The 141371-nt window shown below is 46.5% G+C and overlaps 5 protein-coding genes across 7 annotated transcripts in view; 3 read left to right on the top strand and 2 right to left on the bottom strand.

Annotated features, from left to right (window-relative positions):
* TXNDC15 (thioredoxin domain containing 15) overlaps positions 1-8097 on the top strand; it is a 17507-nt gene extending 9410 nt beyond the window's left edge. Inside the window, exons 2-5 of one of the 2 annotated variants that reach the window (XM_045999416.1) lie at positions 289-770; positions 2289-2452; positions 5570-5700; positions 7390-8097. In XM_045999416.1, the coding sequence (XP_045855372.1) occupies positions 289-770; positions 2289-2452; positions 5570-5700; positions 7390-7586 (974 nt within the window). In that variant the 3' untranslated portion in view covers positions 7587-8097. Of the gene's footprint in view, positions 1-282; positions 771-2288; positions 2453-5569; positions 5701-7389 lie in introns of both variants that reach the window. The other variant, XM_045999415.1, reaches the window with a different exon arrangement.
* Positions 8098-11444: 3347 nt separating this feature from the next.
* Positions 11445-63785, top strand: PCBD2 (pterin-4 alpha-carbinolamine dehydratase 2). Of its 2 annotated transcripts, XM_045999419.1 has the most exons (4): positions 11504-11782; positions 15103-15234; positions 62225-62305; positions 63534-63785. In XM_045999419.1, exons 1-4 carry the CDS (start codon positions 11699-11701, stop codon positions 63627-63629), a joined length of 393 nt encoding a protein of 130 aa, XP_045855375.1. In that variant the 5' UTR covers positions 11504-11698; the 3' UTR covers positions 63630-63785. The 2 variants fall into 2 exon arrangements, with proteins under 2 accessions (XP_045855373.1, XP_045855375.1); XM_045999417.1 differs by lacking the exons at positions 62225-62305; positions 63534-63785 and adding an exon at positions 21182-23183 and having other exon boundaries at positions 11445-11782.
* Positions 63786-67931: 4146 nt separating this feature from the next.
* On the top strand, positions 67932-103143 carry CATSPER3 (cation channel sperm associated 3). The gene is made up of 8 exons (XM_046000934.1): positions 67932-70613; positions 72562-72715; positions 94668-94907; positions 99174-99356; positions 100045-100185; positions 100523-100642; positions 101507-101664; positions 102619-103143. The coding sequence occupies exons 1-8, from the start codon at positions 70513-70515 to the stop codon at positions 102719-102721; spliced, it is 1200 nt and encodes a 399-aa protein (XP_045856890.1). The 5' UTR covers positions 67932-70512; the 3' UTR covers positions 102722-103143.
* LOC123939063 (60S ribosomal protein L23a-like) lies at positions 83686-84162 on the bottom strand. The gene has a single exon (XM_046000936.1). It carries the CDS (start codon positions 84160-84162, stop codon positions 83686-83688), a length of 477 nt encoding a protein of 158 aa, XP_045856892.1.
* A 14643-nt stretch (positions 103144-117786) lies between the features above and the next one.
* On the bottom strand, positions 117787-129698 carry PITX1 (paired like homeodomain 1). The gene is made up of 4 exons (XM_045999925.1): positions 129523-129698; positions 123829-124062; positions 121302-121534; positions 117787-119315 (listed from the first exon to the last, which is right to left on the bottom strand). The coding sequence occupies exons 2-4, from the start codon at positions 123992-123994 to the stop codon at positions 118773-118775; spliced, it is 942 nt and encodes a 313-aa protein (XP_045855881.1). The 5' UTR covers positions 123995-124062; positions 129523-129698; the 3' UTR covers positions 117787-118772.
* Between the last annotated feature and the right edge of the window lie 11673 nt (positions 129699-141371).

Here is a 141371-nt window from a genome sequence, read left to right as displayed (position 1 = left end):
GGATATCTGCACTGGAATGTTTTTGCTTATAATCTGCACGGCAAGCCACAGGTATCACATGAAAGTCTGTATTTGTCCACTTCGTATTTGACATTCATTAATCTGGTACCTCCTGGTGACCTTTGTTATCTGGAGAATGGTGGATGGCCCTCTGATAGTTTCATGGGAAGGTTACCTGTTTTCTCTGTTGGGGAGAATCTCTTATTTGAGGAGAACTGTAATTCTGGGGGGTTCATGGACTTTGAAGGGACTTATGAGTGGGCCCATGCTGGCATGTTTCAGTTGCAGAGGACAGCGGTCACTTGCAGTTGGAGGAGCAGCGTGCTCCTTCCCTGCCGGCAGGAGCTGTGTTGGCCAGTGAGGAGGAGCCCCCGCACAGCCCCGCAGGCCAGGACATGTCCACAGGAGAGGCCGGCTCTGTGCTGGGGCTGGACGCTGACGGTGACCACGTGGTGATGCTGTCCGTAATCCCTGGGGAGACCGAGGACAAGCTGAGTCCCGAGCCCAGTGGCGGCACCTGTGGGACCCGAGGGGAGGAGGACTTGCGGTGCAGTCTCCGGGAGCACATCTTCTCTCTGGACGGCGTGGGACCCGGCTTCCAGGACAGGGAGGAGGAGTATTACTCAGAGCCTGAAGTGGCCGAATCCGACCCGGCCCCACCCGAGGACTCCAATAACACGGAAAGTCTGAAATCCCCCAAGGTGAACTGTGAGGAGAGAAATGTGACAGGATTAGAAAACTTCACTCTGAAAATTTTAAATATGTCACAGGTAAGAAAGAATGGTTTAGTGCTTTTCTCCTTTTCCACGTACTGATTTTATAGACTTTCAGCTGCTGGGTCAGAATTTTTATCATTTTATAGGTGGGACAGCATCTAATGGGTGCATCACTGAAAATTCATTTGGCTCTCTATGATGTTTGTAGGGAGAGGAGGTGATAGAACTAGTGTCAATTATGCTTTTTAGTCGGGTTGACCCTTGGGGTCCTCTCTCCACCAAGCCTCATGATGGAAATCCCAGCGGACAAAGGCATCAACAGTGGCTCAGTTGGTTAAGTGTGAGTCTTGGTTTAGGTTGAGGTTGTGATCTTGGGGTCATGAGATGGAGCTCCACATTGGGCTCTGTGCTCAGCATAGTATCTTCTTGAGATTCTCTTCCTCTGTTCCTCCCCCACTCTCATGCCCTCTCGCTTACTCTCTCGCAAGTAAATAAATCTTTAAAAAAAAAAAAAAATCCCAGTGAACAGATAGGCACTTGGGGTCAGAATTCCTAGCATTTTTCTTCTTCTAAATGAGGTATTTATTACAGAGGCAAGTTTAAAAAAATCTGAATTACTAAGATTGTGATTTAGCATTGTTTAGAGTGGTGATACCCCTGGGGAGCATTTTATATTAATGAAAAATTTCTTTCCTTCAAAGAGCTTGACTCCAGTGTTTTCTCTGGAGTGAGAGCTGAGACAGTTGTCCTCAACCAAGCCATGCTTTACAAGTCCATTGGATAAAGGATAATTCTGAAGAGAATACTGGGATAATGACTGTTTCTATGGGATTGTTAAGCTGGGTAGCAGGATGAGTTCAGACTGCTTATGTAATACGAGAAGAAATCCTAGCTCTGCACATCGTGACTGCTTATTTTAAATGAGGGTATGTGGTACGCTGAGCGTCCATAGCCCCTCCACGTGCAGTGGTCAGCACTGGCCTCACACCATCCCCTCAGCGCCCAGTGAACCCTGGGCCTTAGCTCTGCAGGACTGTTTCTAGGGTGTCACACACTTGACCAGGAGAGAGCTGTTTCAGCAGTGTGAGTAGGGTGGTGGCAGGGAAGGTATACCCTTGAATTGAACTAGACTTTGGCCGAATACACTGATTCAACTGCTTGTGGATTGGGATCTGCTGAGTTGATGATTGGGGCCTGAGATCTCAGTGTTTTAATAATGCCATTAGAGTGTGTGAGAGGCACAGGTCAGAGGTTGGGACAATGGCCTGTGCCTTGTGGGTACTTAGTATTTCAATTGATGGATTATGAAAAATAATAAAATTGCCCTGTAATACTATCAAGGAAGTTTATAGGAAAGTTTATGATTTGTTATAATACTTTTCTGCTGATTCATGTATTCCTATGGTTCAAAACCCAAAAAGCTATTAAGGGGATACCTATAGACGCTCTCCAGTCCATGTTCCTGCCTCCTCTCCTTGGAGGCAGCAGTGTTTCTAGTTTCTTGGGCATTCTTCCAGAGGAATGTACGTGAACTCTTTCTGCTGACTTTCACACTTGTTTCTTTTACTACAGGACCTTATGGATTTTCTAAACCCAAATGGTAGTGACTGCACGCTAGTCCTGTTTTACACCCCGTGGTGCCGATTTTCTGCCAGTTTGGCCCCTCATTTTAATTCTCTGCCCCGGGCATTTCCAGCTCTTCATTTTTTGGCACTGGATGCATCTCAGCACAGCAGGTATGTTCCCTGAGTAGAGCTTACGTGTCACCCTCCTGGCTGATGCTTGCAGTTATGTGGAGGTTGTCATCAGTTAAGTTTGAAGCCGAGGAGGTAGGTGTGAGCATGGAAGCTGGACTAGCGAGAGGGATAGACAAGGGTGAGTGGTGAGGGTGGTCACATTCCTCAGGGAGCTGAGGCCTCACTTTCTGGAGGCCCCTGAAGAGGAGGGACTCTTCTCTGCACAGTGAAATTTATCTGTCAATCATCTGTCTATCTACCCATCTAACCTACTTTTATGTTAATCATATCTATTGTATACTGAGGGCTTACCAGGTTCTAGATATTGGGAAAGCACTTTACATTTTGTATGTCATTTTGTCCTCAAAATAGAGGGAGTGGTTACGTACTATAACTTTCCCCCCATTTTGCACAGAAGTAAGTAACTAGCCCTAGGTTGTATTATATAAATGAATGAGTTGTTATGACTGAGTTAATAATTTTTTAAAAATTTAAGTTCAATTTAGTTTAATATACAGTGTTTTATTAGTTTCAGGGGTAGAGTTTAGTGATTCATCAGTTGCATGTAACACCCAGTGCTCATTCCATGACGTGCCCACCTTTATACCCACCATTCAGTTACCTGGTCTCCTCACCCACCTTCCCTCCAGCAACCCTCAGTTAGATTCCCAGAGTTATGAGTTTCTTTTTTTATGAGATTTGCCTCCCTCTCTGTTTTTATCTTACTTTGTTTTTGCTTCCCTTCCCCTATGTCCATCTGTTTTCTTTCTTAAATTCCACGTATGACTGAAATCATGTGGTATCTGTCTTTCTCTGGCTGACTTAGTGTAATACTCTCTGGTTCCACCCATGTCACTGCACATGGTGAGATTTCATTCTTATTGATGGCTGGGTAATATTCTGTTGTGTGTGTATGTGTATCTTTATCCATTCATCTGTTGATGCACATCTGGGCTCTTTCCATATTATGGCTATTGTGGACATTGCTGCTATAAACACTGGGGTGCAGGTGTCCCTTTGAATTACTGTTTGTATCCTTTGGATAAATACCTAGTAGTGCAATTGCTGGATCCTAGGGTAGTTCTATTTTTAACCTTCTGAGGAAGCTCCACACTGTTCTCCATAGGGTCTGCACCAGTTTGCAGGGTGCACCTGATGGCAGTGGAGGGGCCAGAGGACTCTTGAGGGTGTTGGCCAGCCTAAATTAGCAAAATTCGTATCACAAGTGGGACCCTCCTGAGACTCACCCACGGTTTAGGTTTCTACCCCTGGCAGCCCTGACTCAGCACCCTGTACTATGTCTGCTCAGGATTTCTTTCTTTCCCTCCCTCTTTCTTCTCTCCTTTTGTTTACACTTATTCTTGCATGTATGTTCCTTAGTGCACAGTGAATCAATTAATGAATTAATTTAGACCGTTAAAATGACATTTACTTTTGTTTTATATTATTCAGTGGGCTCTTGCCTTTTTTAGATGGTGAGTGAACTGCGTTATAAAGAGCTTTGTTCACATGTTCTGTATTTCCCCCCAGTGCTGTGACTGTGCCTGGGTTATAAAGTGTGACCCTCCTCCTCTACATCACATGCCCTTTAGCAGGGCGCAGGAGGTTGTGTGGGAATCAGTTTGGGAAGTCTGGAAGATGGTCAAGTTGGTAAAAATGAAGTTGGTTAAACTTTTTTGAGTAAAAAAAATTTTTTTGAAGATTTATTTATTTCTTGATTTGAGAGAGAGGGAGGGAGGGAGGGACTGAGTGAACAGGGAGAGGGGGAGAGAGAGGGACAGAAGCAGACTCCCTGCAGAGCCCGCTGTGGGGCTTGATCCTATGAACCTAAGTTCACAACCTGAGCTGACACCAAGAGTTGAATGCTTAACCCACTGAGCCACCCAGGTGTCCCTCTAGTAAAAATTTTGAGTAAAACCTTGCACTCTATTGATCTTCAGTGTGGATAATGTAACTGCTAACATTTACCTAAACTTTTTTAGGGAGAAAGAATCACAGCAAATTAGTAATTCTCACAAGGGCTTCAGAGAAATATCTACATGGCCTGGCCCAAGGGAGTAGACTGATGGAAAGGACGGTCTAGGTCAGTGTCAGACTTGGGCATTCCCCTGCCCCAATCCTGTCAGGCTGGGTCCCAGCACCAGCTTAGTACTCTGGGTTTGGGGTTCCATTCCCTGCGGGCTTCTTTCATCTGCTTCATTTGGTCATCTCCATGAGTCCTTCTCAGTGCCTCCTATGGTGCCTTAATCATGGAGAGTAGAGGATACTTGTCCTTGTTACTTGGCCTCTGACATGTGTTTGCCTCCTGTGTTAATATTTACGTGACAGCATGTTTACAAAAGAAAAAAATCCTGATTATCCAGTACTATCATTTTACTAACAGGAGAAACTGAGGTTTAAAGAGTCCACCCAAAGCTCACACAGCTGGGTAGGTGACAGACCGGAGACTTGAACCCATTGACTCCAGAGCTTATACCATGACTTTGTATTATGTAAAGGTGAACCAGTCCCACTCAGATCCTGTTACATCCTGCCCTTCTTGGTGTGTCTGCTAGACCACAGATTCCCATGTGCCGACTTACCAAACTAATTGCTTAACCTTAGTTGAATCTTGTGTGAGGGATGGAGATGGGCATTCTGGAGTTTGAAATTTCTTTTGTCAAGTTAATTGACACAGTTTGTTTTGCCCATGAATTAGAATTTTCTGGTCTGATCTCTTTTGGCAGTTTGTAACTTAAATAGCAGAATAACTCGGGGACGCCTGGCTGGCTCAATCGGTAGAGCATGCGACCCCTGATCTTGTGGTGGTGAGTTCCAGCCCCACACTGGGGGTAGAATTTACTTAATTAAAAAAAAAAAAAAAAAGTGGAATAACTGTATCAAGGGTAGTTCCTTGTAACAGAAAGCAACTCAGCAGAACAGGAATGCCCCCAACCTCAACCCATAAGGAAAAAGGTCAGAAATAGCTATAAGCATATAGTTTGACTATCAGAAACCTCTGTAGGTCACAGGAAAATGGTGCTTTCTCATTTATTGCCATCCATTCTGATATGGTAACTGTGTGAGGAAACCTGCTGTTAGTTCAGGTTGTCTGACTGACTGCTTTCTGTTATATAGCCTTTCTACCAGGTTTGGCACCGTAGCTGTTCCTAACATTTTATTATTTCAAGGAGCTAAGCCAATGGCTAGATTTAATCACACAGACCGAACATTGGAAACACTGAAAGTCTTCCTTTTTAACCAGACAGGTATGTACAAATTATATGCTGTAGAAGAGACTTTATTGCTGGAGGTGTATGTCTTCTGTGGGTTCCTGTCTGCTCTTCTTAAGTGAAGGAATCAAGACTGGATTTCAGGTGTAAACCTTCTTCTCATGAGAACTACTGTGGTTCTGTTAAAAGTCTCTCAAATAGCGGCAAGCTTAACACGAATAGGTATTTTTAAGGATTATCGATACCTTTAAAAAACCAGCTTTATTTTTCTATAATTCACATACCATACACCTGTAGTTAACTTTTTACATACATTTTTCACTAAAGTGTAATATTTACACAAATATGTGCATTATATTCATGTGCTGGGTGAATTTTCACAAAATGAACGCCTTGGGTATACAGACTCTGACCCAGAGAGAACATTACCAGTCCATCCCCTCAGCGCTGCTGCTCCTCCCACCAGGGTGACCACCATCTTGACTCCTAACACCATGGACTAGTGTTATCTGTTTTGTTTTGTTTTTTTTCAAAGATTTTTATTTATTTGACAGACAGAGATAACAAGTAGGCAGAGAGAGAGAGGAGGAAGCAGGCTCCCTGCTGAGCAGAGAGCCTGATGCGGGGCTCGATCCCAGGACCCTGAGGTCATGACCTGAGCCAAAGGTAGAGGCTTTAACCCACTGAACCACCCAGATGCCCCTTGAACTTTATATTAATGGAGACACATATAATGGATTCCCTTGTGTCTGGCTCATTTCAGTCACCATTATGTTTGTGGGATTCACCTACGTTGATGCATGTGGTTATATTTTCTTCCTTTTTGTTGCTGTGTGGTATTCCGTTTATTCATCCATATGCAGATGCTATTTTAATTCCTTAATATTTGCCAAAACATGTGGCCTTATTTTTTATTTTGTAAAAATCTGAACACGGACTATTGAAGAAATTTTCTTTGCAAAACTTTGCTCCACAAAAGCTTTAATGCCTTAATTATGAGCACCCTACTTCTTCCTGAAGTATATTCACTGGAAATCAAAATGAGTTTATAACATACCTTCCATATGTATTAAGTTCCATCTAATTACTTATATTTCACAGTAAAGAACATAGAACTGAGTTACCTCATAGGAGTGAAAGGGTTGTTACAGTTAATTAGCTATTCAAGTATTATAGTACCAGACCCATGATTGTCAATCAGGTTGAAGTGGAGAGAGGGAGCCATTTTGCTCAACATTCTAAGAAAACCTAGAACCTAAAAGAAATTGAGGAGTCACAGCATCTTTGGTAATCTCTGGTATCAGTGGTGGTTAGTCCTAACAATTTTTTCAGTGAATTATTTAAAAGCATTTTGAATTTAGCATTCCTTCACCTGTGAAAACATTCTGTAGACTCCTGAGAGTAGCTTTACCAGTTGCTTATTGAATTTTGATCTCAAAGAGAACAAAAGACAAATCTCACCATGCCTGAAGACCCTTCTGAGGAGTTCACAGAAATTCTAGTGTTTAGGTTTGAACAGCTGAATGGGTTCCTGTTCCTTTGATGTGGTGGGAGAAAGGCAAGTTACAAATTACACTAACAGGCAAATGAAACCCATCCCAGATATACTCGTGTGGTGTTTATTTTAAGACTGCATATCTTTTTGCATACCATGCAGAATACTTCAGAAAGATCTTTAGCGGGTATGTTTTCTCTCTGATTTGAAACAGCTGATTTCTCTTTCAGGTATAGAAGCCAAGAAAAATGTGGTGGTAACTCAAGCCGACCAAATAGGCCCTCTTCCCAGCACTTTGATAAAAAGTGTGGACTGGCTGCTTGTATTTTCCTTATTCTTTTTGATTAGTTTTATTATGTATGCTACTATTCGAACTGAGAACATTCGGTGGCTAATTCCAGGACAGGAGCAGGAACATGCTGAATAGCAATGGACTGAAAGGAGACGTCAGGACAAGAAATTTCAGAAATTAATGCTGCACTTCCTTACATATTCTCCAGTGAAGTACAGACTTACAGCTTTAGTCAGATTAAAAGAATCATGCATTTGTTGAACTGTTGAATGTGTTAAAAAATTATAAATTGGTGTTTTAATTAGTACCGCAAAAAACAAATGCAAATTCAACAGAAGTCACCATTCTTGTTTTTACTATCCAATATTTTAAGGGGGTAATCCCATTTCAAATGGGAGCTGTGTTCAGGTGGAATAGTGGGTAGAATGATAGTTGGCTTCATAGGAGGAGGAGTTTTCACAGTATAGTTCTAGAAAAGTCTTGATTCCTAAAAAGTCTTTATGTCTAAGAAGGTTGGTTTCAGTTCATTTGCAGTTTTTCTCTCAGAGCCTGTAAGCAGGAAAATGTTCTGTTGTGGAAGAAGAACTAGAATTGATAAGTGTGGGCTTGTAAGTAACTGATGGGAAAATAAAAGAGTCAAGTACTATGGTGTTTATGATCTCTAATTTCACCGGAAGAATTTGAAGTGGTTTAAGTCATTTCTGGATAGGGCAGAAGTTAGGAGAAAGTAAATATTATCATCAAACTAAAGCTTATTTATTAACAGTTCTAGGCTAAAGCATAACTCAAATTTTAGTCATTACCTAACCAGCATGCACTGACTCAACCTTAAAACGTTCTTGGCACTGTGCTAGTTTGTCAGAGCCAAAAGAAATATGTAACACTGTTCTTGCCTGCAAGTTGATTCTAGTCTAGCTTAGGACACAGGTAGAAAAGAGACAATGTGTAATTTATACCAACTTTTTCGAAAAGCTGTTTCTAAAAGATCCCTTAAATGTAGATATAAGACATCTGACCACATAATGACAAGTAACCTTTGTAGTGATTGTTTCCAGTGTTTCAGATAGAGTAGTTCATTTTATCATGCACCCTAAATTCTATGGAAATAGAATCTTAGTTGAGTCACCTTGTCTGAATGTTATGTTGGGCAGAAGTTTACAACTTTAAGTTGTGGACAGCTATGGCTGGGGTGGTCACTGGTGGAGGGGACGGTGGTTCAGAAAGGTACTAGTATTTTTTTCACTTTACAAATGAGCAGACTGAGGCATGGAGAGAGGCTGAGTAACTTGCCCAGGTTACATACACAGTAAGCTGATGAAGCTGGGATTTGAACCTTTACATGTATGTGTGTGTGTGTACTTATAAGAAAAACTTACAGTGATTCCATCTTTTAGAACAATAACGAACACTTGAGTCTATCTGTGTGTGTTCCTACTATTTTAAGTTCTTTACCTACAATTTTATTTATTGGTACAGTAGCTCTGAGATGGACACTAATATTAAATATCCTTGTTTTATAGAAGGGTAATAAACGAGGCCCCAAATAACTTGCTCTGGGTCATGCAGCTTCCAGTAGGGGGACCCACGTTCCAAACTAAGCGTGGTGACTGGAGGAGCCTCTGTGCCATGAGCTGAGAGACAATCATAATCCATTACCCTCTTGTCTTTCTCCTTTGTTTCCCATAGTTAGAGTCATAACATAATTGTCATTTAGCACCTTGTTTGTTTTGTTTTGCCTAAAAAATGATAAATATTTCACTGTTGCCAAGAGATTTCCTAACGATGACTACATAATAGATCTTTGAGAAGGTTCAGCATTACTTACTTTTTTTTTTTTTTTTAGTTATGATTGTATATAGTCTTATTTCCTGGGGGGGGGGCCCACACTCCCAGATGAGAAGCTGTCTTATCAAAGATACAGGCATATTCATGCCTTTGATATGTAACGGGACCCTATGCTGGTGTGGAGGATGAGGATAGGCCCCTAGCACGGCCAATGGCTTTGCTTCTAATACTAAGCTGAGACAAGCTACCTGGGTTTCCCTTGGAGGGAAGGTGGAGCAAGGTCATTCCCTAGAGGGGATGTTCAAGTGTAGAAAGGATCAGCTGGAATGCCCTGGTGCTGAGGGAACGGGAAGTAGGAGGCAGGACGAAAGGTCCAAGATCAGCTAAACCATCCCAAGCCAAGCATGGTGTCTGTGCACTGGTACCAATGCAGTGTTAGGGGAGGGCGGGAATTCAGCTGCATGGAAGACAGAAAGATCATGAGAATGCCAGTCATCGGGGACATAAATCCAGACACTTCTGCTCACTCCTGGTTAGTATCAGTTGCCAAGGAAGACACAACACAGTCCCATACTGGATGGAACAGCATTTGTACTCAACAAAAGAGAGAGAGTGAGATCAGCTTTAGGAGTGTGCGGTGGTCCCCAAGGCAGGTGGATTCTCTCCAGCAGTGAAAGGCCAGAGTGCCCCTCTAGTGTCTTAGCACAAGCTCCTCCCAACCCAGTGGAGTCTGTAATACTGAAAGGGGGGGGGGGGGAGGAGGGTGCATGCCCCAGGGCTCTGCTTAAGCAGAATACAGGAGTACATATTTAGTGAGCCTGGATCAGGGAAGGATATTCCCACACAACGTGTTAAGCCTGGAACAGGCTGTATGGGCTCTTTGTAACAATCAGTAAGGGAGTGTTCTAGGCCTAAGGCCCATTCTTACATGGGTGAGCAGGGCTTAAAAAACTGAGCAGAAGACTGCCTTTCCCAAGAGTGTCCACTCTAGAGGACTTGCTCAATAAATCTTTGGTAAGGAACTTAAATCCTACTAACTGGAGACCTACATGTGAAGGCTGAGTATCCACAGCCCTTACTGGTGAACATCACTTGCCCTAGGCCCTACCACCATGCTACCGCTGCTGCTTTTCATAACGAGAGCTGAGACACCAGTTTCCTAAAGTGGATTTAGGGAAGGAAAATGAGGAGTCTTGTTACCTCACACCTACCAGTTCATTTTGCAGTTTTCACTTTAATAAGCAAGTCTGCAGAGTATTCATGATTGTATACACCCGATTAAGTACTGGAAATGAAACTTTTAATTCCATCCCCAGTCGCCGCCCACTTGAGGCATCAGGCAACGGAAACTGTAGTGCCTTAGATGGATGCCTTGAGGTCAGTGACATCAGATCAGGGTCTGCAGCAAGATTCCTCCTTTGAGTTTTTGTCAAGTGGGCAAATGCTAAGAATGCATATTGAGCCATGTCTGAATTTTAGGGTATTTTGAGGCAAGAAAGCTTTTTTCCCAACTCCATATGGAATATAAAATTAACTGCTAGCAACTGCTAAGTTGAACTTATATGGACTCTGATATTAAAAAAAATTGAGTATATGGCTAAATCCTAAGCAAACTTGGTTATATTATTAATTTGCTTAAGCTAGTAAAAAAATGTGCAAGTTAATATACTAAAAGCCAGTGAATTGTATGTGGCATGTCAAAAAAAAGGCAAGAATAAAATACTAGTAAATACATACATAAAAGAATCCACCTTTTTGGGGGCGGGGGCGGGGGCGGGGGGGGGAATCCTGTGACTGTCTACGTTCATCACCGGAGCGAGCACCGTGCGCTGCTATTTAGCGAGCATGAAGAGCCGGGTTTCCAGATTGTCCTATCTGGGCCAGCACCAATGAAGCAGCGTGCCCAAGGGCTCAGCGGCTAGGCAGGCCCAGCAGCACCCACGGCTCCCTGCCTTATCTGCCCAGACCCGAATTACTGTGGTTCTCTCTCCTCCGCTAGCGGGGAAGGGATTGTCTCCCACCCACCCACCGGAGCCCATCTCCCCCCGTGCCCGCCCGCGAAGTGCCCCCACCGGCTCTGGCTCTTGGCCCACAGCCCAGCAGGGATCCCAGCACTGACTGTCCTCGAGAGTGCGGCGAGCTGGAGCCCGGACACCGAAGAGCCCAATCGGGGATTAAACCTGAGCACGCGGGCGGGAGAGCAGCCACGAGGCTGGCACCACGCGGCGGGCGCGGAGCGGGACCTGAGAGCGCGGGGGCCTGCGGCGCCCGCCCGCCTGCTGCCAGCACGGTCGGCGGCCCTGAAGCTCCCGGGACCTTCCGGGGCGGGCCGCGCGGGCGCCTGCAGGACCAATTGGCCCGCGGCCGGAGTCCACCCGCACCGTTCCCGGCTCCCGGCCCGCCCGGTGGACGCCTGCGGGCTGCGGGCAGGCAGCGCGCCGGGCAGCCCTGGGCGGGCGGCCATGGCGGCGGCCCTAGGGGCGTGGGGGGCGTCGCGGCTCCTGCTGGCGACGCTTCGGGGCCGGGGCCGGAGCTTCTCGGCCACGGTGAGTGCCGGGGCCCGCGGTGCGGGAGGAGGGCGAGGCCCGGCGGCGCCGGCTGGTGGCCGTGGGGGAAGGACCCGGGGCGGCCCCGCAGTGGGCCCAGCTTCCGGTGTCGGACCTCGGGGAGCGGCGTTCGGGCGCCGGGCACCTGCGAGTCGCCTGGCCGGAGAGGGGGGCTCTGCAGCATCATCGTTTGTCGTTATCTGCGAAGCTGCCCGCCGGAAGAAAACCAAGGACGAGTTTTGTGTAAAGAAAGTACAAGTAGCTGCAAAGCTGTCTGACGCTGAGGGTCGCTTGAAGTGACTAAAGGCGCGGCGCGCTCGCCGAAAAGCCGCTGGCCTCAGCGCAGAGTTAGCTCACTTGTTTTGCTGTGATGTTTGGGAGGAATTATTAACAAATTATCGTATTGGGGGGAGGCAAATATATACTTCTTTCCTCTTCCGCGGGGAGTTTCGTTATTTTTCTGGCATCAGAAATTAATATATCGGGGTATTAACTGAGGGGAAGCGTTAACACGCAGCACCACCTAGTGGGGAAATGTTGTATCAAATTTCGTGTTTCATCTTAAGAGGCTGGCTGGAGCCCCTTGGCCCTTTGAAAGTCTTTAATAGGACACATTGAACATGGCTCGATGGTGGAGGAAGGTGAAAACTGTTTCGTGGCCACTAAGGTGAGAGCACGAGTTCAGTACTGTCACCTAAGCGTGTTCCAGGTATACCTGTATCCAAGGTGCTGATGATTAAGTAAAAATACGGGGTTCAGAGGAATGAACAAACAGGATTTGAGAGGCTGCCACGTGCCAGGGTCTAATGCTAGGTGCCTTCACATTCAAGATCTCTTTAAGTTTAACTCTTTCAAAAAAATCTCGGGGCTCAGTCGGTTAAGTGTCCGCCTTTGGCTCAGGTGATAATCCCAGGGTTTTGGGATTGAGTTCCACATTGGGCTCCCTGCTCCGCAGGGAGTCTGGTTCTCCTCTCCCTCTGCCACTCCCCCTGTTTGTGGCCTCCCTCTTAAATAAATAAATAAAATCTTTAAAAAGTGTCGACAGGTAGAGGTTGTGATGCCCCACCATAGACATGAGATACTGGTATTGAGAGAAGCTAAGTGATTTGTTCAGCATCCCCATAGCTGAAAGTAACCAAGTGAGGCCTTGGATGAAGTTTGTTCTCTCCAAATCCTCTACTTTCCCCTATCCCCATCCCCATTTCCCACAGGAAAAAAAAAAAAAAATTAAGCCCATCATAAAGGGGTCTGCAGAAGGCGTGTCTCCAAGGGGACCGTTTGTGTTTCGTAGATGAAGTCGCTCCATTTCACAGCTCTGGACACGGTCCCTGTTCTTGGGCAGACACCTGTGGTAAGCACAGAGTGCATACCATTGCCCTCTTTGGGGATGTGCATGGCGGAGAATGTGGAGGAAAACAGCACAGGGGGCATGTTTCACTCACTCCAGGTGACTGCTGCACTGCCCACAGCATGGTTAAGAGTTTTCCTGGCAGCTACTCAGAGTGGACACATAATTTAATTTCTTTTCCATACTTTTCTGAGTTGACTTAACATATTTGAGTGACTAATAAGAATTTTAGATTATTTCCTATAACAGGTCACGGTAAGAGTAATGAAGAGATGTTTTGGATCTTAATACTTCAAGTGCTTTTGATAACAGGTCTTCAAATGTTTTTATTTAATTAAGAGGGTTTTTTTGTCCCTCTTTTTTTTCTTATGTTAGTTGTGGAGAAGGGTGGCTGACCTAGCAAGGAAGAGAGACAAGAAAATCGATTCATCAGCAACCTTTTTTCCTCTTCTTAGAATAAGATGTCCTTTTTTTTTTTTTTTTAAAGATATTAGTTATTTATTAGCAAATGTGCACCAGTGAGAGAGGGGGGAGAGGCAGGGGAGAGGGAGATTCAGGCTCCCCACTGAGCAGGGAGACTGGTGTGGGACTTGATCCTAGGACCCTGAGATCTTGACCTGAGCCGTGTGCAGATGCTTAACCGACTTGAGCCAGCCAGGTGTCCCAGAATAAATTGTCTTAAAGTAGTTTTACTTACTCTGCCCTTTTACTTACTTTAATGTCAGTGATGAACAGTTTCAGGGTTTCTGAAGTGGGAATGAATTGTAATTTCATGGTAGGGGATACAGCTAAGCCCCCAGTTGCTGTTTGATGAGGAGCCCTTTATAATATGTTTTGTCTTTCTGGGTGACAGTCCCTCTCTTACCTGAGCCTTCAGTAGCCCTGAAAATAGGTATGGTCGGAGATATTGGTTGGCATTTATGCTGGAGCGAGAGCTAAGCTCTTCTGACTTCTGCTAGAGTGTCCTCTCCTTTCTCTGGCCATGATGTATAGAGTTCTTTCAGTTAAAAAACAAATTGCATGGGAAGTGGGGGCATGTTAGCCAACAGAACTCTGGGTTTGTGAGTTTCATCGCCAGGGTGACTGTGGGAACAAGGTAGACAGTGCTCTGGCCAGACTGGGGGGATTTGTCTTACCGGTATCCTGGAAAAACTCACTGTACTAAGGCAAGGGCTTTTTGCCTGTAGTGCAGAGGATCTGTGGACCCCCAGAAGTTATTATCCCAAATCCTGTGTTAAGTGTGCCATTGTGTTTTTCCCCCTGGAGGTTACTTATTTATTTATTTATTTGACAGACAGAGTTCACAAGTAGGCAGAGAGGCAGGTAGAGAGAGAGGAGGAAGCAGGCTCCCCGCTTGAGCAGAGAGCCCAATGCGGGGCTCGATCTCAGGACCCTAAGATCATGACCTGAGCCAAAGGCAGAGGCTTTAACCCACTGAGCCACCCAGGTGCCCCTGGAGGTTAGTTTTCATCAGAAAGGGGATAGTGCACCCAGAGAGTTAAGAGCCATGTGAGTAGGCAGTGAAGAACACCAGGGTGTGTAGGACCATCCAAAGAGCAGTGGACCAGGAGTATAGAGCCCTGAGTTCTAATTTGGGCCCTGACAGCGGACTTGCAGGGCCTCCTTGCGTGGGTATGCTTACCAAATTTCCCATATCTGGGAATGCTGGCCATTAGTAATATGGTCATGGTAAGATGACCAGCGGTAATGGCTGATGGTTATATCTGTGATCAACCAGAGACACAGAATTGTGAAGTGTGAGGCAACAGTAAGTGTGAGACACCTTAGCATGGAGGCAGCTTATTTTGTATGGAGCTAGCCTCGTTGTCTATTTTTTGAGAACAGAGGAATCCAAAATGGTCACAGATTGTTGCCCCTAAGGTATTTTTCTGCATCTCTCCATAAGGGAAATGGCTATGCATTCGAGTTTGACTGAACCTCTACATTTCAGGTATTACATGTTCTTTTATAGGCAGCAGATGCTCACCATTTGACAGCAGAGGAGAGGAACCAAGTTATCCTTGACCTGAAAGCAGCAGGATGGTCAGAATTACATGAGAGAGATGCCATCTACAAGGAGTTTTCCTTCAAAAATTTTAATCAGGTAAATATGACATATCCTTGCTAGTACCCTGGTCTGTCTGTGTCCTCTCAGGCTGCAGCTCTTTAATACTACTGGTGTCTGGTCCCGTGTGGATCCTTAAGAAGTCAGTGACAGCTGCGCTGTCCTTGTGGACAGGTGCTGCCATCCAGGTGGGTGAGTCCCAGCTCTAGGGGAAGGGAGTGGTTTTTGTCATCTGGAAAATCAGATTCTGAACCCTCTGGTTTGGTGTGGGTTAGGACATTCAGTTTCCTTTCAAAGTTTAAATAACATTAAAAGGATGTGTGAGTTTCTTGTGTGTATTAGAAGAGGGCTTGAGGAACAGCAGTAGAGAAACATACACCTGCTCAACTGATTCCCCCTACTTTTCTTGGATGCTTGTCAAGTTTTCTTTCTCTGTGTACATGTATTTCATTCTCTAAATCAAGCCCCAAGCTTCACGCTTTTCTCTGATTGGCTCGTTTTACCAGCCCTTGCAGCTTTTCTTAAAAGCTGACCTTCCCCCTTGGAGACTCGGCCTTAACAAGGTGACTATTCCATTAGAGCCCCGCCCTGTTTAGAGAGTCATCTCCCATGACTTTCCCTGCAGCTCTTACCCCACCGTATTTGCATTTGTACAAGGTCGGTGCTTTTGACTATTTCGTGTTTGTTCAGTGAGTTTGGTAATCCTCTGGACAGATTTACTGTTTTTATTTATATTAGGTGTCAGCATCTAGAAGGCAGAGACCATGTTTGCTTCAATAACTCTCTATTGTAGCTAACACAGTACTGGATACAAACAGGCATTTGATAAATGCAGACATTGATTACAGTGTTTGCTAGTTTCTGGAAGGGTGTGTGAGGACCAGGTTTCCACCAAACAAACCTTCGACATGTTTTCCTAGGAAATGCCGTTGGCTCCGCCGAGCTGCATGCCCTCTTCTGCTCTCCATCCATCTGGCTGCCAGCCTTCTGTTTTCAGTCTCCAGCTCCTGAGGAGACCTAGACCAAGCCAACTCCCTGTCCCTGCTGCCCCATGTGCTCGACAGCTCTTGTCAGGGGCTTAGCACTCTGTGGCTGGTGGCAGCGAATCCCATTGGTACAGTAAGCTCGTGCATAAGCTCTAGGTAGCATTTTCCGGGCTTATTAAAATTCTTACATGTGTACAGCCTGACTTCTTTAAGCCTGGGCTAATTTATTGGGTTTGAACATGTGGCTTAAAGTATTTGAGTAGCGTTGCCTCAGGCTCTGCCCAAGAGTCGGTCATCCAGCCCCCGCTAACCCTGTGCTTGGGGCGACTTTCAGAAATGGGAGGAAAGAGAAGCTGTGCAGGGCATCCTTCATTAATTGTAATACTATTCATCAGGACATTTTATTAATTTGACTTAAAAAAAAATTTTTTTTTATTTCGTTCACTCAGCTTTTAGGAGAAAGAGGCAGATGACAAGAAAATCAGGGAGTGTATTCAGAGAACCAGCCCTGAGATCATCTCCTGGGGTCAGTTTTCCAGCTGGGTCTTTTAGGGCTTCTGCATGTCTAGTGGCCGGTAATTGCAGCTGATGTCGTGACATCTGGCATTGCCCACCCGCCCAAGATCACCAGGACCACCCCTGGGCTTACTGGAGCAGGTGGGCCTGAATTGCTTGTTGCAGCAAGAGGGAGACTGTGCATATCAGGGAACTGATGGTGTTGGGAAGACAGTTTGGTCTGGCTTGGATGCTGTCAGAAAATGGGCAGTTCTGTGCTTCAGTATTTTAATCCATCTTACCCATAGGGAGGGTAGACTAAAGTGGGGCCAAAGCTGAAGTGGGCAGAGAAGCAACACTCACTCATTAGCTGGGAGAGGGGGGACGTTTGGTGTTTTGGTGTGGAAGTGTTCCTGTTTTGTCTGTGTTCACATAACCTTGCACTTGGTCTTGTTTTTGTTTGAATCCATCCTGCTCGCAGAGTGGCCTTGTCTGCTGTTCATGTGTAACCCCAAGGCCTTGGTGCGCCTGCCAGGCCAGCTCCCAGCTCTCAGAGTTACCTTTCTCTTTTTTACAGCCGATGCTTATAGTCGTGACCCTCTCTTCCTCATAGATGCTCACTAACCTTTTATTTAGGACAGAAAAGATCCTCATTTTTATTATAAAACAATAATAGGAAGCGCTAAAATAGGATGTTGTACATTAAGAAAAAGTCTCATTGCAACTTCTTTCATCTAGTGTTTATTTTCTAGTCTTTTTCCTCTGATAGAGTTTATTCACAATGTAGTACTTTTCATGCAGTGATGATTTTAAAAACCAGCCTGACTTTTATTGTAAAAATGGTATTTATTCACTCACCAAGTATGTATTAAGCATCTTCACTATGCCAGGCACAATTCTAAGCTCAGGTAGTTCTGTTCTAGTGGAGAAGATAGACAAGAAGCAAATGAGTAAATAATTTCAGGTAGAGATAAGTGCCACGGAGAGAAGTAGGGTAATTGAATGGAGGCTATTTAAGATGGGGTGGTCTCGCAGGCTGTCTTTAGAGGGGACACCTGAGGCCTGAATCATGTGAAGGAGCTCAGTGCTCAGCACGTGAAGACCCCAAGGAAGAGCATTCCTGAAGGAGAGAAAAGCAGGTACAGAATTTCTGAAGCAGGAATGATCTTAGCCAAAGGACCAGTGTTCTGGAGTGAGCAGAAAGGAGAGACTGGTAGGAGATGGGACCGAGGAGAGCCCAGAGTCCATTGGTGAGGACTTTAGGTTTGTCCATTTGGTGAGGACTTTAGGTTTTATTCTGGGTGGGAAAGCTGTAGGGATTTCAAGCACAGATGTGCCGTGATTTGGTTATGTTCTAGAAAGACTGTCCTGGCTGATGTGCTGTGAAGAGATGGTAGGAGGACCAGAGCAGAACCAGGCCCACTAGCTAGGATGCCGTGTGGCAGGCTAGGTAAGAGATGATGGGGGCTGAGGGAGCTGGCAGTGGAGAGAAATGTAGGATTCCTCTTGTATTTTGAAGAGAGAACAAACAAAACTTGCTGTTAGATTGGATATGGCGGGGAGGGAGAGTCAAGGATGATCCCAAGGTTTTGATTCAAGTTAGAGGGTAAAAGACGGTACTCTTGGTGCCATTTCCTGAGCTGAGGCAGGTGGGGCGGGGTAGGGAGCTGAGAATCCTTGTTTTGGACGAGGCAGGCGTGTGATCCTTATTAGTCACCCAGATGGCATTATCAGGTCAGCATTTGGCTGTGGGAGGTCGGAGCCCAGGATGGAGATACCGGTTTGAGAATTGTCAGAAGGGATAATTGTGAGAGCACAGGTCTGGTTGGCAAGAGAGTGCACAGGATGGAATGGGCAGGTCGAGGCTCAGGGCATCTGGTGTGTCCACTGTCAGAGGAGGGAAGGCAGAATGTATAAATGTCGATGAAGGTAGGTTGGTACTTGCTCCTGGGAAGTAGAAGTAATTCTTTTTGATGGTTTCAATTTTTTAGTGAGGTTATCAATTGAGAATGAGCAGAAGTGGGAGGGAGGAATGTTGGACATCTGGGAAGATTGAAAAAGAGTGGAATAGCCATCGTGGAGGTTAAGACAGTCCACTAATTAGGGGATTGTGGTCAGTTTTTGGGCAGTTTTCAGTGTCACTGGAGATTTCTGGTCATACTTTGCAAGTGAAGATTTTGTGTGTTTTGTTTAGCCGCATTCAGCTGCTTGGGCACAGGCATCGAGTAGGTGTGGAGTTGGGCTTAATAAAGGCCGTACTTTTGCTAAATGAGTCCAGTGGAGGAACTGAGGGGCAAGGAAAGTAAGGGCATAAGTAAAAGGCAGGAATTAAAACATTGGCACTTGGAATCTAGCTGGTAAGGAGGGAGGTGGGGCTATGATGTGGGAGACGGTGAGGCAAGAGGTGGGGCTGTCCGTTGGTGTAACCTTCTTAGAGGGCAGTTGGGGAGTGTGTATCCGCTTTTATTTTTATTTTAAATAAAGATTTTATTTATTTGACAGAGATCACAAGTAGGCAGAGAGGCAGGCAGAGAGAGAGGAGGAAGCAGGTTCGCTGCTGAGCAGAGAGCCTGATGAGAGGCTTGATCCCAGGACCCTGAGATCATGACCTGAGCTGAAGTCAGAGGCTTTAACCCACTGAGCCACCCAGGCACCCCCCGCCCTGTGTATCCACTTTTTTTTTTTTTAAATTTAATTTTATTTATTTGACAGAGAGAGATCACAAGTAGGCAGAGAGGCAGGCAGAGAGAGAGGAGGAAGCAGGCTCCCTGCTGAGCAGAGAGCCCGATGTGGGGCTCGATCCTAGGACCCTGGGATCATAACCTGAGCCGAAGGCAGAGGCTTTAACCCACTGAGCCACCCAGGCGCCCCTGTGTATCCACTTTTAAAATGCACATACCCATTGTCCGAATCTAGAAATTTATCTTCTAGATATTATCCTGTGTGTGTGCAAAATGGATAGTGAGAATGTTAGCCTAGAATTTTCCGTTGTGAGGAGGCATTTCCATGTGCCTAGGCACAACTCCATGAGGCCATGTCTCCCTTGGTGCGACCCTGCCCTTAGCAAGAGTTGGGGAGGCCCCTGTGCCCCATGTGTTCCTGGCAGTGGCAGCACCTCTCCCGGCCTCAGCTCTGGAAACTGGAGGGAGCCGCTGTCCGAACTGGTTCCCTCTTTCCCTTAGTGGAGTTCAGCCCACACTGGATGTCATTATGTATTTTTAAAAGTCTGAGCTGAACATACAGCTAAAAATTCTGTTCTTTTTTATCTTAATGGGTTATGACATTTTTCAGTTCTCTACATCATCTTTTTACTTACAATAATTCTTCAGGAGGAAGGTTGCACTTGCTGGGTGTTACTGTTTTTAAATGACTTGCTAATGTAGAGTGTGTGATGAAATGGTGTCACAAATTTGCGTTAGAATTCATTTCTCTTATTACTGTAGGCAACGAACCATACCTTTTAGAAACATTTTTCATGGGTGCTTGGGTGGCTCCGTGGATTAAGTGCCTGCCTCCAGGGTCCTAGGATTGAGCCCCAAGGTGGGCTCCCTGCTCCGTGGAGAGGCTGCTTCTCCCTCCGCCTCCTCCTGCTCCTGCTCTCTCTCTCTCTTTTTTTTCTCTCTACCTCTCAAATAAAATTTGAAGAAAGGAAGGAAGGGAGGAAGGAAAGAAGGGAGGGAGAAAAATTAGTGACCCTGGGTGAAAGACCTAATTCTCAAAGCTTTGGGTTATTCTAGGTTTCACTATAACAGTAAGTAGCCAGCAAAATACATTGGAACTTTTTTTTTCTTAGTGGTTTTATTCTAGGATATGGTTAATTCCAAATGGTCCGCATTTATTTGATAGCTCAGATGGGTGCAAATATTTAGAGACTGTAAGAGCAGAGTTCCCAAGGTTCTAACAGTGTTGGTGGCTGCCAGGGCAGAGGTTGTGTGGCCAGGAGCCGCTGAGTCTCCCCCGGGGAGGTGTGGAGGGTCGCGGGGCAGCATGACCGGCACGGTGAGCCTCCTTGAGCTGTCAGAGCATAGCGCTGCCCGGACTTGGAGCCGCAGGTGTCTGTGTTTGGAGCGCTTGGACTCACACAGGGTGGGCTTGGCGTTTGTGAGGACGTTAATAAGCACTAGATGCTTTTCTTCTGTTCTTGTAGACCTAAGGAGGGAGAGGTCTCTCAGAGACAAACTGATTCTTAGGTGTTTGGCACCTGCAGGATGCCTGCGTGGAAAGAACAAGATGTCTTGTTAGAAACGTGGGGTACATGTCTTATAAAGGTAAATTTTATTAGGTGTTAATGGGTGGGGGTCAAGTGGGAAGCTTCCAGAATCAGGTGCAGTTTGAAGCTTTGGAAGTAGGTGCAGAAGGTGAGGCTCTGGAACCCAGGAAACAGCTATCCCAGATGCCAGCAGGTGGGGCCCTCCTGCCCGGAGTGGCTGTGCAGCAGCTCAAGCCCCTGGGGAAGGCTCCTGGTCTCTCCCTCAGGGATGATGAGCCTCTCTTGTTCACCGTAGAGAGGAGCGAGTATCGGGAATAGGCCAGCAGCCACCGTGGGACACTGCACCTGGTTTGTTATCTCTTGGGTGAATGAAGAATTCCAGGAGGAGGCTACGAGGAGATTCCAGTTGGTAATGGAGAACACTTTTGACTCAGGAGAAGGGGACGCAGCCTTGCGACAAGGACCTGGGATGCCCTGCATTCCCAGAGGAGCTCCTCTGCCCACCAGAGCTGCCTCCAGTGGACTGGCCCTTGAAGCATTCGATTTTCTTAGAGTGACTCATAGGAACTGGCTTACCCTCAACCCGTTTTGACCTACAGAAATGGCCCTTTTTGACTGTATAGCCGGTCTCGGGTACAGCTTGCAGGCAAGGTCCGAGCTTCGTTTGTTTGGCCTCTTGTTCTTCATGTTGCAGTTGCTATAACTGCTGCCCCTGAGAGGGTGGGGCGCGGGGAGGGGCCCCCTGAGTGGGAGGGCCGTGAGGGTGGGGTGCCGAGGAACACCATTTTGTGCATCTAGCAGCAGTAGCAACATATGTGAGTTTGGGGTTGGTAAAATCTTTCCCTTCCTGTGCCCCGGAGCTCCTGCTGTAGAGCTGTTGAAAGTTACTGTTGCTCACTTACTTTATAAAAATGTTTTATTGAGGAATTTGATAATAGGCTTATGGTTAACATTTTGAAACACTTAGTGAAGTCAAAAGCTCAATACCAGAAGAAAGACAACTGTTAATGAAAATCTTAACAGTCCTCAGTGGGACAAGGCTCTCAACAGTTCTCGTTGTGGAAGAATTAATTCAGGTTTCATTGTTCATTTTTGTAAGCCAAAACTCGGTGCAAAGTTCTGAGTCAGTAATGCAATAATAGAAATGTCACATCTGAGCGCTCTTGAAAGTGGAAACGTACCCTGCTTGTTAAAGGTAGGGGAACACTCCCAGGAGGGTGTTCCCAAGGCTGATTCATCATATAGTTTAGAGAGTGTCCTTTTTTATTACCGTAGAGGCTCCTGTCTGTGTGTCTGGGAACCAGGTCAGGTGAAAACCTCTATGCTTATTGCACACGATGGCCTTGGCATCACTTGTGCCCACTGATGGGCTCTGTGGCTGCCGTTGACTCGAAACCTCAGAAAGCGTCCTTCATTGTCACTGGAACGGAGAGCAATACATCTGAGCAAACTTTACCTAACATTGGAGGAGCTAATTAAAATACCTACGTGGTGGGGCGCCTGGGTGGCTCTGTCGGTTTAGTGTCTGCCTTCAGCTCAGGTCATGATCCCAGGGTCCTGGGAATGGGCACCCTGCTCCCCGGGGCGCCTGCCTCTCTCCATGGTGCTCTCCCTCCTTGTGTTTTCTAGCTCTTTCTCTCTCCCTCTCAAATAAATAATAAAATCTTAAAAAAAAAAAAATTTCTGTGTGGTGTATTCATGCTGGGCTCCAGGGAGTTGTGGGCAGACGATGCTTGTGGTGTCAAGTGGTGGCTAGGACAGCAGTGTTGGTGTCCTTCAGAGGAGGGAAACTAGAGACTAAAAAGGTATCATTGGGCGTCTTGCTTCTGCTGTTTATCTCATAAAATGGGTTTAGGCCCGATGTGTATTTGTGAAAACACATGTAATGGACAGACAAGGGGAAATGTAAAACAGGTGTCCAACATGCAAATATGGCGCCACGGTGTGGCGTGAAAACACTGGGGGTGCTACCCCGGCCTTTCATAAAAGTGGACTTTCGACTGCTTCGTGTTTTCTTAGTCGTATAGTAAATCTTCTGTTTACAGAACGTAGCCAAAGTATTCTGTGAAAGTCAAACAGCCAAGAAATAGAATTTCCTCAGCAGTCTTTGTCTTGCCCTTTTACAGATGGCGTAAAATCAGGTGTGTAAAAAATAAAAAGCAGTTTGAGCTGACGTGAAAGGTATTTCAGATTTATGCTTTGCAGATGATATTGGTATGATTAATGCATTCATTGCTTTTTTTTATTGCTTTTCACAGATAATGTACATGATGCATGGAAAATGTTGTGGGTTTAAATCTTTGCCAGCTTTAGACTGTGAATATCAACAGATGTTATCATATAAGTACTATAGTTATTATAAAATAAAAAATTTTTCGTGAAATGCATTGACATAAATTTCATTTATGTAAATTGCTTTCATTAGTACAAAACCTTAGCGTAGCCATTAGGGTTTGTGAAGCACTTTAAATGAGATTAACTTGGTATAATGTGGTCAGAAATGGGTTGCTTTAAATTTAACTGACAAGAAAATAACACTCAAAAGTTAGGAAATTACTGAGACATTTGTTTTCTGCCTGCATTGCTGGTACCGCTTAAATAGGTTGAATATGAATTAATAACAATGGACTGCCAGCTCAGTAATTACAGAAAATAATTTAAAGGAGACCTCAAATAATAACTTCAATGTATTTTGGTCTTGCTCTTTTCTGTTCTGTTTTTCTTGAACATACTAGCCCTTTGCTTCAATATAGCAATTGAAAACAGTGTCCAGGTTTGCAAAGCAAGAGGTTTTGTCTGTAGAGTTTTGGCGCATTAGGGCTGTGATGTAGAAACTTATATTCAACTCTTTCAAAGTACGGATCTTGGGTACGTGAAGGAGCAGCCTCAGCAGCTGGTCATCTCTACCTAGCAGCAAGTACAATGGTGCACTACTGTTTCTGTGGCTGGGGGGGTGACCAGGTACCCTCTGCTTCCAGGAGGGAGTCAGCCCCCCAATGTGGACAAGTGGGAGAGGAGCTTCTTCCATGGCTTGGAGGTCTTTGTGTTCTGCTCTTTGCCCTACATCACTGTAAACAGAACAGTACATTGCTCCCCCATTTTGCAGATAATTTACTGTTGTATTGCCCTTCTAATCTAGGCTGGAATGGGCCATTTTAACTAATTCACTGAATTTCCCAGAAGGACCCTGAACCAGACCGAGACCATGAGATTGCTTGCGGTCACTCTGGGTCATGTCACAGTGGGTGTCACACTCATATCTTTGATTCCTACAGCAACATGTTTCGATACCACAGTGACACAGAAAGTTGTTTTGTTTTTACATTTATTTTTTTTTCTAGGAGATACCTTTTTTCCAAGGACTACCTGTTGGATTACTTTCTACCTTAAAAGGGTTTGACAACACTTCCCTGAGAAAGGCACTATTCACCAGCTAAAACAAACAAAGCTGTACTTGTTCAAGAGTAACCCAGGTATCACTGTTGAGCAATCATGGTCATTGAATTGTATTGTTAAAATCAATCCTATCAAAACAGCCATCGCCGCTAATGAATCCGTTTGCTCCTGTGCCCTCAGCTGGCAAGGCAGGATTGTGGCCTTCTACCGTATCATTCATCAAACTGATTTCTAGTGCCCTGTCCTCATCATTGCAGCCCTGGCTATGGACGCATGCCAGGCACCTGGAGAAGATCCAGTTAGGGCTGGGCAGGGAGCTATATGGTCTTCCCACTGAGAGCCACAGAGCCTACCTCTGGTATCAGGGAACGTAGCGTGGTCTTTGAGCTGGTCGCCCCTGAGGGACTAGCTCTACTCTGAGCATGGAAGGAAGACAATATAAGTAAAGTACATGATTCCATTTCTGCCCAGAAGACCTTCGAGGTTTTTTTGTGGGTTTTTTTTGAGATTTTATTTTATTAATTTTTGAAAGATTTACTTATTTTACAGAGTGAGCACAGATGGGAGGGGCAGAGGGAAAGGGAGGGTCTTAAGCAGACTCTGCACTCAGCGCAGACCCTGATGTGGGGCTCAGTCTCATGACGCTGAGATCACAACCTGAGCTGAAGCCAAGAGTCAGACAGGCTCAGCTGACTATGCCACCCAGGCGTCCCAGATTTTATTTTAAAGTAATCTCTACATTCAGTATGGGGATCGAATTCACAACCTCGAGATCAAGAGTCACATGCTCTACTGACTGAGCCAGCCAGGTGCCCCAGGACCTTCCAGTTTTATTGGGGAGGTAGCACATCTGAATTATACAAGATAGTTGATTTTTTAAATTTTCATATTGACGAGGCACTAAAATGTGAAGTACTAATGAACGGAAGGTGTACTCTAGCATGGCTGCCTAGAGAAGGGTAGTTTTGAGTTGGTCCTTAAAGGTCTGACAGGTTGGTATTGCCAGATTAGAAAACAATGGAGGATCCTCAAAAAATTAAAACTACCATATGTTCCAATAACATGTATATTGTGAGACTGTATCCAAAGGAAATGATCCAAAAGTAACTCAAAGAGGTATAGGCACCCTGTGTTCAAGCACCATTATTTACAACAACTAAGACATGGAAGCAACCTAAGTATCCATTGACGAGTGAATGGGTACAGAAGTTGTGGTCTATATTATATATGGGAAACCCTGAAGATTCCACCAAAAAAACTACTAGAACTGATAAATGAATTCAGTAAGGTTGCAGGATACAAAATAAGTGTACGTACAGAAATCTGTTGCATTTCTGTACACTATAATGAAGCAACAGAAAGATTAAGAAAGCAATCCCATGTGCATTTATACCCCAAATAGTAAAATATCTAGGAATAAACTTAGCCAAGGAGGTGAAAGACCTGTAGTCTATAGACTATAAAACACTGATGAAAGAAACTGAAGATGACACCAACATATGGAACGATATTCCATGTTCATAGGTTGAGAGAACAAGTATTATTAAAATGTCCATACCACCCAAAGCAATCTGTAGATTTAATTCAATCCCCATCAAAAGACCAACAGCATTAGGGGCACCTGGATGGCTCAGTTGATAGAGCCTCTGACTCTTAATGTCAGGGTTATGAGTTTAAGCCCCACATTGCTTGTAGAGCTTACTTAAAAAACAAAAACGACACCATTTTTCAAAGAACTAGGACAAATAATCCTCAAATCTGTGTAGAACCACAGAAGACCCTGAATAGTCAAAATAGTCTGGAAAAAGAAAAGCCTGGAGGTATCACAAGTCCAGATTTCAAGTTATACTACCAAGCTGTAGTCATCAAAACAGTAGGGCACTGGCACAAAAATAGAGTGGAATAGGATAGAACGTCCAGAAATGAACCTGTGATTATATGGTTAATTAACCTGAGCGGAAGGCAGAGGCTTTAACTCACTGAGCCTCCCAGGCGCCCCTGGTCAATTAATCTTTGGCAGAAGAGGCAAGAATATGCAATGGGAGAAAGACTCGTCAATAAATGGTGTTGGGAAAACTGGACAGCTACATTCGAAAGAATGAAACTGGACCATTCCTTCCACTGTATACAAAAATTAACTCAAAATGGATTAAAAACTTAAATGTGAGACCCAAAACAGTTAAAATCCTAGAAGAGCACAGGCAGTAATATCTTTGACATCAGCCGAAGCAACACTTTTCTTGATGTGTCTCCTGAGGGAAGGCATATAAAAGCAAAAATAAACTATTGGAACTGCATGGAAGTAAAAAGCTTCTGCACAGTGGAGGAAACTGTTAACAAAACTGAAAGCCTATTCAATGGGAGAAGATAACTTGCAAATGACATACCCTACAAAGGATTAGTATCCAAAATACATAAAGACCTTATAAAATTCAACACCCAAAACCAAATAATCCAATTAAAAAATGGGCAGAAGACATGAACGTACATTTCTTCAAAGAAAACATCCAGATGGCCAACAGACACATGAAAAGATGCTCGGAATCACTCATTGTTAGGGAAATACAAATCAAAACTACAATGAGATCTTACCTCCCACCTGTCAGAATGGCTAAAATCAACAACACAAGAAACAACAGGTGTTGGTGAGGATGTGGAGAAGCTTGCACTGTTAGTGGGAATGCATAGTGGTGCCGCCACTCTGGAAACAGTATGGAGTTTCCTCAAAAAATTAAAAATAGAACTACCCTATGATTAAGTAATTGCATTACTAGGTATTTAACCAAAGAATAAAAACACTAATTTGAAAGGATATCTGCATCCTTATGTTTATTGCAGTATTATTTAAGATAGCAAAGTTATGAAAGCAGCCTAAGTTCCACTGATAGATGAACAGATAAGATGTAGTACATGCCTATATTATAAATTGTTTATAAATATATATATATATATATGTATATATATACACACAATGAAACCTTATTCAGCCATAATCTTGCCATTTGGAACAACATGGATGGCATTAGGGAATATAACACCAAGTGAAATAAGTTGGTCAGAGAAAGACAAATACCATATGATTTCACTTATATATGGAATTTACAAAACAAAACAAACGAACAAAGGAAAAAAAGACAAACCAAAAAACAGACTCTTAACTTGAGAGAAAAAACAGATGGTTACCAGAGGGAAGGCAAGTGGGGGAGTGAGGGGAATAGGTGAAGGGAATAAGAGTACACTTATTGTGATGAGCACTGATATATAGAATTTTTAAAAACTGTCTTGTTTATTTATTTATTTTAGAGAGGGGGGATAGAGAGTGGGCACTGGAGCAGGGGGAGGGGCAAAGGGAGAGGGAGAGACCCTTGAGCAGACTCCTTGCCGAGTGTGGAGCCCAACCCAGGGCTCCCATCTCATGACCTTCAGATCATGATATGAGCTGAAACCAAGAGTAGGTAACTTAACCCACTGAGCCACCCAGGCACCCATACCCTAGAGTTATTGAATCACTGTATTGTAAATCTGAAACCAATATAGCACCGTAAGTTAACTATACTGAAATTAAAATAAAACAATTAAAAGATGTGGTATATATTACAGTGGACTGTTATTCAGTCATTAAAAAAATGAGGAAACCCTACCACTTGAAGATGTTATGCTAAGTGAAATAAGTCAGAGAAAGATAGATATTTTTTTTTTAAAGATTTTTTATTTTATTTATTTGACAGAGAGAGAGATCACAAGTAGGCAGAGAGGCAGGCAGAGAGAGGGGAGGAAGGAGGCTCCCTGCGGAGCAGAGAGCCCGAAGAGAAAGATAGATATTGTATGATCTCACTTATATGTGGAATCTGAAAACAGAAGGACTTACATAAAAAGTGATCAGACTTGTGGTTACCAGAGATGGAGGGTGGGGAAAGAGGGAATTGGAGAAAGGTGGCTGATAGGTATGGAAAAAAAAATAAAGTCTGATAGGTTTTTTTGAGCGAAGGGGCTAAGGAAGTACGTAGGTCAAGGATGGGGGCGGGGTACGTCTTACTTATTTGTAACCTGTTGGGGAAGTGAGAGCCCCAAGTGTGGTTCAGTGAGATGGACTGAAGATTGGAAAGGTGGGTCCTTGTGGTGCTGTCTCTCCTGAGTTTAGTGTTTCAGGTTTAGAGTATCTGAAAACAAACTTACCTTTCTTTCCTCCAACTTGCTTGTTGCTCTCAGCAGTGCCACCATTTTCTTGAGCACCTTGACCTAAAACTGAAGAACTGTCTTGGTTATCAGTTACTGAGAACTCAGTGTCTTTCCCCAAGATTGTGCTCTAGTCTGGGTTCACCTTGTCTCCCCCTTGAGTTCCTGTGTAAGCTTTCTTACAGCCTTTTACCTCCCTTCGTGTGCTGGTCTCCATGCTGCTTTGTTGTGACAAAGTTGGTCTCTACTCAGAAAATCCCATTTCCTTCCTATTTTATCTTACAAGACATCATCATCTTTTTTTTTTTTTTTAAGATTTTATTTATTTACTTGACAGAGAGAGACACACTGAGAGAGGGAATATAAGCAGGGGAAGTGGGAGAAGGAGAAGCAGGTACCCCCTGCAGAGCAGGGAGCCTGATATGGGGCTTGATCCCAGGACCTTGGGATCATGACCTGAGCTGAAGGCAGCCGCTTAACGACTGAGCCACCCAGGCGCTCCAAAATATCATCTTCTCAGAGGTTTTCTTTTCTTTTTTAAAGATTTATTTATTTGAGAGAGAGAGAGAGAGTGTGAGGGCGTGCATGGGGGGGAGGGGGTGGCTATGGGCAGGGGGAGAGAATCCCAAACAGACTTTCTGCTGAGCGCAGAGCCCAACTCGGGGCTTGATCTCAGTACTCTGAGATCATGACCTGAGCTGAAACCAAGAGTCAGATCTTAACTGACAGTGCCACCCAGGCTCCCCTGTTCAGAGGTTTTCAGAGCTGCCCATAGGCTGGCCCTTAACCCTACCTCTCATAATTTCTCTGCCAGAGGCCTCTTTAGTCTGTTAGAGATTAGAACTAAGAGGTCACTTAGTCATCCTCCTCACTGAAGAAGTGGGGAGACAGGTGCAGATAGAGGGAGCAGGAAACAGTGGCAACGCTGGAGCTGGAGCCAAGACCTCGAGCATCTTGGTTCATTTCTTTCCTACCTTTATTTAAGCTGTTCTTCCATCCCACCTATCTTTTGTCCATATGTCTGCATCTCACCCGCTTCCAGCAAGTTTTTCCTGACATACACCCAGCACTAATAAGCTATTACATAGTCTAGGCACTGTGCTAGACCCTGGGGGTGCAGTGATGAGCAAAGCAGATATTGTCTCCATTTTCATGGAGCTCCCTAGATATGGGAGTGGAGGGAGAACATAAATAAAGCAATGACTATATAATTGCAAGTTATGATAAGTGCCATGAAGGAAAATCCTAGTAGCTAATGCTTAATGAACACTTAAACCTTGGGCCAGGCACTATTTTGTAAGGACGTTATATGTGTTTATTCACTTAATCGTCACAAAACCCCGTGAACTAGAGACTGTTTTCCTCATTTTACAGATTGGAAACTGAGGTTTAGATTAAGTGACTTGCCCAAAGCCCCATAGCTAGTAAGCAGTGGACTTGGAACTTGACCTCAGGCAGTTCCCAACCACTTGCCAACCATTTGCCAGAATGGATGCTGCGCCTCCAATAGAAAGGCGTGTTATGAGAAAGAATAATGGTTAAGACCTAATTCACGGAAGTTCTCCCTAAGGAACTGAGAAGTTGATGCATTTTCTCCCCCCTACTGCTTGGTCCCTTGAGGCATTTTATATGCACAGATGTATTACATTCCTGGGAAAAGAATCCTGGGATTTTCCCTCCTATGTATACTTCTTGATTCTCAGTGGTCCATGATGCCAGCTGAGGTTGTCAGTACAATGAAATCAAAAGGATGAAGGCAGGTTATTTAGCCTTTTTTTCTTCCTTCCTCTCTTCCTTCCTTTTTTTGTTGGCTCCACAGCCAGCATGGATCCCAGCACTGGGCTTGAACTCAGATCCCTGAGAACCAGACCTGAGCTGAGATCAAGAGTTAGAGGCTTAATTGACTGAGCCCCTCAGGAGCCCCTATTTAGCCATTTTTCTAGATCTTTGAATTGCACATCAGATCTAGGGCTGATCACTCCTCACTGATTTGACCTGCCCCTGAGGTTGACAATTTCCTGATTGACGTGGTTATCCGTGATCTCTAATTCACCAACATAACTATGCTTCATCTTCATAGTCAGAAACCTGACAATGACTTTGGAGCACAGTCTAATAAGAAAGTGGTGTTTGCCTCTCCTTTTGGCATTGTTGACACACTTGAAAGCATCTGTGAGGACATCCACTGGCACCATGACAGTGGCAAGCAAAGATGGTGGGAAGACTAGGGGGTCAAGTTCGAGGTATTATGGGAAGCAGAAAGGTTGTGACTCTCAGAGGGGTGGAAAGGGAAGGATGATATCTTGAAAGTAGGTGGAGGAGGGTGAAGGACTGATGCCTTTTCTTAGAGGATGGAGTGGAAGGGGGAGGGGGCAAAGGCCATATAGGGAGAATAGTAAGGAGCTTGTGCGGTCATCCAGATGAGACCTGTCATTAGGGCGGACCCAGCAGGGGTTGTGGACTGTGGTAGTGACAGAGGATAAGCAGAGAGCTAGAGGGGTTGAAGCTGTATTTCGGAGCTCACATGAGCAGGGATCGGTGGTGCCACACATAACTTTTATAAAGGGAGCACCTGAGATTCTCTGACTAGGGAGGAGTGGTGATGGGTGAGGAGGAAGAAGAGAAGGGAGTGTTAAAAATGACTTCTAGAGGATCCGGGTGGTCAGAAGTGCCATTCATTAAGCTGGGGAAGTATGGGAGGAGAACATTGGTAGGGGTGCTGGGATGAAGTCTTTTGGTTGGAACCTTGTTAAGTGTGAGTTGCTGGGAGATACCCAACTTCAACTTAAAGAAGATAGTTTTATGTCTGAGTTAGGGACTTAGAGTGGAGGTCTGGGTTGTGGGTAACTGGGAAGTCTTAGGTATGTGTATAAAAAAGCCAAGGTAATGGAAAAGACCACTCAGGCAGGAAGTGTAATGTGAGGAGAGAAGAGGGCTCATGATGCAGTCTATTTGGGGGTTGGAAGGAAGAGAAGGAGCTGGCAGAAGACTGAAGAAGACTTACTAGTGAAATAGGAAGATAGTCAGGCCCCTACTGTATCACAGAATCCTAACGATGGTGTTTTAAAAGGGAGAGAGGAATCTCAGTTATGCTGAGAGTCCAAGTAATACCAAAGGATGACCACTGTATTAAGTGGCATGGATGTCATCATTGACATCTGTGGTGAGGGTGGCTGGATGATACGGCGGTACAGGCCAGCCCGGGCAGGACACGGAGCTCAGGTGCCTTATACAGACCTTCGTAGCCACAGACATTAGTCTTGTTGGTTCTTCCATTCTGGGTTGTGTTGTTTGTGGTATTCTTTCAGCCTTGTTTTGATGTTGAATTGATGAACATTAGAGCTAGAAGGGTTGAGACAACCAAGGCTTAGGGGTGAAGTAGTTTGCCCACATTCACAATGAACCGGTGGGAGAGTTAGAATGGGACCAAGTTTCGATTAGATCGTGCAGCTGGGAGATGTAGCTACTCACCTTTGTCTCTCCCCACCTTGAGGGCAGAGACTCAGGTTGTGCTGGTGTACATTTCTTACAGTACCCAGCCCAGTGTTACGTACGTGTTTTGCTTGTTTGCTTTGATTTAGATAGACCTACATGTATCTTGAATACATGGGGTCCCTTGATTGGGTTCACCGTAGGTGATCCTAGCCAGTGCCCTTGGCCCCAGGGAGTTGTGTTTTTCATCTCTTTGTCTCCTATAGGTTATTTATATACCTAAAATCCTTTCTCACCAGGGACTTGTCCCCTCCCTCTTTTCCTTACTCTTGGACACAGTTGGTTCCTAATGGTGACTGGTGGTGTCGGTGGCTAAGTAGTTGAGTACGATGGGATCATCTGTAATGGCTTGCTGGCGCTTTCCAGAACAGCTTTGATTGTGTCTTTGTGCAGCTTGCGGTTTGGAACTATCCGAGAAGGAAGTGGGGCCCTTATAGACGGGCATGCCCACAGACGGGCATCTGTAGTAAACTGCCTCTGATAATGAGAGACTGAGGTTAGCGCTTGGAATTTGGGCTCCACAGCTTCAGCCAGCCACAACTTTTGTCTTTTGTGAATTTCGGTGTCCTGAGAGCTCATGGCAGATTCTTCCAAGCTTCCACAAAGTGTCTTGTTGGGAGACTACCGTAAACCTGTTTACTAATATTGATTAGGCATTCATTTTTGTTTCAAGACAATTCTTTTAATCCTAGATCCTTTTTTTTTTTTTTAATTTTTCTGTGTTCATTGGTGTACTATTGTTGATTGACTTTTTAAAAAAAAATAGTAACTTCCTGGTGTTCTAGGTAGAAAGTTTATAAATTCATTGGGTACATTTTTCAGGAATTACTTTTAGAAATTTTGATTAAATGAAAAATGTTGCTTTAGGGTCGTTCTATATACAGATAACTTTTATTTTTTTTATTTGACAGAGATTACAAGTAGGCAGAGAGGCAGGCAGAGAGAGAGAGAGGAGGAAGCAGGCTCCCAGCTAAGCAGAGAGCCCGATGCGGGGCTCGATCCCAGGACCCTGGGATCATGACCTGAGCTGAAGGCAGAGGTTTTTTAACCCACTGAGCCATCCAGGCGCCCCAGATAACTTTTTTTTAAAAAAAGATTTTATTTACTTGAGAGAGAGAGGGAGTGAGAGAGCATGTGCAGGGGGAGGGGCAGAGGAAGAGAAAGAAGCAGACTCCCCACTGAGCAGGGAGCCTGGGACTCGGGGTTCATGACTTGGGGCTCAGTCTGAGAACCCTGAGATCATGACCTGAACGGAAGTCAGATGCTTAACTGATGGAGCCATGCAGGTGCCAGTGTATATAGGTAACTCTCAATGTTGTGTTATTTACCTGAAATGCAGTCAAACCAGTTGTGAGTTTGGAGAGTCACAGAAATGTTTATGAACTAAAGAGTGTTTGAGCATCTAGTAGGAGATAGTGGGTCTCTGTTAGGGACCTGGAAGATAATGTAGCTTGCTTGCTTCCTTCCTTTTCTTCCTTTTTTTCCTTCTTTCCTTCCTTCCTTTCTTTTTCTCTTTCTTTCTTCTTTCCTTCTTTTCTTCTTTCTTTCTTTCTTTTTCATTGAAGCTTCCCAGCATTCTTACAGAGTTAGGTGTTGTAACCCAGTTTGGTCATGGTGGAAACAGGGAAGTTAAGGACCCTGCTCAGACTTAACAGAGGAAGGAGGCAGTGGGTCTCCCTCCCAGGCTGGGCTTCCTGCCCTAAGGCCAAAGCTCTTGTCTAACACAAATCTGGATTTTGAAGTTTTGTGGAATAATTCAGGATGTGGATTGCCTTTTTGTTTCGGAATGTCTTAGACCTCTGAATGAACAACTCTGCTGTTGAGTTCAAAGTTATATCTGTTTCTTTGTTTAGGATAAAACATCTATTTTGGAGGGCCTAAAGGAGGCTATATTTTGAAGAAAAGAGAAGCCAGGTACTGTTTGACTTTTGACCTGTAAATTGCTATATGGCTCCCCATGCCTTGCCCTGATAGCATTCATTTATAATGCTTGATCATTCAGTTATTGGCCCTAAGTTGACTCCAGATGAAAGTCAGCTTGTACCTGGAGAGGGAAGTCACTTCCAGATAGAAGGTCTGCAGAGAGCAGCTAATTAGCAAACTTTACTTGGCAAATTAGAACTCTGTGTAGAGAGGGTAAGCTTGTCCTGCACTGAGAGATGCCAGCTTTCTGAGCCCCTGACCATACAGCCGTGGATACAGATATGTAGAAGAGAGGGCCGTTGTACTTCTCAGTGTCTTAAAGTGAGATTCTGCTATGTTAGCTTGAGGACAAGTTTCTTCCATCTTGCTGTTTACTTAAAACTGCAAGGTTTCACTTGAAGGGTTTAACATGTATGCATGGCTTGCGTACCCCACAGACATCAGCCAGGCCCCTCTTGCTCTTCTGGGAACGATGGCTCCCTGTTATACTCACGTGGTATGTTTAGCTTGTTAATAAAATACAACTTTTTTTTTTTCCTGATGGCATACTGTGTTTTATAATTTGGAAAGCAAAAAAAGTACAAAGAAGCAAGATGTACTTGTAATCCTTCCGCCTGCTTAAAAAGCAGTATACGTGAATCTGTATTTTATGACTATGTCTATATGTATGTATGCATATATATTTGGGGTCATGTCGTAGATGTAGTTTGCTCACTTGTTTTTTTCCCTTCGTGTATAGGGAACATTTTTCTCTGTCAGTAAAATATTTTACTTCATGACTTTTAACGGTGGGATATTTATAAAGTATTCCATTGCACAGAAAGGCCATATTTAGTTCAACCAGTCCCGTTCTGCAGTGACTAACCATTTCACAGATGAGGCTTTGTGAGCCTACCTTTTCTAAATGATCCATATTCTTGCTGCCAGCCGGTCACAAAAGCATCAGGGAGTCATACTGGGATCTTCTTGTTAAAGATACTCAGGGTCTTGAAGCCCTCTCAGATCAGGTTTGGATCCAGTTACTTGTTTAAAAAAAAAAAAGAAAAGAAAAGAAAAATCATCACCTAGATTGAACTGATCTCCTGAAGCTAAAAAATCAAGCCCTTTCAAGTTACTTGAGAGGGTCAGAAGGAAAATGTTATGTTATAGGGCTTTGTGCAATGATGTAGGGAATATTTTCATAGAAATGTTTCTCTTTTAGAGAATTTTTTTTTTCCAGATAAAGAAGGCTTGTTAATTCAGGAAGAGTTATTTCATAGGAAATTAAATCTTTGTAAATCCTCTATCACATTTCCACACTTGCCAGTTCTCTGGCAAATGGTGGCTTTCAAATGGTTCAGGAAGGGTTTCTGAAAAGGAAACAATCCCGTGTTTTCTACATACTCGTCTTTTAACTTTTGAGTAGAGAGGTAAGAGAAACTTGTGTTCTCTCCCTGTATTTGTCTGTGGGTGATATTGGTGGGTTTTAAACTCAGAATGAGTTTAAATTACTCAGTAATTACTTGAAGTGATTTTTCAAAAATTTCACCTGATGAGAATGTTTTCTTGGGCATGATGAATGACTCCAAAGAAGTTTAAGAACATAGCCAGTGATGTTGCCCAGGCACTGGAGAGCCGCTGCTGCGTGGAGATCAGTAATTGTCACATCTTGGTTTGGTATGCTTGGTGGTGTCTAATCACGTTGCATTCTTGGGAACCATGAAAGAATTTTCTTTTCAAGTCTTCGTGCATCATTTTCCTGACATTGATCAAAGGTTGGAAAGCCAGCATTCTGTGTGTAGCCAGGGCATTCATAACTGTCTTACGTTCTTAATCTTTTGGCTATTTGGTTGAAATATATCTACGCCTCTTACATATTGAAAGCACAATATCCTTTAACCTATAACTGCAGAGTTAAAATGAATTTTATGTGAAATATTTAGTTGTGGACCACATCTTCAGCTTTTTATATGCCACAGTGGTCTTGTTTTTTTCCCTTCCATTGTCTGATAGTAAGGTCATTTTCAGTCCTCTGAGAAATTCTATTCCCAGCCAGATGCGGCTCATATATTAAAAGTAGCACCTGTGGCTAATATCACAGCAGCTTACCATAAATTTACATGGTAACTAGGATTATATCTGTCAAGACTGTTAAAAAACATCTAGATTTAATTTGATTTCCAGTATTGTAGAAGCTATCCAACATTTTGCTTCATAACTATATTTTAAAAGTTAAAAATCACTCCATTGTTAAGTTTTATAGCACTCCTAGTGCCCATTAAGTTGATTTGTTCAATAGAGGTCAGAGTAAAGCAACTTGGCTACATTAAGATCGGAAACCAACCCATTTGTGACAAATTTAGTCCTTTCGTGTGAATCTTCTCAACGTCTCCACATTGATTGGATTCAGGTGGAGCTTATGTCAGTAGCATTTAACCTCAAAAGAATGAGCGATGTGATTGGGTTGTTGTAAATTACGGAGCATTTTGCCTTTGCTTGTTTGAATGTGGCTGTTGACTCTGTGGCCCATGCCTGCCTGCCCCACTGCATCTGCCTATAAATGAGTAGTGTGGTTTTACAGACATCTTAGAAAATTGGGGTGTGTGCCCTCGCCCCTTTCCCTCCTCCATGTGACCCTTCCTAAACTGTTTTATTCCCCATTATCCTTTGAGTCATCTCCCACATGTTATGATTTGTGCACCTGCAGTTCTAAAATTGTTTTGGGGTGTCATTATATCATGTTGTTCACCAACTTTCCAGCATTTATGGATACAATAATGATTCACTGTAAATCACAATAATTTACAAGTTACAGAGAATCTGCTCCTACAAATAAGAATTGAATGATGAATTTCTTCGGTGTCCTCCCATTTGAACGTGGGTCCTTATAAAAAGAAGCTGGTAACATATTTCTTTGTATTTGTGAAAACTAACTCACAGTCCAGAACTGAATTATTATTATTATTATTATTTTAAATGGTTTTGGTAAAGATTTTATTTATTTGAGAGAGAGAGAATTGGGGCGGGGGAGAGTTAGAGGGAGAAGTAGACTCCTCTCTGAGCAGGGAGCCTGACGTGGGACTCAATCCTGGGACTCCAGGATCATGACCTAAGCCAAAGGCAGTTGCTTAACCAACTGAGCCACTTAGGTGCCCCCCACTTTTTCAGGTTTTATTTATTTGTCAAAGAGAGAGAGCACAAGCAGGGGGAGCAGCAGGCAGAGGGAGAAGTGGGCTCCCCATTGAGCAGGGAGCCCCATGTGGGACTTGATTTCAGGACCCTGGGATCATGACCTGAGCCAAAGGCAGATGCTGAATGACTGAGCCATATAGCCTTCTGTCCAGAACTGAATTAAAGTATAAATTCAACTTTCTGGACATTCAGTATTTTAATGTGTAAATGAACATAAGCCATTAAGAAATAAGCAGCATTTTTTTTTTTTAAGTTTTATTTATTTATTTATTTGACAGACAGAGATCACAAGTAGGCAGAGAGACAGGCAGAGACAGGGAGAAGCAGGCTCCCCGCCGAGCAGAGAGCCCGATGAGGGGCTCGATCCCAGGACCCTGAGATCACAACCTGAGCTGAAGGCAGAGGCTTTAACCCACTGAGCCACCCAGGCGCCCCAATAAACACCGTTCTGAGCAAGCCTCTTGCTCCTGGGAGAGAGGGAGCGTCCTAAGTGTTGACCGTGTGGGTTGGGTGGCATGCAACATGGGGTTCCTGACCCTGAGTGGGCGTACCCACGTTAGGTTGGAACTCAGTGTAGAAGCATTTCTGCTTTGTTGCTCATCTTTCTGGAGGGACCTTTGTAAGCTTCTTTGAGCTTGAGCCTTACTGATGAAGAAGAAGGGTAGCCAAGAATAATTGGGCTGAAAATGTTGTGGTGAGTGGAAGAAATGATTCTGAGTGAGGGCAAAATTATACATTGAGTGTGTTACCTGGTGTAATTAGTTACTTAACAGTATGAAAAAATACTGTAATGATCAGTTTGGAGCCTTGTAAAATATTTTTTTTTTGGTGAATCATGACGTCTCCTTCCTCTGTGTGTACCTATGATACACTCAGCTCCTAGGGTAACTGGAAGGGCAGTATCTACTCAGATGTCTGTGGAAAAGAGGGGTGACAAGGGAAGACGGGTGTGCCCAGCACCAGTCTCTCACAGCCTTTCTTGGCTGCTTAGTCCTCTACCTCCTTTCTGTACTAGGTCTTCATGGTTGGCCTTTCTGTCGTCTCCACCACACTGTAGGCTCCTGACAGGGGGCGGGGGGCAGGGACAGTGTCGCAGGCCTAGGGGCCAGGTGGTTGCTGGGATTGGTATATGTGAATACCCAATACTTTGAGGGACAGACTGTTGAGGAGACCCCAAATCTTCTCGATATGTTAAAGGTTTCAGATTGTGTTTGCAAAGTGGAAACATGAGGAATTATGCTGGCCACTAGTTTTTCTCCTCCATCTTCCACTGCCTTTAGAAGCCCGTGTGTGGTTTTGTTTTTAAACGTGTCAGTTGATGTTCTGAAGGGGATAGGAATCATGAGAGTGCTGGCCACGTGGCCACCTTGCCACGGAGCCTCTGTCAATATCCCCAGACTTAGCCTAAAAAGGGCCCAACAGCTGCATCTGTCCGGCACCAGAGACACCACCTTAGAAGGCTGATTTTGAACAGAAATAAAGCTTATTTTGGAAGACCTTATTGTCAAAGATAAGTGTTATTTCCTCTCAACTCAGAAATGAGTTAAATCCTCAGTGGGTTGGAGCCTCTGCCTTCGGCTCGGGTCATGATCCCGGGGTCCTGGGATCGAGCCCCGCATCGGGCTCTCTGCTCTGTGGGGAGTCTGCTTCCTCCTCTCTCTCTGCCTGCCTCTCTGCCTAGTTGTGATTTCTCTCTGTCAAATTTAAAAAAAAAAAAAAAAATCCTAAAATCACTGAATTGAAGTGCACAGTGTCAGCTTTTATCTCTTATTAATGCCGTGTTACTGGAAGTGGTTTAGATATGGGAGAAATGGCTAATTTAAAGTCAAATGGGCCAACTTGATAGCTCAGAATATGTATGAAGTATTTTTGCATGCATTGGCTTAGAAGGCAGGTTGAGCCTGATTCTTTCAGAAGTTAACATCTCACGTTGAAGAATGAAAACTGTGGTACGAACTGCATTTTTATTTAGAATTTTGTTTTAAGCTATGCAAACAACATTGTATAACTGTTTTTTTTAGATGATAGTATCTGAGTGAAGTTTAGATTTCTAGTAATGAAATCCTTACTTGGCAAATTTTGGCTATCATAATATAGTTGCTATTGGATAGACAAGTAGATTTTACATGAAACATTTTTTTGCTCATTATATCAGCAGACATTAATTTTTTTAGTGACACACAACTTTTCCTTACCAAATTATTAAAAAAACAAGTTTAATTTTTAAAATATGAAACTTTGTTACAATGAGCCCATGTCATCCATCTAATATTGTAATACCTTGGGTCTGTAATTAAGAATGGGCTCTGCTGACCAGGGTTGGGAAGAGGCACAGAAGAAAGTCACAATACATTGCCTATTTACAAATTAACCATTACCTGCCAAAAGCACATCAGACCCACACAGCGGACATCCGCTAATCCAGTGGTTAGCCGTTCCGGGCTCTAATGCACACTGTTTTACACGTTAACGGTTTTGAAGTTCCAGGCCAGAGCTGACCTTTCACATGTGCTCCGTTCACAGTAGGAATCTCCACTCACTGCTTCCTGTCAGAGTGGATTATGGTGACACAGCCCAGGGCTCACTTTGGCTGCAATTAAGTTTTTGATCAGAATTATTTTGTTCACAAACAATCACATTTGTTAAAATGTTACATCTGCCCTGAAAACCACTGGCAGCCTCTCAGTTTATCAGTGTGATGTGACTGTAATTCTTCATTTGTTTTTCATAAAATGGCAAACCCTCTCATATATGTTGTTATTATTTTTTTTTCTTTCACTGGTTTCTGCCTTTCATTTCTTTGGGCTTGGAAGGAAACTATGTCTTGAAATTAGTACAGATCTACCCATAGACTTTGGGAATTTGAATGGAATTGTCTTTGGTGCAGAACAAAATTACCCAACTGAGCCAAGACTCAAACATTATTTCCGAAAATTGTTAGTGGTGGTTCTGTTTCTCACACGAGGAAACGTTTTAGCTTTGTGAGCATGGGGGCTCGAGCTTTTGCTTCTTGGTCTGCAGTTTCGTGGCCTCTGTACTGACCGTGTTGCTGCCTTACAGTGTTTATCGTCACGCACATCTCAGGCTCTGGTCCTGTGGCTACCGAACTTGGGTACCACACTGGAACCTGGCAGTGGCTCGGTGAGCCTCTCTCCTTTCATGGAGCTTTGACTAGCTCTTGAAAGTGATTTTTCTCACTGAGAAATGGCAGCAGAGATATTCTGAGGTAGCTTTTCCACTTACTGACCGCTTCACCTCTGTAATACGGGGTGGCTCTCAGTGGCACCCTGAGTTTTACTGCCGATTTTTCAGGTCAGGTGGTGTCACCCTTTCGCGAAGCCCCCACCCTTTGGAGCAGAGACAGTCACATGGTGCTTTTGGGTGTTGGGTGAGGCAGTTGGGAAGCACAGGGCTGGAGTTTGGATTGGCGTTTGGCTAATGGAAATGAACCTCTGAATTAATTTTGTTCTAGTAGAGGCTGGGGGGCTTGTGCTGCAGTGGTATGGGGCAGGGGGAAGGGATAGAGTTAGCAGGTTGTGAAGTTAGGAATGCTTGAATGCTGTCTGAAATTCAAGCATTAGGTTTAGAAAGTTTAATTACTTTTAATATGTATATTTAGAATGCTATTAAAGGAATTTATTACCAGGTTTTAAATTATTGTGTTAAAGCCCAAACCATTTCCCATTTGCTTTGAAGGAACCAGACTTGTTGCTAACTCATAAACTCACAAGTGGCAACAGAAAGGTGCTGCATCAAAAAAATCTGTTTACCTCTGATTTTTTAAGCTTTTCAATGAAGTAGGGCCTACCTATACTTGTAAAAGCCAAAGGCTTTATTTAAAGGGAATGTAAATACTCGTTATATTAATGTAACTTTTATCTTCTCTATCCTTAGTTGTGAGCAGATTTTTCTTTTCTTTTTTTTTTTTAAGATTTTATTTATTTATTTGACAGAGAGAGATCACAAGCAGGCAGAGAGGCAGGCAGAGAGAGAGGAGGAAGCAGGCTCCCTTTCGAGCAGAGAGCCTGATGTGGGACTTGATCCCAGGACCCTGAGATCATGACCTGAGCCGAAGGCAGCGGCTTAACCCACTGAGCCACCCAGGCGCCCGTGAGCAGATTTTTCTTAAGTTAAATCCATATATATATATATATATATATATATATAAATATATATAATTATTTATTTTTTTTTTTTTAAAGAGGGAGAGGGGAGGGATGAGGGAGAGAGAGGGAGAATATGAAGGAGGCTCCATGCCCAGTGCGGAGACCAGTGCTAGGCTCGATCTCACAACCCTGAGATCATGATCTGAGCTGAACTCAAGAGTCAGATGCACAGGGGCGCCCACCTGGATGGCTAGGTAGGTTGGGCGTCTGCCTTCAGCTCCGGTCATGATCCTGGGGTCCTGGGATTAAGCCCTGCATTGGGCTCCCCCTCTGGGGGGAGGCTACTTCCCCTTCTCCCTCTGTCTGCTGCTTTTCCAGCTTGTGTGTGCATGTTCTCTCTGTCTAATGAATAAATTTAAATCTCAAAAAAAAAAAAGTCAGGCACATAACCGACTGAGCCTCCCAGGTGTCTCAAGTAAATCCATTCTTCAAGTGTTTTTAGTCTTCAAAAAATCACATTTGAGATATACCTGATCATATTTACTGTTTAAAGGGTATATACATTTAAAGAGAGTGCTGAATAGTATTGAATACACCAACCTAGAACTTTCTCTGTCATTGGTCGGTATTGTTCTGCTTTCTTAGAAAGTGGTGTATGGACAGTGGCCAGACAAGATTCCTAACTTTATTATAAGCTTATCTTGATACAGTCATTGATTTTCTTTCTTTCTTTAACTTTTTAAAAGAGTTTATTTATTTATTTGACAGAGATCACAAGTAGGCAGAGAGGCAGGCAGAGAGTGAGATGGAATCAGGCTCCCTGCTGGGCAGAGAGCCCAATGCAGGGCTTGATCCCAGGACCCCAAGATCATGACCTGAGCCAAAGGCAGAAGCCTCAACCCACAGAGCCACTCAGGTGCCCCCAGTCACTGATTTTCTACCATTCAGTTTTTTTTTTTCCCTGAGATTGTGGAAATTTTAGAACTTTATATCCATGACATGTTATGCCCATGTAACGTGTGTGGGTCATCTCCTGAGTCCTAGGAACCTTCATCATCTTTGAGGGGGTTTTAGTTGAAATCTGAGGCACTCAGGAGAAAGAGTAATGCCTTACCTCAGTCTGTGCCAAAAAGCAGAGACTGTTAAAATCCTATCCTGTCTCCACCACATGTAGACACGATCTCCAGGCCCAAAACCTTCACTGCATGTAAGGAAGGCAACAGAGGAAACACGTAAGAAGGTTCACAAGTGCTCTTTCTGGAAAGGCTGGGACAGATCATTATGACTTGCAGTCTACTCTCCCAGTATATGGAACTGAAAGATAACTTGGATACTTAACTACCTTAAAGTTTTATTAGATCTTGGAAAAACACTTCTGAGGTCCCAAATAGGTCATTTATGCCAGAAAAAGAACTCCAGATTCTTCCCAAAGTAACATGAAGAAACAAACCCTTACTTCTTCTTCTTTTTTTTTTTTTAATATTTTATTTATTTGACAGAGAGAAATCACAACTAGGCAGAGAGGCAGGCAGAGAGAGAGAGGAGGAAGCAGGCTCCCCGCTGAGCAGAGAGCCTGATGCGGGGCTCGATCCCAGGACCCCGGGATCATGAACTGAGCCAAATGCAGAGGCTTTAACCCACTCAGCCACCCAGGTGCCCCCAAACCCTTACTTCTTAAATAGCATGTTTGCTGGCTTAGGGAGACTCCAAGTCTGTGCTCTGAGAAGAAACCTTTTTTTTTTTTTTTTTTTAAATCATCAAGAAATACATCACTTATCTCTGTATTCTGGTCATCATATCACCCAGTGGGAGGAACCCTGCCATCCTTGGTCTGCCCCTTCCTGCCAGGGTAGGGAAGCCAAGGCTGGAGGGGAGGAGTAAGTATCCAAAGTGGGCGTGCTAGGCTTGTACCTCAAGCACACGTTTCCCTTCTCAGTTCCTGGACTTTCTGTATCACAGGACGACTCAGGCACTTTTCCATAATATTCTGCAGGGCTCAGAAGGATTTTTTTAAACTTTTTTTTTTTTTTTAATTTTTGAAAATTTATTTGACAGAGAGAGACACAGTGAGAGAGGGAAGCAGGAACACAAGCAGGGGAAGTGGGAGGAGAAGCAGGCTCCCCACTGAGCAGGGAGCCTGATGCTGGGGCTCGATCCCAGGCCTCTGGGATCATGACCCGAGCTGAAGGCAAATGTTTAATGATGAACCACCCAAGCGCCCCCAGAAGGATTTAAAGTTAAAGCAGAACATCTCTTTTGTAAAGAAAATTAATTCAAACTCGAAATTGCAACGCATCCTTTTCTGATCCTTGGGGATTGGGGCCAGGTAACCGCTGCTGTCCTTGCCGGCCTCAACCCTGTTGGTCTCATGAAACGTGGCTCTCTGGATGCTCCACATCTTTCAGAACCATCCTGACTTTACTTCTGGCCTCCTGCATACTCTGCATATTCTTTTGTGTTTGGATTTGGAACTGCTTATAATTGTCAAGGTTTCCATGCAGAATACATCTCAGAACACCAGGGCAGGCGTGTCCCCCAGATTTACCTTTGGTGCCTGAGGAAGATTAGGTGGACCTGTGGGGTAATGGCGACTTTGACCTTATGATGATGCTCTAACAGCATCATAATTTTGAAAGCCTAAGACACAGATCATCTGAGATCTGTGCTCTTTTCTCTAAGCACTAGAGACAGAAATACATAACAGCAGTTATGCATGCTGACTCCTCCTCCTTTCCACGGCCCATCAGCGAGTGCTCTTCTCCTGAACAAATAGGGGAGCTGGGCATGAAGGTTGGGTGGCACACCCCAGGCACGTGTGTGGCTGGAAGAAGTATCCGAGGATAAGAACTTGGGTCCCATAGAAATTCTGGGGATCATTCCACAGTGCAGACTCTCTGCAGATTGGAAGATTGGATGACAACGTCCCTGTCGTTTCAAGTTTGGTGGGTGGAGTTTTTTTTTTTTTTTTAAAGATTTTATTTATTTGGCAGAGAGAGAGAGATTACAAATAGGCAGAGAGGCAGAAAGAGGGGGAAGCAGGCTCCCTGCTGAGCAGAGAGCCCGATGCGGGGCTTGATCCCAGGATCCTGGGATCATGACCTGAGCTGAAGGCAGAGGCTTTAACCCACTGAGCCACCCAGGCGCCCAGAGTTTTTGTTTTTTACAGGTTCAGTTTCTCATGGGTTTGGCACAGTACCTGAGCTAATTGGTTGCTTTAATAGGTGCTCAGCTAAAGAGGACTTTATTGTGTTATCTAATGTTGTCACTGGGTGTTAAAAAAAGGATTTATTTATTTATTTATTTTCTTTGACAGAGAGAGAGAAATCACAAGCAGGCAGAGAGGCAGGCAGAGAGATAGAGACTGGGGAGGCAGGCTCCCTGCTGAGCAGAGAGCCCGATGCGGGGCTTGATCCCAGGACTCTGGGATCCTGACCTGAGCCGAAGGCAGGGGCTTAAGCCACTGAGCCACCCAGGCACCCCAAAAAAAAAGGATTTAAAGAAAGACTTCTCTTTCATTCCATAGACTCCAAATTATATAGTTACTCTTCTGGTTTTGCTCTTAGAACTCCACAGTGTATTGGTAGAGAATTCAGAGAGTCTTTTTTTTTTTTTTTTTTAAAGAATTTATTTATTTATATGTCAGAGAGAGAGAGAGCGAGAGTGAGCACAGGCAGACAGAGTGGCAGGCAGAGACAGAGAGAGAAGCAGGCTCCCCGCCGAGCACGGAGCCCGATGCGGGACTCGATCCCAGGACGCTGGGATCATGACCTGAGCTGAAGGCAGCCGTTTAACCAACTGAGCCACCCAGGTGTCCCTTCAGAGAGTCTTAATGTTCAGAAGGCCTGGCTTAAAAAGACCTATTTGGTATCCCTGTCTTTCTCCTACATGCTTGAGCCATGTACCTGAAATAGTTTCTCAAAGAGAAGATTACCCATTCTCTCTGAGATTATGTGACTTCTAAAAAGAAAAAAGAAGACGATGGGGGTAACTGAAAAATCAGTACGTTGTTTTAATGTTGTAAGAAAGTTCAGGGTACACAGTGTCATGACAGTTGAGGGGGAAAAGTCACAGGAAAAAAAATTTTAATAGTTTTTTCCTTTTTCTGAAGTTTTTGTTATGTTTAATTTTCCCCTTGTAGTTACACTTAGAAAACGGAAACTATAGAAAACTGGTTTTTGCTCTAATTAGCTTTGTGAGAGAAATGGAAAAAGTATAACCATCAGGGATTTGTCCTAAACATACACATGGAGGCATTGGAGTTGGACGTACTTGGATTCGAATCCTAGCCTCACCTTTTGTGAGATGTGTGACTCTGGGCATGTGACTCTTGGAACCTCAGTTCTCTCTTCTGTAAAATAGGAACGATCAACCTGCTATAGTTATTAGATGCTCTTCTTTTTAATTGAGTGTTACTGTGTGTGTGAAGGCACTGTGATCTGTGATTGGTACACCTCACCTCCTTGTGTCCAGATGAAGTCTTAACCCAGCAGGTCATGTAGTTTGCTCAAGGTTTAGGTACAGAGCCCAGGTTTTGGGTTCCTAGACTAATACTCCCTCCATCCATTGCACCATTTCTCATATAGTAGATGGTTCTTCTTCTTTTTTTTTTTTTTTAATTTTGTAAAGAGGTTGTATTTATTTATTTGTTAGAGACAGAGGGAGCACAAGCTGGGGGAGCAGCAGGCAGAGGGAGAAGCAGGCTCCTCACTGAGCAGGGAGCCTGACACGGAGCTCGATGCCAGGACCCTTAACTGCCTGAGCCACTCAGATATCCCTAGTAGATTGTTTTTAAATCTTCTGTTCCTCTGAGAATCAGATAAAATTGTGAATAAATTGGGGCACCTGGGTAGCTCAGTGGGTTAAAGCCTCTGCCTTCAGCTCAGGTCATGATCCCAGGGTCCTGGGATCAAGCCCCGCATCGGGCTTTCTGCTCAGCAGGGAGCCTGCTTCTCCCTCTCCCCTCTCTCTGCCTGCCTGTCTGCCTACTTGTGATCTCTGTTTGTCAAATAAATAAAAATAAAAATATTTTTAAAAAATTGTGAATAAATTGACCAAGTTTATCCATTCCCCTATTGGTGGACATTTCGATTCTTGGCACTGTTCATTATTACTGTCAGTTCTATAACAAGCATCCTTGTGTCTCCTTGTGTACAGATGTGCGAGCTTCCTCAGGGTAGACATCTAAAAATGCGATTGCTGGGATTACTCTCTGGGGTACAGATTCTTAACAAAGTTAATGTACAGGATTGTGAGAAGTCAGGGCTTGGAGACAGTCACATTGTAGCTCATCGACAAGGCTCTTCATCATCAGAGAACCCTATTTTTGCATGAGGCTGGAGAAACCCATAGCAACTTAAGTCCCCCTGGCCTCAGAGCCACGTGAGCTGATTTTGAAGTGGTTTGGGACGTGTGGGGCGATGTACATACAGTGCAAACATACTGAAATCAAGAATTAGCAAGTGGGCTCTTGGTCCAAGGTGTGAGTGTCTGTCTTAGGGCAAGGGACCACTTTTTACCAGAACTCACTGTTGGTTAGTGCTAAACTGATAATGCCATCAGTAATAGTAAAGGTTTATAATTGGTCACCTTAAATTTGCACAGATATGCACAGTGTTAAATTCAAACCCAAGTTACTGAATGTCTGTAGTCTGAAAAAGGATACTTTCTGTTTGATTTCACAAAGTATATTTTCTGTTGAATTTCACAAATCAGAGGCTCTAGGTTGTGCCACAAATGTAACTGCTTGCTGTGTCCATTCCTGTACCGATCTCCGTGAGGGACAGCGCCAGTCAGGTTGGCTCAGGTTGTGTGCGATCTGGGACTGGTGGCACTGGGTCAGGGTGTCGCAGTGTCCACTGCCACGGGGCTGGGTGGGGATGCATCTGCCTCATATCTGCTAACCCATCTCCTCCCATTGGTTTTTAATCATCTCCCTGCTTTCAGTGGAGGAATCCTATTGTACCCCAGTCTTGATAGGCAGAGATAATTACATATATTTGCCTGGGTAAGCAAATTGATAAACTTGCAATAAAGTGTATCAGACCATTTCTTTGGCAGGACAGGCAAGAACAGCTTGTGAAGCAGAGCTGTTTCCAATGGAGCATAAAAAGCTTTGAAAATTCTCAGTAATAGCAGAGAGCAGTATTTGAAACCATCCTTAAACAATTGTTTGTTTTCCTCTTCCCCAACCAAGTTTATAAAAATTTGGTCAGACAGGCGTTTTGTTTTGTTTTAAAATATTTTCAGGGAATTGTTATCTGCTGAATGCACATGTGTTCCTGCACTTTTTCTTTCACGACTGAAACTTTAAACCCTTCTCTTAAGTCCCCCTGAAAACCTCGCTCTGCCCAGTAAGGTTTGCATCTGTGAGAAGGGTTGAAGGGATTTGGGCCCTGGAGAAACCTCACGGTCTGCAGTCTGCACCAGAAATGGCTGTGGTCCTGCTGTGGGGGCTCTTTGTCTTTCTCTTCCACCAAGATGCCTCACTCCAAAAAGACGTTAGTTAATTTGGGCGTTCCAGTTTAGTTAATCAGATCATGAGTGCCTGTGCACATAGCAAGAGGCATGATTGAAACATTTATAAAAATTTGGCTCATAGTAAGCCCCATAATTTGTTTGAAAGAATTACCTCTTCAGTGACATTAAAAAAAAAGAAAACAAAAAACCTGAAGCTTGTGGTTTATAACACCACACCTGGTCCAGATTGTACTGGTTGAATCCATATTTGCTTTGCTGTAAATGATTTTGAGGGTGGAATTCCTGGGTTGTTTTCTGTCTTGTAAGCCCTTGACATTGTACCGGTACCTGTGTGTGCACAAACCTCCCGACATGGGAAAGGCCAGCTTAGCCTCCCACTGAAATGCAGGTTGGCTGCCTTTATTCTGCATGTTCCTAGAATGAGGAAATGATATGACAATAAACAGAAATGCCCTTGCTGAAGAGAGAAGGGAAGCTGGTGTTTATCTGGTCAGGTGGTTTAGATTAGCCATGATGCGGCTCTGTATTATGTTACTTTAAATCATTGTGTCCCAACAGGACATAAATTATGAAGATTGTTACAGTATGTTTCATCCTATGTAAGATCAACAAATTGGAATAATTTTTTTATAGGAAAATCACAGTGCTTTTGGCAAGGCTATTGAAGCCTTTAATTTGACTTGAGTATTTCTAAAATATTACTGCCTAATATATAAAGTATGATTTGCATAAGGTATGAAATAATAAACTTTTAAGAACGAAAGGGAAGACTTTCTCTTTAGGAATTGCTTCAAACGGCACAGCGCTCCCACTGCATCAGTATCTCTGTGTTTTCTTTGTCCTGGGGTTTTAGAGCCAGTTCTTTTCCTCTGCTGGGATTGCAAGCGAGTGTGCGGGGCTTGGTGCAGAGATGGGGCTTTGCTGTGTGCTGCCTGCCGGTCAGCCCTCACTTGCACAGAGACGGCAGCAGCTCTGTGCTGGAACTGAATGGGCGCCTTCTCAAGAGGGAAAACAAACTTGCCAATTTAGATGCATCCAGGAAAACAAGCCATCCCCCCCCCACCCCAGGATATTATGAACGATTAAAAAATAAATACCCCAAACCCAAAAAATCCCAACTTGATCAACAGCCGAAGCTAAGGTAATTTATATAGGAGTGTGGCAGAAAGAATTGACCTAAGTAAGCATTTGTTCTTTTAAATGTTTCTTCTGTTTGTTACTGTTTCCTGAATTCTAGCCTACTCTGTGAATTTTTATCACAGACACTTAAATGTTTTCATTTGTGTTGAGGATGCAACTTAGTTGATTTGGCCACACAGAGCAAATCCTCTGATTAAAAAAAAAATGGCATAAAATTACTTTGTGTAGGATTCAAGCAGACTGGAACTTTTTCGGTGTCTCACAGTAGCATGCAGAGCACTCTGCGTGTTTTTATGAGATCTTGCACAGTGATGTGAAGTAGTGGAGTCTCTGATTTACAGGGACAAGGGGAGGTGAGCAAGGTTTATTAGGATTTGCTCAAGGCCATAGAACGAGACAGAGCTGGGATTAGAACTTTTCAGGATGAGATGACACCATCTGCCAGACCTTCTGAGTCTTTTGATACCAAAAGCAGGGTAAGTGCTGAGTCTATTTTACTCTCTGTGTGTCTCCAGCCCAGAGTTTGTTCTTTAATTCTTTAGTAATAGGGTTTAAAACACAGAAACGAAGTCCCTAGTTTCAGTCTGTTAACCATAGGAAGGTCTCTCCTTAAGCCTCTTCATAACAGGTTGAGGATAAATTCTGAATATATTTGTGGTTTGCTTTAGCTCAGTGTCTGAAGACTCTGACAGGTTCAGGGACCTTTCCAAGTTCACAACCTATGTGTGCACATCGAAACAAATAAATACAGACGACTTAGGAGATGGGTCTCTTTCCTCACCGGCTCCTTCTGCATTGGCACTGTTTTTTCTGAGAAGGGGGTCTGGCAGGCTGTTTGGTTGAGGTGATGCATTGCAGCCGTCTATCACTGGAGGTCCTCTGCCAAATTATCAGGATGTCTGATTGGGCCTGAGCATTTTTGGGTGATGTAGTTTTCGCACAGAAAATATTAGCACATGTTGCCAAAACTCTATTGAAAGACTGTTAAAAGGAGGATTGATCCCATTTAGAAGTAAGCATAGGAAAGACTAAGTAGGAATTTGTTGCTGTTGTGATAGACCTTTTTATAATATTCAGATATTTTGTGATGCAAAGTGACATGAGGCTCTGCTTTACAAAATGTGTACTGCTTGTAGAAAATGTATTTTCTGTACAATTCAGCCAAAGTAGGTATTGCTTTGTTCTTTAAAAAAAAATTTTTTTTTGGAGTCCCTCTCTCCCCACCCCATGCTGGGAGAGTGGGTATTCTTTCTGCACTGAGCCCTTGTTCTCTTCCTTCAACCCTTTTAATTATTGCTGGAGGATCTTGACTTGCAGTTTAATTTAAAATACTCCAGTTGGAGCAGAAGCTTTTTTGCCTTCTCTCTGTCTTTTGGAACTTAGGTACAATAATAGGGCAGAACAATTTCATGTCAGATGTATACTGGAATCTCACAGGGTGAGCACTAGTTGTATCTCCTAAAAGGAGCCAGCCAAATGTAAAGAAGCAAAGGTCGGGACAAGACTGCCATTTTGCCTATTATTTGATTTCTAAAAATATCTTTGGCCAGATAGTCCACATATCTTAGTGGTTTGGATGCATAACGTTGAAGCCTAAGAGTATTTTTCTGTATAAGTGTGAATTTTTATAAATTTTATAATGATGACAATGCCAAGGAGCATAAATTCTTATTCTTTAAGAATTTAATTCATAAATTCTAATTTGCCAAAGCAAAACAAAAACTCTGGGGGTCTTTGCCATACCTCTCACCTCATGAGACCCCTGAAAACTAACGAACGGCGATTATCAGCTGATTAGGAAAGACAGCCTCCAGCGGGGCGTTTCCCCAGCGGCTGGCTGGCCGTCGTGAGCAGCTATAGGGAACAGGGAGGCATCAGAAGTTACTGGATGTTAGGGAACTCAAGTAAATGGCTTCTCTGGTGGATTCCTGTTGGAGTGATTTTGAAACCTGTGTTTCATTCAGCTGTAGAGGGAAAAGACAGAGAGGAAACTGGTGAAAGGGGCTCAGTCCCAGAGAGCAAAACTGAAGGATCGTGAGAAATTTTAGAAGGAGTTCGTCAGTCAGAGCTGTTGGTATGCCCCATAGTAGCGGCTGATGATGTGGGGAAATGTACTTTACACTTAGGTGCAGAGGAATTTGGAAATGAGTCGTGTCTTTTCAGGGATAAGATATTCTCAGCCTGTGATCGTCTTGTCTATAATGCTTCTTGGGCACACATCAGATAGATGATATCTATCTAATTAGAGGACTTTACCTAACAATGGAACAGAAACGGTGGGCTCTTAGATAAAATTGTGGGTAGAGGGGTTGATGTTGGTTCAACTCTGCTGCCTGGAGAAGAATGAATACTAGTAGACGTCTACTCTGTCAAAGACTAGTCTTCCTAGCCTGGCAATTCAGGAGGAATTTACTTATGGAATTATAAATCCTCGTTCTGCAAAAGAAAACTGTTCTGCACCTTGCTTCATTTAACAGTGTATGTTGAAGGTAGTACCATGTAATTAGCTAAAAGCTATCTTATTTTTCCATATGGCTGTTTGGGATATTATGGTAATTGCCCAAAATGGTGACTTAAGAACTTCTTTTCTGTAAGGCTCTGGAATGTTACGGTCCTGTGAGCACAGATTTTGAGGGCAGTGTGTAGAAGTGAGCGTGCTGCCTCACAGGTAGTGTACTTACTAGCAGCATTGGGCCCTGGGTTAGCCTAGGGCACAGTAGAGCCAGCTGCTTATTTCCTACCTTGTGGGCATTGTCTCTAGTGGCCTGGGGAAGCCAGTTTTAAGATCCGAGTTGGATATTCTTGGCTTGAGTTATTGGAGCTATCCCGCTCTGCAGTGCATCAAGGAGGTGGCAGCTAGATCTGGGGCCTGGGATTGGTGGGAGTGGTGACTGTCCCCAGACACACATACTGGACAGCCTAGGGGGCGGTCCTCAGGTAAGGTCTTTAGTCTGGCTCCTCAGGGACACAGGAGTCACCTACTTGGCTGCGATGCTCACTGTCAAATTGCCATTTCCACTGGAAATCTTTCTGTGAGGGTACCCACTTAGAGAAACAGTTTTCAGCATGTTTCGGATTTTCTCGTCCTTGCAAGGGTGGATTTCTTTGGTCTTGAATGGTTCTTCTGCTAGGTTTGGAAGGGAATTCTTCCTGTCCAGGCTTCAGACACTATAGAATTAAAGTGTTGGTCATGATGATAATCACTAGCATTAACTGAGCTCCCGATAGAATGCCTGGCACATACTCCATTTTTACATTTGTACATGATAGGAAGGTCAGGATCATTTCAAATGTTAAAGTGAGCTTTCTGAGGTCACATAGCTAGGAATAATAGCAGCACTAGGATGCTTCAGTCTCTGTCTCTGATCCTAACGTTTCTGCAGTTGACCAGTGTGCTCAAAACACGAGTGATGTTTTGGAGAAGAAAAGCATGGAATAACTCCATCTTTGGTTGGGTCTGTTCCTCACAGTTCTCAAGTTCCTACTCAAGAGTATTCTTCTGTTGCCGGCAAATTAGTATCTGATGTTCTCTTTGCAGTGGCTGGAACGGTTAACTGTGTTTTCCATGAGAAAGTCGTGGTGAGTCATGTAATATTCTGGGGCAAAGTATGCCTTTCCTTGGTGCACCAAGCAGTGTTTGTGTGATCGATCAGTCACCAACGGGAAGGTCCTGTCCTATGACATGTGCGTGCTTGGCAATGATCTTGCCGTGCATTTTGCTTAATAATTTTCATTATTTTTAATTAAAGTTGAAGAAGTGCAGACTCTAGCTGAAATTAAGGTAGGTTGTATTGCCGGAATCTGGTAATTACTTTAATTGATCACAAGATAGTTTCCTTGATCACCAATTAGACTAAATTGCCGATCATGTTTCAAGACGTGAAGAAATGCCCAAACTGATTTATGTAATAGTGTTTTTATTTCTAATCAGACGTAAATATCATTTCCTTCCATAGCAATTGTGTTTTATAAAAGAAGAGTTATAGGCCTACAAACATAAAGGTGATTCATAAACAATGGAGTTCTAATTCATTGAATTAGTAAAGGAAGTATTTAGAGGCTTAATGGAGATTGTACTGGGGAAATTACTTTGGAGTTGCTGGTGCTCATTTTCTTAGTGGGAGATATGTTCTTTTTTAGTGCATAATTAAAAGAGTCTATAATCAAAATATAAAAGGCAGCAGACTTAAAGAACTTATATCAAAGAGAATTGCTGGGAGTAATGAAAGATTCGTATTTTAAATATGTGCTAGAAGTTAAGTCTTAGAACTTTAATAAATCATACATGCTATTTGGACTGAAGCTGCGTTTTAAATTCAGGGTGCTGTTAAACATTTCACAGATTGATACACGGTTTTTGTTTTGGTTTTGTGCATCTGATAGTCTTTCATATTTTCATGGAATAAAATGAAACAAAAGGAACTTTAAGAGAAGTTAAAGTTTCCTAGGAATACTTGATTTGGGGTTCATGGAAAAATCTTTTAATTGCTGATGGTTTGGAGATTTCCAAATGACAAACTTCATTGGCCCAATTTACCATGATTGTAATGCTTACATTCCTTAACATGGCAGAGTGACTTAAAAAGTCATACTTCATCATGCATTCATTGACTTGTTCATAAAATGTTTGTAATTTGCAATAGAGGAAAGACTGAAACTATTATCAGCCATTATATGTTATTTGTTGGCCATATGTTTGTTTGAAATGGCCGTGGCTCAGCAGAACATGGCTCATGGACAAACTATGCTGTAAATTGGCACTAAAAACCCACCTAAGCAGGTAGGCGTATGTTAAGAAGTTAACATCAGCCAAAATATTTTAATATGAACCAGGTTACATACATTGTAGTATCTCGGTTCCCCTTAGAGTGAGATCTTCATTTGCATGGCATCTTTGTTTTCTTCCCCAACTAATTTTTAAAAGTAGAACAGGTATTTAGTGGTGCATTCAGAGGCACCAAAGAATATAGTAAGTCCTTTGTGGTCCCTGATTCTCAACCACCCAGTTTCCCCTCTCCAGCCACTGTCGCTCCCAGTTACCGATCTCTCATATGGGGGGGTTGCGGAATTATTAAAGCATATAGTGTCCTCTCCTTTTTACAATGCACAGACTATTGTTATGAATTTGTTTTTCATTTAGTAATATATCTTGGAGGTCTTTCCAGCAAATAGTTTCTTCATTCTTCTTAATGGCTACATAGTATTCCTGTGATAAGTGGACCATCCTGTATTTAATCAGTTTCTTACTGATGAACCTTTGGCTTTTTCAATTCTGTGGCCCTTACAAGCTGTGCTGTAGTGACCCATTTTTAAAAATTTTTTAAAAGATTTTATTTATTTATTTCTCAGAGCGAGAGAGAACGTGGGAGCGCACAAGCAGGCAGAGAGGCAGGCAGAGGTGGAGAGAGAAGCAGGCTCCCCGCCGAGCAAGGAGCCGGAAGCAGAACTCAATCCCAGAACTGTGGGATCATGACCTGAGCTGAAGGCAGAGGCTTAACCCACTGAGCCACCCAGGTGCCCCTGCAGTGACCCATTTTTTAAAACGATATTTTAATTTTAGAGAGAGACCATAAGAGAGGGTGGGGGTGTCCTGGGGAAGGGCAGAGGAAGAGGCAGAGAATCCCAGCTGTGCTGTTTGTGGAGCCCCACATGGGGCTCGACCTCCTGGCCTTGAGATCACTACCAGAGCTGAAACCAAGAGTCGGAGGCTCAACTGACTTGCCACCCTGGTGCCCCTGCGGTGACCAGTCTTGTAATTTAGGTATAAATATGCCTGCAGGACTAATTCCTAAAAGAGAGATTATGTAGCTGAAAGGTACAAGCTTTTTTTTTTTTTTTTTTTAAGATTTTGTTTATTTCAGAGAAAGAGAAGGCATGAGCAAGAGCCAGGGGAGGGCCACAGGGAGAAGCAGACTCCCTACCCAGCAGGGCTCTATCCCAGAACCCTGAGATCATGACCTGAGCCAAAGGCAGATGCTTATCCAGCTGAGCCACCCAGGCACCTCTGGCACAGACATTTTTAATTTTGGTGGATATTGTCAAATTCTCTTCCAGAGTAATGATGTATAAGTGCTTTTTCTCCTGTATCCTCTTCAACAGAATATTATCAGACTTTTTGATCTTTACCAAACTGATAGGTTTAACTTAGTTTCCCACCCTCAGCTTTCCTGAGGTATGTTGATGTAAAAGATAGTATTAAGTTGTGCTTCTTTTATCATGTATAAGTCTGAGCAATTTTTATGTTTAAGAACCATTTGCTCCGGAAAAAAAAAAAAAACCATTTGCTCCCATTTGTCACCTTTTATCTCCTTTGCCCATTTAAAAAAAATTGGTGGTTGATCTTTTTCTTATTAATTTGTGGGAGTTCTTTATATGCCAAGGAAGTATGTACTGCAAATCCTGCTTGTTGTTTGTCTTTTAATTTTGTTTGTTGGTTTTTATTGCCATACAGAGAAAAATTTTAATATAGTAAGAATTATCCATTATTTCATAGTGTTTTAAAGTCTTCTGCCTATAGAATTCATATGTGTCTTGCTAAATTTACTCCTAGATAATTTTGGGAGCCACTTTAGATGGAATCTTTTCTTCCAATATATTTTTCTACTTAGTTATTGTTTGGATAAAAGGTTTTTTTTTTTTTTTTAATTCTTTAATAGGAATAGTCTAGTGTTTCCCTTTTAAGAATAATATTACCTTTTCGGCTGAGAATATATTCTATTTAAAGATGGGTCCAACTTGGATTCTTCCTATCTGCTGCTTTTATGAACAGTGATGATTATCCATGTAGCCAATTTTGGTATGTATATTTTGATGCTGTGGTTACATGCTCCTATATAACCTTCCAAATATAAAGCAATTTTTGTACTCCTTACTTGTTATAAATAAAGAAAACAGTTGATAACCACAAAAAAGAGAGGCCCATAAATTCTTATAAGAGATTTAATACATAAGAAATATTAAATTTATCAAATATCTTTTCAGGATTTATGGAACTCATTATATAATTTTTCTTTTGATTTATTGATATGTGAGTTATATCAATATATTCCTTATATTGAACGTTCCTTGAATTCTTAGAATAAATCCCATTTGCTCATGGTACTTTGCTCTTTTAGTGTATTGCTGGGTTTTGTTTATTAAGATTTCACTTAATATGAAACAACCTATAGTTTCATTGTTACATGCTATCTTTGTGGGAATTTGGGGATAGTGTTATGGTAGTTTATAAAATTGATTTGAAAATGTCCATCTTTTTCTCTGCTCTGGAACAGTTTAATTCGTGTTAGAGTTAACTCTGCCTTCAAGGTTTTGTAGAATTTCTCTGTGAAATGACGAGGAACTGTTACTTTTTGATGTCACTCCTCTTTATGTTTTTCTCTTCTGGGGTCAGTTTTGATACATTTTTGGATAATTTTTATTAGAGAACTATTTTACTTATGTTTTGAAATTCATTTGTATAAATATTGCATTTGTTTAAAACTTTTTTTTAATGTTTTGAAATTTCTTTTATCTGTAGTTACTTCTCTGTTCTCATTTTCTCTTTTGTTTATCTGTGCTTTTTCTACCTGCCTTTTGTTTGTCTTTAAATGAAGTAACCAATTTTCTGTTATATAATTATTTCAGTCTTTGGATTTATTGGTTCTGCCATTTTTTTCTTTCCTGTTCATTTACATCTGCTGTTCTCATTATTTATATTCATTCTTGTTCTCCCTAAGTTTATTTTTATTTATTTATTTTCTTTCACATTCTTAGTTTAAGTATTTAAGGGTATTTATTCTGATTATTGCTTTATGTGTGTCCTGTATGTTCTGCATACATGATTAATTTCTATTCAGTTTCAGTTTTGATTTCTTCTGTGAATTAAGACTTTAAAAGAAGGGTTTAAGAATTTTTCCAGGTAGTACTTTTTTTTTTTGCTACTTTTGCCTTCTTGTTTTGTTTTTAATTTTAACTAAGAATGTTGTCAGCACTATTTCTTCTTTTTGGAATTGAGATTTTCTTTGGGCCAAAATGTGTTCAGTTTCTGTGGATGTCGAGTAGATATTTAAAAAGATATAGTCTTATTGTTTAGAGTTGAAAGTATATAGTTGGACTACCTTTTTTTTTTTTCTTAAAGATTTTATTTATTTGACAGACAGAAATCACAAGTAGGCAGAGAGGCAGGCAGAGAGAGAGTGGGGAAGCAGGTTCCCTGCTGAGCAGAGAGCCCGATGCGAGGCTCGATCCCAGGACCCTGGGATCATGACCTGAGCTGAAGGCAGAGGCTTTAACCCACTGAGCCACCCAGGCGCCCCAGTTGGATCTACCTTTTAAATGATATATTTAAGTAGTCCATATTCTTGATTTTGTTTGGTTACTGTACCAGGGTTAAGAAATGGAAATTAAAGTTTCCACTATGGATGTTTCTGTTTGTCTTATATTTCCTGTCATTTCTGCCTCATTGATTTTAATTGATTTTAATGCTGTGTTACTTGTAGTATAGATACTCAGAATTATTCAATTTTCATTGTGGATATACTTTTATAAGTTAAAAAAAATTTTTTTTTACATTTGCCTGTGCCTTTTTATTTCCAACAGTTGAGTTTTGCTTTGTGACCTGTGTAAAGTTACCTCTTCTTCTTCTTCTGTTTTTCTCTTTAAAGTTTTATTTGCTTAATCTCCATACCCAACATGCTTGAACTCACAAGCCTGAGACCAAGAGTTGCATGCTCTACCGACTGGGCCAGCCAGGCATCCCAAGTTTCCTTTTAATCAGTTGGAATATGGCTCTTTACATTTATTGATTGGAAAGATGTTTGGTTTTGTAAAACATGACAGAACCCATATACTTTTTTTTCCTCCCTAAATTGAAATCTTGATGTGAAATTGTGTTTTCTATTCTTTTTTTTTTTAAGATTTAAAAAATTTATTTACTTAGAGAGCAAGAGAGTGAGAGAGAGAACATGAGCAGTGGGAGGCGGAGGAGCAGAGGGAGAGGCAGAACTCCTTGCTGAGCCCGGAGCCCGATGTGGGGCTGGATTCCAGATCCTGGGATCATGATCTGTGCCGAAGGCAGATGCTTAACCTACTGAGCCATCCAGGTGCCCTGGATGTGCTTTGTTTGCTTCATTTTAATTGTGCTTTCTTTGACCTAATTGAGAATTTTTTCCATTATTATTTTTGTTCTTCTTGTGGATGCTGTTATACCTATAATTTTATGAGGTAAACTTAATCTTGTTTCTTTGGATAACATTTCTTTAGATAGTGGTCTCCTCACTAAGCAGTGTCAGAATTAAACTCATACTTTCTCTTACTTTCCCTTCACCATGCAGTTTTATTACAGTATATTTTTAGTTCTAGTGCTTAGTTTTACACCTTGAAATATGCTTTGGATCTTCTAGCTTTCAGGCTTTTTAAACTTTTGTCTACCGTCCCCATTTCTTCTCTTTTTCTTCCACATCTTTTAATAGTTTATAACATTTGCATTCCATTCAGTGACTACAATCCCCACATTGTTTTAAGTATAATCCTAGACCTGAGTGAATTGTTCACTGCCGATAACTTTTATATCTTTACTCCATCCATCTCTAGTTACCTGTATTTCAACCTTTAGTAAAAGTTTCCTTGGGGCGCCTGGGTGACTCAGTGGGTTAAAATCACTGCCTTCGACTCAGGTCATGATCCCAGGGTCCTGGGATCAAGCCCCGCATCTGGCTCTCTGTTCGGTGGGGAGCCTGCTTCCGCCCCCCACCCCGGCCTGCCTCTCTGCCTACTTGTGATCTCTGTCAAATAAATAAATAAAATCTTTTTAAAAAAAAAGTTTCCTCAGTAGGGATGAAGGGGAATTATTTCCTGAATTAATATCTTTTAAAAATTAGGTCTCTTGTAGTAATTTTGAAAACAGTTTGGCTGGGTATAAAACTCTTTGCACTTTGATTTCCTAAAGTCTCTATAGGCACTGCTTCTTTGACTTCTTTTGTTCAGTGCTGGTATGTGGAAGTTTGAAGTCAGCCGCATTATTTTCATTCCTTGTAGGTGAATTGATCTTTTTGACTAAATGCCAAAAGGATTTTTTTAATCTTCAAATTCCCTAACTTCAGTAGGATGTCTAGAAATGGTTGAATTCTTCCAATATATAGATTTAAATATTTTATTTCTAGAAAAAATTTTTGAATTATGTATCTCATTTCTTTCTGTCTTTGTTCTCTTAGTCACTAAAGTTACATGTATGTTAGATGTACTTTGTGTTCTTTGCTTATTTTCTGATTCTTGTAAACTCTTGCTGACTTCTGCTTCATTTTGTCTATTAGTCCTAGCCTCTCAGCTTCTTGCTGGATTGTTAGTGGTGTGTATTCTGCCTCAGGCCCTTTGCAGTTTTCATTGATGACATGGTTTTAGAAAGCCTGGAGTCTTAGCTAGCTTAAGTCCTGTAGGTTCCAACTGGCTTCCTGAGAACAAGTAGCTAGGGCTGTAAAAAAGAAATCTTGGAAAGAAGGGACAGATGCCTTTCACCATCTGCCAATTTTGCTGTTAAATAATATTCTTTCTTTATTAATGCCAGATAATCAAATTCCCTTTTGATTTTTTCCCTCTCTTATCCTCTCAGTTCCTTGCAGAAATACTTATACTTTAATTTGAATGTGTTTTGTTGTGAATGTTTTTAATTTGTGGATTTAAAAATAAATATTTTGGCGACTATTTAGTTCTGTTATATGGAAGAAGGATTATGAAATTGTCTCCCTGTTCCCAGAGCAAGAGCAAGTGTTCTTTCCCTTGGGAAGAATTAGGAGTAGATCCTGTATAAGTGGTTTATCAGGCTTATGATATTTTGTTAAATGCAAGTGTTAGGTGACAGTTGAAGGGAAATATGTAAGGCTGAAGAATACATAAGTTTGGAGGATCTTTTCAAGTATCTTTTTTTTTCTTTTTACATTGTATGTAGATATGGTAGAAGGCTATTTTATTTTATTTATTAGAGAGAGAGCGAGAGTGAGTGCAGAAGTAGCCAGAGTGGGAGGCAGAGGAAGAAGAGAGGCAGTCTCCCCACTGAGCAGGGAGCCGATGTGGGTCTCATTCCCAGGACCCTGGGATCATGACCTGAGGCGAAGGCAGATGCTTTACTGACCGAGCCACCCAGGCACCCAAGTTTTTTCTTTGATCAGTGTAACTCTTCGAATGTAGTTGTTCTCTCTCTCTCTAAGTAGGCTCCTTGCTGAGTGCGGAGCCCATTGCAGGGCTCAAACTCAGCACCAAGAGATCAAGACCTGAGCTAAGATCAAGCGTTGGATGCTTAACTGCCTGAGCTACCCAGGGACCCCAAGGAGTGTTCTCTTTTAAGCCCTATCTGTGATAGAGTAGATTTTGCTAACATGCTGTTAGCATGCTGGTAATCAAAGCTTTGAGGAGCACTCCTGACTCTCTTCAAATCATCCCCTTGATCCACTTGGTTCTTGGGAAATAGTAAGGGATACCAAGCCTACTTTGGACCTTTAGGATAGCATAGTTCAAACAAATTGTGACCACAGAACTTGGGTAGTGACTGACTTTGCCCACCTAATATCTTGTCATTAAGGTGTTTTCCCCCGGCAGCATGCATCAGGGTATTACCCTGTAGTGTGTGATCTCTTTGTCTGGTGTGTGGGTTTGAGTATTTATGGCATGTGGGATAGGAAAGCACCATTCTTCTGGGAGACAGCAACTGGAGTCTTAGAATCTTAAGGCTATGGGAGGGCTTTTCACCTATCATTACATTTTGTGACGATGTATGTGATGCACGTAGCTTGTGCGGCCTGGCCAGAGCAGCATGTGGTAGCAATATCTGCCACTACTGGTCTCTTACCCGGGGCCAAGTGCTGTGCTAAGTGCTTTTATATCCCCATCTCATTTTTTATTAGGATGAATGCATGAGCTTTTTATTATTATCCTCAGTTTACTGAACAGAGAACTGAGGCTCACACGACACGCTGTAGCATGGGAATTTAAATTCAGGCCTCCCTGGCTCAAAAGCCTATGCCCTTAATGACTCTATTACCCTTTCTCAGGGATTGTGGTTAACTTTTTTGGAAGTCTTAAAGCTAAACAAGAATAAGGCACTAGAGGCAAATAGACTAAAAAATTCTCATTATACATAGTTTAATGCAGGTTAACTCTGAATAATTAAAAGACTTTCACATTTGACACAATCTAGAGATCAGAATATGAGATGAGAAGAGGAAGGGGGAGTGAATATTGTTTCCACTGATAATTCCATACATGGTTAGATGGATTTTGCTTGAATGTTCTTCCTTATCCTGACAGGGAAAAATCTTCATGCCTTTAATTAAAGACCAAAATGAGAGTCTTTTTCCTAACTAAAATCATTCTGACATAAGAACCATTATGAACAACATAGAATGGTTTAAAATGGCGTCTTCCATACCTCTCACTCTTAGCTTGGAAGTGTGCTCTAATGTCAATTTGGTGATTCAGAAAACATAGCTCAACTACCATCACTCCAGCTTTTCTGGATAGGGGTTGTGAAGTTAAATATTTATTTATGTGGCTACAGTGGTTACTGCCCTGTGAATTCCACTGTAAATTTGTAGTTACTGTACCATTACCTTAGAGTCTCACCAAGTATTTCTGCCTTCTGGACACATGAGAGACAGACTCTCCTATTTGCAATTACCTTCATAAAAATTGGAAAGCAAGCAAAAGAGAAAAAGCTTTTCGTCCTCTCAGGACAAGTTTGCCTTCTGATTAGCAAAATTAGGTTTGTACTTTCTCTATGAAATGAAGATAGAGCCCTACAGGTCCACAGTTAGGTGTGTGCCTGAGTCCTCCATCCCCTGCTCGGGGAGGAGCGAAGGCTTCCTGTTCCACAGGGCATGGGGACAATAGCAAGGAGACCCCGAGCAGGCAAGCCAGACTTCGCTGTTTCACTCTAGATGTCAAAAAAAAAAAAAAAAAAAAAAAAAAAAAAAAAGTCTCTTATCCCCTCCTGTCCTGTCTGGGAGCTAGGATAGGGGATGTTCAGTAAGATATTTTTTCCATAGTCTTGGGATTGATGCCTTAGTTAGCAACCCAGCAACCAAACACAGAGGGAGTGGGGATGCAAGAAAAGTAGCCCCTAAGATTTGGGGCCAGGTAGTGAGATCCAGGGCACTTGGTTGAAGGGAAATTACTCCTGTGCTATTTTGTCAAGTCTTGTCCTGAGGACAATTAAATAGTCCAGACAGGTCACTGGGTGAGACCAATTTCTTGGTTTGTTTATTTGAGCCTGATTGTTTTTCACCATTGAGCAGCAGGTCACAGTCCTGCTACACCGTTACCCCAGCTCTGTGGAGAGCAAACCCCTTCCTATTGGATTTCTCCAGGTTTCCCTAAGGATCTGAGCCTTGTCTTTATCTGGCTGGATTTTTCTGGTCTCTCTCTCTCTTGCTCACAGGTCCAGAGTAGAAGGCAGTGCCACTAATCACTTTCAGCTTTGTCTCATGCAGGCATTTGGCTTCATGTCCCGAGTCGCCCTGCAAGCAGAGAAGATGAATCATCACCCGGAATGGTTCAATGTGTACAACAAGGTAACTAAATTGCCTTATTTGGGGATCACCTGGGCTATGGAGTTTGACAAACTTTGTTCTTCCTTGTTATCCCGGGCAGAGCAGCCATGTGTCAAGTGTGATCAGTAGTGCTTAGGAAAACATCTCTTACTCTTTCCCTGAGGATCCCTGGGTATGATTGCAAATTAGTAACAAATTTTCCGATCTACTCAAGACATCAGTGACCAAACTCTTTATTTTCATGCTTGTCTTCTACTGAAACTAATATGAGCCATTTGGGCCAAGTGAGGCTCCTGAATTAAAGTGAGCCGTGCAGATACATGTTAAACCCTCCTAAGATAAATTTTTGAAAGTTACGGTAGCAAATAAGAGAGATATGGCCTTATTTACCTTATTGAAATAATTATGCTCAAGAGCTGTGCTTTAAAAAAAACTGTTTATTAAATTCTACATTCTAAGTAAGAACTGGCCTTCTTAGGACAAAGAGCAGGCTAAAAAGATTTTAAGTAGTTTTTAAGGGGGCTCAGTAAGAAGAGTTATGGTCTCCCCAACTCCCGTCCCAAATGTCCTTGCCTTTATGGTCATATGCCATTTGAAATATCTTGTCATCTAGATTTCTATGTGGTTCTGTTTCTCTTTAAAAAGTCTCTTTGAAAAAGAGAACATTCCCTGATGTACTTGTGATTTATTGGAATAGTTCAGAATACGCAGGTACCATGATAAACTTTTCCTTCCTACTTGCCTCTCTTTGTCCATAATTTTGCTTGTGCTTTTTAATTGATTTTTCAAGAAGCCACAGTCTTTTCCTCCACCCCATCTCCGACCCACTTCCCTAATTTAGAAATGGGCTTTTCTGAATGTAGTTGCTAAGATACTACATTTGATAGCTTGGTCTTTCTCAGTGGCCTGAAAATAGTCATGTAATTAAAGTAATGGGAGTTAAAATGAAACCTTAGTCTCTCTCTCTCTCTCTTTTTTTTTTTGAGAGACAAGATTTCAGATTCGGGCCGCTGAATTGCCCTTCACATGAGAGGACCTTTTTGTCCCTGGGCAGGTGCTGGGCCCAGCCTGAAGCAGACTGTGTCCCTGGAGTTCATTAGGTTTTGGAAATGCTGTGCTTATTCATAATGTAGTATTTTGTAAACCATTTAATGTCCCCGGTTGTCAAATGTGAATGTTGAAGAATAGATTGATTTCTGAACCACCCAAGACGAGAACCATGAATTGCAACTGCTTCTGTGTTTCTTAGGTGCAGATAACCCTAACGTCGCACGACTATGGTGGACTGACCAAGAGAGATGTGAAACTGGCCAAGTTTATTGAAAAAGCAGCCGCTTCTACGTAATTTATTTCTAAAATGCATGTCAAACCCGGTGCACGTCTTAGCCATCATGTATGTGGAAGGCAGTTCACATGAACAAATTCACTTGTCAGTTTAAGCTCACCTTTTGAACAGTGTTTTGTACAATCAGTGCTTAATTACAAAATGATTTAAATTTGAGCCTGAGGATTTCTCATTATTTCTAATTATATATATAAGGTAAACCAACTCAGGGAATTACATTAGTAATATTCAAAGGGAGAAATAGCATTCTTAAAGGCCAGAAATTGGGATGGGGGAGTATGTACACATTTTATAACCCAGAAATTCAAGTGATGATGGTGACTTTACCAATACATTGTGTTGGAGAATAATTAGAAGGTGGAAGAAGAATGGTGAACTCTGTAGGTAAAGGGTTTTAACACAGCTATAACAATTCTTACGATGCTGAAGTTGATTTGGAGTGTAGCTGCTATTTAAGTAGTTAGATTACAAAAGTCATAGGAAATGGGTAAGCTATCTTGTTTGATCTTTTTCAGAGAGGGAGTTGAAGGAGAAAACAATGGCCTCTGGGGCAATATAAGGATTCACTGTCACAGTGACCAACTTGCCAGATCATTATTTGACTTTCTGCATTAGGAGGAACTAAGGGTCATTTTTTTAAAAAGATTTTATTTATTTATTTGACACAGAGAGAGAGAGAGCACAAGATGGGGAATAGCAGGCAGAAGAAAAGGGAGAAGCAGGCTCCCCATAGAGCAGGGGGAGCCCGATGTGGGACTCGATCCCAGGACCCTGGAATCATGACCCAAGCCAAAGGCAGTCGCCCAACTGACTGAGCCACCCAGGTCCTCTAAGGGTCATTTTAAAAAATCATTTGCAGTTTGTAACTCCTGAACTGAGGGTCTACATGGCCACTAAGTTAGAAGCTACTGAGTTTTCAGGGTGCCCAGGTGGCTCAGTGGGTTAAGTCTCTGCATTCGGCTCAGGTCATGATCCCAGGGTCCTGGGATTGAGCCCCAAATCAGGCTCTCTGCTCAGCAGGGAGCCTGCTTCTCCCTCTTTCTCTACTTCTGCCTACTTGTGATTTCTCGTCTCTGTCAAATAAATAAATAAAAAATCTTAAAAAAAAAAAAAAAAAAAAAAGAAGCTACTGAGTTTTTATCCCATAATGAGCTCTATTTATATTCTGTGTGTAACTGATAGGAGTAAAATGGAATGTAAAGTAATGTAATCTGTTACTTAAAAATTAAAATACCAGTGTTCTTTGAAGGAACTCAAGAATGTACTTATTTTATTTTTTTTTTATTTGACAGAGAGAGAGATCACAAGTAGGCAGAGAGGCAGGCAGAGAGAGGAGGAAGCAGGCTCCCTGCGGAGCAGAGAGCCTGATGCGGGGCTCGATCCCAGGACCCTGAGATCATGACCTGAGCCGCAGGCAGTGGCTTAATCCACTAAGCCGCCCAGGCGCCCCGATACTTATTATTTTTAAAGATTTTATTTATTTGTTTTAGAGAGAGAGAAGGAGAGGGAGACAGAATCTGAAGCAGACTCTGCACTGAATGTGGAGGCAGATGTGGGGCTTGATTTCACGACCACGAGATCATGACCTGAGCCAGAACCAAGAGTCAGACACTCTGCCGACTGACTCACCCAGGTGCCCCAGGATTGTACTAATTTTTTAAAAACTTAATTTAATTTTTGAAAGATTTTACTTAATTTAGTTGAGAGAGAGGGAAAGCATGAGTAGGGGGAGGGGCAGAGGGAGAGGCAGACTCCCTGCCCAGCGGGGGGAGCCCGACGCAGGGCTGGATCCCAGGACCCTGAGATCATGACCCAAACCAAAGGCAAGTGCTTAGCCAACTAAGCCATTCAGGCGCCCCATGGAATGTACTTAGTAATAAGATTAGAATATAGATTTAAAGAGTAAATACATATATAAATATATATATATTTGTCCAAAGAAGGTGTGTTTATCTCTTGAAGCATTATGGTACCAGGATTTAACAGGGATCATCTTTGTGTAACTCACCTTGTTTCAGAGACCAGAAAAATCCATATGTTAAAACAAGCAAACATTCGCCTTCCTACCCAACCGTGGCCCCAGTCAGAGAAACCATATGGAAATGCGACAGGGAGGCTGAGCTCTCCGAAGCCAGTTCTTGGCTGGGTCTGTTGGCTGGGGAGAGACAGGTCCTGTCAGTTTGCCCTGTGGATATGGAGTACACCTCCATATGAAGGGACAAGAGCTGCTCAGGTTCTGTGGCTGCCGGGAGATGCATCATTGGTGCTTCTTAGAAATTTGTTTAGAGGAAAAGGCAAAACTTTTTTTTTAAGATTTTATTTTTTAAGTAATCTCTGCACTCAACTTGGGGCTCAAACTCAAAACCCTGAGATCAAGAGTCATAAGTTCTTCCAACAGAGCCAGCCAGGTGCCCTGCCTTGTGTTTTTATAAACGCTTTCCTATATTATAGATTTGGGGACTTTTATACATTTTATTTACCAGAGATTTGTAGTTCAGTGCTTCAATTTTTTCACATGAATTTTTATTTTTTTAATTATTTTATTTTATTTTTTAAAAAGATTTTATCTATTTATTTGTCAGAGAGAGAGAAAGAGCGAGCACAGGCAGACAGAGTGGCAGGCAGAGGCAGAGGGAGAAGCAGGCTCTCTGCTGAGCAAGGAGCCCCATGTCGGACCCGATCCTAGGATGCTGGGATCATGACCTGAGCTGAAGGCAGTTGCTTAACCTACTGAGCCACCCAGGTGTCCCTGTTATTTTATTTTTGTAAAGATTTTCTTTATTTGAGAGAGAGGGCGAGCATGAGTGGTGGGGAGGGGCAGAGGGAGAGGTAGAAGCAGTCTCTGTGCTGAGCAGGGAACCTGACTTGGAACTTGATTGCAGGACCCTGAGATCATGACCTGAGCTGAAGGTAGCCAGTTACCCAGCTGAGCCACCCAGGCCCCCCTCACATGAATTTTTTTTTTTTTTTAAGATTTTATTTATTTGACAGACAGAGATCACAAGTAGGCAGAGAGGCAGGCAGAGAGAGAGGGGGGAAGCAGGCTTCCTGCCTAGCAGAGAGCCCGATGCGGGGCTCGATCCCAGGACCCTGGGATCATGACCTGAGCCAAAGGCAGAGGCTTTAATCCACTGAGCCACCCAGGCGCCCCTCACATGAATTTTTAAACATGAACAAACTTAAGCATATTTAAAAATAAAATGAATAGTACATTGAACCATTATATACTCAGATTTAACAATTATCAAGATTTTACATCAGTTACTTCACATAAGTCTCCATTTCTCTTTTCTTTGCTAAAGCTGCAAAATAGCTTCAAAATTTCAAATCCTAGACAGCATGTCCTTTTATCCCTACATCCCTCAGTAAATATCTCTAGAAAATGTGGTCATTTTCTTGTATAAACCATAATGCCATTATTTTACCTAACAAAATCAACCATGATTCCTTGGTATCACCTAACACCCAGGCAAGATCAGATTTCCTTGAAGGTCAGGAATGCATTTGGACAGTGTTTTTGTTCTAATCAGGATCCACATGAAGTCCACCCATCACGTCTAGTCTCTTTGTTCTTTCAATCTAGAGTGAGCAAGCTTCCCTCTCTTCCTCCCTTTCCCCCACGTCATTGACTTACTGTAAAAACGGAATCAGGTGTCCTGTAGAATATCCCACCTTCCAGACTTGTCTGTTCCCTTTGGTGTCACTGAGCTTGTTTTGCTGTACCCTGAAACCTTTCCCCTTATTTTGAATGTAAGCATGAGGGGCTCAGCTTGTTGGCTGGACATACACCACATATTAGTACAGCAGAGAGAGTAGGATTTGGCTTGTAATTGCAGTGGTGAAGACCCGAGAATGCATTTACTGATTAGCAGCTACAAGAAGGTTTGACATAAGGTCCTTGTTAAGGGTTGTTGCATCTGCTGGAACTCACAGACCTGACTGTAGACCACCAGAGCTCCCACAGTAGAAGGCTGTGGAAGTACCAACCGGGGTAAATTCCAAAGAATGAACTTCCAGACTCTGTTCAAGTAACTGACATTTCAGCCTCAAAAGACCTGTAAGGGGCGCCTGGGTGGCCCAGTGGATTAAGCCGCTGCCTTTGGCTCAGGTCATGATCTCAGGGTCCTGGGATCGAGCCCCGCATTGGGCTCTCTGCTCCGCAGGGAGCCTGCTTCCTCCTCTCTCTCTGCCTGCCTCTCCGCTTACTTGTGATCTCTCTCTCTGTCAAATAAATAAAAAATAAAAAATCTTAAAAAAAAAATAAAAAAGACACTGTCAAAGTTGGAGGCTCCCAGGTTCCCTTCTATTCCAAATCTTTGTGCGATGGCAGTGGTTTTTCTGATGCAGTAAGCTTCGCTTTATTTTCTTTTTGAAGGAACTCTGGAGGAGAGAGGAGTTCCATAGACATGAACTATGACCCCTTGGAAGACCTCCCTGGGTAACAAACCAGGTTGCCGGCATGTTTGACAGTTCCCTTTTCTAGATTGAAGTTAACGTTGTTAAAAGTAGTGGTTACTTTTTGGCATTGATAGGAGTAAGAAAATCTTTGGATAAACAGAATAAGCATGGTTCTTGATGTTTTTGCTCTAGACAGAAAGCAGCAGCATGTATATTGTGTTTGAACCCAAACCTGACTCCCATTATTGTCCTGCAGGACTGGTGGAAGTACGCAGCTGTCTGTATGCTCTCTCATCCAGTGTTCAAAAAGAGACCAGTTCAACTCTGGGACTTTCAATTTTGTGGAATTTCCTGCAAAACACCAAGAGCTGTATGAGGGTTTGGCTATAATATGTGAGGTTTCTGTTCCAGTGCCGGTTCTTGGGACAAGTAAAGGCATGACTCTTAGCCGAAGACTTGAGTCACCAAGCTGCCATGCCGGCTGACTGCTGATGTCCCCCTCTGTGTGCGGCTGGGCTGGGCTGGTGGCACCCACGGTGGGCACAGTGTGAATTGCTCCTGAAAGGGCAGAGGAGGTGCCCTTTGGCTTCATATCGCAGGGTGCCTGTTGTGTCCACCTGTCTGTGAAAAGATGGATGATTTCAGTAGGTCCTGGAGAAGCTTGTCGCATCTGATTGTGCTCACAGCTGGAGTTCCATTCCCAGACTAATGTGTTCATCAGTGACTTCAGAAACCACATTCAGCTGTGCTTAGCTGTGCTCATGGGGTATTCTAACAACAACCGGACTTCTCTCTGCTGCTTTCAGCTGGTCAGCTTTCCTCACCCCTCCAAGCATTGTGAAAGAATTCTTTACATCCTTAATCTCCTCTCTATTTCTCCCCCAAAGAGTGCTTTGATGCTCCAAGAGGGAAGGCATGGAAGTAGACCATTGGGGTTCCCGGAGATGGACTCCCACCATGCTCAGCGAGCATAAGGGTCCCTAGTGCCATTCATTTGTATAAATTTACAGCAAACACCCACCAAGGGCCTTCTGTGTCCCCCAACTTGAGTCGACACATTGATGTACTGGGGCAGGTGGAACCAGATTGAGGTGAAGGACTAATTCAGGCTTTCTCCCAGCAGCTGCTCCAGGAGTCTGCTGTGGTGATGTTGGGCATGAGCCCAGAAGGCATTAGGGCCCATATGACCAAAGGAGGCAGTAGGAGATACAGGAGGAGCTGATCCCTGGGGGACAGAATGTAAAGTGGGACGATGAGGCTAAAGTTTGAATCTTGGGACTATGAGTTTGAAGTGATTCTTAATGTTTCACTGTTGATGATTCTAAATGCAGAAAGTGAATAAATAGGATGTTGTTTCCCAGTTTAGTGTATTGGTTGCCTACAAGAGTTTTTTCCTACCAGGAACAGTAACATACACTTGTTCTAGAATGCCTGGGACTGCAGAGCTATTTTGGTGGTTACTCGCTTTTCTTAGAGCTCAAGAATTTTTGTTTCCAGGAGTGTTACTGGTTTAGCCACTAAAGGTTTAATACAATGGAGGGCTACCCAGATCCCTCAGTCTAGATTTGCCTTGGAAGCCAAAGGGATTAGAAGAAGGAAAGCAAAGAGAATATGTTAATCCCAAGAATTGAACAGAGCAAAAACCCTATGGCTCTTGTACTTAAAATATCTCTTGGCCTCACGAGCTCATCCCCTATGCTCTGTTCAGGAGGGTCGTATATACATATTACGGGCTTCCCATAAGGTAGGGCTGGGAGTGGATGACCTTCTCTTTTCCTCCTTTTTCTTGTGTTCTAGCCCCAAACCCATAAAATCTTTTCTATCCTGATGTTTCAGGTCCTGTGCCCCAATGTATGCTCTTGGCTCTTAGAACCCCAGAAGACTTTGCTTTTTCCTCTTACATGATGCTTAACTTAGTCTTAACACATTATTAAGGGATTTTGTGGATACTTTATTTTTTAAGATTTTGTTATTTGAGAGAGGGAGAGAGTGAGCAGTGGGGAGGGGCAGAGGGAGAGACAGAGAGAGAAGCAAACTCCTTACTAAGCAGGAAGCCCAATGCAGGGCTCGATCCCAGGACCCAGAGATCATGACCTGAGCCAAAGGCACACGCCTAACCAGCAGCCACCCAGGTGCCCCCAGATGTGGATTCTTCTTAGAGAGAAAGGACTTTTTCTGCTCTAGCTCTGGTATCTCCCAGATTCAGCTTGGAGCTTCACAGTTCCTGTGTACTTATATCCCTTTCACTGATCTGAGGTGCATAATCTCCCTGGGGAGACAGGATCTCAGCACAGGAAGTATTTGACTCTGGGGACCTGCAGGCTAGTAACGCACTATAACACCCAAGAATGATGTCATAAAGCAGGAGTTCCTTTTGTGGGCCCTGGTCTGTGGCCTCTTGGAATCTAAATGCCAAGGAAATCCCTAAGCAGAGATTTTCTGTTTGGATGATCAAAGCAAGGAATAAAGATTGGGAATTTGGAAAATGTCTCAACAGTTTCATTACCAGAATGATTCAAGAGTCATTTCTAGCTCGCTGTTGGATAATCCTTCAGCAGAGTGCTGTGCGAGATTCAGGAAATTTCAGTAAATATTCTTTATTTCTATTGCTTGTTAAGAAATGAGCAGATGGCAGCTTGGGAGCAGGGTGCCAGTATATTCTTAGCTTCTGGGTGCACTCAACCCTGTGCTCTCACTGGGGAGGTTGGTGAAGGCTCAGCCAAACGGTTTGCTTCTTTGGCTTTAATATCGTGACTGGTTAGTTAAGTCAATGTTCAGTCACGGTCTTACTTGACCCATACACTGAATTTGACTCTGTTTAGTCCTTTTATCTTTTTGTCCTTCTTACTTTGCTTTTATTAGCTACTGTGTTAGAAAATTTGAAGAAGGGGTGCCTGGGTGGCTCAGTGGGTTAAGCCTCTGCCTTCGGCTCAGGTCATGATCTCAGGGTCCTGGGATCGAGTCCCACATTGGGCTCTCTGCTCAGTGAGGATCCTGTGTGCCCCTCTCTCTCTGCCTGCCTCTCTGCCTACTTGTGATCTCTCTCTCTCTCTGCCAAATTAATAAATTAAAAAAAAAATTTGAAGGTAATTGACCTCATCTCAAAACAGATGATGAAAATTATACATCTTGTTTTTTAGATTATGAAAGTATATGTGTTCTGTATTTATTTACTGTTAGTAGGAGTGTGTCCATTTGTTACAATAGTGGGGAAAAAATAATACATACTTTCTGAGAAAAATTGGAAAGCGTAGATAAATATAATAACCAAGGAAAAGAATTACCGTAAGCTTACCATCCATAGGCAGACACTGTCAGCATTTGGCCGGTGTCCTGCTCAGTTTTTTCACCCGTTTTTGCACAGTTGAAATAATACTGAGTAGAGAATTTGGTATCTTATTTTGTTTTTGTCTTTTGCTATCTGGTGGGTCATAAACATTTTTTAAACCAGGACAATGTCGTAGGCATATTTTAGTATCTATGTAAGATTCCATGAGGTGGACGGCCATCTGTACTTAACCAGTCTTTCTTGTTAGACTTTTAAACTGTTTCCAAGTTCTTACTACTGTAAGTAAAGCTGGAGTTAACATGTTTGGCCAAAGCCACTTCATTCCAGATTGCATTCTCTTGGGGTAGGTTCCTTGGATCAGAGGTTAAAAATAGTTTTAAGGCTTTTCAGAGGGGCTGGCCAATTTCCACGCCCCCTGGCAGTTTATGAGAATACCTCATCACATCACACGACTGCCAGCATTAGATACTATGACATTTAAATCTTTGCTAATTTTATAAGCCAAAATAATGGTTGGACCTAATTTGTAACCTCCCTTCCCCGTTAGTAATGCTACTGAACATTTAGGGGGAAGTTCATTACCATTTGAATTTGTTTCATGAATTGACTGTTTTTGCCTGTTTTTTTTAGGGTGTCCAGTTTTGTTTTTTTTTTTTGAAATCACTGATTTGTAAACACTTATATAGGTGATGATTTGATTATTACCAGTTTTTCCTACTAGACTGACAATATTTAGTTTTGTTCTCCTTATATCCATAGCGTCTGCTGTCTGCTGTCTTGCCTGGCATTAGTAACCACTCAGTAAAAATTTACTGAAGGAGTAAATGAAGATAATGCTTTGTTTTGTTTGAGAGGGACTAGGAATCATTCCCCCCCACCCCACCCTGAGGTTTAAGAGAATGAACTAAGTAACTGAGTGGGAACAGATCAACTCAGAGGTCATCATACATATTTTAGTGGTCTTTCAATGTTAGCATTGTGTTGCAATTAAGAAAAAAACACACATTTATTTAAGTCATCTCTACACCCAATGTGGGGCTCAAATTCATGGCCCTGAGATCAAGAATCATTTGCTCTAGTGACCGAGCCAGCCAGGGGTCCTGCAATGTGTTGCAATTTAAAAGTATATTTAAATTTTTATTCGCAGAGGGGAGAAAGCAGGACCTAGTCTCACAAAAAGTGTGTAATGTTTGGGATCTAGTTCTGTTGTAAGATAATCATACCTCTTATTCAACTTTTTGACAGGAGGAGAGATACTCAGTGCCAGGCATTTGTGAAGAGAGTCATAATGAGTCGTCTTTTTAAGATAATTATGATTAGCACCGTCTCCCTGAATGCCTTTTTTGTGGTCTTGTGGACTGATTATAATACAAAATACAACTTGTTCAGACTTTTTGAGGTAAGCAGACAAAATGAGTAAAGTTTCTTCTGTTTCATCCTTTTTATTTGTGAAAACATTATAAGATTTTTAAGGCATTTTGTTCAAGAAAATTGTCCATAGGAAAGCTCTAAGGACTTAAAAAATATACTCTAAAATCTGGAAAGATGGTAACAATATTAGCAGTGGTAACATGGTTTTTTAATCTCTCTGAATTTTCTCCTAAAAAAAAAAAGAGCAACTTGGAGGGTGCCTGGGTGGCTCAGTCAGTTAAGCGTCCGACTTTCAGTTTTGGCTCAGGTCACTGGATCTCAGGGTCGTGAGACAGCCTCGTGACAGGCTCTGCATTCGGCAGGGAGTCTGCTTGGAATTCTCTTTCTCTGTCCTTCCCCCCCTGTGGGTGCATGTTCTCTTTCTCCCTCTAAAAATAAATAAATAAAATCATGGCGGGGAAGGGGAAACAGAGCAACTTGGGAGCAAAACCAGAATCCATGGGCAGCATAAAAATCAAAGCTAGTTAAAAAGGTATCCTTACCATGAGCCCCAACTGCACAGTATTAGCCTCTGAGTGAGAGGAAGCAGAGGATGTTCAATAAATATTAGTTTGAAAATATGGGCTGATATGAGAACATATTTTTTATTAACATATACTGTATAATTAGTCTATAAGGTAGAATTTAAGTAAATTTAAAATACTTAATTTAAGGTAGCATTTAGTGATTCACCATTTGCACATAACACCCAGTGCTCATTACTTCAAGGGCCCTCCTTAATGTCCATCACCCTATCACCCCATCCCCCACTGACCTCCCCTCCAACAACCCTGTTTGTTTCCTGTAGTTAAGAGTCTCTCATGGTTTGTCTCCTTTCCTGTTGTCTTATTTTCTTTTTCCTTCCCTTCCCCTATATTCATCCGCTTTGTTTCTTAAATTCCACCTGTGAGTGAAATGATACTGTATTTTGTCTTTCATTGACTGACTTATTTCACTCAGCATAATACCCTCTAGTTCATCTACATTGTTACAAATGGCAAGATTTCATTCTTTTTGATGGCTTAGTAACATATCCATATAGAGATAGATAGATAGATATCTATATGTATATCTATCTATCTATATATAGATATAGTAACATATCCATATAGATATAGATAGATACATCTATCTATATTTATAGATATCTATAGATATAGATAGATATCTATAGATATAGATAGATATCTATAGATGTATCTATCTATATCTATATGGATATGTTACTCAGCCATATATATATATGTATATATAATTTCATATTATGTATTATATATATTATAATTTCATATATATATATATATTTTCTTCTGTCGGTGAACAGTATTTGATATTGGGAAGGGTATTGTTCAGTCCAGTACTGGGTTAGTGCAAGAGGATCCTGGTAATTCCTGAAGGACCTAAAACAGTCTGGATCTTGTGGACTCTGAAGACTGACCAGCCAGAGTTCCCTTCAGGGACATCCCCCATGATCCCCATCTGCTTAGAAGAAACAAAAGGAGTGGAATAAAAATTGAGCAGGGGAGAGACCCAGAGATGAAGGAAGAGAAAGTCTAGATAAAATTGGAGGAGGGGAATGGAATGAAGAAACCTTAAAAATCAAGCTAGCATGTCTTTAAAACAGAAGAGGGAGCTACATGAAGTCAGAACCACACCTTCTAAAAGTTCAGGAAAACTAATGTCATAGAAAAAAGTATATTATAAAGAGATTGAGGTAAAATCCCACACAGAATTATTATGAAGTGAGAAAAGAGAATATATTGGAGAATAATATCCCTGTAGATGGTAGAAGCCCACCACAAAGACATGTCCACAAAACAGATAACTGTAGCATCTTATTTCAAAACAAGGTAAATGTTTAAGAAAATGATATGAAATAGGAAAGAGCAGAGGCAAAGTGAAAAAAACTCAGGAATGAATTAGAAATAAAAGACATTTCAGAAATGAAGATGCAGCTAAGAGCAATTAAGCACAACAGGTAATAGCTTAAGAGACATATTGGATTAATGGAAGAGATTTTTTAAAAATTTTATTTATTTATTTTTGAGAGAGAGAAAGTGAGAGAGTGCACAAGCTGGGGGATCACAGAGGGGGAAGCAGACTCCCCGCTGAGCAGGGATCCCGATGCAGGACTTGATCCCAGGACCCTGAGATCATGACCTGAGCCGAAGGCAGATGCTTAACCAACTGAGTCACCCAGGTGCCCAAGGAAGAGAATTTTAAAATCAATCAATAATGAAGAAATAAAAAGGATTCAAGAGAAAATAATGAATATTGAAAATGGGGGAAGGGGCCCCTGGCTGGCACAGTTGGTGGATCACGCAGTTCTTGATCTCAGTGTCGTGAGTTTGAGCACCATGTTGGGTGTAGATTACTTAAAATAAAAAAAAAAGTGAAAAGAAAAAAGTTGAAAAGAAAATGGGGGGAAGAAAAGATCCAACATAAGGATAACAGGAATCCCTGAATTTGAAACAGTAACAAAGTAAAGGGATGAAACAAACAGAAACCTATAATCTAAGAAATGTTACCTGAAATAAAAGAACTGAAGTTCTATATTGAAAGAGCACACCTGAGAATATGAATTTAGAACACCACCTGAGAATATGAATTTAGAACAACAAGCACTGAAACGTTCTACTAAAATTATTGGACTCTAAATGAAAGAGGGTGGAGGAAATTATGAGCATCTGGGCAAAGAGGCTGCTAAGAAAAGGGGAAGTATTGCCAGACTTTGCTAACACTTTATGCTGAAAGAAAGCAACGTATTTAAGATACTTCAGGGAGGAAAATGAACCAAGAGTTCTAGATCCATTAAAATTGATGAAATTTCAAGTATAATGCACACAGAGATAAACTGTCATCAATCATGAAAACCCTTGGGTGATAATGTTCCCTTGAGCCCTTCCGTCGGAATCTGGTAAAGAATAAGTTGTGGCCAACCAAAATGACTAGAGATGCTTCAACATTAGGATGGGTGATGAGCGTTCAATACAATTATTGGTAGAATTAATCCTAATTGTGGGCTAACAAGGAGAGAATACACCCTAAAATGAATCTGTCCTCTGATGGTGAAGATACAGTATGACTCAAACATGGAGGAGAGTGGGGACAGTTAATGCCCAGAAAATTTTAAACCATTTTTAGAAGTCAAATTCGCGGAGATACTATTAGAGTAGTGTCATTTTGAGACTGTTGTGTGTCATATGAGATAAAGTAGATGGGCAAATATGGGACAGTTTCGTTCTCTTATCTTCTGTGTTCTTGAGAATCAGTATACTCATGTAAGAAAGGAGAAACAGAGGTAATACAGACAATGCTAAGTAAAAATCCTCCAGTTTGACATTAAGTTGGAAGTATCAGGATAACTGACGAAAGTTTTTTATCCTTAACCATAAAAGACCTAAACATTGGCCACTCCAGCAATTACCCAGCCATAGTGTTCACAATTCATGTGATTTTGAAATGCTGTTTCTCACTGAAAACAAACTAGGGATTTTTCGAGAAATGATTGACCTTAAGTCAAGGCAAAAAAGTATACCAGAGGAGTCAGGAATATCTTGTCATATTAGCAAGGAAGATGTCAAAGATCATGGGGGTTGTGTCAAGAGGACTCAGGAGACAACTTGAAGAGGCTGCTACCAGCCGAAGATGGGACACTTTGAGCTTTGATAAGGATGATAATTAAAATGGATTGGAATGCCTCAAATAATATGTAAGTTCATAACGATAGCAAAAACTAACTGGTCACTTTTGGAGGGTAATAAGGAACAAATTTTTATCTCTAAAACTATTAAGAGAAAGAATCAAGCATTACCGACCTAATATGAACCATATTACTGAGTAAACATACAGTCAATAAGAGAGAACTCTCTTCATAGAAATACCCCAGTTAATAAGTGAAAAAGGAAATGATAGAATTAGAGTATCACTATTTTCAGCCCCTAGTGAAGAAATGGATCTAAGCAATGAGAATGAGTGGCCGCTACCATCATCAGGGGAGACAAGCAGATTATGCTTGCTATGAAAGAACAGAAGCTATAATCTTGCTAAAGACATGAAACCTGAATCTGGTCTAGTCTTTGGATCTAACTACCTGTTTCTGGAAGATAGAGGACAGGGGAGCATGCTGAGCTGCACCATGAGTGTGTAGGTAGCAAAATCTAGACTGGGACGTTCTACCTGTCAGACTGCCTGGATTCATCAATAGGAAAAAAAAAAAAAAAAAGGAATGGAAGCCTTAAAAGACACCAAATTTAAACAAATTTTAGAAGTCAAGACTAAAGTATTAGTTCCAGGGATGTATACATGTGTTCCTATCTATGGAGAAATCCAAGAGAGTGATGACTATGAAAATCAGGATGGTGGTTAATTTGGGGGAAAGGGAGGAAGTTGTCATTGGGATGGCACACATGGAGGACTTGTGGGATAGCTCGTGAACAAAGTTGTATTTCTAGACCTACGTGGTAGTTATAGCGTGTGGGCCTTGTAACAGTCCATTAGGCTATGTATTTGTTTGTGTAGTTCTATATGTATGTTTTGTTGTATAATAAAATGGATAAAAATGTACTCTATCTTCTTTTATGGTAAATAACAAGTTTCTTTCTTGGTGGTGAAAGTGGTCAACATCAACCCAGCGTGGAGTCAGAGGCCATGGAGGTAGGTGGTGGAGTACCCTGAAGTCAATGCCTGAAAGGCGCCAGTGTCCATTTGGCACCACATCTCTGAACGTGTCGGTGTGGCAGTGTATTCCACAGCATTTGTTAATGGACCACAGAGCATCATGTTAGGTATGGCACTTGATAGGAGTCAGGGGAAGAGTTGAGTTGAGGAATCTAAATCTTTGATTACCCTGCAGGGGCCTTATGGGTCACATAACATATCTCCTGTAGCATCCTGGTTTGCAAGGCTGGGGGGAGGTTCTGTGCTGTGGAAGGGGTGCAGATTTCAGTGTTAGAGAAATAGGGGTTTTGGGCAAGTTACTTAATCTCAAAATTGTTGCGCTTCAACATTCATAAAGTGATGTCATTAATGTATACAGGGTGGCCGAGGTCATTGGATAACATGTATGAAAACCCTTGATTAACTGTGAAACTCTGAGAAATTATTACCATTTTGGAGAATCTCAACGAAGGTATCAGGAAAGTCCTGAGAAGGCCCTGATATCTCACCTCTGGAAAATCTTGAGACTCTGCAAGCAAGAAATGAAGGCTAAGGCAGAGACATAAACTGCTGGACTAGTAAATGTCTGCTGCAACACTCAGAACCTCATAGCAAAGATGGGAGACTTAGTGGGTCTAGGCATTTATAGAAATATCTGTCCATTCACTAGCAGACCATTAAGTTGGCTGAGTGGGTCTTTAGCCACACATGACAAAGAATACAGACTTTACAGAAGTACTTCTGGAAAGTCCCTTCTAAAAAAAATGGCAAGAATAACAAAATTCTAGGGAGAGGGGGTCATCTGATTTCCAGGGTTCCACTTTTATGTAATTTACAATGTCTATTGTCCAACAACAACAACAAAAATCTCAAAACATGCAAAGAAACAAGAATGTATGGCCCCTACACAAGCAAATAAAAGTACAGTCAATAGAAATGTCCCCGAGGAAGCCCATCTCTTTGGCTTACTACACAAAGATTTTTAAATTGGAGATTGTAAGTATGTTCAAAGGACTAATGAAAAAAAAATCCTATCTAAAGAACCAAAAGAAAATATGAGAGGAATGTCTCACCAAATAGAGAATATGAGTAAAGAGTGAAATTTTTTTAAAAAGATTTTATTTATTTATTTCACAGACAGAGATCACAAGTAGGCAGAGAGGCAGGCAGAGAGAGAGGAAGGGAAGCAGGCTCCCCGCTCAGCAGAGAGCCCAATGCGGGCCTGGATCCCAGGACCCTGGTATCATGACCTGAGCCGAAGGCAGAGGCTTTAACCCACTGAGCCACCCAGGCGCCCCATAAAGAGAGAAATTTTAAGAAGAGCCAAATAAAAATTCTTTAGTTGAGAAGTATAATAATTGAAATATTCACTAGAGGAATTCAGTAGCAGATTTGAGCTATGGAGGAAGGAATTGAAAAACAGAAAGATAGGTCAATTGAGATTCTCCAGTGTGAGGAACAGAAAGAAAAATGAAGGACTAGGGAATGCCTGGGTGGTTCAGTCGGTTAAGAGGCTGCCTTCAGCCCAGGTCATGATCCTGGAGTCCTGGGATTGAGCCCCACATCTGGCTCCTAGTGGGAGCCTGGTTTTCCCTCTCCCTCTGCCTGCCACTCCCCCTGCTTGTTCTCTCTCTCTGTGTCAAATAAAATCTTAAAAAAAAAAAAAAAATGAAGGACTAAAAATGATCAGAGACACGTGGAACCTCATTAGATAAACAAGGTGACTCAGGAGATGAGAGAAAGGGCAAAAAAATTATAAAGGAATAATGGCCCCAAATTCCCGAAATTCGATGAAAAACATTAATCTACACATCCAAAAACACTGGCAAACTCTGAGAATAGACTCAGAAATTCATCTAGACACATCATGAACAGACTGTTGAAAGTCAGAGGACTTGAGAGTACCAGTGGAGAAACGATTCATCACATACAGAATATCCTCAGTAAATTAATGCTGATGTGTCACCAGAAACTACAGTGGCCAGAAGGTAGTGGGATGTTGTATTCAAAGTGCTGAAAGAAAAAAAAAAAAGCCAAGAATTCCGCATCCAGAAAACCCATCCTTCAAAAATGAAAGAGATGAATGATGTCAGTGAAAATGGTAGAGTAAGTACTCTAAGGGTCCATCTGTCCACAGAAGTACCTGAAAAGGGACAAAAACTGTCAGAACTCTGGAAAATATTCCAAGATTTATAGCAAATGAGTGAAGAGTGAATCAAGAATGTCAACTTTTACTTTTTATTTTTTAAAAATGTTATTTTTAAAAAATATTTTATTTATTTGTCAGAGAGAGAGCACAAGCGGCAGGAGAAGTAGGCAGAGGGAGAAGCAGGTTCCCCAAGCAAGTCTGACAAAGGACTTGGATCATGGGATTATGACCTCAGCTGAAGGCAGATGCTTAACCAACTGTGCCACCCAGGCACCCAAGAAAGAGTCAGCTTTCAAAAGATAAGAAAACTTTACAACATTTTATTTTGTCCCTGACCCAGTCCCTTCCTCCTCGTGGTGATGGCCCTGAGGGTGGCAGCCCAAGTTCTCATCTGGTCTCCTTGGTTCCAGAAGCCACAGAGCAGACTTTGTTCTTAAAGAGTTATGTTGTCTCTTTTGACCTATTTGAGAGCTGCCTGAAGGACTGATGCAAGGCTATTGCCTTTGTTTTGCCTGACTTGGAACTTTCTCAGCACAGAAAGCTGACTCTGCAGAGAGCATTTCTTAAAATCATTGAGAGACGGATGAAAAACTCACCGCTATCTAGGGCAAAACAACAACAGCAACCACAACAAGAGACCAGTTGACATAAACAAACGACATGCTGAAAGCCTTAGAAGAAAATCCAGGAGAGAGAGTCTTCAGAAAATGAAGGCATTAACAAACTTCCATGTATATGGTAGAGTTTAGAGAGCCATAAATGCCCAGGACAGGGCATATGTTTGGAAAAGAGCTAAGAAGACCTCAAATTTTCACCTCTGGTTGATATTTAGGCTCAGAACAAGTAGGGAGTGAAGGCTAAGGTAGAGTTATAAATGATTTGGCTAAGCATTGGAGGAGTTCTCCAACACAGAGCCGTCTGCAAAGACTAGGAGAGTTTTTTCCCTTTGTTTCCCTCCTTCCCTTCCCTGTCTCCCTCTTTCTCTCTCTTCCTTTCCTGTTCCTTCCTCTCTTCCTCTTTTTCTTTTGGCGTGAGGTATTTAAAAAAATCTCCTTAAGCACTAACTAAAGGAAGACACTTCAAAGACCACACCCATGGCAAAGAATACAGTTTTAAAACATAATTTTAACATTTTATTTTTAAGTAATCTCTGCATTCAACATGGGGCTTGAATCCTGAGATCCTGAGATCAAGAGTCACATGCTGTACCAACTGAGCCAGTCAGGCACCCTGCAAAGAATACAGTTTTTAAAAAACTGTGAGCCAGGCCACTAAACAAACAACACTACCCACAAAAAGTAACAAACTCTGAGGAAAGGGAAGAATCTGATTTTTTAAGGGGGGGACGGAACTCTAAGGAAACGGAATTATTATATACTATTGAAGCTAAAGTTGTATTAATTAAAAATAGATCATTTCAAGTTTAAGAGCTTAATTATAACCATGAAAAACACAATGAAAAAATATACAGAAGAAGAATGAGAAAAGAATCCAAGTGGTACACTACAAAAGAATCAAGCACAAAAGAAAGTCGTAATGGAGGAATTAAGGAACAAAAAGAATGGGATGTATATAAAACATCACAAAATGGCAGAGGTATTTCTTCTTTATTAGTAATTACTTTAAATATAGAGGGATTGAGCTCTCCAATTAAGACAGAATGGGTTATTTTTTAAAAATCCAAATATTGGGATGCCTGGGTGGCTCAGTCATTAAATGTCTGCCTTTGGCTCAGGTCATGATCCTAGGGTCCTGGGATTGGGTCCCACATTGGGCTCCCTGCTCAGCGGGGAGCCTGTTTCTCCCTCTCCCATTCCCCCGCTTGTATTCCCTCTTTTGCTTCTCTCTGTCAAATAAATAAATTAAAAAAAAATCTTTAAAAAAATCCAAATATATGCTCTCTACAAAGAATTTATTTGAGATCCAAAGATACAAATAGGTTGAAAGTAAAAGAATAGAGAAATATATAACATGCAAGTAGAAATGGAAAGAGAGTTAGGTTGGCTGTACCCAAATCAGACAATATAGATATTAAGGCAAAAACTGTTATAAGAGACAAGGGCATTATATATTAACAAAAAGGTCAATTCACCAAGAAAACACAGTGATTTTTCTCAAATGCACATGAAGCATTCTCTGGGAGAGACCATATGTTGCACTATAAAGCAAGATGCAATAAATTTTTAAATATTGAAATCATGCAAAGTATCTTTTCTGACAACAGTGGAACAAAACTGGAAATTTTTCAAATATATGGAAATACTGTTAAATAACCAACAGGTCAAGGAAGAAATCACAAGGGAGATTAGAAAGTACTTTAAGGTAAATGAAAATGAACACACGGGGCACCTGGGTGGCTCAGTGGGTTAAGCCTCTGCCTTCAGCTCAGGTCAGATCTCAGGGTCCTGGGATTGAGCCCTGCATCTGGCTCTCTGCTCAGCAGGGAGCCTGCTTCCCTCCGAACCGCCCCCCCCCCCGCACTCCGCAGCTGCCTCTCTGCCTACTTGTGATCTCTCTCTCTCTGTCATAAATAAAAAAAATCTTTTTAAAAAATTAAAAAAAAAACCAAACATACAACATAACACACAAGGAATATAGTCAATAATATTGTAATAACTTTGTATGGTGACACCCGGTAACAACACTTACTGTGGTGATCATTTCATAATGTACATAAACATCAAATCACTGTTGTACACCTGAAACTAATATTGTGTGTCAATATACTTCCATTTAAAAAAAATAATAAAACTTACAGGATGTGACAGAAGCAGTGCTCAGAGGGAAATACATATCTGCAGATGCCTGCATTAGGAAAGATAAAAGATCTTGGTTTAATCACCTAACTTTAGATCTTAAGGAACTGGAAAAAGAAGGGTAAACCAAACTGAAAGCTAGCAGAGAGAAGAAAATAAAAAAAGATTAGAGTGAGAGAAACAGAGAAGAAACAAAATCAACAAATTCAAATTTTCATTTTTTTTTTGAAAAGATCGACAAAATTGAAAACTTTAACTAGATTGGAGAAGATAAGTGAAGACTCTACTAATAATAGAAATGAATGTTGAGACATTCCTACTAACCTCAGAGAAATAAAAAGGGTCATAAGAGAACACTATAAACAATAGGATGCCAACAAATTAGACAACCTAGATGAAATGGACAAATTCCTAGAAACTTACTAACTGCAAAACTGACTTAAGGAAAAAATAGGAAACTGACATATTAGAACAGTCCTATGATAAGTAAAGATGTTAAATCACTAAGCAAAAACCTCCCAACAAAGAAATGTCCAGGACCAGATGGCTTCACTAGTTAATTTGCTCCTGCATTTATGTACGTATATATGTATGTATGTATGTATGTATGTATGTATGTGTGTGTGTGTATGTAAGACAGAGCACAGGCAGGAGAAGAGGAGAGGGGGAGAGAGAGGGAGAAGCAGACTTGCTGATGAGCAGGGAGCCCAACTCAGGGCTCAATCCCAGGCCCCTGGAATTATGACCTGAGCTAAAGGCCAAATGCTTAATCAACTGAAGCACTCAGGATCCCCTTTCCTCTGCATTTAAAGAAGAATAAATACCAATGCTTCTCAAACTTCCAAAAAATAGAAGAGGATGGGACACTTTCGAATTCATTACATCAGTCCAGCATTACCCTGACACCAAAGCCAGAAAAAGACATCACAGGAAAAGAAAACTACAGAGAGACACTCCTTATGAATATAGATGCAAAAATCCTCATGGAGATAGTAACAAACTGAATCCAGCAGTCTGTTTTAAAGGATTTGACACCATGATCATGACACCATGATTCATTACTTGATTTATCCCTGGAATGCCTTCAACATATGAAAGTCAGTCAATGTAATACATCAGTAGAATGAAGGAAAAAATAAAATCCAAGTTTGTATCAGTTCTTACTGAAAAAGGATTTGACAAAATCCAATACCCTTTAATGATTTAAAAACAAACAACAAACCAAACAAAACAAACTAGAAATAGAAGGGAAATTCCTTAACCTGATAATGGGCATTTATGAAAAAAATCCAGTAAACATCATGCTCAGGGGTGAAAGACTGGAAATCTTTCTTTCTTTCTTTTTTTTTTTTATCATGATAAAACTGTATTTAGATTTAGCCAGCTGGACTCAGTTTAGATGATCCCAATTTTGTTGGCAACATCCAAAACATCATAGTCAGGGGCCAGTCGAATGTATGCCTTCTTCTCTCCATCAGGCCTGATTAAGGTGTTGACCTTGGCTACATCAATGTCATAGAGCTTCTTCACAGCCTGTTTGATCTGGTGCTTGTTGGCCTTGACATCCACAATGAACACAAGTGTGTTGTTGTCTTCTATTTTCTTCATGGCTGACTCAGTAGTCAGGCGGAACTTGATTATGGCATAGTGATCAAGCTTGTTTCTCCTGGGGGCGCTCTTTCGAGGGTGTTTGGGCTGCCTTCGGAGATGCAGAGTCTTGGGTCTTCGGAACGTAGGTGATGTGCAGATCTTCTTTTTTTTGTGACTGTGGACGCCTTTCAGCACCGCTTTCTTGGCCTTCAAAGCCTTTGCTTTGGCTTCGGCTTTGGGAGGGGTAGGGGCTTCCTTCTTAGCTTTTGGCGCCATGTTCATAAAAGGTGGAAATCTTTCTAATCTAACTAAGATCAGGAAAAAGACAAAGATGCCTGCTTTTACCATTTTTAAAAATTATGCTGGAAGTCTTAGCCAGAGCAATTAAGCAGGCAAAAAAAAGGTATTCGAGGACATGGAGAAGCAACATGGGGGGTTAGGGGGATAGGAGAAGAATAAATGAAACAAGATGGGATTGGGAAGGAGACAAACCATAAATGACTCTTAATCTCACAAATAAACTGGGGGTTGCTGGGGGGAGGTGGGATTGGGAGAGGGGGAGCGGGCTATGGACATTGGGGAGGGGAGGCGAACCATAAGAGACTATGGACTCTGAAAAACAACCTGAGGGTTTTGAAGGGTCAGGGGTGGGAGGTTGGGGCAACCTGAGGGTTTTGAAGGGTCAGGGGTGGGAGGTTGGGGGAACAGGTGGTGGGTAATGGGGAGGGCACGTTTTGCATGGAGCACTGGGTGTTGTGCAAAAAGAATGAATAATGTTACACTGAAAAAATAAATAAAATGAAAAAAAAAGGTATTCGAATTGGAAAGGAAAAATTGAGATTATCTTTGTTTGCATGTGACTTGATGTTATGTATAGAGAATCCCAAAGAATACACACACACACACACACACACACACACACACACACAACTATGAGGACTATTAAACAAATTGAGCAAAGTTGTTGGACACAAGATCAACAACAAAAATCAGACATATTTCTGTATACTAACAATGAACAATCTGAAAAGGAACTTAAGAAAATTTGACTTACAAAAGCATCCAAAACAATAAAATGCTGAGGACTAGATTTCACCAAGGAGATGAGAAATGGGTGTCCTGAAAACTATAGGACATCGATGAAAGAAATAAGACCTACATTAATGGAAAGACATCCTGTATTCATGGATTACAAGACCTGTTAGGACTTGTTATAGGGGTGCCTTGCTGGCTCAGTTGATTGACTGACTTCAGCTAAGATTATGATATAGGGGTCTTGGGATCGGACTCTGCATCAGGCTCTGCACTCAGTAGGGAGTCTGCTTGTCCCTCTGGCTCTACTCCTGCTTGTATCTCTGTCTCTGTCTCTGTCTCTGTCTGTCTCTCTCAAATAAGTAGAGAGAATCTTAAAAAAAAAAAAAGACTTGTTACAAAGACTACCCAGAGTGATCTAGAAATTCATTGCAATCCCTATCAAAATTTAAAGAAAAAAATTTCTTTTTTTTTTTTTTTTTTAAAACTAGGGGTGCCTGGGTGGCACAGTCATTAAATGTCTGCCTTGAGCTCAGGGCATGATCTCAGGGTCCTGGGATTGAGCCCCGTATCAGGGTCCCTGCTTGGCAGGAAGCCTGCTTCTCCCTCTCTCACTCCCCTTGTGTGTGTTCTCTCTCTTGCTGTGTCTCTCTCTGTCAAATAAATAAATAAAATCTTAAAAAAAAAACCCCAAAATAAAAAAAGAAACTAAAAAATAGAACCTCAAATTCATGTGGCTGTGCAAGGGGCCTTGAATAGCCAAAACAATATTGAATGTGAAGAACAGACTTGGACGACTTTTACTTTCTGACTTCAAAACTTACTACAGAGATATTGTAATCAAAACAGTGTGGTACTGACATAAGGACAGACATAGACAAAGAATATAATCAAAATTCTAGGGATAAAACCAAATTAAGTATGGCTAATTGATTTTCAGCAAGAATGTGAAGACCATTTAGTTGGGGCAAGAATAGTCTCTTCATCATAAGGTTCTAGGATAACTTGATATCCACATGTAGAGAATAACTCAGATGCCCACCTTACACTGTATTAAAAAAATTAACTCACAATGGATCAACATCCTAAATATAAAAGCTAGAATTCTTAGAAGAAAACACAGGGGTAAATGTTCATGACCTTGACCTCAGCAATAGATTTTTTTTTTAAAGATTTTATTTATTTATTTGACAGATGGAGATCACAAAGAAGCAGGCAGAGAGAGGAGGAAGCAGGCTCCCCGCTGAGCAGAGAGCCCGATGCGGGGCTCGATCCCAGGACCCTGGGATCATGACCGGAGCAGAAGGCAGTGGCTTAACCCACTGAGCCACCCAGGTGCCCCCTCAGCAATAGATTCTTATGTATGACACCAAAAGCACAGGCAACAAAAGGGAAAAGCAGATAAATTAGATCTCATTAAATGAAAACATTTGTCTCAGGGAACTATCATGAGAGTGAAAAGATAAGCCACAGAAAGGAAGAAAATATTTGCACATCATGAATCTGATTAACAGTTAACATGCAGACTATACAAAGAGCTCCCACAACTCAACAATAACATCAACAACTAAATAACCCAATTAAAAAATACCCAAAGGACTTGAGTAGACATTTCTCCAAAGAAGATAAGCAAATGGGGCACCTGGGTGGCTCAGTGGGTTAAAGCCTCTGCCTTCAGCTCAGGTCATGATTTCAGGATGCTGGGATCAAGCCCCACATCAGGCTCTCTGCTCAGCAGGGAGCCTGCTTCCTCCTCTCCCTCTCTCTCTGCCTGCCTGTGTACCTGTGATCTCTGTCTGTCAAATAAATAAATAAAATCTTAAAAAAAAAAAAGATAAGCAAATGACCAATAAGCACATTAAAAGATGTTCAGAATCACTAGTCCTTAGAATGAGAAATGCAAATCAAACTGACAATAATATACAACTCCACACCCTAATTACTACAGTCATTATAAAAACAAAAACTGTGAAATGGAGACCAAGTGTTGGTGCTGTGGGTGTGAAGAAATTAGAACCCTTGTGCATTGTTGGTGTGAATGTAAAATCATGGAGCCACTCTAGAACACATCTCAAAAAGTTAAACGTAGAATTGCCATATGATCCAGCAATTCCACTTCCAAGTGTATACTCGAAAGAATCAGAAATAGGGACTCAAACAGATTCTTGTACACCAGTGTTCACAGCACCATTGTTCACAGTAGCCAAAAGGTGGAAGCAAATCATGTGTCCATTGGCTAATGAATGGATAAAGAAATTATGTCTATATGTAAAATGGAATATTATTCAGCCTTTAAAAAGAAAGAAATTGTGATACACGCTACAATGTGGATAAACCTTGAACACATTATGCCGAGTGAAATAAACCAGGTATAAAAGGGCAAATATTATATGGTTTTATCTGCATGAAGTAGTTAGAAAGAGAAAATTCATACAGACAGGAAGTAGAATGGAGTTTTCTGGGGAATGGGGAGGAGAGGAGAATGTGAAATTACTGTTTATTGGGTACAGAGCTTCTGCTTGGGATGATGAAATAGTTCTGGAAATAGATGATAGTGATGGTTGCACAATATTGTGAATGCACTTAATTCCACTGAATTGATTGTACATCTAAAAATGGTTAAATAGGGTAATTTTCATGTTATGTATATATCTTAAAATAAGTAGAAACAAATGTTATAAATACTCAAAACTAACCCCCTCCTCACTGAATTTTACATTTTAAAATGATGAATTTTATGGTATATGAATTTTATACCTCAATTTAGAAAATTAGAAACTTTTGGAAAATAAGAACACAATAAAATAAAAAAGGAAAAAGGAAGGAAAAGTAGAAGAATAAAGGAAAATAGAAAAAAGGAAATAATAAAGGTAAGGGCAAAAATTAATGAAATAGAAAGCAAAGATTTAAGAGAAGTATTAACAAAGCCACAGTTAGAGCTTAGGAAACAATTATGAAATAACTTTTTCATGAGACAAGACAAATGGAAGCTCTGAATCATGTTAGGGTTTGGGTTTTTTTTTTTTTTAAGATTTTTTATTTATCCATTTGATAGAGAAAGAAAGCAAGAGTGCAAACAGGGGGACAGCAGGCAGAGGGAGAAGCAGGCTCTTCGCTGAGCAGGGAGCCCTATTTGGGGCTTGATTCCAGAACTCTGGGACCTGAGCCAAAGGGAGGCACCTGATGGATGGAGCCACCCAGGTGTCTCTCATGTCAGGTATTTAAAAGGAGAATTACAGATACAGTGGATGTCAGTAATCTAATAATTTTATAATGAATTTGAAAACCTAGCTGAAATGAGATTCTAGAAAAAATTTACAAAACCGGGGTGCGTGGGTGGCTCGGTGGGTTAAAGCCTCTGCCTTCAGCTCAGGTCATGATCTCAGGGTCCTGGGATCGAGCCCCACATTGGGCTCTCTCCTCGGTGGGGAGCCTGCTTCCCCCTCTCTCTCTGCCTGCCTCTCTGCCTACTTGTGATCTCTCTCTCTGTCAGATAAATAAAATCTTTAAAAAAAAATTTACAAAACCAATTTTCAATAAAAAGCAAAAACTTGAAATAAACTTTGTATGTCCTTATATTTCCTTTAATGGCTATAAAGCATTGAATTAGTAGTTAAAACTTTACCCCCCAAACCTACGAACTAACCCAGACTAGATAGTTTTACATTCATGGAAGACACCATTCTAAATATATACAGTGCTTACAGTGATTAGATAAATGAGTATATCTGCCTTGCCCACAGACAGTTCATCTTGTGAGGCTAGTATAACTTCCATACCAAGCTAGACAAGGATAATATGAGAAAGAAAAATGACACCCAATTATATGAACATTAACACAAAAATCCCAAAGAGAAAATTAAGAAAATGGATGAAAAAGAGTATATATATCATTGCCAAGTTTTTTTCTTTTTCAGAAATTCAAGTATTAGAAAAATCCACATATTTTATTAACCAGCTTAAAATATTAAAGGAGAAAAAAAAGCCCATCAGATAGTTTCAAGAGATGCAGGAAAAAAATACATCATGAATGTCCTTTAAGATAAAAACTTAGCAGGGCACCTGGGTGGCTCAGTTGGTTAAGGATATGCCTTTGGCTCAGGTCATGATCTTAGGGTCCTGGGATGGCGCCCCATGTGCGGCCCCCAGCTCAGCAGGGAGTCTGCTTCTCCCTCTGCCCCTTTTCCCCACTCATGCCCTCTCTCTAATAAATAAATTTTTAAAAATCTAAAAAACAAGGAGATAAAATCTTAGCAAACTAGGAATAGAAAGGATTTATTTTTAACCCAATTAAGGGTATCTATGTAAAACTTGTATCAAAATTCACACAATGATGAAACTTTAGCAGTATTCTCTTTCAAAGTTCAGAAAAATACTGTCATTTCTGCATAGAATCCCCAAAAGAATCTGAAAAAAATTGTTAACTAATAAAGTTAATACTAATTAATAAAGTTAATTATAAAGCCCAGCAAGTTTGCTGGATATATGATTAATAAATAAAATTAATTACATTTAATATATCAGTTATAAAACAGCACTTCTTTTTTTTGCTGGCTAGTAATTTTATTTATAAATTTATTTTTTATAAACATATAATGTATTTTTATCCCCAGGGGTACAGGTCTGTGAATCGCCAGGTTTACACACTTCACAGCACTCCCCATAGAACATACCATCCCCAATGTCTACAACCCCACTCCCCTCTCCCTACCCCCCTTCCCCCAGCAACCCTCAGTTTGTTTTGTGAGGTTAAGTCACTTATGGTTTGTTTCCCTCCTGATCCCATCTTGTTTCATTTATTCTTTTCCTACCCTCTAAACCCCCCATGTTGCATCTCCACTTCCTCATATCAGGGAGATCATATGATAGTTGTCTTTCTCCGATTGACTTATGTCGCCCAGCCTAATACCCTCTAGTTCCATCCACATCGTCACAAATGGCAAGATTTCATTTCTTTTGATGGCTGCATAGTATTCCATTGTGTATATATACCACATCTTCTTTATCCGTTCATCTGCTGATGGACATCTAGGTTCTTTCCATAGTTTGGCTATTGTGGACATTGCTGCTATAAACATTTGGGTGCACGTGCCCCTTCAGATCACTATGTTTGTATCTTTAGGGTAAATACCCAATAGTGCAATTGCTGGGTCATAGGGTAGTTCTATTTTCAACATTTTGAGAAACCTCCATGCTTTTTTCCATAGTGGTTGCACCAGCTTGCATTCCCACCAACAATGTAGGAGGGTTCCCCTTTCTCCGCATCCTCTCCAGCATCTGTCATTTCCTGACTTGTTAATTTTAGCCATTCTGACTGGTGTGAGGTGGTATCTCATTGTGGTTTTGATTTGTATTTCCCTGATGGTGAGTGATGTGGAGCACTTTTTCATGTGTCTGTTGGCCATCTGGATGTCTTCTTTGCAGAAATGTCTGTTCATTGTCCTCTGCCCATTTCTTGATTGGATTATTTATTCTTTGGGTGTTGAGTTTGCTAAGCTGTTTATAGATTTTGGACACTAGCCCTTTATCTGATATGTCGTTTGCAAATATCTTCTCCCATTCTGTCAGTTGTCTTTTGGTTTTGTTAACTGTAAAACAGCACTTCTAATGGAATATGAAAAGTACTTTGACAAAACATTTAATAAAATCTAATAAATCAAAAAAAGATTTGTGATTTTTTAAAAAGATTTTATTTATTTGAGAGAAAGAGAGCAAGCAAGAGCACAAGAAGGGGGAAGGACAGAGAGAGAAGCAGACTCCCCGCTGAGCAGGGATCCTAGCATGGGGCTTGATCCCAGGACACCAGGATCATGACCTGAGGTAAAGGCAGACACAACCAACTGAGCCCTCCCGACGCCTCACATTTGTGTGATCTTTTAGGAGAAAATAATTTAAAAATGTGAAGGTCATTAAAGAAGACAAAGAAATGGTAAGATCTGTCAGACCATGGATAGGAAAGCTCAGTTTCTTAGAGGTAAAGTCTTCCCAAATTAATCCATAAAATTAATGCAACTCCAATAAGAAATAGGGCAGAGTGTTTTTTAGGGGTTTCCAAAAGCTGATGCTAAAATTTAGGGAAAAGAATGAAAGAGAAAAAGCAAACAAACAAGATGATTTTGAAAGTTTAAAGGGGAGAGAAGGCTAGACTTAACTAGATAAGCAGACTGTAGGGTTTTCGAAATGAAGGCAGGGTAGAGGCCAGGGCAACAGGGAAGAGTGCTGGGAAACAGACCCTGGTCTGGACAGAGACCCCGCACCTGTCAGAGGGCGCTGTCGGCCGGTGTCAAAAGGGCTCCTTCTGCAGGAAACAGTACTGGGACCATTGGTCGTAGGTATGGAGAGAGCATGTTACTGGATCTTTGTTTCATGGCAGACACAACTTGGTTAAAGACCCAACCTGAAAAGTGACACTTCAAAATGTTTAGAGAAAATATAGAATATTTACACAATCTCGGGAGGGGATGGTTTCTTAAAATAAAAACTCTGTTGGGGCGCCTGGGTGGCTCAGTGGGTTAAAGCCTCTGCCTTTCGCTCAGGTCATGATCCCAGGGTCCTGGGATCGAGCCCCGCATCGGGCTCTCTGCTTGGCAGGGAGTCTGCTTCCTCCTCTCTCTCTCTGCCTGCCTCTCTCCCTACTTGTGATCTCTATCTGTCAAATAAATAAATAAAATCTTTTAAAAAAAAAAAAGAAAAAAAAAACTCTGTTAAGTCATGAAAAAACAGTTTGGTTCCTTTGATTCCATTAAGATTTTAAACTTCTGTTCATCAAAATATCATTGGAAATGTGAAAACATTAGTCAGTGGAGGAGAAGATATTTGCAACACATCTAACAGGTACAGAATCAGGATTCAAAATATCTGGAAAAATTTATTGTTTTGCAGACGACTAAGAAAAAAAACAATCCAGCTGAGAATTTGGCAAAAGAAACAGGCACTTTACAATTAAGTGTATAAAAAGATGTCCAGCTTCATTAATTATAGAAATTACAAGTAAAATAAAAAGATACTATTGTGGGACGCCTGGGTGGCTCAGTCGGTTGGGCCGCTGCCTTCGGCTCAGGTCATGATCCTGAGCTCGAGTCCCGCATCGGGCTCCTTGTCCAGTGGGGAGCCCGCTTCTCTCTCTGCCTCTGCCTGTGACTCTGCCTGCTTGTGCTCTCTCTCTGACAATAAATAAATAAGAAATCTTTAAAAAAAAAAGATACCATTCCATATTCATCAGACTGACAAAAATGGAGAAGTTCAACAGTGGGAATCATTGGTAAGCGCGTGAAGCAGTAGGAACATTGTGGGATTAAATGGGTATAATAGCTACAGAAAACACTTCTCATCATGCAGTCAAGTTGAAGGTGCTCTTATCTTACAACTCCCTAATTCCCCTCCTGGGTCTGTACCCAAGGGAAGCTTTACACATGGATGTGATAAAACCTATACCAATTACTCACCCTTTTAGTACTGTTGTGCTGTTGCAATAGTAAATTTTACCAACAAGCCAAATATCCCCAACGGGCAACTAGATAAATACAGTATTTTCATGAGTGGTATCGCTACATAGTAGTAAAACCACTAGGTTTTGCGTAAACTAGGTTTACACATATCAACATAGATGACTCTCATAGTGTTATTTATTTTTAGAGAGATTTATCCATTTTAGGGGCACTTGAGTGGCTGAGTCATCTAAGTGTCTGCCTTTGGCTCAGGTCATGATCCCAGGGTCCTGGGATTGAGTCCCATGTCAGGCTTCCTGCTCAGTGGTGGCCTGCTTCTCCTCCTTGCTTGTGCTATCTCTCTCTCTCTCTCTCAAATAAATAAATAAACTCTTTAAAAAAATTATTCATTTTCGGGAGAGAGAAAGTGAGTGCATGTGTGTGTTGGGGGTGGGGTCCTTGATCTCACAACTCTAAGATCATGACCTAAGCTCAAATCAAGAGTCAGATGCTTAACTGACTGAGCCACTCAGGTGTTCCAACATAATTTTAAATGGAAAAAAATATTGCCAAAGAGTTCTTCAGTGTAACGTTATGCTGTTTGTTGTGATGTCTAAAAAAATGCAAAAGAATGCCATATACTTTTAGGGATACACATGTTCCCTGATACATATGGCTACATAAGAGGCTGCCTGCAATGGTAATAATATTTTATTTCTTAAACTGGGTGGCAGTATGTGGTTGTTCATTATATTATTCTTTATGTCTTTTTATGTATCTTAAATATTACATAGCAGTTAAAAAATAACAGTGTATGTAAATAGTTGTCAATTAGAGGGCCACAAACATAAGTAGGCAGGACAAATAAAAATCCCAGCTGCCCTAATACATTATCTGAATAGATAGTTGTGGCCTCAGTTACATCTTTCAGTGGCAGCATCTGACATATATTTAAAAGGTGCTCTATCTCAAAAGCCTTCCTGTTTCTCTCCAGAAACTCTCTCCAGCCCATTTCAGTGCACCCCAAACTCATCCCAGGGAAAGCATCACTGCTGACCCAGTTGCTCTGTCTCAAGCCCTAGAATCTTCCCTGGCCTCCTGTCTTCCCTGTGCACCCCGAACTCCAGCAGCAAGTCCTGACTTGGCAGCCTACAAAAGACAGGCTGTCCCCTCTTCCCTTTGATGCCACGCCATCCCCAGTCCAGTCTGGTCTAACCTCCCCTCTAGCTGGGTAACTGGGAGAAATCATTCTGTTCTCTGACTCTTCCTCCCTAAGCCAACCCCCACTCGCCCTTCTCGTCAGCTCCTATCATTCCCTTGCTCTGAATCCTCCAAGGTGGAGGTTAAAATTCAAAGCTCTCACCAGACTTACCCTCTGTGGCCTGCCCCTCTCCCGCCCGCCCTCACCCCTTTCTGTTCTAGCCATGTGGACCTTGCTGTTCTTTGAGCAAACCCTGTCTCACATGAAGGCCCTCGTACTTGCCGTTGGGGAACTTTGTCCCAGATTTTAGTATGGCTCCTTTCCAAGGCCTCCACTCACCACCTTTTCTAAAATAGCTGCCACGACTCTCCCTCCCCAACCCAACCAGTCCTTTCATCTCCTTTGGCTGTTTCCTTCGCTCCCCTTCCTTCCCACCTGGGGTCGAATTATCTCCGTATTTGTTTGAGCCCTCATTTCTGTCTCCCCCTACTACTGTCTAATTCATTGTTGTGTTTTCATAATAAGGAAGAAGATCACTCAGGAAGTACCTTTTGGTAAAATCAAAGCCACTGGGGTTGTAGATGCATGAGAAGAATTTGAAAAAGGTTATTTCATAAAGTATAGAAGTGGGGAAAAAGCAGAATGTTCTGCTGTTCTAGCTGTTCTAAAACAATTAACTGATTTTCAGTATTTGTGATGAATGGATAAATATTAATAGATATTTGAGTATTTCATCTCTGTTCCTAAAAGTTTGGATATTCAGGTTGGCCAGAAAACTCTTGGGATCTTTTCTTTGGGAAAGCTTTCATTCAGGTTACCTCATAGGCCCAGCTGACTTAGACTGGGGTCTAGGTGGTCGTTCTGTCTTCCTGTCAGTCTGTCATTCTCAAGCCCCCTGGGTGTGACCTAGCCCCAGTTTCGGGCTGCAGGGAGGGAAGCTGCAGAAAGGAAAGAGAATAGGGCCCGCCTTGTGTCCGGTGTCTGCCCGCCACTCTCTCTGGGTTTCTCTGTCACGTGGGTGACTGAGGTGTACCCGTACCCTCCGTGGGCCCCTCCTGCAGGGAGAGGGAGGAACGATGGGGCTCTGCCGCTTGGCCTGACCCTCTGACTGTCGGCACCCCCTGCAGGTCTCCGAGCTGATCTTTGTGTCCATCTATAGCTCCGAGTTTTGCATGAAGCTCTACGTGGACCCCATCAACTACTGGAAGGACGGCTACAACCTGCTGGATGTCATCATTATCGTCACTATCTTCATCCCCTACGGTCTGCACAGATTCAAGGGCAAGCACTACCCCTACCTCAACATTGCTGATGGCATGCAGTCCCTGCGCATTCTCAAGCTCATCACCTACAGCCGAGGCATCCGGGTGAGTGACCTGGGGCTGCCGTGGGCTGGGGCTGCTGGCTGCGGGCCCCGTCTACCCCCACCATTCGGTTATGGAGCCCTACTGTATGGCAGGTCGCTCCTCACCAGTGTTACCGCATTTCATCCTAAAACAACTGCGGAAGAGTGTCCTTAGCGCTGTTTCACAGGTGAAGAAATCGAGACCCACGGTCATGCAGCAGTTAAATATCATAGCCGAGATTTGAAAGGTGTGGCTGACTCCAGGGGCCATGCAAACTTTTCCTTTCTCCCATGCTACCAAAGGGACGGACTTGCTTACTGTGCAGGCCCTTCGAGCTGCATTCCCAGGAGTCTCCGGTGCCTTGGCGGCATGGGCCACTCAATTCCAATTGTGTGCTTTCCCCATACAGCTTAAAATCTGCTGCTTTTCCTGACGGAAATAGTAGCATTACTTTGTTCAGGCAGCTCTAGGAATGGGGCTCCTGCTACAAGTCATGGGGTGACCAGTCTTTGTTTGGCTTGGAAGGTTTCATAGCTGACCCAGCCCGCCCTGAAGCATCCATCCCGGGCACAGTATGTTTGCTGTGGCTCTGTGCCCCGTGTCCATGCTTCTCCAGGAAGGGGCAGCCTTGGCTGCATTTGACCAGTTTTGGTTATGTGTTAGCCTGTTTTGCTGAGAGATTGCCCAGCTGGCTGTCTGTCTGGAACCTGGGCCCTACACTTAGGAGCCCCAGGCCTGGGGGACAAGACGAAGACTGCATTGAAGAGTTCCCCTTGGCACAGACCCCCATTCATTCATCCTATGCTCTCATGTGGTCACTTCCCCCTGGGGCCCCTCCCAAACACGCCTCCTGCCTTCCCCTTCATGGTGAGACTCCTGGGGGGGGGCCGTTACTCCTACTCCCCACTTCCTTACTTGTCGTTTGTGCCCTTGCTTCTTCCCTCCAGAGGAACTAGTCTCTCTGAGGTAGTCAGCAACCTCCTTATCACCAGGTCCCCTGGCCATTCCCATTGGCACCCCGTCATTGCCCTTTCTTGGGGTTCCTCCAGCCTCTTGAGCTTGACATCTTGGGTGCATGCTGTTTTCTCAAGACTGTACCCCACGTTCTTCTCACTTGCACCCCACTCTGCATATCCTCTTGGGTGATCTTTCCCACATTGCAGGGATCATCACCTGCCCATGCTTCTCTCTGACCTTCAGATGCATGGCCTCCTGGACGTCTCTCGTGCTCCTCAAACCCAGGCCGTCTGAGCTGGATGTCATTGCTTTCCCCCACCCTCACATCCCCAGACCCTGGCCCCTCCTCCTGTGTTGTGCCTTTACATAAAGGCTGCGCCCCACCCCCATTCAACAGTCAGGTTGTAAATTTGAGTGTCAGCATTGATCTGTCTCAAAGTCCTGTTGCGTGACTTGCTATGTATTTTGTGACCAGTCCTTATCTTTTCTCCATCACCCCCCAATGCACTGGCTTCCCACACTCCTTTGAGAGCCCTGGGGCAAAAATGCCCCCCCCCCAGCTGGGGGAGAATCTTTTTTTTTATTTTAATTTTTCAATTAACATAGAATGCATTATTTGCTTCAGGTGTACAGGTCTGTCATTCATCAGTCTTACATAATTCACAGTACTCACCAAAGCACATACCCTCCCCAATGTCTGTCCATCACCCAGCCACCCCATTCCTCCCACCTTGCTCCCCTCCAGCAACCCTCAGTTTATTTCCTGAGATTAAGAGTCTCTTATGGTTTGTCTCCCTCTCTGGTTTCATCTCGTTTCACATTTCCCCTCCCCCTATGAGCCCGTGTCTTGTTTCTCAAATTTCTCACATCAAGGAGATCATATGATAATTGTCTTTCTCTGATTGACTTATTTCGCCCGGCATAATACCCTCAAGTTCCATCTACGTCATTGCAAATGACAAGATTTCATTTCTTTTGGTGGCGGCATAGTATTCCATTGTATATATATATATATACACCACATCGTATTTATCCTTTCATCTGTTGATGGACATCTAGGTTCTTTCCACAGTCTGGCTATTGTGGACATTGCTGCTAAAAACATTCGGGTGCACGTGCCCCTTCGGATCACTACATTTGTATCTTTAGAGTAAATACCCAGTAGTGCAATTGCTGGGTCATTGGGTAGCTCTATTTTCAACTTTCTGAGGAACCTCCATGCTGTTTTCCAGAGTGGCTGCACCAGCTTGCATTCCCACCAACAGTGTGGGATTTCTCCGCATCCTCACCAACACCTGTCGTTTCCTGACTGGTTAACTTTAGCCATTCTGACTGGTGTGAGGTGGTATCTCATTGTGGTTTTGATTTGTATTTCCCTGATGCCGAGTGATGGTGAGCACTTGCTGGGGAGAGTCTTCAAAAGGTACCTCAAATCACGGCAGCCTTCCTTTCAAACCTGAGAGTGACTCCCCTTATTTGTAGGCTAGAAATAGACCCTATAATGTGTCCCAGGAGCGGGGGAGGGGAACATCAGAGGTGCTGGGCACTGGAGTCTGTGGCTGGTAGGGATGGTGGTAAGGCAGGTGGACAGAAAAGACGAGAGGTCCCTGGGAGGTGGATGCTGGGTGATAGGCACGTCAGACTGAGGGACAGTCAGACAGTTGGAAGCATAGGCTGCTTTTTGCAGGTGTTGGGCACCAAGGGAGCAGAAGCCGAAAGTGGTGTGGGGGTCACTGGGAATGAAGGAGTTAAGGGACAAAGAAGCCTGGGGGGTTGGTGACAGCCTCCCGGAGCTGGTCTCCTGCTCCCTGGAGTGCCTCACTGTCCACACATCTGGGCCTGGGCAGACCTCTTCTGTAGACTACATCCCAGGGCAGCGTTTCATGAGATCTTGCCTCTTCCCTCGAAGTAGTTCTTGGGGAAGAAGCTCTGTCTCTGTCTCACAGGGAGGGAGGCAGTTTTGTGCATCTCACCTCTTCTGGAATTAATCCCCAGACACTGATTTTCTTCCCCCAAGGAGAGGGATGTGTTCCCCTCTGCAGGCAGCTATCCAGCCAGTCCATGTGGAAGGCAGTGCCACGGCTCTCCCCTTGTCTTTCTGCTTCCCAAGTTACCCCAGACTAACGCTTCACTGTCCCGGCTCTCTCAAGTGCCTCCATTCCTAGTGTGAAGCCAGTAAACAGCTTCTTGACCTGGAAGGGGTCCTTGGTAGGTGAAGTGGGAGGCACACGGCAAAGGGCTCAGGAGTTGGTCCTAGCTCTGCTGCTGTATTGGTCAAGGACTTTTGCTTTTCTGAGCCTTTGCTTCCTCATCTCGAAACATGACAAGTGATAATGCCCACCTGCCTTGAAATAATGTCTGGGGCAGCATCTAGGTAGGTGACCATGTCTTGAGCACCAGGTGTGTGCAAGACTGGGGCGTGGAGAATGAAAGACAAAGAGCCATATGCTGTGCTCCCCAGGAGTGGTCAACACAGTGGGAGGCAAGACAGATGCGCACTTTCTAGAGGAAGACTGAGGTCATAGGATGGAGACCTGTCTGTGGAGTAGGACCCAGAAAGAACAGGAAGTGACATCCCTCTGAGCCTTCGTCATTCCCACTGCCAGGGCAGCTCCCCTATTCCTCCTGTGCTTGGCAGAGCATGCAGGGTTGGCCCTCAGCTGAGAGGCAGAGTGGGACCCCTTGGGATGACCACAGAGGCAGGCTGGGACTCAAGTGGAGTTGCTAGTAGTGCTGATGGGGAGACACCCAGGCCTGAGGACCATCTCCCCATGGGGGACTGAGGGTAGAGGCCAGGTACTGCTCAAGCACTACTGGATTGGTCCAGCCCTCAGTCTGGGTACAGTTCCCATTCATCCATCCATCCATCCATCCATCCATCCATCCATCCACCCATCCATCCATCCATCCATCCACCCACCCAACCATACATCTACCCACCCACCCACCCACCCACCCATCCATCCATCCATCCATCCACCCATCCATCCATCCATCCACTTACCCGTCCATCTGTCCATCCATCCATCCACGACCCGTCCACCCATCCACCCACCCATCCATCCATCTACCCACCCATCCACCCATCCATTCATCCATCCACCCATCTATCCATCCACGACCCGTCCATCCATCCACCCACCCATCCATCCATCCACCCACCCATCCGTCTGTCCATCCATCCATTCACCCATCCATCTATCCATCTATCCCTTTATGGGGCCTGGCACTAGATGCTGGGACCAGCTGGGGTCTGGGCAGACTGGACCTGTCCACTGAGCCCCACTCAGCCTGGCAGCCTGGCCTAGCCCCTGTGCCTCTGCCTTGCAGACCCTCATCACTGCCGTGGGGCAGACAGCCTACATCGTGGCCTCTGTGATCATCCTGCTTTTCGTCCTCATGTTCATCTTCGCTATCTTGGGCTTCTGCCTATTTGGAACTCCAGACAGGGGTGACCCGAATAACTGGGGGAACCTGGCTGTGGCCTTCTTCACTCTCTTCAGCTTGGCCACGGTACTGTGGGAACAGGGGTTGGGGCAGTGGCCTTAGGAAGGGAGTGCCAGCTGGGGTGGGTGTGTGGACAGCCTGGGCCTCACATGGTATCGTCCTCATGTTCAGGTACTTAGCTGGGCTGGGGATGCTGAAGGCTGGCCTTCCAGAGCTAAGCAGATGCTAGGGCCCTGGCCAGGGGTCCATTCCTCTCTCTGGTCTTGTGGCTCCCCAAAGAATTCCCATTTGTCCCACAGGGTTGTAAAAACTTTCAAGGAGTTCTCAAAAGATAATTCATTTGGGTCAAGTTTACTTTAGAAATGAAAGCCATGTCACATAGACTTTCTGGGACTAGGCTGTCACAACTCTACCCAAAAGTGGTCTGCAGTGCCCAAGTCCAGAAGAGTAGACTCTGGGGTCTTTGCATAGGAGGGCCTTGTAGAGAGGCAGTGTATTTCCTGGAAGGATGGGAGGCCTTTTGGAAAAGAGCCCCCAGAGCACCTTGGCTAGTAGCGTCTGTACCCCGTGGAGCCTTGCGTCCCCAGCCACCATGCATAGACCGGGGTCATTGGTTGGGGGTGGTGGTGCGGGGCTGACGTGAATGCAGAGCCAGGTGCATCCTCAGTGGGGCCGGGGCTGCCATAGCCCAGGGAATGGGGAGGCCTACCCCGTGGGGCCTTGGTACTCGGCACACCGTGCCTTGCCCACGCAGGTGGATGGCTGGACAGACCTGCAGGAGCAGTTGGACAATCGCAACTTGGCTCTCAGCCGGACGTTCACCATCATCTTCATCTTGCTTGCCACCTTCATCTTCCTCAGTATGTTTGTGGGTGTGATGATCATTCACACTGAGGTGAGGCTGTGCTCGTCAGGATGGCCAGGTTGGCTCACACAGGCCCCCATCCCCGGGGTGGGGGTGCGTGGGGAAGTGGTTCCGTGGGGCCTCCCTTGCCCAGCCCCGCTCTTTTCCCTGTGCCAGGGCATCTCTCTGCCTTGTGCTGGCGGTCAGCAGGACTGGGGTCTGAGGAATCCTTGCAGCTGCAGACGGCAGCTTGAGTTAGGGGCCGGCCCTGTATGGTGTCAGGAGCTGCCCCTGCTGAGGAGCCACACAAGGCTAGGGAAGAAGAAAGATGAGGTGGGTGGGTATGTGGTGAGAGCCCGTGTCTTCCCCTTATCTCCCTCCTCTCTAGGCCTCCTTTAAGAAGTTCAAGCTGGACCTGATGGCCGAGAGGCACATGGCGCTCATGGGGGAGAAGCAGGTGATTCTGAGGCGGCAGCAGGAAGAGGTCAGCAGGCTGATGCAGACGCAGGTAGGCCATGTCCAGGCTGTGGGGAGGGGGCAGGCCCGTGGCAAAGGGGGCCTTGGGGCCCATGCAGGCAGTAGGTGCTGTCAGCCCTCTCTGGTCTTAGGGAGGGCAGGTTCTGATGCCCTGTATTTTCCACAGTTGGGCTTTATTCTCTGTATGTTTGTATCTCTCTGGACCTCTTAGGGAGTTGAGGACTGTAGATATCATTTCTCCCTTCTTCCTGGGCACAATTCTACTGCCAGGCCCTCTGCCTGGAATGCTCTTGTTACAGAGGCCCCCTGGCCGCTGGGCAGCCGTAGGGGGCCCATCCATTGTGTTGGGCAAGGCCATGGAGGTCCTGACAGATGCTCCTCAACTCCAGTTTTTCTAAAGTGGAACAAGGATGAGCACAGCAGGCTGGAGATCTTCTGTCAAGAGGGATACGCCTGTGAAAGCCTGCGGGCAAGCCATCTTTTTTCAGCCTAATCTCTCTGACCTCCTCAGGCTGGGCGCTGGGTGCTCTGCTGGGTCCTGAACCCCTGTTCCCCCTCCCCCTTCCAGCCAGTGCATCCCTCCTGAGCCCCTTCTCTGAGCTGGAGTCATCTGCCTGTCTTGACTGTGCCTGAGTTTGTGCAGGATGGGGTGAGACCACACGGAGCCACGCTCAGGCTCTCACTGGTTCCTTTCTGTGTCGCCTGTCCTCATGTCAGCAACGGTGGCTCACGAGGCTGCTGAGGTCAGGGGGGCTGAGACTTGGAGGGAGTCCAGGTGAAGCTGTGATTTGGTGCAGGGCTTCTCCTGGGGCTGGGGTCAGGCCTATGCCTGGGCCCCTCGTGAAGGATCCCTCTGCCTTCCTCTTCACTGCCCTCTTTATGCTATCCTCTCTAGAAAAATGCTGACTACAAAAGTTTCAGTGAGCTCGTGGAGAACTTCAAGAGGACCCTGCAGCACACTGACCCCATGGTCCTGGATGATTTTGGCACCAGCCTGCCCTTCATCGATGTCTACTTGTCCACTCTGGACAACCAGGATGCTACGATCTACAAGTCAGTACCCGCCCCATTACCCCTGATCCTGGGAGATGCGGCCTTTCCTGGTCCCTAAGCTTCCTGCAGGGGGGCGGCCATGGCAGGTGCCTTGGGATAGCAAGGGGACGCTGGTCTGTCTGCAAGTGGCTGAACTGCAGCCCTTCCTGGGCCTGCATGACTCCATGTGTGCATAGGCCTGTGGCTCAGAGGTCCCTGCTCCCCGTCCCTCCCCGGCCTGCTCTCACTGGCCCTGAAGTGCTGGGCCCCAGACTCTTCAAGGCCCTCCTCACCACCCCCTTTCCAGAAGTTAGATGAACGAGCAACAGTTGGCAAGGCAAGAGCTCAGGCTCCCAGCCTCGTAATGCCACGACCTTTCTTTGTGACTCTGGGGAGGGCTCTGCCCCTTTCCCACCTGTCACACAAGGGCTGATACTACAAAAGCAGTGTGTGAGGCTTTGAGTTGACCCAGCCCGGGGCTGTGCTCTGTGTGCATTATCTGGAATGAAACCTGGCCATCACCGAGCAGAAAGGCGGGGGCACAGCTGCTAAGGAATCATGGTGAGCTCTTGAGTGAGGATGGACACCAGTAGGCTGGCTTCATGACAGAGGCCCCCTGGAGGGCTTCATGGCCTGGAGGAACTCAAAGGAGGGGGTCAGGGAAACCCCACATTTGGCCTAAGAGTGGGCCAGGCAGTGTCTGGTCACCACCCCATAGTCATCTCATTTACAGCCCAGGATCTGGCATCTCTAGCCTGACATGTGTACTGAAATACCTTACTTGGGGGCCACGGGTTGAGCAGTGGACCTGGATTCCAGTTGGCCTGATCTGGCCTCTACAGCCCTTGCTCTTCCCTACACCCACACAGACTGGGCATGGGAATCCCAGGGGTGGGCATGCGGTGGGGTGGGGGGGTTTCAAGGGGTGTGGAGCCTGCCCCAAGCCCAGGCCCTCCTCCCTGGCCCCACCTCCAGGCTTCAGGAGCTGTACTACGAGATCGCGCACGTGTTGAGCCTGATGCTGGAAGACTTGTCACAGAAGAAACGGTCCCAGACCCCCGAAAATGCTGAGACATAGGGGTCGTGGGCACCCAGACACCAAGGGGTCTCGCAGGCTGTGACAGGCCCTCGTTCAACATAGGCTTTTTGAATTGCCTTCTCTGCAGTTGCTTAAGCTGGTGGTACTGCCCTGCCGCAGGGGCTTGGGCCCGATTGCCCGGTCCGCTCCCCCCTCGGTCTGGGGGGTGGGGAGAGGATGCTCAGGACTTGCCCTTGGCCAGACACCACATCCAGGGGCCACACTGGCTCTCTCCTCCCTTGACCTCAGCAGTGAGGACTCACTGGGTTCCTGGGAAAGCCATTGGAGGACCCCAGACCAAGAAGGGCCTCCAGTAGTCCCCTATGTGTATAATGGTTCCTTTGAGCTCGTGCAGCCCCACTGATCTTGGAACTTCTCAAAGCTGGGTGGCTCTTTGTGGGTGCCCCACAGCAGGAAGAGCAGCGTTTCTCTCTATGCACCTACTCCCGTGGCGACCCTTGTTTGGAAGTTGGCTCTGCTTTTCTCTAGGCTCGTGGTTGTGATCCCCCAGTGGGTGCAGGGGCTACCTCTCAGAGGGGTCAAAGGAGCAGTAGTATTGGGCTGTTGCCCCTTGTATGGTCAGTTAGGACTTTTCACTTGAAAGGTGGCCTCTTCTGTGTCCCTCCTGGCCACATGACTAGCAGAGTTGCCACAGTCCTGACACTCCCTCGATCCAGCCGTGATGGAATTTTCTGAAGGCACAGGTGGGGCAGGGTTGGCTGATACCCCTTGTCCCTGACCTGCCAGGCCAGAGGCCCTGTGGTGCCCCTCTGCTCCCGTTGCTGGGGGCTGTTCTCGAGGCCCATTACTTTAGCAGGCCCCGTCTGACAGAGGGAGGAGGGAGTTCTGGGCAGAGCTGGGGTGGGACACCAGCACATACAGTTGAGGGAAAAAAAGCCCCAGACCCACTGGGGAGTTGGGTCGGTGGAAAACACATGGGGTAAAATTGAGAGTGGTTGGATGAAGGGCCCCCTGCATGGACCCGTGGTCTGTGGGCATGGGCGACAGCTCCTCCAAGGCCATGGAACAAGGGCACTTGGAAACCTTTCCTCGTGGTTTTGTTCATGCATCCAACTACTATTTACTGAGCTGTGCCGGGTGCTGGGGTGCTGTCATGAGAAAACCCACGGTCCAGTCCTGGTCCTCTTGGGGACCTCGGTAAACCAGTAATCCAGCCAGACTGGATGAGAGACATTTCCTTGAGGAAGTGATGGTTGTTCGCCTGCAGAGAGCATGTGTCTTCTAAGAGAGTCAAATCATTGCCATTTGATGGCACCACTCCCATCGATTAAAGATGTGGAGGAGGCTTGCCTTGAAGAGTGAGACCTGTCACCATGCTATTGGGGAGCCCTCGGAGGGCGGGAGAGGTAGCCTCGTTCTTTCCAGAGGTGCAGAAAACTTTATGCCAGTGCCCTTAGTGGAGAGGGGAGTACTGAAGTACGCGGAGTGGGGAGAGGCCCAGGGCTTTATGCCTGCAGTGCCTGACCCCGAAGGCTGGGGGCTTCCGTGGACTCTCTGGGGGTGCAGCCCTGCCTGTAGGACAGGCAGGCCTCAGGCCACAGCTCTGGTTCAGACCTGGGGCAAAGCAAACACGGCCCGCTGCTCACACTGCCGTGGACACTGTTGGCATTGCTGTGTGCCTATGTTGCTCGGGAGAATATGAAAACACATTCCCCGGCTCTCACCAGGAATCCCGAGAATTGCCTTAAGCCCCTGGAAGTGAACAAAAGACTAAAAAAAATTAGCCTCAGAGAGGTAAGTTGGAAAGTGACCTGGTTTTGGAGCGGGGAGGTCTGGATTCTGTAATTGGGTGACCTTGGGCAAGGTGCCAAATCTTCTGAAAACACAGCTCTTTCCTCTGAGAAATGGGCTGATAAAACTGACCCACTCTGAGGACGGAATGAAATACATGTGAGAGTGTGAAGAAGGCTGGGGGCAGCTGTGGCTGGTGCTTCCTTCCGCTCAGCTCTGCCTCTGCTGGGTGGTCAGCCGCAGCGGGCCATGCTGGTCAGGGACCGAGAAGGCCTGGGCCAACGTCAGGGTCAGGGAGTACAGTATGGCGCCGAGAGCAGGAAGCAGAAGTCAGGAGCCGGTGTTGGGGGTGGGCGGTAAAGGGGTCTCCATGGGGAGCTGGCATGGAATGAGCTGGAAGGCCTGGGTCCCCACAGGGAAGCCCCAGGCATGGGACTCTGGGCCACAGCAGGGAAGGCAAGCTGCCTTTAAGGGCACAAGCAGAAGGCTGTCACCGAGCAGGGAGCCGGGAGAGGGTGACGTGCAGAGGGCTGGCCCAGCACTGCTGGCAGAACAAGCCAGCGGGTATTTGGCACAAAGTCCCAAAGCAGCGTTTCCGTTTGACTCTATTCGTCTGCAGAGCAAACACTGGCAGATTGGAATTCCCACTTGGGCTCTCACCAACTCAAACAGGCCTGGCCACAACTTTCAATTGATTTGCTTGAGGCAGAAGTGCTCTGCCTGCCCAGGCCTGGCTGTGGAAAGCAGGACCCTTCTCACTACCCTCCAGGCCTTGCGTCCAGCAGAGCGGTCCCCAGATGGCTCTTTCATCTCCGTCTTGGCAGCCTGGTGGTTTGGTAGCTGCTCTGGGATGCAGGGGACCTGGGCTTGAGTCTTTTGGGTCACTCTTGGGCCCTCCCCTAGCTCCTGTGGGAAGGATCTGGAATCTAAGGCTGGAGGTATTTGGAAAGTGGCCGGATTTTTTTTTGTTTGTTTGTTTTTGTTTTTGTTTAACTGCTTGTTGATTCCACCAGCAGGAAGTACTCCCTATATGATGGAGATCCAGGCAGGGAGTGAGAATATAAACTCTCCTATTTATTCCAACAGCCCCTAGAAATCCTACACAGAGATGCTGGGAACTGCACAACTTGTGTTTTCATCAAAGCTGGGTGAGACAGGCCATGTCCTAATTCAAAGGGCCCTTTCCCCAGTCAGACTTTGCTCTCGGTGGTCTCTTTCCCCGCTACGTCTCTGTCCCTGGCCCAGCTTGCCGGGGCCCGCTCTCTTGGTTCACAGGCTCTCAATAGAGAGGATGGCTCTGAATTCTTAAGTAGGCTGCCCAGAAGGGAGAGGCGATGGCTGCTGATACGAGTCCAAGGGCTTGGGAAATGACGAGAAGGGAGTAAATGTGATGGAGGCAGGTTTATCACCATGTGAGTGCCCTGCTCCTATCCACATCCCACCACCCAGAGCTCTGTCTGTGCTGGTCCGTCCCACGCTTCACCGTCCCCAAGTTCTATCTTTGATTTAATGTAGACTCTGGGTGACATAGTGCTGGGGGCGTGGGGGAGAGCCAGGATGTGATGATCAGGAAAGGGAGGAGAGGGGAGCATTCTCTCTTGGTCTCCTCCACGATGGAAGATGCCAGGATGTGATGGAGAGCCAGGATGTGATGATCAGGAAAGGGAGGAGAGGGGATTCATTCTCTCTTGGTCTCCTCCACGATGGAAAGCTAGGGTAATGGGCAAAACAGAGAGCAAATGAGGAAACCAGTCAGGTTTGATGGGTCTACACAATCAGGAGCTGGGACAGGGAGAGAGAAAGGAAGTAAAAGCCGAAGGCCAAGAGTCAGAGACCTTTATACAGAGGTTCTGACCTCGCTGGAGCATGAGGTTTGCCAAGCGGAGAAATGGGGACGACAGGTGTCCTTGGGGGGTGAGAATGGGATCCTCCCTGATGTTCTTTGAGAGAGGCAAGTCATGGTTGGAATCATTTAAAGATGATTTTTGGTTGCTGACTGTGCCTTTTAAAAATGGCAGCCCCTGAATAGATTTGACCACATAGAATCTGGATTATATCTAGAGGGCCCAAAGATCATGCGGTATAATAGAGACCTCTCAGGCTAAAACTGGGAAACATGACAAGCGGTTTACAAACCCACACCTGAAGCCCGACCTGGGTTCAGAGGCCTCTAGGTGAAGCACCCCCGCGGTGGTGGCACCACGTATGGCTGGCCCTTTGCAAAACAAAACCAAAGTTTCCAAAGGAAGGTGCGGAAGAAGCCCAAGGGGGATGAGAGTCTGTTCCAGAACTCTTGGGACTGACTCCAAGCTCTGTAAGCTGGTGGTGATGGGACAATGACGTTCTCATAGCAGGGGCCCCCCACTGGCCCACGGGTCAGCACATGTGGCCCTTGACTCCCTCCTTCCCCAGTAGGACCTTGACACCTGGCATGGTGGTGTGAGATGAGAAGACCTCTTCACTGAGGACGTGTCCAAGCAGAGTTCAGGCCCAGGCTCTGAAGGTACAGCCCATTCGCGTTGTTGACAGTGGAAACGTTACGTTCTGTTTTGTTGGCATTTCTGCCTCCAAGATACTTTCACATACATGATCCGAATCATGTCACAACACTTAGGTGTTTTTCATGATTCCCATTAAACAGGTGGTAAAACTGAGGCTTGGAAAGGTGATGGAGCCCCCCCACCCCCTCAGTCTGTACAAGTAAGGAGGAAGAGCCAGGACTCGCAGCCATGCAGTGTGGTGTTTGCAACACTCTCCTGCAAAGCTGTGTGTGCCAATCTTGTAAGCGGTCGTTAGCTCCATTTTACAGGTGGGTCAGCAGGCCCCCACAGGGACCGTCACTTGGCAGGGATTGTCTTTAAACGGCAGAGGCAGGATTTCAGTGCAGGCTACACAGGTACCCTCTGCTCCACAGCCTCCCAGCGGCCTTAGTCTTCTTTCCAGAGTGATTTTTTGAACGTTAAAACTCAAGCCATGTTTGCCTTCCAAGTGGGGCCGGAGTCTGAAGTCTGCTGGCCCAGCAGCCTCTGGCTTGGCCCTGGGAGCCTCAGAGATGGAGGGCATGGTGGGCACAGATGGGTTGTGACTCCGGCGCCTAATGGGGAAATTACAGCCTGGGCAGCCGAGGGTTTGGCTTACAAGTCACCCTTCAGCGGGTTTCAGTGAAGCCGGCCCACACCGAGGCTTGGCCGGCAGAAGGGATGTGCTGGGCGGGCAAGAGCTTTGCAGGCGGGATGAGCCCGCCTTGGCAGTGCCGTTGTAGAGCAGCCCAGCTGTTCCTGCACCCAGAAGGTTGGTCTCTCAGGTGGTGACCTTGAGGTCAGTCCTTTCTGGCTCTCTGTTCCCCCACTGCCGCACCTGCAGATAACTCATTAGCAAGGATTAGAAACTGTGGGCACCCAAAAGGGGCACTTGGTGAATCTCTTGTCTTGAGTAGCTGGCTTCTCCTCTAACCCTGAAATGAGCGTGCCCAAAAGGAGTGGAAATTGGCAGATGGGAAAAGCCAGTTGCAGAACTGAATGTACACAACACAATCTGTATTTTTTTTTTGAGGAGGAGGGGGAGAAATAATTAAAACCACATATGCAAAGTAGCCATGAGCTATCTGTTCTCTTCTAGGTGGCAAAAAGGATAGACAAAAGCCAGTACTGGCCAGTATCTGGAGAATGGGTCCCCTTGGCCACGTCCAGCAGTGGCCACAGGTGTGGCCTTCGTGTCTGCAGGAAAGGGGTTTTATGTGCATGTTCCTGGGGCCTGGCAGATCTGCTCTTGGAGTTACCCTGATGTGCCCGATGACTAGTGCATAGGGACGCATGGAGAAGGATGTCTGCTGTGCCCTGCTAGAGGAGAAACACAACAAAAGAAATCAGGATGTTACCCCAATGCCCACCGGTGAGGACGTTGGTTAAATGATTATGAATGTAGACATGTGACCCTTAAAAATAGTACTTTTTGGATAAGAATAGATGTTCTTTTTTTTTTTAAGATTTTATTTATTTATTTGAGAGAGAGAACATGAGAGGGGAGAAAGGCAGAGTGAGAAGCAGACTCTCCAAGGAGCAGGGAGCCCGATGTGGGACTCGATCCCAGGACTCTGGGATCATGACCTGAGCTGAAGGCAGCCGCTTAACCAACTGAGCCACCCAGGCGCCCCAAGAATAGATGTTCTTGATACTATCCTAAGTCCAAAAAGTGGCTTCTCGAGCAATGCGTGGCAGGATATCCTTTCTGTAATAGTATGTGCACACATATAAGGTCTGTATAAATGCACCTGTGTACAGGTGGAGGGATGTCTGGGAATTTATCATCAATGATGGCTTGGTGGTCTTGACTTTGGTCCGCATGCTTTTCTGAACTTCGGAAATGTTAAGAATGACTATGTATCCTATAATCAGGGAAAATCACACAATGTTGACCTGGAACAAAATGTCAAGCGCGGGATGTGTGCACTCACACCTGTGGCGTGTGGGACTCAAGGAGCTTTGGAGGGGTGGGCACCAAGCTCAAGAGAAGCCAGGCGTTCACCATGAGTAGTGTGTGCCTGTGCTCAGTACCAGCCTTGCTGACTCAGAGGAATGCCGGCTCCGGGAATAGAGGAGGGGTCCCTGGCCCACCATGTGTGAGTGTGTGTTGGGGGTGGGGTGTTTCGTGGAAATCTGTCCTTTAGTAGATTGGGTTTATCCATGGGGACAGAGAGGTATGTGCATGGAAGGGCTGGAGTAAGGGTGGGGATAAGCATCCATCCCAGCGTGTCCTGGAAAGTTCCCAGAGAAGCCACAGGCGGGAACAGTTTGGGGAAACCCTTGCCGGGCCCTGCTACAGCCTGGCGAGTCGCCAAATGGCTGGCTGCTTCATGGCTGCAGTGTCTTGGAGGGTTTGCCCAGGACTTTCCGTGAAATCACTGGGACATTAAGCCCTTGGTTCAATGAAATGGGTTAATATGCTTTGTCTGATTCTGATGACCAATAATAATATAATGTGATGAAAGCAATAATGGTGCTATTAGCTGCAGTCATTACACGTGCCTGCACTGTCCCAGGCACAGAGGGGAAGGTGCACCCGCCGTCCCGCACACTCAGGCCTCATTTTCCTCTCATAAAACCCCATTCTTCAAAGCCTCCCCAGCCCCACTCCCTATATCCATTTTCAGGACAAATTACCAACACTTAAAAAAAATTGGCCCATTTTGTGTGAAAGCCAAGTCCAAATTACTGTTACTTTCCCCTTTATGTTTTGAAATTTAAAATGAGTAGGGGTGGGGAACTGAGCGGGAGGAGCACGGGAGAGTAGAGGAGCACGGGTGGAGAGGAGGGAGAAGGGGAAGGAGGGAAAAAAATGTATGAACGAAGGAGAAAAAATAAGCCTTCTTGTTTCAGTAAAAATGCATTTCTGGAATGATGTTTCAGTTTACTCAGGCAGAAAAATTAGAAATGGTGTGCTTATTAAGCAGGCTAAGCAAGCATGACTATTTTTAGTAGTGTAGTAAAACCTTGGTAATTTGGACCTCTTTAATAAAGATTCCATGATCACGCTGGCTGGCAGGCACACCCTACATGCATGTGTGTATGTGTGTGTGTGTGTGTGTGTGTGTGTGTGTGTGTAGGCAAGGTAGGAGTGTAGATAGGCTGCTGAGTTGGAGGACCTGCATGGGGCAGAGGGGGTGCAGCGAGGGGACACAGGGGAGAGGGATAGATTCCCTGCCTATGACAGCCGTTTTTTAAACTCTGAGCCCTTTTTGCTTAGCAAAAAAAGAACACCACAAATGATTCTTCTCTCTTAACGTTCCTCTTAGCACCTATTAATTTGACCTCCATTTAAAGAAGAATGTGTTTGAAAACAAAAAGTTCACTTCTGTAGAAATCTGACAGTAAAGGTTTACTTGACCCTTGTCACACTGGCTTGCCCCTAAATGAGGCTGAATCCTGATGGTTGACACGTCATTGCAGGCAGGTGATGACTGACACCTTCGGGGTGAGGATAAGGTCCCAGAGGCACGCCACTCCCAGCCCTGCAGGTCACAGATCTTGGTATTTTTAAAGTAATATTTTTTGTTTCGTGTCACTTTTACAAAAGTAACACATGCCCAGTACAAATAGCTTGGAAAGGACAAATGAAAAAAAAAAAAAATCCCTCATTTCCCACCACCTCCAAGGTAGCTGGTGTTAACACTTTGTGCATATTCAGAAACTTCCCTGTGCATATATAAGAGCAAAAATGGGACAGTGCTTAAATTCTGTTTTATAGCCTGTCTTGTTTGGTTTTCTGGCAGAGAAGCTCAGTTAAAAAAAAAAAAAAGAGGCAGCAGCAGACCTGTTATTTAATATTATGCTAAATTGATAGAGAAAAATTATCCATACCAGTTGTTCTCTTTGGCTGCAGAATAGACACTTGGTAAGGGAAGTGTCCTGACTGGGTTCCCACTGCTGTGCTGTATGAAGGGATGGAGAATGGGTTGAGGGCCACAGGGGAGGGTCAGCTATCCGGGGGGCTTGCATGGGCTGCCAGTCAAAGACGGTTGCAGGAATTGTTTTCCGATCAACAGCAGACCAACAGTGGCAGTGGCCTTGGCCCTTGAACGTCCTGGGCTCCAGCCTCTCTGGACAAGGTTGGGGCATAAACACAGATACATCTTTTTAAAAAAGAGTTGGGATCAAATATGCATGATGTGAAATTTACCATTTTAACCTTTTAATAGTAGATAGTTCAGTGGCATTAACCATATTCACATTGTTGTCCAACCATCACCACTGTCCATCTTCAGAACATTTCTGTTCTGAAGCTTTGTACCCATTCAGCGATGACTGTCTGTTCCCCCCTCCCCCTGTCCCTGGCAACTACCATCCTATTTTCTGTCTGCATAAATTTGCCTACTTTAGGTACCTCAGATGAGTGGAATTCCAATAGTCATCCTTTCGGGTCTGGCGTATTTCACTTTAGTATAATGTCTTCAGGGTTCGTCCATGGCAGGTGTCAGAATATCCTTCTCTTTTGCGGCATCTGGGTGGCTCAGTGGGTTAAAGCCTCTGCCTTCGGCTCAGGTCATGATCCCAGAGTCCTGGGATCGAGCCCTGCGTTGGACTCTCTGCTTATCAGGGAGCCTGCTTCCTCCTCTCTCTGTCTGCCTCTCTGCCTACTTGTGATCTTGTGATCTCAAGTGAATAAATAAAATCTTAAAAAAAAAAAAGAGAATATCCTTCTCTTTTAAGGCTGAATAGTATTCCATTATATGCATGGACCCCGTTTTTTCCATTCATCTATTGATGGACGGTTGGACGACTCCCACATTTGGGATTGTGAATAATGCCGCTATGAGCACGGGTGTACACGTTTTCTTTTGGGGTCTCTGCTTTTGTTTCTTTTGGGCAAATACCCAGAAGTGGGAATTGCTAGATCATATGGTAATAATCTGTCAAATTTTTTGAGGAACTGCCATACTGTTTTCCAGAGCAGCTGTATCATTTACATTCCAACCACCAATGCACACAGTTTCGATTGCTCTACGTCCTTGCTGACACCTGGTATCTTGTTTTATTCCTAATGGATGTATAGCAGTATCTCACTGTGGTTTTGATTTGCATTTACCTAATGAGTAGTGATGCTGAGCATCTTTTCATGTGCTTATTGGCCATGCATCTGTCTTCTTCGGGGAGATGTCCATTCAGATCCTTTGCCCATTTTTGAATTGGGTGTTTGTTGCTGTTGTTGTTGTTGATCCAGATTAAAAAAAAAAAAGATTTATTTGTTTATTTGAGAGAAAGTGGGGGTCGGGTCCAGAGGGAGAGGGAGAGAGAGAATCCCAGGCAGACACCTGGCTGAGTGAGGAGCCCCTTGGAGGGCTCAATGTGGGGCTCCATCTCAGGGTGCCAAGATAATGACCAAGAGTCAGATGCTTAACTGACCGCGCCACCAGGTGCCCCTGTTGTCTCACCTTTAAAAGCAGTGCCCAGAGCGGCCTGTGCTGAGCGTGAGAGGTAAGTGTGCGTGGGTGAAGGAAAGAGACGAGAGAGAGGAGAGAGGAGCAGGGAGAGGGAGAAAGAGCCAGGATCTGTTTTGTGGACGGCAGCCCCTCAGTTTTTTTTTTTTTTAAAGGTTTTATTATTTATTCGACACAGACAGAGATCACAAGTAGGCAGAGAGGCAGGCAGAGAGAGAGAAGGAAGCAGGCTCCCTGCCGAGCAGAGATCCTGATGTGGGGCTCGATCCCAGGACCCTGAAATCATGACCTGAGCTGAAAGCAGAGGCTTAACCCACTGAGCCACCCAGGTGCCCCAATCCCTCAGTTCTTTTATTCAGCAAATGCGTCCGGAGCATGTCTGTGTGCAGACACTTCTCCAGGTGCTGCTGTCCCCACCTGTTCGCCTCAGCGCGCTGACTCTGTGACAGTAGCCACCCTGCCCAGCTGCCGGTGCCCTGCCCCTGGGAGACTCTGTCCACATGAGTGAGTGCTGTGGGCTCTGTTGTCAGGTGGGGACCTGAGTCCCTAGAAGCTGGATGCCCTTTGGACAGGTTACATGATGGGCCTGAGCCTCAGCTTCCTCATCTATAAAATGAGATGAGGAAGAGAAATAAAATATGTCCGGTGCACGGCAGGGGACAGTGCACAGTGAAATGGGGCCACAGGACGGAGACAGCCAGAGCAGCTTTCCTCCACCCCCTCCAGATGCAGGTTCCTGCATCTTGACCTCCTCCTCAGCAGCGTCTCTCTGCCCTGGGTCACAGCACCCCCATCCCCCAGCCTGGCTGGGCTCTGGGGGCTACGTCTCCTGAAGTTCTTACAGCCACTCAGTAGGGGGACACATGCTCTGGGCAGCACCAGCCAACTGGAAGGCCGGGTCCAGGGCCCTGAGAAGGCAACACGGGGAGTGTGAAGAATCGGGTTTCTGTGGTGAAAGCGACAAAGAGGCAGGCCAGCAAGGGGTGGGAGGACGCCTAGGAGGGCTTCCAGAGGAAGGCAGACTAGAAGCACGTGTCTAGGAAATGAGAAGTTTGTAGTATTGAAGGAGACGGGAGTTTGGATTTAATGGTTGATATTCCAGGGTCCTGCCTTCTCCAGAAAGCTGCTCTGTGCCCTCACCTGCCCACTCCATTCTGCTGCCGGCATCCCGGAGCTTCTTCAGTCCCCCTGTCCTCTGTGCCTTCTGCTGCTCTCCCCCCCATAGTCAAGTGAGCTCAGTGGAGGCAAATCCTGGGAGCTGGGGCCTTTTCTTTCTCTCTCCCAGAGCACACCTGAGCCCAGCTTCTTGATAGGAATCAACATGAATTATAATTGTTTTTTAAAGGTTTTTAAAATTTATTCATTTGAGAGAGAGAGAACACACGAGCAGGGGGCGAGGCAGCAGGAGAGGGAGAAGCAGTTTACCCCCTGAGCCAGCCAGGAGTCCCATGTGGGGCTCGATCCCAAGACCTGGAAATCATGATCTGAGCTGAAGGCAGATGCCTAACCATCTGAGTCACCCAGATGCCCCTATAATTGTTTACCCTTCCCCCCATCCCCTGCTGCCCAATACAGATGTCAAGAGAGTGCCCAGTGCATGGACAGGACCAGGGACCTGGGTCCCAACTCTGTCCCTCATTCACTGTGGCATCACAAGTGAGCTGTTGATTCTCTTTGAGCCTCAGTTTCTTCCTGTGTAAACATAAGGAGCCCTTCCCTCCCCCGAGGAGGGAATGCTGGAATTGCTATCAAGTGCTTCTTGGGGCCTGGCACTCAGGAAGGGCCGGATGTTAGCTATCAGTAAGATCTAGAACACAAAAAGAAGGGTCCAGGCCCCTTTATCCCACATTGCGGGGAGTCCTTAGAGGACAATTCTGGGGTGAGGGTCTCCTGTGCTCCCCGGGCACCTCTGTCAGAGTACTGACTACCTGTGGGCCTCTCTCCAGGCCCAGGGGACAGCAGGAACTGGGCCCAGTTCTACTGGGCCTCCCAGGCCCTGGACCTAGGACACTGGGCTGGGTTCCTGTGGGTCCAAGTCCGGAATGGGTCCCCAGGTGGGATGCAGTGAGGAAGGTGGTCGGTGGGGCTGCCAGTCACGGCTCACATCCATGACACACAGCGAAGCCAGAGGGAAAACCCAAGTTGGGCTCCAAACGACATTTTCAGAAAGGACCCATTGAGAAACTCAGAGAAGTCCCATTAATGAGGAAAGCGGGGAACAAGGCCCTCAAGGGGAGCGGCAGGACATGTCCCTTTATTAACAGCAACACCGCCACCACCGTCAGTAATAACTCTACGCCAGCCCCACAACTAATGTCTTATGTGTTATCTCCTTTAATCCTTCAAGCAACTGTGTGAAGTGATTGTTATTCCCTTTTATGGAAGAGGAAACAGGCTCAGAGACATTGTCTCTTGTCCAAAGCAACTCAGAGGTGGAGCCAGAAAGCAAACCCTTGCTCTCCAACACCACAGAGAAGCTTCCTCGGGATGCCAGAACTGAGTAACTGGCCCAGAAGATGGTGAGGTCTGTGGGCACACACCATCCTTCCTCTCGTTTCCCACACTTGTTCTCTCCTGATGGAGGCCCCACTGGTCGGGAGCAGCAGGCTCGGGCACGTGGCATTGAAGGAAGACTCACAACCCACCTCCAGGGCCTGGACTCCCGGGCCAATGTCCCCTCCCAGGCAGATCTGCCAGCTGTGACTTCCCCTCCCCTTTTAGATGACTCTGGCAGCTGTCCTTAGGGAGGCCATGGCCCCGAGGGCAGCCCGCAGCCTGGCTGGGTCCTTAAAACTAGGGGAGGTACCTCGGTTCCCCTCAGTGACCAGGGACTCTGGTGGTGGTGCCCCATAGTGCCCGCAAACCAGTGCTGAACCTGGTTTGCGGGCACTACTCTGGCCCGCCTGTTTCTAATTCATGTCCGCTCTAAGCCTGCAGCAGCCCTTTGGGGCATTTGGCACCAAACAGGGACCAAATCTGCTTTTCTCTTTCCTGGGGTTTGTCCCCAGTAGCCAGGAGAAATCACAGCCCCTTCCAGGCCAGTCGCCTCCCCCTCCCCACCACGTTTCTCCCAGTGCCGCACACGGGGCAGCCCGGTACTGGAGCTAGAGCGGCCACAGACTGGGCTGGAGCCCACTCCATCACTTCCTGTTGTGAACCTTGGTCAAGTGACCTGACCTCTGTCAGGCTCAGGGACCTCATCCGGGAAAGAGGGAAAGGGGATAATGAGAACTCTTCCTTCTAGGGTTGGCATGCAGGTAAGGGGGCTGACTGAGCAGTATACACTTAGCCCTGGGCCCTGGGCCCCAAACGGGCTGAAGAAATGAGAGACAGAGCCACGTCTGTGGAACAGCCTGGCCTGAGCACACTGTTCAAGGCAGAATTCTCATTTTTTTCTGACTCACAGCACCCCGTTCTGTTTCTTCAAAAGCACTCAGCCCGGTTTGTAATTATACAGTGTTTGTTTACTTGTCCGTGAGAGCCTGGACTGTCTGTTTCCCAGCGCTCAATCCCGAGCGCCAAGGGCAGGAGCACAGTAAATGTGGCGTGAATGAATGGCACTCCTTCCCCGGGGCTTCTTGAGACAGAAGGCGACTAGGGCTTTTTGCTTTTTTCCCCAGAAGATTGGACTTCCAGAGCCCCACATATTCCTTAGCCTTCCTTCAGAGATGATCCCGTGGCTGGTACAGCTGGGTGGGCTGGCTGGTACTCCTCTCTGCAGCCACCAAACAGCGGGGTCGGAAGAGCTGGGCGGAGCCCACCATAGGGTCTGATGCTGACCTTGCTGACCGTGCTCCTTGATGGGTGATGGGGTCGTTCTGGGACTGCTTCTGCCCTGTCATCCCTATCTGCAGCTGTTTGGTCTAGGACCCCAAAGCCACACTGGAGCCTCTGCCAGAGCCCCTTGTTGGCCGTGTCCCCTGAGGCTGGGCCTGAATTTCAGGAGAGGCCTCTCTGCCTTTTTCCTCCAGTCCCATCTCCTAGGTCTCTCCTGCCTTCTGCCCTCAACTGAGACCAGGGCCCCTCTGGCCTTGGCAGATGTGTGAGGCTGGGGGAGGAACTTTGAGTCCAGATGTGGTTGTGTGTTTATGTTTCCAGAAAGTGAGGGGTTTCCAGAGAGTGAGGGGTAGGAGCTCTGGACTGGAGCCGTTGGGGGAGGAGGGGTGGTCTGGCTCCAGCCCCCTGCCCCAGCCTTCCCTCCTCCCACCTCCCTCCTCTGGCCTGTGTATCTGGCCCTGTCCTCAGAGCCCCACACTGTTAACTCATATAGCATCAGGCTGAGCCATCCTCCAGGAAGGACCCTTCCTCACTCCTCATCTAAAAGTGGGAAGATCAGTGGAAAGATGCTTTGGAATATAAAGATTGTTGACTCCCTGTGACCTTGGCCCAGTTGCTGAGCATGGTGAAGTCTCGGTTCCATCCCCTGTATAATAGGGACAACACTCCTGCCCTCAGAGGCAGTGCTGACCTGGTTTCAGAATGTGTGCACAGGGCTCTCCAGCCCTGTGCTGGTGATTAGGCCTGTGGCTGGGCCCCCCTCCCATCTGGGGCTTGCCGGGGGTCCAGCTCCAGGGCAGCACCAGTCCCAGTCACAAGGTGAGTCTAAAGCAGAATACCAGCCCCTCCTCCCTCCCCCACTGCAGCTGCAAACATTCTCTTTTGCCATTGGAAGTGAAGGGACTTAAGGGAAGCAGAATTTTACAGGCACTTTACAGGCTGGTCTAGTTCAGTAGTTTCCAAAGCCTGGGGAGGGTAGAAGCGGCATCAGCCTCCTTCCCATACCTTGGGGTGGAAGGGAAGTGAGACGTTAGTTCCCTGCGATGGACACTTTCTCCAGCACAGCCTTGCCAGATGCCCCTGCGTGGGATTTCTGCGGGGGCGGGGGTAGGGGGAAGCTGAGGGAGGCCCTGGCGGATCCCCGCATCCTCAGTTCTCCTGGGCAGGGCTTCAAGATAGGAGTACTGGGGCCACAGGAGAAAAGGCAACTCCAGGACTAAAGGAGCTCTCTGTGGCCTTCACCCCAACTCTCCGGGTGGACAAGGGCCACACAGCACCCCACCGACCCAGCTTGGAAAGAGCCTGCAGAGTGGGGCAGCCCGGGAGGTGGGGTGCTGGCTAGGGTGGCCAAGGCTGAGCGGTCCAGCGGGGAGCACCTGGTGGGCGCGGAGAGGGAGTTCGGAGCTCCGGATGGGGCCCTCATGGAGTCGGGCAGAGCAGGTCAGGAATCGTGGTGGGAAGAGAGCACCTCCTACTCCACTAGGAGGCGGCCACTTGGCTCCTCTCTCCTTACCCACAGGGCCCACGGTGGCGCCGTTCCCTTTCTACCCGCCTCCCTTCTCAGTGGAATGAAGCAGTCCCGGCCGGCAGTGGTTAGCACGCTTGTACTATGGTTTTAATAGACGTACATGGACAAGTCGATATAGACAGATTTATAATTCTATACAGTCAGTCCGACATACACAGGGACGCTGTAAACAGGGGCGCGGGCCGGAGAGCGGGTGTGCAAAGTGGGCGCGGCGCGGGGGGGGGCCCTGGCCGCGCCCCGAGCTCTCCCGGCTCGACTCTTGCACGGCAGGCGGTGAGGAGGGGGGCTCCTCGCCGGGCCAAGGGGACCACTTCCTAGCCCGGGAGCGGAGTGGAGGGTCCGGGTCCGGGAGAAGCTGGGTGGCGGTGGGGAGGGGCGCCGGGGTGCTCGGAGATGAGCCTGCCCCATTCTCTCGCCGCGTCCGCACCGCCAGCTGGGGCTCCGTAGCCTTAAAATAGGAATCCGGTAATCGCGGCTGCGAGGGCACGCGGTACACGCCGGCGCCGCGTGCAGCTCCACAGCGAGTCTCCGAACCCAGGCTGGGCACCATCATCCCTGACCCAACGCCCGCTCCAACTCGGATCCGAATCGAGCTAAGGTACGCTCGGCCGGGCCCAGCTTGGAGGGGGCGCCTCGGTTCCTACGGGCCCCGGCCGGCCTGCGCAGGCTCCGCGCGTCCAGTTCGCAGGCGCGGCGGGAACTCGGGCTCCCAGGGCGCCCTCTCCGGACTGCCGGCCTCCCGCCCCGCGTCCCCTCCGCGCGACGGCCCGCCCGGCTCGAGGGAGCGAACACACACCACCCGCGCCACCCCGAGGGAAATTGCAACTCATCCGTTTTTTTCGCAGCACTTTTCTCCGACGTCTTTTTTGTTTTGTTTGGTTTCGTCTCGTTTGGGAGGGCACAGTGGGGTCCAGAAAAGCAAACACACAACCAGCCCGGAGGTGGGGAGGTGGGGAGGAGAGGGCTGCGCGGGCGCAGGGGCCGTGGCGTGGCGAGGTCCTCCGCGCCGCCCCCGGCCCGGCGCCGCGCCTGCCGCGGGCCCGCGGGGCCTGGCGGGGCGGTCAGCTGTTGTACTGGCACGCGTTGAGGCCCGAGGCCGGGCCCTGCAAGCCGCCGTAGCCGAACGACGAGTGCTGCTTGGACTTGAGCCGAAGGCTGGCCAGGCTCGAGTTGCACGTGTCCCGGTAGACGCTGTAGGGCGAGGCGGGCGTGCCGTACGGGCAGGCGCCCGGCGACATGGCCGAGTTAAGCGAAGAGCCGGTGAGGTTGTTGATGTTGTTGAGGCCCGAGTTGGGCATGCCGGGCACGGCGCCGGGGCCCATGCTCGACGGCATGGTCATGGAGGAGATGGAGCTGGGTGCCGAGAACATGGACTGCGACGACAGCGGGCTCATGGAGTTGAAGAAGGTGAAGCTCTTGGTGGAGAGCGGCGCTGGCGCCAGGCTCTTGGCGGCCCAGTTGTTGTAGGAATAGCCAGCGGCGTACACGTCCTCGTAGGGCTGCACCAGGCCGCTGAACTGAGGCACGTAGCCGCCCTTGCACAGGTCCAGCTGCTGGTTACGCTCGCGCTTCCGCCACTTGGCTCGCCGGTTCTTGAACCAGACCTGGGGAGGGGGCAGGAGAACGGTCAGGGCTGACCGGGGCGGGAAGACCCCTCCACCTCCATCCCCTCCACTCTATCCCTCCACTGCCTCCTCTCCGAAAGTCTCTTTTCTTCGTTATTTCCGCCCCTGCGGCCGCGCTCCTTAATGGTTCCTTTCCTGTCCCCAGAAAACATTTCGTCTTTTCCCCATTTCTGATCTATATCCACTCCCCTAAGTTAAATCTGATGGCTTCTCCTAGTACGGATGGATCCTCTTTTGTTTTAGCAAATATTCGTTTGCTTTTTCCTCTCTCAACCAGTCCATCTCCCGCATTCTCCCCAAAAGGCATACCGGTCTATCTCCTAAATATTCCGTTCTTTTACTTTGCCCTCTAATGTAAAAAGTATTTTTCTTCCCTCTAATGTAGGGTCTTCCGACTCCCTTTATTCTACTTTTTTCATTCCTCAAATAGTCTGTATCCATATTTATTGGGAACATTTGATATTCTCATTTCTGCCCTAAATGTTTATTTTCTTTTGGTCCCCCCTGCTCTCTGAACTGCTTTCTTTTCCCTCAGTCCACTTTCTCCGTTATCCTTCATTTTTGATCCTTTTGATTCTTCCCCAAATAGTTTTCCCCGTCTTTCCAAATATCTGACCATTACTGTTTCTCTTAAATAGTTTTCTTTAATTTCTCAAACATCTGATCCTTTTACCCTCCCTTAAATATTTAATTTCTTCCCTGCCACCTAAATATATGCCAAATATGTTTCTCTGCAAATATTTAATTTTCTTTCACTTCTTAACTAGTTTCTCTCTAATCTCCCCTCCACTTTCTCCCACAAAATTTAATAAGAACTTGTTCTTTACCAACTCCTGGTCCTTGCCCATCCTCTCCTATCCTCCTATGCATGCCTTCTATCCTCCGAAGCCCTCCTCCAGCCCTGGGCTGAGTTTCCTGAGCGAGCCTGCCGGACCCCTGCATCTCAGCCTTTTTCAGTCCCGGGCACTGACATTGCCTGATTCCACCCCACACCACCCGAATCACCATAAACCTGGGCAGGATTAGTGAGTTCAGGATTACTGAGTGCTGTCTTCACTCGGGTCCCACTGGGCTGGCCAGCCTGATGGGAGGAGCGAGAGCTTGCATTATAGCAGGGAGTCAGTAGGCCAGGTAGCACTTTGGGCTCGCTTGGGACGTCCTCCCAGTATCTGATTAAATATTTGTGTACTCAGAAAAGAAATGATTCTCTTGCTGCTCTGGCAACATAACCGCTTCACTCTTGATTTCACTGGGAAGGAAAAGGCGAGGAGAGGAAGGGTGCAGTCTGGTCACGGGTCAGAGATCTTACATGTCCAAAGGGACTCGGCCTGAGGGTCACTCTTCCACCAGAGCTGTTCCTCCTTCACCTGAACCCAGCCCTACAGGAAAGGGCAACAGGGAAAGGGTCCAGCTCCTTACTGGCTGACTGGCTGGAGAGGAGTCAGGCAGGGACTATGCTGAGGTTCTGAGAAGCAGGCTGTGTGGTTGGGATCACTGCCCCAGGAGTTTCTGAGCCTCCAAGCCTAGGTATGGTTCAGGCCTCTGTCAGGTGGCTAGGCAAGATGTGCCTTTCCCTTTCGTTTTCGGGAGAAGGTGCCAGCAGCTCCGAGGTCCCCATCGCTGGGAATCCTCTGTGCAGTCTAGGGCAGTCATATCCGAGTGGGCCCTGGGCCCTACAGCACAGGGGAAATCCCCTCTGGGGCCACAGATCTTAGGGTGAAGCTGCAGCAGAGCCCCAGGGGCAGGTAGGCTGCCAGGCAGCGAGGGTACTAACCACCAAAAGGCTTAGCAGCAGCAGGGGAGACCAGGCCTACAGTGGAATCTTCTCCCACGGAGGGAAGGAGCAGGTCTGAGTGGTGGGACAGAGACAAAATCTGAGCACGGTCTAAAGCTTTCCGAGGACCGCGGCAGAGGTGGCCAGCAGTCCTCCGCGCGGGTCGCCTTAGGCGCGCAGGCTGAGCTCACCCGCACGCGCGGCTCGGTGAGGTTGGTCCACACCGCGATCTCCTCCCGCATGCTCATGTCGGGGTAGCGGTTCCTCTGGAACGTGGCCTCCAGCTCTTGCAACTGCTGGCTTGTGAAGTGCGTGCGTTGCCGCCGCTGCTTCTTCTTCTTGGCGGGGTCCTCCGCGCCGCCGCAGCCCGTGCCTCCTGCGCCGCTGTCCTCCGGCCCTTTGACTTCCCCGCTGCGCTCCTTCTCTGAATCGGACAGGACAGGCCCCAATCACCTTGGGCTTCCGCCCTTTTGCACCCATCCCGGCTCCACCGAAGCGCCTGCCACCAGCGCTGGCATGCCCTTCCTCCCACCTGGAGCCCTAGAATTGTCCCCACTGGAAAGAGCCTGCTGGGGGCCCAATCATCAGTAGTCACCTTTGGTTGGACGCGCAGGGAAGAATCCAGGAACCGGAGGCACAGGCCGAGGTTCCTGGCTGGGCAGAGCCTGCTCTTGCCGCTCCACTGCTTGAGCCCGACTGGCTTTGTCACCCGCATATGTATGAAATTTTGAGGGCTCTTTGGGGTGTCAATCTGGAGGGGCTCTGCTTTTCTGAGCCAGGACCAAATCTTTCCAGCCTGAAGCTAGTGGGTCGGTGGAGCTGGAGAGAGGCGGGGGCCTGCAGCCCCTCCACTTTCTTCTCCCCAGGGCTGTGTGGATGCCACATGGGCAGGCATAACATAGCTGTGTTCCTGGCCTTTGCTCAGGGCCTCAAGTCCAGAGGCCCAGAAAATCCCTCAGGCCTCAGCCCAGACCAACAGACTGTCTAGGTGACCTGGGGCTCTAGCCTCTCACTCTTTCCAGCTACGCAAAACACGTTCAGTCACAGACACATGGAAATAAAAGGACAAAATTTAAAAACAAAACATAGAAGCCCAGATAAACTCAATTCTATCCTAAAACCATGGAAAGGCTCACAAAATCTTAAAAATAGATAGGTAGGAACACAGCAAACGCAAATTAAGGAGCCTGAAATCTCCGCGCCAACGCACCCCTAACTAAATACAGTGCTGTAGGTGTAAAAACTCCAAGCAGACACAGGCATTTATTTCTCTGGGATTTAAAATAAACAAACAAACAATGTACTGTTGTAGATAGATTTTTTAACCCCTTCCTAATAATGACCTTTCTAGAGATAATTTTTAAGTCCCAGGGAAATATAACACTATAGAGTTAGATAATTTAAGTTATCAAAATAACACCGCTGTAAATAGATTTTGAAAAAAAAAATCCTGGAGAAACGCGCCATTTTGGATTGACTTTTAAAACATCTCCCCAAGAATAATATTGCATGCAGAGATTTTAAAATTCCAGAGAAATATGCCTAGTGTAGTAATTCTTTCTACACCGAAAATTACAGTTAAAAAATTAAAAATATCCACGTAGATTTGGTTTTAAAAAGCAGTCTACCGCTGTATATTCCTCTGGGTTTTAACAAATAAAAGCCAACCAGCTAAAAACTCTCGAAAACAAAAGTACAGTTCCGCGTTGGTTGTTTGTTAGCCAAGCAAACAGAACTTCTCAGAGAAAGTCACTTAGGGATGCAAAACAGAAACAAATAGAGATTAAAAACGCGTAGAGATACACTCATTTGTGGATTAAGAAAGGAGCACAGCAGAGGCTCCCACGGAGCAGGGAGCTCTGCCGGGGCGCAAGCCGCGAGAGCCAAACGGGGACCCCCGGGGCCGGCACCCGCCGACGATTAGCCGCGCTACGTAGCCCGCACCGCCCACCCGCCGGCCCAGCTCGCCGCGGGCCTGGGGCGGGGGGGCGGGGGGGAGAGAAGCCTGAGCTCCGACAAAAACGCAGCGCGGAGGGAGACGTGCCCGAGCCGAGTAAGGGCCCTAGCTGGGCCGCCTGGCTGCTCCGGGGTCCCGCGGCGCACGTGGGGCCGGGCTCCCTTAATGGGGGGGTCCTGCCGGGTGCGCACCTCTTGGCCCGTTCGCCCTCGCTGTCTTCTGCTTTTTTATTTGAGGTTGTCCGCCGCCGCTCCCCTCAGTTTGTTTTCCTGACTTTTCCCGCCACCCCTTCTCTTGGATTTCTCCCTCCTCAGTCTGTCGCCCACTGCCTGTCGGGGTGTGTGCCCCCGTCTCTGTCTCTCCGGGCACTTGCTCTCTCGTCCGCTGCCCCATTCCTTTCTCGATCTACTCCTCTCCTGCGGTCTGAGCGGCCCCTGGGCACCCGGTTGCGCAAACCGATTTTTCTTTTCCTGTTCTCTTTGCTTCTGAACAAGAGGGGCTGTCAGTCCGACCCTCCCGTTGTAGGTTTGTGCATCTGGTGCGTGGGGACCGGGTGGAAGTAGAGCACTGAATTTCGTTTTGTAAAGCGCGTAAATTTACGCGTTCACCCTCAGGCCGAGAACGGGAAAAGAAAAGGTCCTGGAGCTCCTGGTTGTAGAGAGAGCCTGATTGCGCGGCGCGGGCTCCAGGCCCTGCTTCCCGCTCCCCGCTCCGTGCGCCCGGCTCGGCACTGTGTGCGCCTCGCGGGGAGCCGCGCTTACCTGGCAGCTCCGTGTCGGACGATTCGCTGGCAGAGTTTTCCAGGGGCTCGCGGGGGTCGGCGGCGCGGGCCAGGTGGAAGGCAGGCCCCATGTCGTGCGGCGGCGGCGGCGGCCGGAGTCCCTCCGGCAGCCGCTCCAGGCTCATGCCCCCCTTGAAGGCGTCCATGGAGGCGGGGACCGCGGCGGGCGCTCCAGGGGCCGGGGCTGGGCGCGCCCGGCCGCCCTGGCTGCGACCTGAGGGGACAAGAGCACAGCGCCTAAGCGGCTGCCCCCCAGGGCTGCCCGCGCCCGCAACGACGCCGCGCCCGCCCCATGGACCGCCCGGGGCTGCGGGGCCGGGCGGGCGGCAGCGGCAGCGGTTTCTCGCGACCGGATGCCCGGCTTCGCGCTCCGCGCTGCGCTCCCGCCGCTCGGGCCTCTGCCGCCCGCCCGGCCCCGGCTCTGGCTCCCGATCCGGGGCCGGTTTCTAAGGTTCCGGACGGCGCCGGCAGAGGCTGTCTTAAAGCGACAGCGCGCACCGCCAGGTTCCAGCAGTCCCTGCGCCAGGGGTGGTGGGTGGGGTGGGCCTGGGTGGGAGGGGGCTGGTGAGGGAGCGAGCCAGCGAGCGAGGGAGCGCGGGCGGAATCCAGCCCCGAGCCGCCCGCCCTCCCTTGCCCGTGCCCTCCCCTCCGCAGCCACCTTCCCGCCGCCTCCCCGCCCCTCCCTCCCCCCCCCCCCGCCCCCGCGCGGCCTCCCCGCGCCGCTCCCTCCTTCCCCGTTGACACACCGACTTCTCCCTCGGCCGCACAAAAGAAACGCATCTGGCCTCCAAGTCCCGCGTGGCTCGTGCCCACCTCAAGCCCCAAATGACTTGTTTTGCTCAGAATCAACTCCTGTCTGGGCCGCTTCGAAGTCCCCAGCCCCCGGCGAGAACAGCCCAGGATGAGAGAATGTTCCCTGAGCAGGATCGCGCGGAGCGGGCGCCTCCGAGCCAGCGCCAGGGCGGGGGCAGAGCCCGGGGCCCGTTCCGGCAGCTCCCAGCGGCGTCCTCGTCGAAGGGCCGCCCGCCCCTCCTTTCCCGGCTTCTTCTCCCGGGACCTGAGCCCGGCTGAGTGACAGCAGCCTGCGTTCTAATGGGCCCCCGGATGCTGCCTCCTAATTAGCTTGGACCCTGTCCTCCAAGGCTGCTTCTCAGGCCTCCCCCTCTGCACCGCAGTCAATTTTCTGGGATTGGGATGGAATTGATGGCTTCTAATCAGATGAAACGTTTCTGTTGGCTCCAGGCCTCTGGCGAGTGCAGCCGGAGACCCCAAGAGCTCCACCAGGCCCCACAGCCTCTTCTGTAGGGCTCTCTCCCCTTGTTTTGCACCAGTCCATCCAAAGCAGCCAGGCCCGGGCCTTGGCAGCCAAGGGATTGGCTTCTGCCCCCTTCAGGGCAGGTTTGCAGCGATCTGGAGCCTCTGCGTGGCTTCCCAGAGAGGCAGGCACCTGGCCTTGCCTGCAGGCCAGGTGCCTGCCTTTTGCGAGCCCTGGGTCTCCAGGCCAGGAAGCCTACCCACTTTGAGGCTCTCTCTGGTACAGTGGTGGCTGAGCTCAGCTCAGTGGGGCCTCCATGGGTGCAGGCATGCACCCAAGAACGATGCCCTTCTGGAGTTCTACTTCAGTGAAGTTTGTTGAAGGATTTTGCCAAACAATTGTTGGCCGGCCCTGAGACCTCAGAGTCTTGAGCAAACAGAGGGCAGCTAGGGTGGGAGAGTGCGACCCTGACCTGTTCCTCTGACCACAGCTGGACCCTAGACCGCCCTCTGCCCCTCACCTGCTGACCAACTCCCCCAGATGGGAGCAGCGCTGGGCAGGACAGCACCCCGGTGGAGAAGCACTGCCCTACTCTCCATGCCCTGCGCCTCACCCCAGGGCCTGGTGCATCCGCATCTCTTCCTGGAGGTCTCTGCTTGGGACTGACTGTGCAGGCTGAGAGATCTGCGATGTTCTGCGTGCACTGCCTTCTTGCCCTCACCCTGGCTTCTCACCAGAAGGAGAACCACAGCCTCAGGCTGAGTTGTTTGGCGAGGATTGCAGGGGTGGGTGGCCGAAGGGTAGACACAGGCCTGCTTCTCACTCCCAAAAGCTTAGTCGGAGGCCCCCAACTCTGGGCCCTGGAAGAAAGCATGGCTCCTTGGGGTCTGGGTCACTCTCTCAGTGGTGCCTGTGGCCGCAGAGGCAGGGTCTGGGTCTGAGGCCACAGAGGGAACATGTTCCTCAGGGGGTTTGGTTTGGGGCAGATTCTGCAACTCCTGCCCTTTCCTCCCAGAGGGTAATTTCTCTAAGTTGTGTGTGTGTAGGGGGGAGGATGGCAGGAAGGGGGCCTGGGAAGTATGGTTGTCCGGCATCTCAGCCCCATCTTTTACCAACAAGCACGGTTGCATCTCCTGGAGCAGCAGGTAACTCTTTTCAAGCACAGCGTGTGACCCAGCCTGCCTGGGCCGGGCAGGACTCAGGAGCACACACACACACACACAAGTAGCCCGTACCATGTAAGTGTGCGGCACACACAGACGCACACGTACTCACTAAATCCACCCATGGGGCTGCGTATAGTCACCTAGGCATGCCCACAGCCAGACCTCTGGGTTCCAGAACTCTGCTCAGCGCAAAATCAGGCTGGTTGGGGACAGGAGCTATGTTCTAAGGCTGCCAGGTGTCAGGGCAAGGTGGGGAGCACAGTGACCGCCTGGGTGGTGACAGGGAATGAATGGTACACCTCTGGGTGTCCAGAAGCTGAAAGCTCTAGCCTTCCACTGTCCATGGGATGTAAAGAGACCCAAATTCCACAGATGGATGGAGCGTGTTCTGTGACTCTGAAGCTTTAGCTGATCTGTCTGAGGGGTTCACCTCCTTCACTGTTGATGCATTTAATGCATTTATCGAGCACCTGCTGTGTGCTCCGGTGGACCCAAGCCTCTGGCAGTGATCTAGGCAGTCACAGTAGTCCCTCTTTTGGAAATCTTGATGCCTGCTGTGTACACCACCAAAGGCCCTCAGTCAACTTCAGGGTGAAGCTCCATATCCCCAGGGGCCCGGAGGCCTAGAGAGGGGCTGAGCCCAGGGGGGTCTCTTCTGCTGCACAGCCGCCCCTCTCCCCCCCACCAATGCTGAATGAGCACAGGGTGAGGAAGGGACTGACTGAGGGGACACCCTGGCCAGCCAGTGTGTTGGATGGAGAATGGACTTGGACAGTTTCTCTTTTTCCCCAGCCTCACCCTCTGCTGGCCGGGCACTATCCCAGGCAGGGAAGGGGCTTTGAGCACTCACAGACATATATCACACACACAGGACAGGACGCAGCTCTCTTTCAGTGTTCTCCCCGCTTTGCCGTCTGACCTTGGGCAAGGCTTGGCCTGCACTGTGCCCCAGTTTCCATGTCTGACACGGGACTCAGCACTTCCTACCTGCTGCTTCAGCTTCCAGCTTGCTTGGTGATGGGGACGTGAGGAGAGGAGGGAAGAGGGCTTCCTGGAGCTGGAACAATGTGCCCTAGTTCCCATCCCTCCAGGCCACACAGAGCTAGCGGTGATTCTGTGACTTTCAGGAAATTTGGAGGCTTGGAGTCCTGGCTGGGCTGAGTGGAGAAGCCTAGGCTGTTGTGGGGTTTGAAGTAGTCACCGCCTTTCCTGAGGCCAGGCTCACTCAAAACAGATTCTGTGCCCAAGAATGGTTCAGTAATCTTATTTGGGAAGAGTGGTTGGAGGGCCCTCACGGAGGGCATCCTTTTGCCCAGTTATGGGGGGTACCCTGTCCTAATCTTTGCATTAGAATCAAGGGATTTTAGGAAAAAGGAAGGAATGTGCTGGGGCTTGCCCTCGAGGCCATCCATGACTCTCTGGGACATTCCAACCCTAAGCCTCTTAGGCCGTGGAGAAGTTCAAACTAGAAAACCCAGTTTTGGGAGTGCATCTGGGACCACCTACCTCCTTCTGTCTGCTCTACCCCCTCTCCAATAAAAGCTCTTGTTTCTTTGAATACAAGCAATTACTGGATGAAGGGGGAAAGGGGTGCTCAGGTGGGGCAGGGAACCATCTCACTGGATTCTCTAGGTTTCCAGGGACCCCAGCTTGAGCCTTCCTGACACCCGGGCTTCCCCAGCCTGTCCTGGTGCAGAAACCTGGGATGTACTCAGGCAGGATGGCTGAGTGGGGTGCCTATGGGAGCATGGAACTCGGAATTCTGGCACCAGCTGGCAGGGCTGGCCTCATGGCTCACCGAGTCCACTCACGGGTCGTTCCCTGGTTCCTGAGAATGGCTGAGCCGAGGGGCAGAGAAGTTGGGCGAATGGCCGAGGCTGGTCACGCAACTTGGGAGCAGAGGGTCAGCTAATGCCATTACCACAGCCTCCTCTTCCCAAAACCTGCTTTCCTGAGAGAAGGGCACTCCGAGTATGACTGGAGAAGCAACAATGCTTCCCCTGCACCCCAGAGTCCTGGCAGGCTGGTCTCCATGCCCCCGTCTGCCTCTTTTCCTTTTCTGAGCAGAGATGAAGGGTTCCAAGTAGTATGAGGAAAGGGGAGGGAGCCGGCGAGTCCCCCCTCCCTTACTGCCTCTGCTGCCTGTAGTTTTAGCCACTACCCTAGACCTGTGTCTTTGGCCAAAGGGACAGCAACCTGGGATTGCCTTCCTCTGGGCCCGGTGGCTGTCAGAGGCCCCTGGGTTGCCAACAGAATACCCAAGCCCTAGTTTCTCAGAAAAGTGGGCTCAAATATTTTCAGATTCAGGGAATTCCTGAATCGGAAAACCTTGGAACCGGATTCCAGCCTGGGGTTCCCATTTCTGCGATGCCGGCCTCGGGCCCTGGCTTGACCGCGGCTGAAATGGCTCAGAGCCGGCTGGTCAATTTCAGATTTCCTAGACCCGTTTCTAGAGAAGCGGCTGTGTGCCCGGGAACCCTGCGTCAACAACCAAACCCTGGAGAAGCCGCGGGAGTGTCTTTATTGGATTTTGCGAAGAGCATTTGGGGTTTCTGTCTGGGTAAGAAAAAGCCCGACTCTTGCGGGCGAGGGCAGGCCGCCGTGGGCTGGGGGCGCCTTCGAGCACGGCGGCGGGACGTCAGGGTCCTTGGCGAAGAGAGCCGGGGCTCTGGCCGGTGTCTGTTGCTTTTCTGCGGCATAGCCGCCCGAAGGAACCAACGAACCAACGAATGAAGCGGTGTCGTTTAGAAAAAATACCCTCTTGATGCGAAGCTGCGGCTCAAGTCCCCAGGCGTGCAGAGGGGCCAGCGCTTTCGCTGGTGCTGGGGCCCCTATTCCGCGGCGCAACGGGAAGCGGTGGGCGGCCCTCTCGCCTGCCCTTTCTTCTAGAGGTCCCCGGAGGCCTGCGCCTCCGCGAGGGGCTGCGAACGGCGTCCGGGGCTGTGCCCTTAGCAGGGCTCGGGCCCGCGTCCCCGGGGCTGCTGCCCTCTTGGGGTGTCTGGAGCCGAAGCATGGGGTGGGACCGCCAAGTAGGTGAGGCAGCGCTCCGCGACGGCAGCAGGGCCAGTGCGCTGGGCTCAGGAGCGAGTCCTTGCGCTGCCTCGATGGCGCCCGGACTCCCGCGCGGTGCGCTCAGTCCCGCGCCACCCACTGGACCCCACAAACGCCTGAAGCAAACAGTGCGGAATCCGCCACCGCCTCCCTGCGTCCCAACACCGCGGCGACCCAGCGCCCCCAGCCCAACAACTCTTACCCCACGCGGGTTGCGTTGCGTGTGCGGCTCGTCGGCTCCGGGCTCGCTCGCCACGGACTCCGCCTGAGGTTTCGACTTCGGCTGGGGCCCTGGATCCAGCTGCGTCTCCAGCAGTGCGCGCAGCTCGGGTCCCCGCTGGTTCGCTACATCGCACCGCGCAAGGTCCAGGCAGCTTCGGCTCGGCCCGCTCCTCCCGCCGCCGCCGCCGCCGCCGCCGCCGCCCGTCGCCCGCGGGGAAGGCGGGGACACGGGCCGGGGAGGCGGGAAGGGGGGAGGGGAAGCAAGGCGCTCGCCTGGACCAGCGGGGAGGGGCGGCGCGCCGTCCTGCAGGCTAGGGGTCCGGGTCTCCCTCGGGGCGCAGGCAGAGGTCGGCGCGGGTCGCCGGCGGAGTCCGAGGCCGGGGAACGCGGGCGGAAGGGGGACTTGGGCCACATGCGGACGAAGCCGCCGTGGGTCCCAGCCTGGCCTCGGCGCACTTTCCCTCCCTCGGCTCAGTTTCCCACCTGGCACACCAGGGGCCCAGGAAGACCTCGGTTTGACGGGTTCTGTTCGGAGTTTACCCTGGTCCTGCCTGGCGCGGGTCAAGCCGGGCTTCTAAGATTCTACCTTTCCCCTTTTGGCTCAGCCTGTGGGAGGAAGCTGGTCTTGCATTTTGGCAAGGAGTGTCCGCGGCGCAGGTTTTGGCGGCCAAGGAGGTTTGAAGTCCGACCCCAGAATTTCTCTGTGGGTGTTGGGGGGGGGTGTTGTTATTGGGGAGGGGCGAACGCCCGACCCCTGCCCTGATAACCCCCCCTCCCTAATTCTCTTCCTCCGGGGCTGGGCTGATGAGCAGAGAGATCAACGCTACGGAGCGCAGATGCTTCTGTGGCCACTTGCTCAGTCCCTCGCCCGTACACCCTCCATCGGTAGCCCCCGTATAAGGGGGGCCTCTATCCATGTGGCCCCCTTGGCCTCCTTCTGGGAGATGGGCAGGACTCATGGGATCTGGGTTCCACCTGGTGTTGCCCACAGCCAGATAACCCCTCTTGAAGCCTTGTGGGGGAAAGCAGTTGGCTGACCCAGGCCCCTGCTTTCCCCAAGTCCCCAGTCTGAGCCTACTGTTGCCTACTGTTGCTGGGGCCCTGCGATGGTCCCGCAAACCAGAATGTCGGGGGACCACCCTGGGGGACAGAAGCCGCTGAGTTGCCCTCCGATGGCCACGGGTCTCTGGCGCTGCCGCTTTGGCTCAAGGTGCCGGGAGATGGCAGTGTGAAAGCCGGGGCATCAATGTTTCATGAGGTGCCGTCACCAGCGGCGCCTCCCTGCCTGGTTCGAGCCGACAGCTGCGGCGGGAGAGGCCACGGCCCCGCGCCGGCTCTAACGCTCTGCTTGCCCGTGTCTCCAGGGCCACCTGGTGCGGGAACGCAGAGACAGGAACCCCTTGCCAACTCACAAAGCCTACCCAAGCTCGTAGATTCCACACGCTCTGGGCCCTGAGAAATGGCCCCTGCCCTCTGTCTTGCTGTTTCAGGACTCCCAGCCTCCCCTCCATTGTCAACAGCAGGAATGCTTCTCTGGTGGTTGCTGTGGCTCTGGTGCACAGAGGATCATAAGGGTTAAGAGCCAAGTCCCCTAGCCCACAGGATTTCAGACCTGGACCTGGAGGTGGCCCTGCAGTCTTGCAGCTTGGACACTGCACTCCAGGAATTCTAGCTTCTGCTTCTCCACTGCCATGATATTGGGCGTTTTATGTGTGAAACTGGTCTGCTGGCGGATCTGGCCCTGCAGGCTGCTAAGCTGAGACACTTCCGACCTTGGGGCAGCCTTCCCAGAGACTCAAGGTGGCCCAGTGTCTTTGGGCATAAATGCAACCGCGCTGCTGGGCCCTTACTCTGCATAGAGGGTGTGACATCCATGGCTAGCTGGAGTGGCTTTCATTCTGGCATCTGTTCTGGAAAATCAGACCTTCCTACCCCTGCACACCAGCAATTTTCCAGGTTTTGTTCCCAGCAACCGCAGGGCATGTGTACGTGTGGATATCTGTGTGCCCTTGTTTACGGGGAGAGCCTGTGGTGCCAGAAAACTGCCTCTGAGACCCAAGGGCCGGGGTAGGAATCCTGTCTGTGTTTTTTTACTAGCCACGTGGACTTGGGCAAATCACATAACTTCTTGTAGCTTCAGTGTTCTTACCTGCAAAATGGGCATAAAAAGAGTTTTGGTTTCATGGAGAAATCTGTGAGATGATGGAGAGAGGTGTGGTCTGCCAGGAGATGGGCAGCTGGGCTGAATGTTCGAATGTTAATGGTGAAACCTGCCAGGTTGCTTTGCTCTTTAAAACAGTTTGCTCTCACTTTTGTTTCCTTCTTTGTGCTCTTGTTGTTTGAGTCAGGCAGGAGCAGGTCCCTTCTCTGGTTGGGTAGAACTGCCCCTCAGGCCCCGCTTAGCTTCTAGGAAGTTTCAGACCAGGGAGACTAGGCAGGTGGGTTGGGGGTGAGATCAGGCTCTGAAGTCCTGGAAGTTCTTTGTGAACTGGGGTGGGTCAAAACACTTTTTTTAATGATCTTATTTTCACTTCCTCCAAAAAGAAATTTTCCCGATTTCCCTTCAGGTTTTGACATCTTGGGGCACATACATTTCCTCTTTGAAGGCAGAGGGATCAGGCATCAGAGAGAGGAAGGTTGGAGCTGGATCGACCAGGAACAGAGGTGACACAGTCCTCATACCCCAGTATCATGTTTGCGGTGAGCTTCCAGGGACCGAATCACAAAAGATCAGCAGAACTGCTGATGCATTTGCTTTGTTTTTCCTTCCAAACTCATACACTTTCTCAAATCAGAAGTTTTTGTCCCTAGTACAAAACTCTGAGATGAATTTGTCACATGGGTTCATATTAAACATAATGGGCAAATGCCTTTAGTTGCATTTGTGCAGAAAGGCATATAAATTCTTCCCATAGTTTCTCATCTCAATATCCAGCAAAAGTAGGGAGAGTGTCCTCTTTCTCCTTCATAGCGCTTATTGCACTCGGATTGATACCAATACCTGTGTAATGACTGATTAAAACCCGTTGCCCCTACCACTTCTAAGCTCTCTAAAAGCAGGGCTGAGTCTCTCTTGCCAACCACAGGTCCCTCCCTAGGGTGGGCCAAGGGATTTGTTGTGCTGATTGGTTGGGTGTAACTCACATGCCCAAAGTGGAGCCAATCGCTTTGTGAGGAAGAGTGGTTCAGGGTTGTGGTTGGCTAGGCTAGGGTCACAGGATCCACCCCAGAAGGCTGGGAGGGGGAGCTCCACCACTTTAAGGAGCACACTACCCCAAGAATCCTGGCTGCTGTCCTGGGCAAGTTCTCTGAGCTCCTTGTGGCAGGGAATGGGTTGGTTTTCAAAGAAGTCCCTGCACTGTGAAGGTTCTCAGAGGGCTGCTGATGGTGTTGGTAGGGAGTCCGCTGCAGCGTGATGGGGAGGCGTTGGCCCTGTTGGGACAGTCTGAAGTCCACCAGGATTGTTCCTGCATTCATCTGTAGAAAGAGCTGGAGGGCTACCTGAAAGTCTGTGGGGGTGAGGCTCAGTGTCTACTGACTCGTATTTAGGGATGGATCTGCAGAGCAAGGGAGGGATATTTTGGTACTCTTTCTTACCTGTGAGGAGGGAATTAGAGTCTTTACAGATAAGGAGGAACCCCTACGATCAGGTACGATATTAATTTATTTGAGCATAATTATATTGCACTCTGAGCTTCCTGGCAGCCAAAGCAAAAATAGGAACAATTTGGGTGTCTTAAGTATTTTCTTTCATTGCAAACCTATCAGCATCTGTATGGAATAGTGGAAAGAGACCTGATCTTGGGACCTTCCTGGACTGGACTTTATCAGGTCAGCAAGCTTAGAGAGCACATATCCTGTGCCTGTGATTGCAGTGATACAAAGATGGATGGCCCCTCCTTATTTGAGCTGGAGATCTATATGGAAATCTATATGGATCTATATGGAAATCTATAACCATTTTGGAGCACAGTGCTGGAGAGGAAATCTATAGCCTGCTTTTGAAGGGTCTTGAGTGCCATACAGGTCTTGAGTTTGCCTGAACAGTTTTCTCCACTCCCCATTCCTCACTGGGAACAGCACTGGGACAGGTGGGAAGGCAGAGAAAGGGAGAAGAGGAATCTAGAGAATTAAGTAGGAACCAGATACCACAGGGCTTCATAATCCTTGTTAGGAGTGTGGGATGCTATCCTGAAGGCAAAGAGGAGCAGAGGGGAGGTTTTAACAGTGGGAGATCCAGGCACATTTCTTTTTTTTTTTTTTTTTTTTAAGGAGTTCAGCTCATTTTATTTATTTTTTCAGCGTAACAGTATTCATTCTTTTTGCACAACACCCAGTGTTCCATGCAAAACGTGCCCTCCCCATTACCCACCACCTGTTCCCCCAACCTCCCACCCCTGACCCTTCAAAACCCTCGCTTAGTGAAATAAGTCAATCGGAGAAAGACAACTATCATATGATCTCCACATTTCTTTTTTACAAAGATCGCTGTGCCTGGAGAGTAGAGGATAGGCTTGAGATGGGATAAGAGCGAAATTACTGTGACATCATCACTCTGCCTCTCTGTCCATCCTTTTATGTGTCTGTTGGTCCATCCACCCTCCATGGGCACAGGGAGCCACAGTTTGGCCCGAGAACTGTGAAGGTAGGAAGTTGTGACCCTTGCCTGCCACGAGCTGTCCCTTGTTGGCTCCAGATCACCCTCTGAGGACCTGAGCCGTTTGTCCCATCCTCTGGGGCTTTGTGGCCGGGACCTCAGCAGCCCTCCAGATGGCAGCTTCCTACGAGGGGAGACAGGGTGCCCAGGGCCGGAAGGGGCATAGTCACTGCTGCAGACAGACAATCTGGGGAAGTCAGCTCAGAGAATAGCCCTGTCGGAAGCTTTTAAAATAATTACCCTGGCTTGCTTTCGCTGACTGGCTGATGGCGGCCTATTAGCCCCGAGTTGGAAATTCTGAATTGTTTTGTGACAATTGAAAATATGATTGGAGACCAGGAGGGAGCTGTTCATGAAATATTGATGTTTCTTGGTGTTGTGGGGCTGCTTCCCATCAGCTGGGGAACATTGGGAGCAGAGGACTGATTGCTGTCCCTGGGACTCCTCAGACTGACTGTCCTGAACTCGGGAGATGGGAGTGTTTTTGTGCCGGGTTGTGAGGCGGTTTGGGGACCTGTACCTCTAATGTGTCACTCCAAGCTATACCCTCTCTTTCCCAGCACTCCAGTTTCGCTCTCAGGGCCAAGCAGGATAGAACTTGGGGACTTGAGACATTCTGTGTGTTCATATCTGGCCTAGATTCTCCTTGGCACTCAAGGCTCATCTGGAGTCAGACTAGGTGGGATCCCGGTTCTGCCCCTTTGCACCATAAGCCTCACGTTCTCAGCCTTTCCATGGTGGATGCTGAGTTCCTGCCTCATTGGGCTGTGAGGTCTAGCACGGCCCTTCTGTGCTGGGTCTGGCCTCATCCTCAGGCTCCTGAGCTTATCAGGTCAGGGCCAACTAGATGAGTCCATCCCAGATCCCCAGGGCTTCGCAGCCCTTCTCCTCAGAAGGAGATTACAGAATTCTGTAAATTCTGAATACATAGCGCTGGGAAGGGGTGTGCAGGTCTGGCAGGCACCCCTGCTGGACAAGGTACGCTGGGGTTTTGGTGAGGGACTTTACATGCCCAGTCCAGGCCTTTGCTCCTTGAGGTGAGACTCTGCCATGGCAGAGGAACCTGGTGGGTAATGGCTGCCTGGTCTCCAGCCCTTGAACCTGCCCGGGACATCAGGACAGAGGCCCCTGCCTTTTTAAGCCCTTGATCTGCCAGACATGGTACATGGTTCACTTTCCTCATCCTGAGGGGTGGTATGTACCCATTACATAGATGAGGACGATGGAGGCCATGGTTCCTTCCTTCCACAGACAGTACTTGAGCACCTGCCCTATGTGCTGGTGCTGAGGGACACAGGGGGGATGGACAGCCCCAGTGCAAGTCTTCATGAGGGATTGGGTCTAAGATGGGTCTGTCTTTAGAAGTCGTGCAGTTTAGGAGCCATGGGAGACAGAACGGGGGCAGCCAACTTAACCTGGGGTCAGGGAAAACTTTCTGGAGGAAAAGACCTTCCCACCAAGCTGTGGAGGCAGCAGGAGTTTGCCCTGGGGCTGGGTTGGGCAGGGTAATGACAAAGCTAGTGGAGGGCAGGCTCAACCTGGATGTTCTTATCCATCTGACGATGGGCACAACCATTATGTCCCCCTGCCCCAGCTGTGGCAATGGTAGCCTAGAGAGGCACTGAGAAGGGCCCCGCGGGTCCAAGGTGCTTGGCTCCTTGCCTGTGGGCCTCTCTGGGCTTCATTTTTTCTTCCCTCCCTCCCTCCTTTCCTTTCTTTCTTCCTTCTTCTCTCTTTCCTTCCTTCCTTCTGAGAGGAAGAGAGAGTAGGGGGAGGGTCCGAGGGGGAGAGAGAGACTCTTAAGCAGACTCTATGCCCTGTGCTAGCCCGAAGCTGGACTCGATCTCACGACCCTGAGATCATGACCTGAGCCAAAATCAAGCGTCAGATGCTTAACCAACTGGGCCACCCAGGCGGCCCTGGGCACTGTTTTCCTCATTTGAAAAGGAGTGGGTCGGATTAGTTTTAGCAGCAGGACCCATTTTCCAGATGCTGCTTTACCAGGACTGCTAGACAGATGAGTGTAGTTCTGCTCTGGTTGACGGTGTGTGTGAGCTCATGTGCCCCCGCCCCCTGTATCCCCCTCTGACTCTGTGGGCACCCCAGTGAGCCCCGTATCCCCCTCTGACTCTGTGGGCACCCCAGTGAGCTCCCTGGACTACAGTTTGCAAGCGTCAAGGTAAGGAGGCTCCCTCTGGGCTGTCCAGTCCTAGTCTCCCGTACCCTGGGGACGGCCTAGAAGGTCCCTCTTCAGTCCTGCTGGCAGGACCCCATGGGCCTGCTGTTCCTTGTTTCTTTCCAGTTTCCTGATCGTCACCCGTGACTCAGGCCAGCAAGTGTTTGTTGAATACCTACTGGATGTGTGCATGGGGGCTGACTCTCCCGAGCGCCCTCTGGATGCCAGGTCCACACAGGGCTCTTCATAGCAGGTCATTTTCTTATCACCGCTGGCGGCCGTCAGCCCGTTTTACAGCTCAGGGAGAGGAGAGCTGGGAGAGGATCAGGGACTCCCCGAAGATCACGAATCACAGTGACATTAAATGGGCTCCCGTGGATTAAGCCCCTGGTGCATGCCAGCCCTTTGCCAATAGTCCTTGTGCATCAGCAGCTCCACCTCTCAGAGCACATCTGTAAAGCAGGTGCCGTTTCCATCTCCAAGGAGCAAACCAGTGCAATCCCAGCAAGGGGAAGGAGGCCTGCCTGCGCTTCTAGACCCTGCCCCCCAGCCTCTCACTCTCTCCTGCCTTGTGCTTTGGGGTCTGAGGCAGCTTGCCTGTGTGCCTGCTGGTGGGTGAGCTCCCACCCATTTCTGTTCCTGCTGTGCTTCTAGGGAAACTGAGGCCCAGAGACTCACTTGCCTTGAAATGTCTCTGCCCTCGGGGGTCTCCATCTGGCACGGGCCTCCATGTGTCTGCTCCCTGGCAGTGACTGTGACTTCCAAGTCTGGCTTCTCCACAGACTGCCTGCCTTTCTGGGGACCATCTGCCCATCTGGTGGCATCAGTCAGGGCACACTGACCTTGGTTGGCCGGCGCCGCCCTCCTGACTTCAGGACACGTAGTGAGGGGGGCGGGGTGAGCCAGTGGCGGCTGTTCCTGCTTTCCCATCGCTGTCCTTCTTTTGGGTTTTAGCTCACACTCAGCACCCCAGCTGCAAAGCTTGAGTCCATGCAATCTGTCCTTCCTCCCGTCTCCAGATGCCTCAAACTTGCTGCCACTGAGGTGTGACTGTCCCACCGACAAGGCCTGCTTGTGATTTTCGCCCTGGGGCGGCTGCGTGACACTGAGGATTGGGTGGGATTTCATGTCGGGAGGAGGGAGGCTGGACTTTCAGTGGGTGGGGAGACACCCAGCCTGCTGTACCCACAGGTAGGGCCCCGGACGATGGGGCTCCCTCTGAGCCTTAGGGGCAAAGCTTGTCTGTGCACAGAGCCCAGATCTCTGCCGAGTAGACAAACACAGAGTGAGGGGGACGAGTCTTGACAAATGTTTGCCAAGTCCCTGGCTGACTTGGGAGTCAGGAGTGAGCTTGTTTGGCAGAACAAAGGGGAGAGCAGCCTGCAGAGAGCCATTAATAGTGAGGAAGGAGGAGCAGCCTGGCCTGAATGGGACCTGGTCCCCGGCTGGTGTCTTCTCCTGAAGGATGCCCCCATCCTCTCCCAGAGCTCTGGACTGGCAGGCCGCAGCCCAGACAGCCTTCCTGCCCCCTTGAGCTGCATCTCCCTAGGAACGCTTGGGAGCTGGGTCACCTGCTGGGAGGTTGGTGTGACCTGCACATCCCAACTGTCGCCCTCCTCTGGGAACCAGGAAGTGTGGCTATAGTCCGCAGTACCAGCACTTCCAAGGTGGAGCTGTTCTGGCACTAGCTTGTGACACCTTGGATGTACTCAGGTCAGACAGGCCCCACCCCCTCACTATTCTGGAAGCGTACAAGGTGACATTCCTATCTCTGCCCATGGTCCAGGCAGATACGGCCACTCATTTTTTCCAAGGAGCAGGGCAGAACAGAGGAGGTGGGGGGGCGCAGGGCATGATACCCTACTTGGGCCTCAGTATCCTCAGCTTGATGTGACATCCTTTTCCTAGGCTAGCCCCTAGTCGCTGATTTACCGGTGCAGGTCAGCAGGCCTCGGGATAGGAAGAGGTGAGATTTCCTCTGGAGCAGAGGGGGAGGCCATGTAGGAGAGTGCACGGAATAGGTGAACACATGGGAAATGGGGAATGTGGGGAGTATATGGGAATCTCTAAGTTTGGTTTCATTCAGTGTGACCAAGGGCAGAGGGTGATGGGGGGGGATGGGAGCTAGGCCAGGACAAAGGATCCCCTGGGAAAATGGGGAGCCATGGAGGGTAACTGAGCTGGGAAGTGGTCTGAGCAGGGCTCTGCTCTAGGATGGTGAGGAGAGGGTAAGAGACGGGGGGGGGGGGGGGGTGGGGGGGGGTGGGGGTGGGGTGGGAGGCAGGCCTGAATGAGAGGCCAGAGTGAGCCCCAGAGGACTCCTGGCTATTCCCTCTGGGCTGGGGAAGGAGTTCCTGAAATGGGTGTGGGTGGGGACAGGGGAAGCCCAATCCCTGCCCTCACTCTGATGATTTGGCCTCTTTCCCCGGGCCAGAGTCCTTTCTTTCTGAGTAGAGGTGGCCCAGAGCCCTGGGCTCTGGATCTCTGGGCCCCATACCAGGGAGCTGGCTTCCAGTGTCTCCCTCTCATTTCCCAGGCTTGCCATTGATTCTGCTTCCTCTGTACCCAGTATTCTCCAAGGAGTCTGCTCCAGGGGTCCCTAGGAAGGGGAGGGGTGGCCAGGAGGCCTGGGAGACAAAGTCTAGGTGCTGTCGCCTTTTGGGACCCTGTCACAAGCCCACGTGGAGTTCCTGTCTGAGCTTCCCTGGCTGTGCATCTCACTTTGGTGGTGGGGCTGGGGCCTCAGGGACTAAGAGGGGAAGGGACTCATCCACAGTCGTACTCCTTCATTCAGCAACTTTGTGGGAACCCCACTCGGCTGGGGTCCAGCTGTGGCAATGGCGAGGCATTGGAGAAGCCCGCTTTAGCCTTCAAGGAGGGGCAAGAAGTGACTTGAGCAGTAGCTGGTTTGCACGGTGTGGAATGGGAAGGGGCATAGGCTGCCCGGAAGACTGGTGGCTCACCCTGGTGGGTGGGATAGAGAAATGCAGGGCTCTGGCTTTTATGGGGCTGGGTCCTGGGTTCCTGCTGCCTGCTTGCCCCTCTCTGGTGGGCCAGGGTGGGGCTGGGTGGTAGGAAGGTGGGATGAGGGCAGCAAGGTGTCTGCGTTTGGCTCAGGTGGGGACATTTGATCAGTGCTGGTAATGTTAAATTTCTTGAGTTCAGTCTCTATTCTTCGTCCCAATTTGATTTTTGGGGGGTAGTTTTATCGCATATACTTAAAAAGAAGAAAGAGGCCATCTCAAAGATCAGGTTGATGAATGGTGCGGTATCTTGATTTTGGTGGTGATCTCATGAGTCTACACACGTGATGAGATGATGGGAGATACACACCCTCGATAGCAATGTAGGCTTACTGCGGCTGGTGTGTCCTCGAGGAGTGTGGGATGTAGCCATGGGGGACTTGGGGGGAAGCATCCACAGGTCTGTTTGTACTATCTCGACAACATTCTGTGAATCCATATTATTTTAAAAATAAAATGTTGGAAAGCCAGTTTGGGGTTCTGCTTGAGGGGTCGAGGGCATATCCCCACAGAGCACAGTAGGAGCTATTGGGGAACCCTTGGAAAGGAAGGAAGGGGAGGGCCAGGGAGACAGAAGGGGAGACGGAGAGTCATTGGTACCAGGAGCTGGGAGCGACACCTCAGTCGGGCTGAGCCCATCCAGGGCTCTGGCTAGGGGGACTCACAGAGCTCAGGTGGCCATAAGCACCACCTGACGGGAGCGTGGGGCAGCTGGGCTGAGCCGGGCTCAAGGAGGAGCAGGGAGGAGAAGGTGTGTGGTTGTACTTCCAAAGGCAGCTCAAGAGCGGGGGCCCTGGTTGTGACCCAGCAGCGGAGAGGCAGCGTGCAAGGTGTCTGCACCTCTAGGCGCCTGGGTTGTCCCAGGGCAGGTGTTTCTGTCCAGGGCCCAGGAGGTAGGTGTCACAGCCCGCTGTGGCCCCTGGGGGCTCCGAAGCTGCCAGGCCTGATACCGGGCACCTGGATCTGGCCTCCGGGCTGCCCTGGAGAAGAAGGTCTGCTTGAGGAAGTGTAGGCGGTGGGGGCAATTATGTGGCCATGTGGCTTCACTGAAGGGCAGCTGACCCTCCAGGCAGCTGGAAGGAGCCAGACTCCAGGCCATCCCCCTGCTGCAGCCGCTGCTTTGTCAGATCTCCCCGACCCTCCCCTACCTGCCGTCCTCCGGGATCCTAGAAGAGTTCCCCAAAGGCACTCTGAACTCATGTCACCCCCCACTTCCCGGCCCTGGACCCCACGTTCGGCATCTTCCAAATCAACCCGGGGCTGCCCAGCCCACAAGAGAGGCTCTTGCTAATGGGACCCTGGTCTGCCATCTTCTCTCTTCCCCTGCGGCCTGGGTCCAGCTGTCTCTGCCTCCCCTCCGTGGGGCTCAGCAGCTTCCCAGTACCAGCCATTAACACTGCAGGCAACAGCTCCCCTTTCCTCTTTGTTTGTCCAACTCTTACTCCCTCTTTCGGTCCCAGCCTGGAGACCCCTCTTCTGAGTAGCTTCTCCGGCACCTCCCCCTCCCCGGCCATACTTGTATCCACAATCGTTCTCCCTTTGCCCAATCCCGGAGTTTTACTCTTAGCATATCCTATATTTGTAGATTTATTTTTGGCTTCAGACTCTGGGCTCCCTAGGGGAGCCTGGGGGTCAGGCCTATGCTTTCTCCATTTCTGTAACACCATCCTTTTCCTGCAAGCACGTTGGCCCATGTTAGGAGCTCAGTAAGGTGTGCTGCCTGTGTGGGGTGGGGAACAGGGCCACCATCATTTAGGTGAGGCTGGTCACCCAATACGAAGACTACAGCAATCTGTTGAGCTCCTTCAGGGGGTCCCCTCATGCAAGGTTAGGGACCGCTCACAGGGGCCATTTTACAGATGAGAAAATGAAGGCCCAGAGGGAGTTCCCTGCCCCAGAGAGCAAGGGGAGGAGCTGGGATTCAGATCTAGGTTGCTTGATGGGAGACCTCCCCAGCCCCCATTTTTTCATAA

This window comes from Meles meles, chromosome 3 (assembly GCF_922984935.1).
Source record: "Meles meles chromosome 3, mMelMel3.1 paternal haplotype, whole genome shotgun sequence".
NCBI lineage: Eukaryota > Metazoa > Chordata > Mammalia > Carnivora > Mustelidae > Meles > Meles meles.
Note: the sequence above shows the minus strand (reverse complement) of the source record. Positions and strands in the feature narration are given on the sequence as shown.

Bases quoted from the DNA above. Each gene is read 5' to 3' on its own strand.
- CATSPER3 (XM_046000934.1), top strand. From the start codon at position 70,513: ATGTCTCAACAGTTTCATTACCAGAATGATTCAAGAGTCATTTCTAGC. The intron at 72,716-94,667 runs GTAAGCAGACAA...CACCCCCTGCAG, and splicing joins ACTTGTTCAGACTTTTTGAG to GTCTCCGAGCTGATCTTTGT. The intron at 94,908-99,173 runs GTGAGTGACCTG...TCTGCCTTGCAG, and splicing joins CCTACAGCCGAGGCATCCGG to ACCCTCATCACTGCCGTGGG.
- PITX1 (XM_045999925.1), bottom strand. From the start codon at position 123,994: ATGGACGCCTTCAAGGGGGGCATGAGCCTGGAGCGGCTGCCGGAGGGA. The intron at 121,535-123,828 runs GTAAGCGCGGCT...TGTCCGATTCAG, and splicing joins GTCCGACACGGAGCTGCCAG to AGAAGGAGCGCAGCGGGGAA. The intron at 119,316-121,301 runs GTGAGCTCAGCC...CCCCCTCCCCAG, and splicing joins TCACCGAGCCGCGCGTGCGG to GTCTGGTTCAAGAACCGGCG.
- PCBD2 (XM_045999417.1), top strand. From the start codon at position 11,699: ATGGCGGCGGCCCTAGGGGCGTGGGGGGCGTCGCGGCTCCTGCTGGCG. The intron at 11,783-15,102 runs GTGAGTGCCGGG...GTTCTTTTATAG, and splicing joins GCCGGAGCTTCTCGGCCACG to GCAGCAGATGCTCACCATTT. The intron at 15,235-21,181 runs GTAAATATGACA...TGTTCACCGTAG, and splicing joins CCTTCAAAAATTTTAATCAG to AGAGGAGCGAGTATCGGGAA.
- LOC123939063 (XM_046000936.1), bottom strand. From the start codon at position 84,162: ATGAACATGGCGCCAAAAGCTAAGAAGGAAGCCCCTACCCCTCCCAAA.